This window comes from Platalea leucorodia, assembly GCF_965183815.1.
Source record: "Platalea leucorodia genome assembly, chromosome: 10".
NCBI classification, from domain to species: Eukaryota; Metazoa; Chordata; class Aves; order Pelecaniformes; family Threskiornithidae; genus Platalea; species Platalea leucorodia.
In genome coordinates this window covers 13,250,442-13,394,620 of record NC_138832.1, presented here as the reverse complement: position 1 = coordinate 13,394,620, position 144,179 = coordinate 13,250,442, and the positions used below count along the sequence as shown (strand labels likewise).

Genomic DNA, 144,179 nt, shown 5'->3' with positions numbered 1-144,179 from the left:
AAGCCCCTGCCTGGCAGGTTTCACTCCCCGACTGAGCCCTCCCCAGCTCCGACCAGGGTTACCTCACCCTCCATTCAATGACACCCTATGGTGATGAGGTTTGGCTAAGGGACAGTCAGTAATATATTTCCAGGTCACTTCCTTCAAGTGCAATCTGATTTATTCCCAGCCAGTTCATTGGCATTGTTTAGAGGCAGAACCCTTAATTATTCCTTTAAATCTCATTTCAAATTCCAAGTACTGCCTCCCTCCTCCCTCCCTCCTCCCTCTAGCCTCCTGGAATTATAATCTGATTTGTGGATAAACACACTACTTCCTTTTATCCCACCTGTCTGAAAGCTCTTCTTTCCAGGAAAGGCCTCATTTCATCTCCATGTTATGTTGGTGAGGTGACAAGCATGAGGTCTCAGGGGCATGGGGTCTGCTGTCTCAGGGACCAGGGAACATGATTTTCACCTATTGGGGAATGCCACAGCACATCCAGAGAGATGGGATACACCTCTTTAAAATGCTGCACACACAAATCTCCCTTGGCAAGACAGCAAGTGACTCCAAGTTGCAGCAGCAGGGTGACCAGGCATTGGTGTGCTGCATTACAATGTCTGTTCAAAGTCCTCCTCCACTAAGATTCCCCACCTGCAATCCACAGCCCCACCTGCATTTGCTCACTCATCCCGTGGGCCTCACCAAGTCCTTCTCTCTTTTTGCTCCTTGCAAAAGGAACCTCCCAGATTTCTAGGCTTGTGCCTCCCCATTCAACCTGCGTGTTTTTCCTTCAGGTGAGCCCAGAATAGCAGGGGAGGGCTGGCCTCATGTTACTAGCCAGGCAGCAGGTCTGCCTTCAGCCCCTTCTTCCTCAAGCTCCTTTTTCATATGCAAAGCCAGATTTGGGAGAATTGCATTGTCTGACTCCATCCTCTAAATCAGCTTGCTGGCTAATCCTGTTTTGAGTGTACTCCACATTCAAGGGAACATCTCTGTGGCTGCAGAAGCCCCTCTCTTGCTCTGCTTCATTACACAGAATAATGTTAAAAGCAGCCTCAAACTACAGGAGCTCAGTTGTCAAAGGAAAGTGGCAGAGGCTTTCCAAAAGCCTGTCCACTGTGAAAGCTATAAAAATTAAAAGCCAGGAGCCACCTGCATTCATCAAAAAGGGAGAAAGCTGGGCATCTTCCCAGTATCAGGACAGGCAGTGTGCAGTAATGGTGCTCAGTCAATGTAGTATTCCCACCCGATGATAACTCAATTTTTCTTTGAGTTACTTAACCACTTAAAAAAAAAAAAAAAAAGCCAATTGTAAAATTAAAAATGCCACTTCACACTGAAGTGTCCAGGTGTTTAGATCTGTTGCTTTCCAAGGGAAGTGTTTCAACTTTTTCTTTCCTTTTCTCAGCTGAAGTTAATCAGAAAATTTGCCTCAATTCCTCAAGCTGTGTCTTTAGAAAAAGAAATCACTGATGTTACTAAATCTAGGAAAATATTTCTTTCTTTTAAAAAGAGGGCCTGGGTAATAGAAAGCCAAATTAAGCATAGGTGGGACCGCATTAGAATTAGACAGAGCCACAGTGAGAGGAGAGACCTATCTTAGTTTTTACTGGAGGAGAAAAGGTGTAGAAGTCTAGGAGTAATTGTTGGTGGGCAAATAAAGACTCCATATTTCAGCTTGTGCAGCTTTCCCTGTAGTTTTTCCTTAAAGGCCAACTTCAATCTCCTACTCTTACCATAAGCAGTTGTGGTGTCAGGGTCCTTATAATTCACCCCTCCAATGATCCCAGATGTGGAATGGGACTAGCAGCTATTCCCAGCTTCCCTCCCAGCTGCTTTGCCAACTTGAAGGACCCCAATGGCTGGTTTAAGGCTAACAGGGGGCCTCTAGCTGCTCACAAAATCCAAGTATCCCCCAGCCTTGGGTGAACTTTCAGCCAGCTGCATCACAAGCCATGCAAAGGCGATCAATGCATGGACAGGCCATTGAAACAAGAGACTGTACTTGCACATCTTGCAAAGCTGCACCCAGGCTGGCTGCTGCTGTACAGCAGAGGCAGGTGACCAGCGTCTGCTGGGAACGGGAACCTGGCTCTAAGGCCACATGGAACACACAAACCAGTGGAGGTCTAACCTCACCAGTAAGTCATTCAAGTGTGTGTGAGGGTAAAGCAAAAAAATACCTGAGCAAATCAGAGTCAAAATGCTGATTGCTGCTGCATTTTGGGTAAGAAAGTACAGTCTGTGCTCCCAAACTTTTGTCTGTTGACATCTACAAAACTCATCTCCCCAAGTTCAGCACTGGCACAAATGCATCCCCTTAGGACTGCACCCTTGTTTCTTGCTCTGCAAGAAGAGTCTGCAACTCTCTCCTCAGAAGAGCTTGCACTGCCTCTCTCCTCCCTTCTCTTAACCTGTGCTTCTTCCTTCCTATGAGCCTCCCTTCAGAGGTGACAGTCCAATACTGTGGCTATTCCAGATATGCCACTCTCCAAAGAAATGGGAACATTTTTCTATGATTAGAAGCCTCTCTCCTACTAATCCACTGCCCACCACAATGCAGGCCTCAGTCTTGCCTCCTGTTGAATCTCAGCTTAGTCTTTAACACCATAAAGCAGTGTTCCAGGAATACCTCATTAAAGGCAGAAAAATTCAAGAGCATGCTATCTAGCACCCTGACTGTATCACAGCTAAAATGTGGTCTTGCAAGTGACACAGCCAGAAAAAAACCCACAAAATTAAAAAATCAACAACTCTGATTTCTTTTCTCACTTTTCTTTTGCTTTCATTCCTAAAAGATGATGTTTTTGTTCTAGTATTTCTGTAGGTTCCCCACTGCCCCACACAGCCTTTTACTATGAGAAAACAGCCCCTCCACATCATTACCAGACATCCTTATTCACACTCTGAATTTGTCTTCTGCATTTCACTTTAGAAAGTACCTTTCATATCACTGCTATTACTTCACGTACTTCTTTTGAATAGAAAAATGCTAACAACTAGTGCTATTAAATTTATGTGATACCAGCAGTTATCTTCATGTTTTCCATCAACCCTCCCCCCAAAAGTCCCAGCCCATCACACATTTGGCAGCTAGCAATAATTATTTTGGAGTCCCATGGCTGAAATGGAAGAGAACCACCATGAGTTCTGTGAGCAGCTTAATTTGGTCATCTTGGATAATCTATTTGTTTTCTTAGTGTTATGTAGTTTAGATTGATTTTGCTATTATTTTCAGCTCTGCAGGAAAGAAAATTGGTAAATAACCTTTTTTTTTTAAAAATTGTGACAATCATTAACTGTCAACAGACCATCAGACAGTTGAACTGCCACCAGCAGAGATCACTCTGTAGAAGGGAAAAGACCACAAGCTCCATAGGTATTCTCAGGCCAGGCTCAGGCAGAGCTAGTACTCAGTGAACACAGCAAAAGCCAGACAGCCCTCCTACTTCTGGCCCCACACAACCATGGAAATGCAGTTTTCCTCTGTGAAAAGAGGCATCATGGGCCCATAAGGCTGTAGCATGTCCTTGCACCTCCAGGAGGGTGCAGGCACATACAAGACAGTTCTGAGCCTGACCTTCCCCTGCAGAGCTCAAAACCTGCCTGGTCAAATCCTGTTCCCAGGCATGCAGCAAACTGTCTGCCAACTGCCCTGCTTGCGGATCACCTGTTGGTACCACCCTGCATCCCCTCAGTAACACATCCCTGAGCACCAGTGGGGAAAATTAAAACCACTCCCAGCTCTGAGCTCCGGACCTAAGATACAACCAAAGCCAACTTTTCTTTTCGCCAAGCCACTCCTTATTTTGCCTTTTGTTCTCTGATTTTTCTTGCTCCTCGACTTCCTCACCACCTACCCAACATCTCAGGCAAATCTTTAGCAGCAGCTAACTGACCCTCATCTTCACACTAAACCCTCCTGCTTTACCCCAGTCCCTAGCCAATAATGCAACACAGCACACCCCAGCACTTACCTAAAAGCTTACATCAAAAAACTACTCTCCAAACTCGATCACCAGCCCAACCCTCCTAAAGCAGCCCTCTCCTGCTGGGCTTTGCCTCTTTTGGCTCTACCTCAGTACAGCTGTGGCAGGCAGGGCTGACTTAACAGGGCTGGTGAACAGCAGGGTGATAGGCAGACCTGTTGTATGTGAACACCAGTTCTTCTGAGATGAGGCACTCCGTAAGCATGGAGGGTGGACAATCAAATACCACCTCTTTTTCCTCTCCAAATTTAAGATTTTGGGAAACCAGGGAGAAGTATACCTCCTGTTTAGAAAGCATTGTTCATGTAGCAGCATGACAGGCCTTGATACTCCTCTACAAAGTATCTGCAGGTATCATAAAAAAAAGCTCCTACTGCTGCTTGCTCCCAGGATTAAAAACATTTGGGGACTGGGATATAGTTCTCCTAGCAAAGAAGATCCGTCTCCTTACAGTTCCTAATTCGTGATAAGTCAAAGCTATCTATCTGCCATCTCCTGTCCTTAAGAAGCAATCCACCCTCCATTTCACTCCAGCCAATTTGGCCATTTTATGGCTCAGAACAGCACACATCCCTTCACTTACTGTTGCAATTTGCAGCACAGCTGCACCAAGGGCAACATTCTTAATTTCCTAGAAGATTATATGAAGTCTTTAACAAGGCCAAAGACTTTAAATAAACATTTGAAGACATGTTCCCATTCTGGGAATTCTTCAAAACAAGCAGATGGATTGATAGATGCAATAGATTAGTTTGGGTACAATATGATCCAACATGATACTCAAGTGATTCAATCAAGGGAATCATATGCAATCCACTGCTTAAAGAAAAATAATGTGTTTTCTTGTCAAAAGCATCAACAGCAAGGTTCTGATACTAGCCCTCTCCCTGCATACACTTCCCATAGAAATATGCCCTGCTATCATCCATGGCCAGATGGCCACAAGTCTCTCAGTGTTTCTCTAAGTGAGCATCATAGGGCAAATTTTGTTCCCACACATCCTGGATTACAGTGACTCCAGGGGAGACTCTAGTGGAGTGTTTCCAGTGAGGCCAGTGCAGGACTGATGGCACAACCAGCTTTGTCCAAGGAGAGATTTGGACACCAGGCAGGGAGGAGAAGCAGCAAGCATCGAGTCTTAATTTTATGTTCAGTCAGGCCTTCACATCTCCTTCTCACTCAGCTCTGTATAATAGGCTACCTTTTCCAAAATATTTATTTGAAAACAGTTCCTGAGTTTATCCTGGGGGCTGGAAAGAGAAACTCTGAGGTTTCTGTATCCAGCAAAGCTGCCTGTGCTACCACAGCCCAGCTCTATCTGAAGGCAGCATCTCTCTCCCCAGGCAGGCTTTTGAAGAGCTGTCATACCATGATGTCTAACATCCAGCTCATGTGCCTTGTTCTTGGATGCCAGCCTTTCACCCTTCATACTTAGTTTCATTTCACTGTCAGAGCAAGAAGAGACGCTGCAGAAACTGCAGCAGTCAGTTGCTAGGGCCAGGGGAGGTGTAGCCTCCATGCAAGGGGAACAATGGCATGGTGGCAGCCAGGTGACCACTGACAACTTTGGTCTGTTTCTTCCTGGCATAAGGGTCATGTTCTGGCTGAGGGCTGACACTGGCACCTCAATTTACCTCCTTCCCAGCCATTTCACCAAGCCTTCCCCTTAGTGAGTGGTTCCTGGAGTGTCTTGTGGGGAGGGGTAGGACTTGCTTCACCCAAATGCCTGCATGGCTTTCCCCACCTGGGGCACTGTCAGCATCCTTGCTTTTCCCTTGGTACTGTGTCTTTTTTGTAGCACTTACCTCTCTTGGGAGAAGTGTACGTGATGATCAGACAGTCTGATAAAGGAAAAATTACACATATTACACCAGAAAGGGAAATGAAAGATTTTTTTCAGGCCTCTGTGTGTGTTGATAGGCTTTAGTTGCCTGGACCAGTCTGATCTGGGACCCCCACCCATCACCCATGGGTCTAAGAGTCATATTTAAGCTCTGGCACAGTTTCTAGCTTTGTCTTCAACTACTCCTGACTGAACTGCTGCATGGGCAATATCTTCCCTTGCCTGATGGTGACCACAGGCTCACCAGAGCCTCTCACTGTCACCAGTCTGCCTTGTTCAATGTGGTGAGGTTGCACCCTGGCTGGTGAGGGTACTGCTGGCACTGTGGTCACCCTCTGCCCCCAGCTTGGTTTTCCTTTCCTTGGCTTTCCTTTCCTACTAGATTTCATGGGTAGACAAGATGGGAAAGGGAGGATGGAAGGAGAAAAACCTGCCCCCATGCTCAGACTGTCACTGGATAAGAAGCAAAGGCTGAGCCAGAATGTGATGGTTGTTTGCAGCAGGCAAATCTAGAAATTAAAGAAATAAGTGACCTGGTGGGTGGGGAATACAACAAACCACACTTTCTAGTGTTCCACACAGAGCCCTTTTACTGACCTCGGGAAGGTGGGGGGGATAAGACCACACAGCTCATGCGCTTGACTCTGAGCATACAATTATGTTGTGGAAAGCTGCATTTCCAGGGTGCAGCTCAGCTCTGGTGAAAGCCTCTGGCAAACTCCTACTGCTTTGAATAGCATGCATGGAGAAATCCAGAAACACCAGGAGCTCTGTTGATGTAACTTGATGGATTTGTCAAACACATTTTTGCAATTTTACCATGTTTATATGTGGTGCAGAATCATGAGCTTTTTCTGCATTTGCTACAGCTTAAATGCCTTGAATTTCTTATAATGGAAAGCTGACCTTTTGCATGCTGGTGCCGTACCACATCACGTTGAGGCAGGGAGTTTGGAGGCAGCCAGTGCCAAGGTTAGGAAGAGAGCAGTTTGCCATGGTGGCACTGTAATATGTGTATGAGTCTTGACTTGGAAAAGTGGAATGCGAGCTGTACAGCAGTATTGCTGGCTTTGGGAGGATGGGAGCATGTCCCTGGGATCAGCAGAGCTCCCTTGCACTGGGTTTGCAGGATCCACAGGAAAAGTGTTCCCATCCCTTGGCAGTTGGCTTGAGGCCCATGCAAAGGGCAGCAGGGAGGACTCCTGGGTGGCAGGGGCAGACCATGGCAAGGAGATGGCTGCCTGCACACAGTAAGGATAAATGCGTCTTGCTCTAACAGGTGGTGTGGTCTCAGAGTCTGAAGAGAGGGTAAGTGTCCCAGAAGATATGGGAAGGGAAGCACCAGATCTTACTAATTGTCCTGTGGGTGAGGGAAAGGAGAGTAGCCATGCTCTGCAAGATACAAATGTTCCTGCAAAGTCGGATGCATGCTGGGTCGGGAGGAGATGCGTTTGCAGTTCCATGGGTGAGATGGTGGTCCCCTGGGTCCATTAGTTAGGGCTTTTCACAGCCCAGCTCTGTCCCTAGCCCTCCCCATCCCTGCTGGTGAAGGTGACCCTGGACAGAGCAGGTCCTCAGCATAACTCAGGGTCAGATCCCTCTCGCAGAGGATTTCTTGCGCTTCCTGCCTCTCCTTTTGCAGCATGCAAGGGCTCCCTGGTTACTGCTGTATTTGATGACCTGGTTGAAGAAACTCACTTTCTTTCAGCCAATCTTCAGAAGAGTCCCTCTTGGAGCAATTTAAACTTTTTTCCCTTAAGTAAGGCTTTGGCTGACAGCAGCTGCTCCACTGTTGGTGATGACAAGTGGAGAGGAGTGTGGAGTCAAACATGAAGGAGGAGCAGAAGGAACAGTAATGGAGAGCAGTGGCATTGCAGTGACTTGTTAGTTTTGGCATCAGCCAAACTGGAAACAGGGACATGTGGGAAGCAGGGTCAGGGGAAAGTGAACAGCAGAGAAGCTGCTGAACATCTCAGCCAAGACTTTGTATGGTTGCTCAGCCCTAGCACCACTGGTGCTGTTGTGAGGATATTTCAAGATGTTATTAGTCCCTGATCCTCCAAGCCTGACTGCAGTAGTGGAAACGGGGTGGGAGCAGGGTTTTCTCCAAGACATGAGTCAGAGCCTCTGACTGCTGCCTTCAGAAGTTGGTGGTGGCTGGTGCTGGGGTCCCCCATGCCTGTGACTGAGGTTAGAGCCTGACTGAACTCCTTTATGGGCCTTAACTAAGACCATCTATGTTGCATTGCATCTCTTGTCCACACAGACGTGACAAGGAGGTATAGGCTGATGGGGCATGAAATTACAGTCTCAGCCATGCCTACAGTCTGCTTGGACAAAACAGTGCTCTGCCTTCTTGTCCGGGAACTTGTCCTTGTCCTAGTCGAGGATTCTTCTGAACACACATGGGGTCCATACTTACCACACAAGCAGACCCTGTGAACTACAGAGAGATATTGCCTGTATTCACATGAACAGGAACTGTTAACTGGGGACAGGCAGTGGCACTCAGGAAGATGGAATACCTTTGTGCTGGAGACACCTTCCCCATCACATACTCATCCTTCTTGTTGGTCCCAGCCAGAGACCATCTGTGGCTTTGCTAATGCTCAGTTGAAAGCAGAAGTGGTAGAGAAGGCATGGGTGCTCCCTGGACAGCAGCACAGGTGTTGGGGGCTGTAGGAACTCATTCGTGCTCATTTCCAATCCTAGCCCTGGCTCTTGGACTCAGTGCAACAAGCCTCAGACATCAGGTACATTAACAAGTAGGCTTTAATGGTCCCCAGCAGGCAACCTTGGCCCTGCCAGGCTTCCTGCAGCACAGTTGGGAAGATCAAAGCTGTCATGCATGAGTGCCAACATGGCTGATGGTGACATGGGAGAACAAATACGGTTAAGCAGGAGGGATAAGGCTCTTCCTAGGTCTTCCCTGACAGTGGTGGGAGTTTGGAGAGCAGCTGGTGTTGATCTGATGTCCTGTCCTGGGTTGGGAAGGATGAGCAGCAGGTAGGGGAGGAACTGGTCCCCAGCCCAGTTTCACACAGTGCTATGTGGGAGTAACTCAGCTCCTATCACTGCAGTTTTCAGCCCTTCCCTCTGCTCTGAGTGCATGGGGACAATCTCTCCTCCTCCCTCCAGACCCCTGCTCCGTAATTCAGAGAGGTGCCGTGGTGCACACTGAGCTCAGGTCTTTTCAAACCCCTCATTGGGAGCCCGAGAGGGGGATGGGGAATTTCCCTGCAGTGATCCCACTTCTGGTGCTGACTTTGTAACAGACACTTATCATGAATTAATTATGCATTATTAGCATCCATTATTCATTCCTATTATGTGTACATACATGTGTGGCACTGCATAATAAGGGAATTATGCTAAACAATTAAATGGCCCTCCACCGAGAAACATCCTTGAGAAGAAGGAGTGTATCACAAACAGAGCGGGTTTAGTGAGGGCTGGCATCAAACTGGATGGAGTTTGGAAGGAGGCAAACAGACCATGCAGGAGGAAAGCCAGGGCAGAAGGCAAGAAACTGGAAGAGACGTATGAAATACAGCTGGTTGAACTGAGTATTTTTCATGCGAGTGGCTAAACCTAAAGCAATGAGAGGAAATTTGGGTCAACCGTTTTGGCAAAACAAAGTAAGACCCTAAAGATCATTAAAGTCAAGCCTAAGTGGTTCCTTCAACAGGAAGAGAAAAATTTCCTTTATTGTCTAGTCCAGTTTTTAATGTTAGGCTAAACAAAATTTGCATCAGTTTTGAAATTTAAAAAAAGCCATTTCAAAACATTTCCGTTTGATGTCAAAACAAAAATGTTTCAACATGTCCTGCATGCTTTTGGCTGAAACCGTTTGTGGAATTTGACCCAAATTTGCATGTAGGTTGGGTCTACCTCAAAAAGGAAATTTATCACCAATTTGGCATATTTGTTTTGATTATTCATGGCATGGTGGGGAGAGAAGAGGAAGGAATCACCCAGTGCTCAGAGGAGAAAAGCAGATCAACCAGCATGGCTCAGAGATGCAGTTTGTGCGAAACACCAGAGCTGCAGCAAAGCTGGCAAGGGGAAGCTCAGGTTTTCAGAATCCATCTCCATTGATGGAGATAATTACAAGTGCCACATTCCCAATTTCTTCTTCTGAGAATTCTCTTCTTTAATAAACTCATTCTAACAAATTGATCACAGCCTCTCTGGTATTTAGCACATATCAAAGCCATTTCTAAGATTGAAGAGAACTTTTTGGGTGAAAAATAGGAATCAGTGCCAGACTTTGTAGAGATCTAAATTTACCTCAGCTGTAATACAATTTAATTAACTTGCTTTCTTCACATGCCCACTACTTAATATGTTCATGGATGTCTGCTTCTGAGCTTTGGTCAGTGCTGAAACTAGAGTCCAAAAATCTCAGGAGAGGCAAGGACCAGTGGGACTTCTCCGTGGTGTTCCCTGTAGGCTGCACCCGAGCTGGGGAGTGACCAACAAGCTCAGATGAGTAACACACTGGAGTCACCTACCCAATGCAGCTTGGAGATGTCTTGTGTCTGTGCTGTTTTGGGCTGGCTGCAATAGGCTGAGCCCAGCAGAACAAGTACATTAATGTAAAACTTCTGGAGGGGTTTCGGTAGATGACTGCTTGGTTGATTCTAGATTACTTCTCTTGGTCTTTTCCAGTTCTTTTTTCTATATTCTCAGTGAAGTGTTTGCACCAGCATAATTCTAGTGAAATAACTAGACAAAGAGTAACTTTTTCACAGGAGCATTCAACATGCTGAAGACCATGTTTTCTAAACCAATATAATTAAACTAGCTCCAAAAAGAAAATCAACAACTGCCTAGGTGAGCTTTAAACCTAGGCTTTTAAGTGCATTTCATTAGACCTATGCAAATGCTGTAAGGATGCCCCAATTTCCTATTGCAATTTAGTCTGAGCCCATCAGGAAAACATTACAATTAACTCCCCTGCCTCCAAAATAACCACTTTTTAACCCAAACTGAGAGCACCCAGACTGGCATTGTTCACCTGAAGCAGCTACCAGTTCAGATAACTGGTGCAGGCAGAACCTGAGCTATGTGGTGATGGTTTTCTCTCCACACAGAGAGCAATGACCCATTTAGGTATTTCATCTGGCCCATGTTCTTGCAACAGAGATTGTCAGCTGTTTACAGGAAGCAGAAATACAGGGACAGGGCTTATCCTGGACTGTTTTCCTGGTGTCCAGTTTAAACAGCACTCAATCTAATGTGGGCTTCCTCTTCTGCTCTGTAAGTAAAGCTGGAGGTGAGAAAATGATTTGCTTTCCTCAAGGAGGCTGGGAAGGAGCAGCTGAGGTTTGCATTAAGAGTAACACACAAGGGAGAGAGAGAGGTCCAAGGCTCAGAATTGCACATTTGTCTGCTGCAACTGGATTTTTGTCATAGTCAGGTCCTATGGGGAGTTACAAGTCACTTTTCCCCAAGATGCAGGTGCTTTTTTGCAGCTGCTCAAATTCCCAGAGTGATGAGGGCTGAATCAGAGATCCCCACCCTCTGCCTTCTGTTGTGCTCTCCCAAACCTGCATCTCTCATATACCCTTCCTACCCAGGAGATGCTTCATCTGCACAGAAAAGTTGCATCAGTTTTACGTAACATGGAGATGAAGCCAAGAAAGACACCTGCACAAACCTTCTTCTTGGCAACCTTTGTGCAAGCTTTCAGTGCCAAAAACATCTCCTCCTGCTCCTCAGTGACAGCATTGCTAGTCTCAGGGCTTCATAGCCAGCCCCAAGAAAGGGAACAGCCACTCTGTACCACTCTTTTGCACTCCTACCTCCCTTGGTCAGCAAGACTCCGGTACCGACTGGCCCCATTTCCTTTCAGACTCAGGAGAAGGGTGCCAGGAGCATCCCCCAGTGGCCTCTGCTGGGTGGCTAAAGCAGTGCTGTTGGCCTTGCAAGGGGCTGTGCAAGCTCCCATCATGGCCACAGCTGTGACAGTACATTAATAGCTAGAGAAGGATGCAGAGAGCAAGGCATAAAGCCAACTGCCAGCACCACATGCCTTTGGCTGGCAGGAGCTCAGCACCACGGGCAGGTGCAGGCAGACCAGGGGAGGGGAGCAATGTGCATGGAGAAGCCAACAGTAGTTTATCAGCAAGATGCTTCTTGGGGCATCCCACTGAGAGATCAGGCCTTTGTGGGAACAGCAGCAGTATTTTGCAGGCCTGGGACTGCAGAAATGAGCTGCTGGCAAACTGCTTGTGCCCAAAGGGACTTTGTAAAGAGCTGGGTGGGTGGCTGACAGCCTGGGAAAAGAGCCATTCAAAAGCAGAGGGAAATAATTTTTCCAGTTCAGGTGTGGTTTTGATGTTTCATATGCATTTTTTCAGCCTAAATGAAGATGAAAATTTCAAATGGAAAAATAAGTTCTAAAATGACCCAAATAAACACATTTGAGCTGCTGAAACATTGTCCAGGTAATTTTTGTGTTTCATTTCCCTGTTGATCTTTTAAATGCCATGTATTTTGAGCTACGAGTGGATATAAATTTATGGAAAAAAGACTTTTTGTTTAGAGCATGTTTATGTAGGTTTTTTTGGAATTTTTTTGAAAATGTATAATTTATTGAGACCTTTCCTGTCCCACATCTACTTTTGGCTTTACAGAATTGTTCTTTGATTACTAAAAAAGAAAAGAATTCACCAAGACACTCACAACCACTCTCTGGCTTCCTGCAAGGATTATGTAAGGCAAGGCCATAACTACATTTGTATACCCAAGGGACCCGATATCTAGACTTCCGAAGGAAATGAAAAAGTTGGAGGCCTGCAACCTGAGGCTCATCCTTGATTAGTTCAAAAGTACTTGGTGAACTAAGGCTAAATTTCAGCTTCGTAACAAAAAATGATGGAGGGCAGACATCATTTGCTTTGTGGGTTTTACACAGTGGCAGGGATCAAAGGTAAAACGAAAGCCATAAGTGGGTTAAAAGCAAAGCTCCCAAATCCAGAAAAGCCTGGATTTGGCTTATAATAGCAGAGGAGAAAGGTGCTGGAAGACCAGACAGCACATTTGCTACAGGGAACCAATCTACTTTTCCCTTATTGCACACCTGAAGCTCCACAACAAGCATTAGGGCAGCACCAAGAAACCATGAAACAAATCCAAAATATGCTTGGTGTTGCTCAAATATGAAGGAGAGAGACTGCTTTGCTCCAAAAGCCTTTCAGCTGCCCATCACCCACTCTGCAGCAGCCACTGCTGTGCTGGGCTGCCCTCCTGGGGACACTGCATCCCCCTGGTCCAACCTCAACATGGTGGCAGTCATCTCTCACTCCTGGTGGGGACAGCAGGAGGAGGGCAGGCACCATGAGCTGTGCCACAGTGGTGTTTGGGGAGAAAAAGCCTTTTATGCTTTCCAGAGTGGTGCCCAGCCTTAGCACTAGGTGCCTCTGGCAAGCTGGGGGACTGAGAGCTTTTTGCTATGTATTTATGGAGATGCTTTATGGCTATTGCTCTTGTGCCTTTCCTTGCTATCGCCCTCATGCAGCCTCTCAGCCCTCTTCTTGTACTCCTTCCTCTGTGTCCTTGCTACTGCCCTGCTGCCAGTCCCCCCCTCCCCCGCCTACCAGCACCCCTTCCCTCCCCAGCTCTGGGGGACGGAGCTCTGCTGATTGGGGAGGAACGCTTTTCAGAGAAACTCCATGAGAGACGGACAGTTCATGCCTCCAGTGAGGGCAAGCGCGCAGGACACCCAGCTGTGCCGTTTCCCCTCCAACCTTGCTATACTTTTTTTTTTGGCTGGGGAGCAGGGTCAAGGGGAATTTCATTTTGCTGCTTTAAACACATGCAGGCTCATCTGCAATGAGAACATTGCTGCAGTCATTAAAAGCAAACAGCACACTGACTCCCAGCATCAAAACCACCGCAGAGGGACAAGGTGAGAGCTGGCAAGCCCTCCAGGCAGTCCATGACTTTTCTGAGGTGGGGTCAACTGGCCTCTTTGACCAAGATGAAGACACTCTTCAGACCAGCCTACAGATAAGGAAACCAGCCATCCCCTGGAGAATGGGGGAAAGACCAAACCATCTGTCCCCAAGACACAAATAATCAGTGCAAGATCCTCAGCTGGAATAAAAGCACGTTATTCCCTTGGCTTCCCATCACCACTGCTGTTTCATCAGTTTTTCACAAGACAAAGCCACGCTGACCTGGTCTAGTGATGATGGGAGCCCTATGTTGAGGTTGGCCTGGATGGCCCCCACATCCAGTGCCTGAGGCATGGAAACCTGGGGACCACCTGAAGGGGACCCCTCGCCAGACCCCAGCAAGACTGGCCAGGCATCGTCAGCATTGTTAACAGCAGAGAGACTGAAGGTTCCCTCAAGTTGGGCAAATCCTGGAGCTGGTAGGCTCTTCTGCACCCCCAGCTTAGCTCGCATGCTCGTGGCAGAGGATATGTTATGTCAGAGATACAGTAAGGTTAAACCGTGGTGTGGTAAAGTCCCCAGATTAGCAGTGTGTTAGCAAAAAAGCACCAGCACCATGCAAGATCAAGCAAGAAAGGTCAAATCTATTACATCAACTTATATTTTGGCTGAAAATGTATTTGCTTTTAGCATTAAAAAAAGTTTCTCTTGGGGTTAGTATTTTTGTGGCATTTATGGGAAAAGCAGACCACGCTGTCTTGCTTTTCAGGAATATTTTTGGATTTATTAAGGCTCCTGGGGTGTCCAAAGCTAAAAATATTATTTGGCTTTTGGTTGTTACTGCTGCCAAAAATAAATCAAAACCAAATCCCCAAATAGAATATCATTAGTGGTTGTTTAAAGGTCAATTTAAAGAGTCTCTACAAGATGGATTATTAAGTTTGTGTTAGTGCAACCTGGCCAGAAGCTTGGCGTGGGTCTTGAGAGGTGCAAGTCCCCCTCCTCTCTGCAGGCATGCTCCCTTGCCCTGCTGTCCACCAGAGCCAAGAGCCGTCCATCACTGGGCTAGAGCAGCAGTGATAGCAAATAACAAAATAACTAAGTCAAAAATCTTGGTGCCCCACAGGGCCTGAAGCTGCTGCTCCCCCGGGGTGCATGTCAGCACTGGCATTTGGGAACGAGAAGATGGAGAGGGAGCTGGGGGTAGGAAGGGAAAAGACGCAACAGTGCAGATGAGCCACAGAAGCCATGGTGGGACATCACAAGTTCCCCCGAACAATCTGCTATATGCAGAGAAACTCATTATGATGAATTCCAAGTCCCGAATTTACATCTTTGAAACTATCATCATAAGGGAAAAGGTTAGACTATTTTTTGTTTGTTTGTTCATTTTCTTAAGTGGCAGCTCAGATTAGAGCTGACACCAGGATAAACACTGCATCCTGGGCTAAATATTTCATTTCCACAGATGCTGACATCAAGTAGGTTACAAAGAAACTCTTTTGCATTGCTTTTTTTTTTTTATTTTATTTTATGTTGTTTTCAGGCTTTCACTTAATTTTATTTATTTTCTTTTACACAACTGTCTGCTAAATTTTGGGGTGGACAAGGGAAAAGATAATCGAGCTCAAAAAAATCGACTTGGAGCTGGAACAAGGCAAGTTACAAGAAAAAAAAAGACTGAATAAGTAAAACCACATTACCTCTGCCTTTCTTACAATTTTCATGTGCTCAGCTATATCTGCCTCGTGCAAAGACCAAGGAGGGCTTTGCCGTAATTCATGGCAAAGAAGAGATTTTCTCGAGTATCATCAGAGATGAGGTTCAAATTTAGGCAGAAGGGACTGCAACCAGGGTCATGGTAGGCCTTTCAGCTTCTGTTCCCTGTGCCATGAGAAGCATCACGGATGTCAGGGAGCCCATCTGGGACACACTTGGCTTAACAATCCCAAAGACGTACTCCTCTGTGGCACTGCATCTCAGAAATGCAGGTAACATATTGCTTCTCGTACAATCAGCAAAGGGCAGCTAAAGAAAGAAACGATGCTGAGGAGCTGCAGCTTCCTTTTGTTTTATTTCAGAGAATCACTATAAAACTTCACAAGGGAAATTATGTTTATGCTTCAGTGCAGTGAGCAAAAGCATCCCATTTCCCTCCTCTACCATTCAGGCTAAATTCAGCTCTCCCTTACACTGGTATCTTTGGAATACATCCATTGAATTTATTCCAGATTTCCACAGTGGCATCTGGGAGCAGAACATGGAACCTTATTTATTTATTAAGGCTATATGGGTTTGAGATTTGTTGTTGCAGGAGGAAACTTCCTCACATTTTTTATCCTCAGTTGCAGAGGATTCAGTGCTACATCCAGAGGAACAGAGCCAATTAGCAGAGACAGGGCTGCAGCCATCTGCGCATTGCAAACCTCCTATGCTGCTGCTGAGAGCGCCAGCTTCTAGGAGATCCGACCAGGGTCTTTCCTGGCTGAGGAGCCTTTGACGTCGGCACTGATGCTGAGGCAAGGGAGACACGGACGGATTAAAATAGCACAGCTATTATCAGCTTCACTCAAAATTCTGGTTCAATTTAAATTCATTTGTCAGGAGAGCAAGAAAACTGGCTTTTTCTTTGAGCGCCTGTTCTCCCTCCTGGCTCCAGAAGCATCTCAGTGCCAGGAACAGCAGAGTCCAAGGTCTCACAATAGAGGCACCATTTGGCTCCCAGGGATGCTCCCAAATTCTTTCCAAACACAACCAAGTGCTGGTGGCTCAAGTTGCATGTCCCACTGGACACCAGTTAGGTATAAGAGGCCAACTCCATCCTACTGCTCCAATTACTTTTGAGGTAAGGAACCAGCCCACACAAGGAGAAATCCCATGGGCCTGCTGTGGTCAGAAAATATTCTCTGAGCCAGGAACTGGAGTTCCAGTTTCACCTTCATTTTGGCACAAGTGGCTCCCTCTCTCTTCCACTCGGTTGCGATTAGGAAAACAGCCATTAATGACACTTTCCACTTTGCAAAAAGCATAATCTCTGAATGCAGTTCTCTCTGCATTTGTGCAGGCTGGGATGTTCTCAGATTGGTCTTTAGGAGCTAGCACATTAGCTTTCCCTTACAAGAACATTTAGGTACTTGGTGCTCCAGAGCTTGGGGACATCCAGTAGATCATCCCAGTTGTACATTGGTCTAGCCCATGAGAGTGGCCCCAGTGTCTCCTCCTCATCCCAGCTCTGCCCTCCTGCCTTCCCACATTATATTACTGCAAGGAGACTATTTCCTTCCCTTCCCGCTCAAAAAAATGGGACTAGCATCAGTACGAGGAGCCTCAATACAAACAAGCCTCTGAGGAAGTGGTTCAATTTTTCTTGCTCCTTCTGAAAGGAAGACATCTCTACAGAGCCCAGTGTGATCCTAGCACTAGGTTGGTTGCCTAGTCTCCCTGTGGTTTCTGGAAAGTCCCTTCATCACCCAAGGCTGTTCTCAAGCAGGTGACTTGGTAATGCTGCTGACAGGTCCTTTTGTGCTTCCACTTAGGTGTTTGAAGGGGGTGTGTTGGGTTGATCTTGGCTGGACGCCAGGTGCCACCAAGCCACTCTATCACTCCTCTCCTCAGCAGGACAGTGGAAGGAGAAAATGACATGGAAAAAAACAACCTTGTGGGTCAAGATAAAGGCAGTTTAATAAAAGCAAAAGCAAAGGCCATGCACGGAAGCAAAAGGCAAACAAAAGATTTATTCTCTACTTCCCATCAGCAGGCAATGTTCAGCCACTTCCAGGCAAGCAGGGCTTCATTATGTATAGCAGTTGCTCCAGAAGATAAACGTAGTAAATAATGAATGCCCCCACTTCCTCCTCCTCTCTCTTAGCTTGTATTGCTGAGGGAACATCATATGGTATGGAATCTCCCTATGGTTAGTTTGGGTCAGCTGTCCTGGCTGGTCAGCTGTTGCCTCCCAAGATCTTGCCAACCCCCAGACTACTGGGGGGGGGGGGGGGGGGGCGGGGAGTGATTGTCAGCAAGACAGCCTTGATGCTGTGCGAGCACTGCTCAGCAGTAACCAACACACTGGTGTGTTATCAACACCTTTCGAGCTACCAATAAAAGGCACAGCGCTATGAGGACTGCTATGGGGAAAACTCCATCTCAGCCAGACCCAGTACAGGGGGAAAAAGAAAAATACGGGGCTTCTAGGCAAGAAAGGTTTGCTTCTCTCTGCCTCTAGTTTCCCTTCAGGAGGACAAGTGGAAAATCCTCATGCCCTTTAGAGCTTGCTTCAGCAACACGTGGTTTTGCAGCAGTTTGACTTGAAATGTTTAAAAAAAAATCCTTCCCTGCCAGTCCAGCACATTTCCATTAAATATCTCCCTCCTGCTTTGAAGGCCATAGGAAACTGACAACTGTGTGTAAAGTCATCTCTCCCCCCACTACCACGTTGCATGTGGTTCTTGCTCCAGTCCTGCCCACTTGCTCTGCCTGGCTGTTTGGCAACACCACCCCAGATACACCTGCACCCCCAAAGGGAGCCAGTCCTGGGCACAGCCAGCTGAGACACCCACCCAAGTGGAAATATGGATGCTACTTGCAGTTGCTGCATGCCTGTTTGACTATGGGCCTGCCAGCAGGGGCCTGGCAGATCCTGGGAGGAAAGCAGTGACGGAATTGCAGGGCAGCTGTTCTCAGAAGGATCTGGGGTCCACCAGCCAACCCTGCAGGTCGGGTCACACCTTCAGTGTAAGAGAAAGCACAGGAGGTGCCTTGTGGACTTCTCAATGACAGCAACCTGCTCCCAGGACTTGGATTTCAAACTTTGCCTCTTATTTCAAGCCAGATTCTCAGCTCTTTGGGAAGCTTACGTAGGGAGAGAAGAAAACCTCTTCCTGCCCTGTCGTGGTTTAACCCCAGCCAGCAACTAAGCACCACGCAGCCGCTCGCTCACTCCCCACCAGTGGGATGGGGGAGAGAATCAGAAGGGTAAAAGGGAGGAAACTCGTGGGTTGAGATAAGAACAGTTTAATAATCGAAGTAAAATAAATTAGAACAGTTAAATAGGCAAAGCAAAAAACCGTGCACGCAAACAAAACAAAACAAGGAATTCATTCACTACTTCCCATCGGCAGGCAGGTGTTCAGCCATCCCCAGGAAAGCAGGGCTCCATCACGCGTAACGGTTACTTGGGAAGACAAACGCCATCACGCTCAATGTCCCCCCTTCCTTCTTCTTCCCCCAGCTTATATATACTGAGCATGACGTCATATGGTATGGAATAGCCCTTGGGCCAGTCTGGGTCAGCCCTCCCCCCGGCTGTGCCCCCTCCCAGCTTCTTGTGCACCCGGCAGAGCATGGGCAGTTGAAAAGTCCTTTACCACTGTGAGCGCCACTTAGCAACTACTTAGCAAGAACAAAACGTCAGTGTATCCTCGACATTGTTCTCATCCTAAACCCAAAACACAGCCCCATACCGGCTACCAAGACGAAAATTAACTCTATCCCAGCTGAAACCAGGACAGTATCCACCCCTTATTCCATACCATTTACATCATGCTCAGGTCCCACATTATCCAATACATCCTTTTTAACCACCACCCCTGTTGTCCCAAAAATGTCCATTGAGCTCATTTAGTCCATGACTTTGGGCTCCATCTGTGATAGTGGTCACTCAGGACAGGAGAGGTGGTGTGCTGTGTGGAGTTACTGGGCACCAAAGCCAGCTCAGGTCAGGTCACTGCTGCACTTGCACTGCTTCTTGTAAGGCTTCTCCTCCATTGGTTCAGGTGGTTCCTGCTATGGTAGTTCCTATAACATGCAACTCAGATCATGGGTTACAACAATTTAAAGGTATTTCCATCACAATCTCCACCCCTGGCCCCTTTGGGCCAGGTTTAACATTGCAATGAACTCCTCCCCTTACTCCTAGCCTGGCTAGCAACAAGGGGTTCCTGCTATAGTAATTCCCATAACATGCAACTCAAATCCCGGGTCACAACAATTTAAAGGTATTTCCATTACAGTCTCCACCCCTGGCCCCTTTGGGCCAGGTTATAGGGTTTAACACTGCAATGGAGTCCTCCCCTTGCCCCTGCTCCGGCATGGGGTCCCTCCAACAGCACTGTCCATGAACTTCTCTAATGTGAGTCCTTCCCACGGGCTGCAGTTCTTCACTAACTGCTCCAGCGTGGGTCCCCCACAGGGTCACAAGTCCTGCCAGCAAACCTGCTCCAGTGTGGGCTCTTCTCTCCACGGGTCCACAGGTCCTTCCAGGAGCCTGCTCCAGCACAGGCTTCCCACGGGGTCACAGCCTCCTTCGGGCATCCACCTGCTCCAGCATGGGGTCCTCCATGGGCTGCAGGTGGATCTCTGCTCCACTCTTAACTTCCATGGGCTGCTCTGACATGGGATTATCCACGTCCACAGACGCTTTGGGGTGTCATGCTCCCGCAGGAACTCGTCCACAGGTCACAGTCCCTTCGACTCGAGTTGACACTGGAGTTCCAGCCTGTCCAGTACAGCAGCACAGAAAAGCAGCGATGCCCTGGCCATCTGCCAGCCCGGGTACGTGGCCATTGCTGTTATCAAAATGTTCCCAGGCACAACACAGTAAGATGACTCTAACATACAGTAAGGCAAGCAAGCCCCATGGCAAGCACAGAAGCCTGCCGATTAACAGCTAAACAGCACTAACAGCTATAAATTCGATCTAGCACATTCCAATTAAATCTGTTGTTATCTCGAACCCTTCGAGCCCCACGTTGGGCGCCAAAAAGGACTGTCGTGGTTTAACCCCAGCCAGCAACTAAGCACCACGCAGCCGCTCGCTCACTCCCCACCAGTGGGATGGGGGAGAGAATCAGAAGGGTAAAAGGGAGGAAACTCGTGGGTTGAGATAAGAACAGTTTAATAATCGAAGTAAAATAAATTAGAACAGTTAAATAGGCAAAGCAAAAAACCGTGCACGCAAACAAAGCAAAACAAGGAATTCATTCACTACTTCCCATCGGCAGGCAGGTGTTCAGCCATCCCCAGGAAAGCAGGGCTCCATCACGCGTAACGGTTACTTGGGAAGACAAACGCCATCACGCCCAATGTCCCCCCTTCCTTCTTCTTCCCCCAGCTTATATACTGAGCATGATGTCATATGGTATGGAATAGCCCTTGGGCCAGTCTGGGTCAGCCCTCCCCCCGGCTGTGCCCCCTCCCAGCTTCTTGTGCACCCGGCAGAGCATGGGCAGTTGAAAAGTCCTTTACCACTGTGAGCGCCACTTAGCAACTACTTAGCAAGAACAAAACGTCAGTGTATCCTCGACATTGTTCTCATCCTAAACCCAAAACACAGCCCCATACCGGCTACCAAGACGAAAATTAACTCTATCCCAGCTGAAACCAGGACATGCCCTCACACAGCCTGCCTCCAAGTTTGAAGTAGGACAGGATCTGCTGAGTAGCAGCAGTAAGTAAGAAGCTAGGACCTGATTCATTGCTGCACTGCTCCCTGAGTGCTCAGGTACCATGAAGGTACCGCCTCCAGATCTGAAACCAACTACCAGTCCTCAGTGTGCTCGTGCCGGAGCCAGTGTCTGCAGCTGCGTTTTGGCCGTTCTCGCCACCAACAGGAAGAGACTCGACGCTGGTCCTGCCCTCCCTGCTGGAGTGTCATGGCCCCTTCCTTGAGTACCTCAGATGCCAGGGTGCCAGCTGCTAACCAATAAAAAAATACAGGAAGGCTGATGCCAGCATCCACCATCTTGCTTCCTGAACATAAAAGTACTTGTTCCCCACCATCCCCAAGCAAGGAAAATAACAGGAATATGATGATGTGACTCGGAGGCTCCTCCTTTCAGCATGAGGTACATTAACGCTCTGTGTTCAGTGGTGGCTGCCTCCAGCTCACAGCATGTGGGCAGGACACGGATGTGCTGACAGGCAGAAACCCAGCGAAGAAGGAGAAATGGGTAGAGACACAGCTGGATTTGGTTCTGAACCGGGTGTATGTGTGGCTCAGCCAGGCCACGTACACACACCACAGCCCACCCAGGGGAGCTTCATGCACACAGCCATCCCCTGCCGCAGCTGACGCTCAGCTCAGGATTCGGGGTGGTGAGTTCCTGTATCCCATGTGTGAGGCAAGCTCTGCCTGTGGGGAAACAGGGAGAAGCATGGGCAATGGAGGAGGAAAAACCATCATAGACCACAGCCAGTGTGTTCACAGTGCCTCTGCTCTAGCAGCTACAGGCTTCCTCAATTACCCCCTCCCTCCCCTCTTCCTCCACAACTCTGCTTCCCCCCTGCCCAACCTCTGGATCAAAAGATATTTTCCTTTCTCCTTCCTCCCTTCCTGGTGGTAATTCTTGCTGAATTAATGAAAAAAAGATGAACATGTTTCACACACAGCTGCCCATCTCCAGAGACCACTGGAGCGAGAGCAGGAGCTGCATCGCTGGCTACTCTGCGGCAGAGCCCCCGGGACTCACCCTCCCCTTCCCTGGGGATGGGGCTGCTCTGCTGATGTGCTCGGCTGGGCATGAGAAGGGCTCGCTAGGGACAGAGGACTCCCGCAGGCCCTGGCCATGGTGCAGGCAGTGCAGCCCCAGTGCACCCCTTGCTTGCTCTCCTCTGCACATCTCTGAGGAGGATCCACCTCCTCTCAACCCTCTCAGAGCCACCCCTGGTCTCCAGCTGGAGACAGACACTTCCTGGTCATCCACCCCAGCCCTGCAGCATGCAGGTAGCCTGTCCAGGGAAAGGGATGGGGAACCTGGATTTTTATTTAATTTGTTAAGTGCTGCAGCTACTTCCCAGTAAGGAGATACTGAGCATGTGAAATGCCTGCCCTCCTCTAGAGCCTGTCATGAAGTTTGTAGAGGATCGCTATAACCCTCCTCTGAGGAGGGACTCTCCAGGACTGTTTGCCCTCCCAAGCGGCTGGTGGAGCAGCCTGCTACTCGCTGCATCTCTGGCTCTTGCTCTGCTGGTCCTCACTGCACTCTGCAAACCCCTTACCTCTGACATGATGGTTATCAAGGCTCTTGCTAGCTCTGCTCCCTGATGTGCTGGAGTTACCTTGTTGGATTTCAGGTGTGCTCTGGGCCTCAGGTCTCCATCAAAAAGGAGGGAGTAACACATCACCATGTCAACAGGCTGTGATGGGCACAAGTAGAAGGCTACCAATGAGCATTCAGCTGCCTAAAAGATGAATTCAGTAGATGGCAGTGATTCTGCCCAGCTCTCCATCACTGCGAAGCAGAGCCGACAATGCAAATTTTGGGTGGGATTAGCTGCATTTGCCCATAATGGCACTTGATGCTCTTCTTTTTGTGACACCAATGTCTCAGTGCCCCTGAATCTTAACCCCACTACAGAGCTGGTCCCCACTGGGTGCTTAAGTGTGGCCCAAAATAGAGCTGGCATGAGGAGCAGAAGTGCACTGGCTGGACTTGTGGAATGGCCCCATCACTAACTGCAGTGACCCTATGTTCAAGGCTCTTCCCCAGGCACCACTTGTGCACGAAGAAGCTCCAGTCTGTGCTCTCTTGCATGTCAGAGACCTTAGATTATTCCCTTTCACTGTTCACTCACTTAGATTATTCCCTTTCACTGTTCACTGTAACCCAAGTGGGATTTCTCCCTTCCAGGCACAAGAAGAACCATGCTGATTTGGGGCAGCTATGTTGGTGTGCTAATTGCTACTCACATCTACCTCATGAACGCAAGCCATGGGCTGCTAGTTGCTTGTATGAGAGTATATGAAAAGACCAGTGTGATAGCTCTTCAGCTGCCCTCTCCAAAAACCGGGGACCTTACTCTTGAGAAGCACCCACTGGTGAAGAAAAGGCCCCTGGCTGCTCTGAGGAACAGTGCTTTGCCCCAGCCCACACACTAGCTGCAAAAACATGCAAACTCTTGACCAACCCATCTCATTCAATTAAATCCCAGATCTGTTGGACCAGAGCTTAAGAAGTAACCAGGGGAGAGGAAAGCAGAATTATTCCATCCCTTTGGAAAGATTTGTTCCCTATGCAGGGAAAGCCCCATGCCTCCCTCCCTCCTCAGCTTTGGAGGAATTGCCTGCAGAGTTTTGATTTGGTATCTCCCACCTCTCTCCCTCATTTCAAATTCTTGGGCCAGCCACACCTTCTGCACCAGAAACAAAGCCTTAAAATAAATTAGAGGAGAAAGGGAAAAGGAAGCACACTGATCCCCCAATTAGTACGGAGCACTTAAGCAGTCAGATATTTGCATTTTAATTGTAATCACTCCAAACACAAAAAGCTGAAGTGACAAACCCCACAGCTAATTCCAGCTGATTAAGTCACCCCCCCATCCCAATGCTTGTGTACGTTTCTGGTTTAATTCCTTGGCCTCTGGACACAGCACGCTGATAAAGGCAGTGCTTTATTTTTACTCTTCTCCATGCAAATCAGTTTGCTTCACTGAATGTTATTCCAGAGTCATATCTGCACACCCGAGCTCTTTCCCCTGGTCTGGACCATGCCCTTGGGTCTTGTGGTGCCAGGGTCATCCCCAGCACTGAAGGCTGGTGATGTGGGGTGAGGAGCAGGTGAAAGCAAGGCAAGAGCTAACACAGAGTTCACAACATCCCAGAATCATTCAGGTGGGAAGGGAGCTCTGCAGGTCTCTGGTCTAACCCCCAATCAAAGCAGGGCCACCTTGGAAGTTAACTTAGGTCCTCAGGTCTGTCCAGTCAAATAATGAGTATCTCTAAGTACAGAGATCCCACAGCCTACCTGGGCCTGTGTTTTGATGACTAACTGCCTTCCCCATGGAATTTTTTTTCCTTTTATCTAATAGAATTTCCCCTGTTGCAATTCTGGCTCTGATCCTATTACTGTGAAAATTAATTAGGATCAAATTAAATCAGAAAGGGAGTACACAGACCCAAGAAGAGCTCTCAATCCTCTGTGAAAAACAGGGTGCACAGCACAGCCTCAGCTTTGAGCACAGCAGACCCAAACCAAGCCACAGATTCGGTAGGCATCTGCTACCAACCTCCAAACCAAGACAATAAGGCCAACAAAGCAATATTTGTGTCCCTTAAGCAAGCTTTGGGTCAAGAGAACCTGGTTCTTATGGGTGAATTCAACTACCCAGACATTTGTTGGAAGAACAATATAGCAGCTCGCACATCATCCATCAAGTTCCTGGAATGCGTAGAGGACTGCTTCCTCATACAAATGTTAGATGTACCGACCAGGAATGAGGCACTGCTGGACTTGTTACTCACAAACCAAGAAAACCTGCTTTGTAATACCTTGGTTAGTGATAGCCTTGGCTGCAGTGATCACAATATTCTGGAGTTTGGGATGCTGCTGAACACGCTGAAGGTTAGTATTAAGACAACGGTTTTAGATTTTAGAAGAGCAAACTTCAGCTTGCTCAGAGCTCAATTGGAAGAGATTCTGTGGGAAGTTTATATGGAGGATAAAGGAGCCAGTGAGTGCTGGGAGTTTTTCAAGAACACTCTCCTGGAAGCAAAAAAACCAGTTCTTCCCCTTTACAGGTAAGGGAAGTAGGTGGAGCAAGAGACCTCCTTGGCTTAACCACGAGCTTCTGAGTCTGCTCAAAACCAAAAGAGAAGCGTACTAGAGATGGAAAAGCAGACGAATACCTGGTGAGAACCACAAGGGCAGTGCCAGGGCATGCAGAGATGCAGTTAGAAAAGCAAAAGCTGAGCTCAAATTGAAATTGGCCAGAGACGTCAAAAAGTACGAGAAAGGGTTCTTCAGATATGTAAACAACAAGCAGAAACAGAAGGAAAATACCGGCCAGCTGTTAAACAGGAGACGTGAATTAGTCACCAGCAACGCTGAAAAGGCAGAGGTTCTCAACACTTTCTTCGCCAGCACTGTTGGGCTCCAGGCCTTGGGAACAAAAATCCAGGTTGATGCAAACACAGACCCACCGTCAGCAAAGGAAGAGTTGGTATGTGAACTATTACAGGAGCTTGACCCCTACAAATTGATGGGCCCTGACAATATCCACCCAAAGGTGTTAAGAGAGCTGGCTGACATTGCAAGGTCGCTCTCCATAATCTTTGAGAATTTGTGGAGATTAGGGGACGTGCCAGAAGACTGGAAGAAGGCTAATGTCACCCCTATCTACAAGAAGGGCTTAAGGGAGGATCCAGGAAATTATAGGACCATCAGTCTTACTTCAGTCCCTGGGAAAGTTATGGAACAAATGCTTCTGGGGGCTATCACAATTCAAACGAAGCATGTCATTGGGAAAAGCCAGCATGGATTCACCAACGGCAAATCGTTCTTGACAAACCTGATCACCTTCTGTGACAAAGTAACCTGCTTAGTTGATGTGGGGCAAGCAGTGGACATTTCTCCAAGGCTTTCGATACAGTTTCCCGCAGCCTCATCCTAGAGAAACTGATGTGTTACGCTCTAGACAAATGGTCTGTACGGTGCATGGGGAACTGGCTGACAGGCCACACCCAGAGGGTGGTGATAAATAGTTCCTTTTCAAACTGGCAACCTGTCACAAGTGGGGTTCCCCAGGGATCAATATTGGGCCCAACGCTGTTTAATATCTTCATAAGTGATCTACATAATGGAATCAAGTGTACCCTGATGAAGTCTGCCAATGATACCAAACTGAGAGGGGAAGTAGACACTTCGCAAAGGAGAGCCATCCTGCAGGAAGACCTGGATAAGCTGGAAGAATGGGCTAACAAGAACCTTATGTAGTTCAACAAAGACAAATGTAAGGTCTTGCACCTGGGAAAACATAACCCAGGCATGCACCTCAGGCTGGGATCCACCTGGCTAGAAAGCAGCTCTATGGAAAGGGACCTGGGGGTCCTGGTGGACAGGAAGCTCAATATGAGTGAACAGTTGCTGCTGTGGCAAAGCAAGCCAACATGATGCTGGGTTGCATCAACAAGGGCATCATCAGCAGAGATAGAGAAGTCATTATCCCACTTTACTCAGCGCTTGTCAGGCCACACCTGGAATACTGTGTTCAGTTTTGGTCCCCGCTGTACAAAAAAGATGTGGACAGGCTGGACAGGGTCCAGAGAAGGGCCACAAAGATGATTAAAGGACTGGGAAGCCTGCCATATGAGGAAATGCTGAGAGAACTGGGTTTGTTCAGCCTTGAGAAAAGAAGGCTTAGGGGAGACCTTACCACTGTGTTCCAGTACCACCACGTTCCAGTATTTAAAGGGTGGCTACAAAGAAGATGGAGACTCCCTTTTTACAAGGAGTCACATTGGAAAAGATGAGGGGTAATGGGTACAAGTTACTCCTGGGAACATTCTGATTGGATACAAGAGGAACATTTTTCACAATGAGAACAATCAGCCATTGGAATAATCTCCCTAGGGAAGTGGTGGACTCCCCAACATTGGACACTTTTAAGATTCAGCTGGATAGGGTGCTTGGCCATCTTGTCTAGACCGTGATTTTGCCAAGAAACGTTGGACCAGATGATCCTTGAAGTCCCTTCCAACCTGGTATTCTGTGATTCTATGATTCAGACTTCCTGGGAAATTAGCTCCAGATCAGAATGTGTGTAGCTACGTACACCAATAGATATGATTCTTAAGAAGCAGCCTTTCCACAGTCTTCCCCAAAAGGGTCTCCTCTTTCCAGTATTCAGCCTAGTTACAGTGTTGGGTCTTCTGAGAGGGTCAGTCCACTCTTCCCACCCCCTACACAGCACAGTGCCACCAGTTACCCCTTTAACCACAGGGACTCTATTTGAACCTGATGTGCTCTCCTTCCAGCCACAGACACCTAAGGTAAAATCAGGTGGAGACCAAAAACGATGTTTGTCACCAGTTGAATCAATATCACCAAAACAACAGTGTGTGTGGAAGGACATGCAGCAGGGGATTGCATATATACCAGAACAGTGCAAAAGGGGACATGTGAAGAGGAACCCAAGACTGGAGCTGCACACGCTGGGTCAGACTCTTTGCATTACTGTCCTTGCATAAGATCCCAAAGATGCCAGGGGGCGTCACATATCAGAGCAGGATCAAGATGTGGACCTTCAATTGTGGTATTGGCAATTCTTTTTGAAGATCCTGACTGAAGAAGCTGGGACAGACATCGAGAAGAAAAAGAACTAGGAAAACTGTGTGAGACTAGTACAGAGCCCTGTAACATATTTGTTAAAGAAGACAGTAGAGGAGCAGATAGGAGGTGTAAATCTAATCTGACATTACGTAGAAAACTCCCTCTGAAGTGGAATCTGAAGGGCAGAATGACTGAGACCCTGCTGCTTCATGACAAAATGTTGTTCTAGGGTAACCATGGCCCTGCTCAGGTGGAGCCGGTTGTTGAGGAACCTAGAGGACTGAAAGTTTGCATGACCTCTCTGGTCCCCATTTTATTCCTATTGCTTCAGCACAGGAGCCAGCATGAAATGTCAAGTTGGTCTTTTGAGCTTAGAAACAATGAGGTGCTGCGACTGTTGTACAGAGCTCACAGAAGGGTTTTCTTCGCTTATTGTTGCTTTGTAAATTAGTTCTTTTAATCAAAGTGTTCTTTACCTAAGAGCAATTCTTGGAAGCAAAAGTGTAAGTAGATGTGAGGGCTCAGCTCTCCTCTAGCACACATCTCTCTCGGGTCCTGCAGCTGGGTACAGAAGGGCTGGTGCAGCACGGCTCACACCAATGAGCAAGGGAAAAGTAGGTTCCTGGTCATCACCACTCCACAGGACAAGGGATGCAGCGTCGCATCAGCTCTGCCACTTTCAACTCTGCAGGTGCTCAACCGCACCCAGGACTAGGCCTTGCATAGTCAAACACACTTCAAACATGTCCCCTTTCTGCAGAAGGGATGGCTTGGACTCTTTAGTACATTGTGTTCAAGAATATCAAAGCCCAAAACTGTGGACAATGCTGAACTTTCATTTCCCCCTGTAAGTAGGGCTGTGCTCACACAAATAAACAATTTTTTGTTAGTCAAAGAAGAAATTCTCACAGAAGGGTGGGAGATGAAGAGTGTATGGCTTTAGACTGAATCAGACATTTCATACAAAAGGCATAATTCTTTTTCTTAGCCCCATAGGAAGAAAAGAAATAATAAAGAAACTAAGTAGTCTCATAGAACTGGGGCAGGAGGAAAAATCCTGATCCCAACATAGGCTCAGTTGTTACAGTCAGGATGTGGGCAGAGTCAGCTCCCTCCCTGTCCAAAGGAGTTTGAAGCAGCAGGTCCCACATCTCTGGGGTGGGGAGGGCATACCAGGCTGCTCCACCCTTCCCATTTTGATAGCTTTCCAGTTTACATGATTAACAAAATGTTCACTGTCACAGGAGGTAGAGGCCATGGACTGCATCTCCAGAGCATGTTCTCCAACAGCAGGTAGAGAGTAGGTTTGACCTTGCACCTAGGAAAAGATCAGAAAATCGTAGGAAGTAGGCAGGCTCAATACCCCCTCTGCTATTCCATTGGCTGCCTTTAAGGCCTTTTTTTGCTGTGTGTTCAGGGAAATTCGTCACCTGAGGGAATATCATGAGATCGACCCATGCACCATATAGAAAACATCCTCACCAAAAGAGCTTGCTGACCAAAGAGAAAAGAAAAGCACCTGCACACATGCCCCGTCCCCACTAAGTGGAGTGAGAGACTTAGCAGGGTAAATCCCAAGATGCTCAGGAAAAGGCCGCATTTACTACCCAGACTTCTCACTCCACAGACCAGCTGGACCCAGACCAGCAAGTCATGCAGGCTTCCATGACGCACCCTACAAAGTAACCACATTCAGGAGACAACTCCTCAAGCCTTCCTGCCAAGGTCCCCGAAAAGAGCTATTTGGTCTACAAAGAACTGAGGAGCAACCCAGACACTTGGCAATATTGGTCCCTCACGTCCCAGTTAGACAGGAGGACAGGACTCCCCTGAGAGCAGGGCTGGGGTGAGGAAATCAGGCATCCTTCAGTGATCAAAGGGAGCCTGCTCTGTTTGCTCCAGTCTCTCTCAGCCACCTTCCTTCCCTCTTGCTACATACTTACAAAAATAAATCATTTAATTAATCAGCCTTAAAGGAGAAATACAAACCCCATGTAGGTAATGGATTTTAACACTAGCTGTGTTTCTAGGGACAGAAACCCAAATCAATTACTGGAGCTCACCATGCATTTGTCTACATTAGCAAGTGCATTTGCCTGCCATTCAAGGCCCTGACCATACAGGTGCAGTGCCTGCAGAAGTTATGCATGGCATTTAACAATGTCCACTGCCTTCACATTTTCCACCACTTCAAGAGCAAGAAGACAATGGATTTTAACAGTTTCAATATCAACAAACACCCTGTGCAAATCAGAACTCTGAAGTACTGGACACCATGGAGGACATTTAACACACCCCAGGAAGTCCCTTGAACACTTCAAGACTTCCTTAGAGAACTTCTGCCACCCTACTCCTTCTCCTAGAGCTCAGGGCCTCTTGTATCCCAGCCTTAAAGGGCAGGGCTTTCATCAGATGTATTTTGGCTGTCTCAGATTTTACCTTTTTAAAGTGAGGAGTTGTCCCAGCAGTTCTGCTGCCAAATGCCACTAGATCTTCTGTGATGATGGGAAGCAGCAAGAGCAGAGCTGCTCTATGAGTTGTGACAATGGCAATCACAGTCCCACAGTACCCAAGGAGAACAGGGATGGCTATGAGATCAATTAACAGCTGAATAACTGTGAGACAAACATGAGGTATAGAGGCAAATCCAATGCCAATCTCACCAACAAGCCAGGACAGAACCGAGCACAGACCTGCAAGCAGCACAGCTTATACCAGGACTAGGTCCCAGGTGAGGTTGTTCAGGCTAATTAAAGCCTGTTAGTGCAGGCAGGGCCCTGATATGGGATAGTAAATGGCATGACTCAGGTTTGCTTTAGTGGGTTTGCCTGCTGGCCCCTGGCACACAGCCTGCTGCAGGAGGGAGGCCCTGCACCTTCTGCAGCTCACTGGGGTAGCACAGCAGCTTCAAATACCTGCCAAGGAAAGACAGAAAAGCCACCTTTCTTCCTTTCTCTCTTTGTCGTTAATGTTCCCTAAGCCAAGGTCTGGTGGGAATGAAGGTGTGTTGGTAAAAGGAGTGGAGAAAAGGTAAATCACAATAGTGAGCCGCGTGGCTTAGTCCCTACAGTTGAAATGGGGAGATGTAGGACTGGGTTCACAAGAAGCTTCCACACCCCAGAGACGCAAAAGAGAACAAAGACAAATCTCCATCGGCAAACTTGGTGTGTATGTGTGTGAGTCCACCATGGTATTGAAAAATTCACAGCATGTTAAATAAAACAAAAGTATTCAACCTGCCAAGGCAATCCGGCCCCTGTGACCTGGTTAGCTGTCACTGGTACCAAGTTCTTCCAGCCCCAGTCTTACTCCTTATTTCTTTCTTTTCTAAGTATAACTGACAACTACGCATCTCCTTCTTTGTTTCATTCATACTCTTAGGAGCCTTTCTCCTCTCTCATTTTTATTTCTGCTCTGTGTTTTGCCTTCGTATAATGCATCCTGTCTTCTCCATTTGCCTTCTGGCTGAAACACTTAACCAGCAGATATTCCCCCCATCCTAAGATCTTCCCCTCCCCCTGGAAAGCTTCCAGAAGTGCTGAGGCTGCAAGCTTTGTCCCTCCCAGGAAGACGCATGGAGCAGGTAGGGTTGCTGTCCTGAGACTGTGAGGTACTCTCAGGTTAATTTGTGAAATTAACTTCAGACTCAGCAGCTGCTGCGACTGCTAGTACTTCAAGGGAGAAGGAAAATGCTGATGGTAACAGCTGCCTCTATGATTTACAAGCCATATAGGAGCATCTAGCAAGCTCCAGAGTGCTGCATATGGAAGAGGAATTTCCTGTGAATGACCTTCTTTAAGAAAAGTTACTAAGCACATATTTGAGGGTAAATTGCAAAAGACTCCCTCGGTGGTGAGCAGTTTCATCTTCCTTTTGCCTGTCTACACATCAACCCCCTCCCTGCCATAAGGAATGATAAAGTGGTGATCTGAAGACACTTTCAGGGAAAGGATTCTCTTCTGTAAAACACTGTCCGCTCACCTCTAAGGTCTGTGAAGAAGATGCTTTTCACTATCCCGCTACCTCAACATGACTTTGTCTAGGAACTATGCATAGTGGCAAGTAGGTCAATATGTGTGCGAATATGTAGGGTGGTGAGAAGATGGGTAGAACATCCTCTTTTGTTTTATCCTTCTTGACACCCTTCTGTGGACAACCTTTTCATGCAATTAGGGTGACCCAGGGTGCACAACAGCTTCCACCAGTGCAGCACTCACGTTGTCATAATAGGTTGTAGGAGCTTCTCCCTAAATTGCACAGCAGATACCTTATCTTGCCTCCAACAACAGTGCAATGCTTCCCCCCACTTCAGCTGGACAGCTCTACCAGTAAATAACATCAGCTGATTGGCATGACAGTCCTGTCTGCTCTTTCTGAACCATCACTGGAGGGGAGGAGCAAGCTCTTCTCTGCAGCAGGAATCCTTGTAAATTCCCCATCAAGACCACAAATGTTCTCTGATTCTGCCATGCTCCAGTGGATAAGGTACCGCACCAGGGCATCTGGAGACCTGTACTCTACGTTTCTGTTTTTCTTGTTTATACCATTCTTGGGTGCTCCCTCTTGCTTCCTCTTGCTCTGCCCTTACCTCCTGGGGCATTCACATGTTCCTGTAGTGTGACTCATCATTGCTGTTTCATAATATGAAGCCAGGTGGAAACTTTATTCAACAAAAATGTAAAAATGAGCAGGCATGAGCAAGCATGCCACCCTTGCTTCCACTGAATAAATTATGGTTATTTCTTTGTCCAGCAAAGCTGATCAGAAGCACTGTTGCAAGAGAGTCCCAGATGAGAAAGTTAAATTCTTCTGTGGAGGTGTGGGTGGTGTATATGTATATGTATGTTGCAGGGGAAGGGAGCTCAGGAGATTTTGGACCAGGTACAGAAATACCATTAGACACAAATATTCAATAATCATTATTTACTTTTTCACTTCTCCAAAAATCTTGATTTTGACTTGAAACCTATTACCTGATTAATAAACATTTAATGGCAGATTCCTTTAATTTATCTTCTGATAATAGGCTCCAGTAGTCACATTTATGAGAGCTTGTCTCCATGACAGAAACTTACTTTTTGTTTTTAAATGCAAACACAGCCCTGGATGTATTCCCATGAATCGAAGAACATGTTGTTGCTTTTTTGAAGAAGGACTTAGAACTAGGCTCATGATTAATTCACCAAATTAAATTAAACCAGTTGGCAACTCTGATTTAAAGTTGGCTCATTTTCACCCATCTGACTTCAAAATGGCAGAATGGATTTTGCTCAAACTTTAGGAAAAAAAAAAAGAGCTTGCCTTTGGGAAAAGGAACAGAGGCTAGAAATAGAAATATGAAATAGTAATAGTATTTGTGTATCCTCAGTCATCCAATGTTAAGCAGAAGAACCAGCTTGCCAGAAGCTCTGCCTGCAGGTGCACGGCAGGGGAAGGATGTCTTTGTCAGATGACGATGATGTCCAGCTGCAGAACCAAGATGCTGCAGTGGTTCCTGCTCCAGCAGGAGTGCAACCGGTGGTGCTCAGCAGAGTGCTGACTTTCTGCCCCTCCCCTAAAAAGAGGCTCCATCTGTACCTGCAGCACCCATCTTTAAACTCAATATTTTAACAAACTGGGCAGCAGCTCCTGTTGTGATCTTCACAGCTCCCTGAGGAGGGTGCATCTCCACATAGCAAATGAAACATGAATCCAGTTGAAAATGTACTCATCATTCACCAATAAACCCACAGAGTGAAAGAATATACAGTGTGAGGATGTGGGTGGGTGAGGATGGATCTACCCTGTGGAATCGGGTACATGGTAGATGGGCCATCTCAACACAGTACCGCTGTGAGCTCTGTATCATGCCACCAAAATGCTGGCTTTTTCTGCATGGGGAGAGTTCTTTCCTGAGGGCTTGTACAGCAGAGCTTTTAGACATGGAACATGAAGAACACAGCTTTGTATCTGCCATATCTGGCGATACTGCTTCTTATTTCAATGACCTATACTTTCTAATTGGTCTTGCATGTTTACCTGACAACATCTCCTAAGAGAGTGGTGTGAGTGCTAAAGCTGAACTCTTCTGTTGTCACACGAGTGCAATTACAGGGGAAAGGGATGGGTAGATTTTTTTTCATATAGTGGATACAGGCTGAAGTCAGACCCTTGCTTGACACAGTGTAATGGGCTTTAGTGAGTTCTTCTAAATCCTGATTTAGGACCTGACCTGTAAATACACAACACAAATGAGAGTGATGTTTAACATACATGATATCAGAGGCGAATTTTCAGTCCTAAAACTGAGATGATCATACAAAATGACTGTCCATAACAGCTTATATAAATGACATTTTTAACCAGGAAGTCCTCTGGAGACTATTTTTCCAGCTATAGACCTTGCTATCATAATTTGTGCCTGCATTATTGCAAGGCCAGCCTCCTGCACTGTGCTTAGTATGATGTCAAAACTTAAGTGAACCCATCAACCAAAGCTAGTGCAGACCCTGACATGATGCTGGTCAGAAATATCTGTTGCTGGGTTGTTTGACCCCAAGCACACTACATTCCTGATGGTTTGTAGGAAGCAGGTTTTACGGTTTGTTTTTTTTGGCCAAGTTGCCAAAGGCCTCAAACCTACCTGTTTTGGAGGTAATAGGTCCTCAGTTTCATGGAAAAAGAGCCTTCATCCCTTCAGCAGCCATGTCCTGTGATGTTGAGTTACTTTTGCCTTGTGTTTGCAGCAGCCTACCCAAACAGACCCTGCAGTCATGGAAAAGCCCTGTCTTCCTGCATAGCCCTTTTAGTGTAAGAAACAGAGTGACAGAGCTGGCTGTTGGAAGGCAATGTGGACTATCATCTCCAGGATTTTCGTGACTGAACAGATCTATTTGGGGGGAAAAGTCCATGAGCGGGATTCAAGGTTGAATCCTCTGGCTGATATTGCATTTCCCACGGGCTGGTGAGAACACATGGAACAGTTAATATTTAAAATGTTGACACAGTGCCCGATTTAGACAGCTGCTTCAGCGTCACCCTCATTTGGAGAAGTATATTGTCTGGGGGAAAGCCACATGATCTAAACAGCAAGCACAAAATGTCTAGGCTCCCTCAAACCACGTGTTCGGGTTGCAGCTGAGTCGGCTCGGCTCCTTCTACTCTCCAGGCAGAGGGCTTTTCAGCACAGGGTCTATTAGATGAGAATTCACAAGACAACTGGCTGGAAAATGTTTGTTGTTCATATTTTTTCCTTCAAAAATCTGCATTTTTTCAAAAACTGTAAAAAAAAAAAGTGAAATCACGGTGATTCGAATGAAATGCTTTTCAGCTGCTTTGAAATAAAATACTTTATTTCATTTAAGTTTTAGTATCCGTTTTGCTCTCAGTTTTTCTTTTTCTGAATTTCCCTCCTTCTGCCTCTGCCTGCCTGAAATTAGTCAATGAAATTTGTGTTGATACAGGTCAAAACATAATTTATTCTTGGACACGAAATGCTCCAAAGATATATCAACAAAAAATGAAACCTTTTTGACACTGAAGATTTCACATGCATTAAAGACATTAGTTTGAAATTTCCAAAGCAACTCTTTTTTTAGAATCTCTGTTCTTTCTCAAATTTAAAAGACGCTATATATTCACTTTAATGCATGATAGTTGGCAGAGCAATGCACTAAACTCTGCCTTCCAAACTTTTGGAGGTTGATCTGCAGTGGTATTTCCTGCAAATAGAGTTAAGAGGGAGTGTATTGATGTTCTTGCATGCCGTTATACAAACTGATTTTGAGAATTTCTTCTTTCCAACAGCAAGAGAATTTCCAGAATAAATCAACCTGAACATGCTATTAATGTTTTTACAAACTTTGCATATCACTTTGGATATTACTATTATGCAACTTAAATGCCCAAGCCATTGAAAAGTCAGAGGAACTTGGATGCTTTAATCACTTAAGGGCCTTTGAAATCAATGTTTACTAGCACCATTAATGATAACATTATCCCTGCTGTTATTAACAAAAAATCCTTTCAGTACCCCATAACAGAGGTGGGCAGGTATTGAATTTAATGGGGTGTTTGTGGCTGCAAACAGTGTAGACCTACCCTACTTGGGCTTCCAGGATATTTGGGTATCTACTGGTGCCGCATGCTAAGGATAGGGATTAATATAGCAAAATAGCTGAAATTCTAATCTAGACAAAATACTCTTCATAAAAGGACAGAGGGTAGTTATCTTGGGCAGGTGTGAACCCTGAAGACTGCCTATGGATGTGAAGCGGTTATTAGCACCTTGTCCTGAACTAGAACTAAGAAGAAATCGTTAAAGCTTTTTCCCTGTTGCAGTATGAGATCTTGCCATGGAAACCCAGGGGACAATAGATTAAACAGAAGAGAACAGGAAGGTAAGGTGAGATTAACAGGGCTAAAATCTCATTTTAAATTAAATGAGACAGCAAGATGAGGCATTCTTCCAGCAGCTAAACATACACACAGTTATGTCTTTAATAAATGAAGGCATGAGGAAAAAGAGCATCACAGAAGCTCTCCGAAGTGGCAGGTTAGCAAGAACTGTAACTCACCATCACAGCTTGAAAATATTTCCGTTGTGCTGCTGTCCTCTGCCCTATTCTCCCATTATTTAAGCATAAACACAGAAGACACTATCCACTTGCTATTTCTCTTTTAAAGCTACCAGATAATTGGCTTCTACTGTTTCTGTTGGGGATGCAAAGCCTCTTTAGCTTTCATCTATGATTTTGGTGAGGCTGAGACCCTCAAGAGTTTGGACATCCAAGACTGAGGACCAACGTCTGGCTCATGCGTTAGGTTTCGAAAAGCTTCAGCTTTAAGCAAATATGGGGTCAGTGGGAAGGAAATCCAAGAGGAGAGGGCCACAATGCTCCCAGGGCCTTCCCACTGCTGCGGTTGTGCCAGGAAAGGGCAGCCTGTTAGTTCAGCAGGGCTTTGGAGCTTTTAAAGACAAGAACTGTCCTAATGGCTGGTAAGGAGAACTAAAAGTTGAATTGTCATATTTGAAGAAAGCAAGGTATTGGTTTCATTTTATATATAGACTTCAGTGAAAAAAAATCCAAAGGCAAAAAAGAAACCTTCCTCCCCATCACCTGCCGAATATCATACAGTCAGTTTGCTGAATGGGTGGTGGCTTCGGTTGGTGTTGGAGAGGGGAATAAGGACTGGATTTCACATGTTGAATGCTGAATGCAGTTCCTAGCATGATTTTTTTCCTGACTTTTCATCGTAGCACCCACACTGATCCCACTGGCAGTAGTTCCCAGCTGAGAAGAGATACAGATACCTGAATGCCCAGCTGGAGCATATCAGGCAGTGTAAATTTTCCTATTTTCCTGCCGGAGTGTGGGGGACACAGCAACTCTCTGCTTCAGGGATGCAAGTATGGTTCCATCAGTGGCAAGCAAACTTCCATTATCCCACCAGTATCCCTGCACTACTCACTTTCCCTGTATTTTTAATCCTTAGATGTATGCTTACAGCATAAAACCACAGAGGTGTGGAGCAGACCAAGCTGTGAAGAACGCAGCCTGGATGGAGCATAGGCACCCAGTGAAGCTGTGGTGAGAGACTTTGGGGTGGTAGCATCTCTTTGCACCACAGGAAGTGGGGGTTCAAAGCCAGCTCCCTCCTTTTACCTGCGGTCACAGCTGACCATGTGTCCCACCTCCCTAACAGCATCCCACTCTGTCCCCAACAGCCCTGCGCTTAGTGATGCTGACGTGTTGCAGCACCCCAGCCACTCAACACGCTCGCCCACTCTGCAATGACTGTCCAGACAGCCTTAATTGCACATCCAAAAAACTTCTAGATGACCTCAAAAGGCTAAGCCTTTTAAACTTCTAAAAAGAAATTCGGGAGCTTAAGACTCAGCCTATTAACATGAAATACCTCAATGCCTTACTCTAAGTGCATCAGTCATTTCTGAAAATGGTCCTGTCTAATCCACTTTTGGTTAGCATGGCAAAGTCTAGAAGTGCTTGAGTACTTTATTTGCTTGTGGAAATAGGACTCAAAAGCCTTTGAAAATGCAATTTCTGATCTTTGTTCCTGAAAGTTAGGGTAAGTCAGTCACTCACCTTATGGTGGAAAAATAAGACTGGAGATTTATTCTAATTTTCCCCTCTGCTCTCAGCAGTGTCATAGAGCTTGTGTGTATCCCAGCTCTTGGTTCAACCCAGCAGAACACTTGGACATGCAGAAAACTTTGCTTAAGCCTTAGCAAAGTCCTTTGGACACACATTTCAAATGGCATCACTACAGTTATGTTTAAGTTAAGGACAAGTTTCAGTCCTCTGGATGGTAAGGTTGATTTGCTTTTCAGAGGCCAGTAATACAAATTTGGCCTAAAGACAGTGCCTTGAAAATGGAAACATATACCAGCAGAGAAAAAGTTGACTGTTTCTCCTTTAAAGGCTGTATTTTATAAGTGTTACTTTTGTTCTGGGTAGGAAAAAAAAAGCAAATCCAAAAAGCCCAGGAAAGATTCCTAACCAATTAATAATTAACAGTGTTCAAGTACATTTATGTTCACATACAGCATTTCTTAAAAAAGAAATATTTTTTGTGTTTTAACACTTTTTTTCAAAAAAAAAAAAAAGAGAAGAAGTTAATGTTCACATTACATTATTTTGGCACTGGTATGGACCATTTTTAAAAACATTTGTTGTTAGTATTTATAATGGTTTGTACAAAATTGTAAACTATTTTCAAGTTTGTTTTTACTTTTGTTCATCATCACCTTTCAAAAACTGTCACTGCAGGAAAAAGAAATACCGCAAACAAAACCCCAAAATAAAATCAAGGCAACTCTCCTTGCCCCTTCCCACCCTTCCCCCTGCCCTCCTGCCCACTCTCCCTAAAAGAAGATGAATGAGACAGTTTTTGAAAGCACCCGGCAGTAATTGGTGAGCACACCCTTCCTGGGAGCCCTCCCGTGGCATGGCGTGTGCTCCAGCACCTCTCCAACTGACACAGGATGGCTCTGAGAGCAGAAAGTGCCACCCACCAATCACACCTTCTCACCTCTAGAGTAGACAAAGATGGCTCTTTAGGTAATTTTATTTTATTTCTTTGTTGTTTTTCCCTTTTTTTTCTTTTTCCCTTTTTTTTTTTACAAAAATTTCTACATCTAAATCACTTTGCTAGAAACATTATTTTTCTTTCCTTTTTTTTTACATTAGTTAAAGCAGAATCTGCTTTTGTGAAAAAAGACAAGGATCAGGGTCTTATTTCATGCAGAAAATGCAAATTAAAGATCATAAAAATGGGTATTTTGTTCTGTTTTTTTTGTTGTTTTTTGTTTCTTTTTTTTTTGTAACGCTGTACAGGATGCATCGCAGCCACTCAGAGTATGTTAAGATGGTTCACAGTAGTCCCTTTGATAGTATACATTGACATTGCCATTGATCTCCCTGTCTTGTTGTCATTGTTGTTCAGTTAGTGTTTGTCTGAATTTCAGGCCACATAAGATGTCCCCAGTTAGAGAAGACATTGCTGCTTCTTTGTCTTTGAGAGGAAGATGGATGAGTGCAGTTTAAGAAGATGATACATCGTCATAAATGGTCTAGATTTTCCTGGGAAGGATGCCCCAGCCTTAGAGGTCTAATCTTGTTTGCTTTCGTACCTCTTGGCATAACATCCCTGTGGTGAGCACATCATGAGTGGGCATTTGTCCTTCAGAAACCAGTTTCCCTTCTGAAAGGGGACGTGATTTCACACAAAGACACCATATTATGACATGCCAGGCAATGGAAAGAAAAATACCGCAGACTGGACAATGGCCCTGCCACCAGGGTCATGTGCCAATGGATGGGATTTTTCTAGGTAACTCTTGAGGGGTTTATTCTCAGTTTTTCTGTTTTATTCTCCAGCACCTAGCTATTCATCTTACCAGATGTTAGAAACTCTTCTCCATGACAACTGCTGAGCCTTTCTAGGGGGTTACTCACTAAGAATCTTCCCTTTTGGTCTGCCAAGCATATTGGCCCCAACCCAGTGAAGCTGTCAGATTCAGGCACGATTTTAAGCAGATGCACAGTCATCAGGACTGCTCCTGTGCTCAGAGTTCAGCAAGGGATGAGGTTTTGCTGGACTGGGGCATTGTGTTGGTTTAATCCCACCGCGTTTCTCTGCTTTGCCCATCCCCTTCTTGCTTCAGTGCGACTGAAATGGAAGAGGAGAAGGTTGGGGCAACCTCACCTCCCTTGCTAACCTCTTTCTTCATCATCACCTCACCTTGGCAGGGGCTGAAACTCAGGGATTTCTGCCCAGTCTCTGTGAGAGGCTCTGGGATGCATCTCCCTTCTCTCTGCCTCCAAACTCATGGAGCACGAGGCTGGTGAGATCTCTAACAACAGCCTGGAAGCTGCACTAGCAAAAGATATATTCCTGTTCAAAACATCCCTGATGGGTCCCCAGATGTCCCTGAGGCAGGTGGCACAGTGGCCCCCAGAACTTCAGGTCCTGTGGGCCACTGTCTCTGGAGAAACAAGGTTAAGCATTGCCAGCTATGGAAGCACCAGCTCTCTCACGAGGTGTGCCTCCTCTTTGGCCTCCCACCTGACATGTCATGATATTGTGCAACAGCCACTGCTGCAGTGAGGAGTTACCTGCTCGCCTCCTGCACTCACCACTGAGACCCTCTGGTCTTGTCAGGAATGGCCATTGCCTCGGCAAGGCTTGGTGCTGCAGCAGCACAGGCTCCATGGCCCTGGGCTCAGTCAGGGGATGGTGATGAGAAAGAAGAGATCAACAAAATGCACCATCCCCTACAGGTAAAAATAAAGAGGACCTGCTCAAGGACTGAGTGGGGTCAAGCAAGTCTGTCCCAGTGTGGGGCAGAGCATTTGTCAGGAAAGATGCAGTGCCAGTTCCTTTCTCTGCAGAGGAAAGTTGAGATCAGCCACACAGAGAAATGCGTCTGCTAACCTGAGACAGGACGTTCCTGATGCTGATAAACAGGCCATTGACCCTTGTCTCAGTCCCCAAGAGGCATCGGCATCACAACAAAGGCAATCATGGTTTCCTTCCTTGCTGGCCTGACTTCTCCCAGCCTGTTGGCCCCCAAGCCCTCCCCACGAGGCTCAGCAGCACCAAGGCTATCTGTGCAGCTGGGCAGCGTGAGCCACATAACGGCATACTCAGTAAAGCACACTGTGGTGAAAGACATGTCCAGATGGGTAGGAAAGTCAGGGACAAGATCTTTGACCATCCTGCCCAGACACCCTGTCTACTGGATGCCCAGCAAGGTCCCCAAATAAGACCTGGACCCAGCATCTAACTGAATATGGCGATTAACCCTGGAGCTGCCTCACGACATTCAGCTGGCATAGCACTGGGACCTGGAAGGCATTAGTCTTTCAGAAGGCAAACCAATACTGATCTACTGTTTAAAACACATACTGGAGGAGAAATTACCACCCTCTTCAAGAAAATAATGTTACTCACCACTGTGCTATCTCATCCTTTCTGGGGGAAAAGTCTGCTGGTACAAATGCCAAGCTCAGCCTGTGCAAATGATAAAACATGCATCCCTGTATCATAAATGGGTCTACCACCTCTCATCTCCCCACTTGTAATATGTCATACACATATTCAACATTACTCTGTAAGTGCTTTTTGCCTGTGGCACAGGCAAGTTCTGGCTATCTTAGATGGGAGCAGGCAGCCCCACAGCATGGAGCAGAGAACAGGAGGTTTGGGATGGTTTGGGTCCATTGTCTCCAGAGTGGGATGATGACAGCATAAGCTTCTTGGAGTAAGGGACCGCATTTTGTTCTAGGGTTTTCTAGTCTAGGGCACAATGGGGTGCAGGAGCTCATGTTCACACAACTCGTCCTTGTTTTGTCTCTGCAAAACTTGCTTACCCACCAGTCCTGCTTGTCCTGCTCATCAGCAGAAATGGCTGAGTCAGGACTGTGTGGCTGCACCATACTGATGCACTCTAACTGGAGTGGCAGCTGCAGTGGAGAGAAGCCTTACTGCTGAAGAATGGCCTTTCCTAACAGGATTGAGACTTCCCTCTGGTCTGCCTTCCACGTAAAGTTTTTCTCTTTTAGCCTCACTGCAGTAACACAAACAATACAATATTCATTGACCCAGTTGCAGAAAGAAGCCACACTTCTGCCCCATGGAGGCAAGACTATCCTCTGCTTTTCCAAAGCACTAAACATAAGATAAGACAGGCAGGCAATTTCTCATATTGCTTTTTACCCTTGACACTCCTCCCAGTCCAAAGATGGATTGTAACACAGAGAGTTACCCATATGTCTCAGACCTACTACCATCATTATCCTTGGCATTCCCCGTCACTCATTTCTGCTAACTGAAAGCTGCACAGGAACCAGGTGTCCCTCAGTCCAAATTCAATGATGTCCTACACTTGAGCCCACTCATTTGTACTTCTGCCCTTCTGTACTTCTGCTGAAGAATTTGTCTCTGCAAGGCCAATGGCCACTAAACCAGATAACTAAGCTTAACACAAGGTCCCTGCATTGCACTCTCTTCCAAACCCATCCTTCACAAACAGCCAGGAAACCACAGGCAAGGTTCTATTGAATTTCAAAGGGTCTTAAGATAAATCTTTTCACATGGAGGGCTTTCTTTGTACCTTTTCTGTGCAGCTGGACATTTCCTAGCACTTGCCATCCTAGACTAAGTCACAGGGCGGAAAGCAGCAGCAGCAACAACAGCTTCTCAAAGAAAGTTCAGGCTCATACTGCCTTTACTCCATCTGCAGTACTTCATTTATGCAAGTGATACCTGATACCATCTTCATCCCCTTCAGTACATCCCAAGATACAGTAAGGCATAGTGCAGGTTAGCTCTCCAGGAAGAGACCATGTGTGCAAGAGATTAGGGTCTAATACACAGCCTCCTCCCATTGGCCTCAGGGATGGTGGGATCAAACACTGAAAAGTTACTTACATACCATCACTTCCACCTCTACTGCCCACCTCTTCTTTACTGCGCTTGGAGGTGGATCAGGGAGCCAGCCCTAAGGTCACCATCCCGGCGGGCTGCGCCTCTGTGCAGGTACAGGCACAGGCACAGGTTTGCCCTCCAACCCCTGTGGGAAAAGTCTGGGGAAATGCATTATAGTATCAGCCTGGAGGACAGTGCTTCTTTATTACACTTGTCACCTTTCAGCTGTTCTTTACTTCTGAATGTACAGAACCATTTTTATTTGGTTTACATCAAGACATTAGAAATCAAACAACTTTTTTTTTTTTTTCCAAAAAAAAAGAACAAAACCAAACAAAAACCAAATGAAAAATAAAACCCAAGCCCCAACACTATATACATCTTCTCCTCCCCAGTCTCCGCTCCCCTCCCTCCCTCCCACCCTTCCTCCCTCCCTCCCAGCATCTGCGTTAGGTCTTGCTTCCAACACATAGGTTTCACATCACTCACCCAACCCATGCCCCCGACCCAATTTCTATGTCTACTGTAAAGACATCCCACCCTGCTTGGTAAGCCCAGTCTCATCTCCAAGAAAGCATTTGGTAACCCGCATGGCATTTCTTGCCCAGTTGGCTCTGATGTCTGACACCAGGGTAGAGCTCAGCCATTGCCCCAGCTTGGCACAGCGGTCACTCACCTGCGCATCCCAGCCCAGTTCCTGCAACATTGTCCAGATACAAATGATTGTCCCTGCCTAAGGGGACTGAGCTCATACTGATGGCAGAGCACCGTGAGTCTCCCTCTATTTTCCCTGTTCCTGACCTCACCATCTCCCAGAGACTGCAGTCTCTGCCTGCCGGGGACTGCTGCCATAGCTGGGTTTCCTTGAGTGCTGCCTGCAGCTGCACCCAGCCTGTCTGACTCAGTGGAGGGCCCTGGTTTTCAGTGCTCTAGTCCCTTCAAACCTATTGCACATATATTTGCACTACCTCTCTCTTATTTGCTCTGCTTCTGAAGTTACAGCTCTCTCCCAACAACAACCTCTTCCTCATCCCATCCTCTCCATTAGAATTTCAGTAATCATCTTCCCTAAAGCCACTGTCCTTTGGTCTGCAGCTCCAGAGGTTTTTTGTCTGCCTGATAACAGCTCAGAGATTTAAAACCCCTTCCTCCTCCCCACAAAAAAGAAAATAAAACCAACTCCCTCCCCCACCCCTTATCTCCTCCTGCCAGAGCCTCTGGAGCAGATCTGGTCAAACAGACTGGCCAGATCAGTTCTCTGCATGGCTCTGTTTCTGGGAAGTGGATGTGCTGTCCATTGGACAGAGGATGTGCCAAGCCTTGGCAGGTTCCCTACTTATTTGCAAGACATAAGCTGCTGGCGTGGTGTCAGATGTGCATGCAAGAAAGCTGGATGCCAGTTAAGACCTACAGTCCTGTTTGTTTCATGCACTGTGAACTTATCCTATATACACTACGGGCTGGTTTATGCTTGAACACATGAATATAAAGGTATACATTTTCCTTTTACCTTAGTAACCAAAGCTTTACTTTCACCCATGGAATAGCAGGGGGTTGCTACCAGGGCTCTTATTTTCCTCTTTTGCTCTTTCTCTCATTCTCTCTTCAGTTCTTAATACTCAAGGTGAAGGGGGGATAGGAGGGGGACAGGTAGGATTACAGTCCCAAGGTCCTAGCTCCTAAAGGTCCCTGAGTGACAGCACTATACAGTATCAGAAAATGAAGCGATAGAGTTGCGTTGGCCATGTATATCCTGAGAGAGATTTCACTTCTATTTCTCTTCTCCCTTCTCCTCCTCCACATGCCTGTCTTAGGCTGTTATGCATGGGAAAGGTGCAAAATATTCTCCCCCAGCCCAGCTCCCTCAGGCAGCCTTACTGTCCCTTACACTCCGCTAAAAAACAGGACCCAGCAAGCAGCAATCCTGCCCCAAGCTGCAAACAAACCAAGCCCCAATCAGAATTGCCTCCTGCAGCACTGCAGAGAAAGTCAGAAGAAGCTCCACTTTGGAACAGGACTCACACTCTTTCCTCCCCTTTCCCCACTGCTCCCCCTTCATGAAAAAAAGGTGGACAGCAGCAGGCACACAAGCTGCAGTGTGGAAATTCCCTCCACCTTTCCAATAACATGAGCTTTGTACCCACTGCATGAGAGGTTCATGCCTTTCCTCATGCTTATGATGGCTTGAAACCTCTGAGCCTTGAGTGTGATTAAAATGCCTTTTTTTCTCTACTATCTCCTTTCTGGATCACTGGACCCCTAAACGAGTCATGGGCTTGTTGCCTTTCTTAGGGGTGGACACAGTCGGCTATGGAGGGGGAAAATGGAGGTGCCACCTCTGTTCTGGAGGAGGGCATTTCTAAAGGCCTTCAGCATTCTTCCCTCACCCCTGTACGGGAACACATTTTCTGTTACTCATCTGACTCACAGGACACTCAGTTGTTCTCCAGCATTCTGCCCTGTCACCAGAAATTATAAGGCAGTTCCTGAACTGTGAAAAGTCCTGACTGCACACTCTTTGGCAAAGATTATTGTGTAGGACCAAATAGTCCAGATGTCTGGATATACTAAGACTGACTCTATGAAGTAAAACTGACCTGGTAATACCAGGTCAGAAACATTCAAAGAGAGAAACTAGGATGACTCCTGATAAGAAAGAGAACCCAGCCAACAGAGAACTGAGGCAATAGCAAAGGAGTCTGGCTCCCAGTCCCAGCAGGTGAAGAAATCAGCTGAGCAGTGTTTTTTTCCCTGGAAAGCTTTTGGATTGTCACTATGAAATTCTGGGCTCAATCTCTGATTGAAGCCTCAAATATTAAACACAGCCCCCTGTGCCTGATCTCCAGCTGCTGGAGGCCCTGGGCTGTACCTGCAGGGCACTGGATGGGGTTGGTCAGGACCCCACTCCATGTGGGGCTCAGCACCCAAGCAGCAAAGAGCATAGGTGGGTTTTGCATCATCTGTGTGCCGCTGCTGGTCTTTAGGACCAGCTAAGAAAGCTCTCAGGTGCCTAACTCCTACCGCACATTTGTCAGGCTTTTACTACAACTATCAAATCACTGGAGTTCCTGAGTCATCTCCCTCAGCTTCATAATTTCTTACCACATGGCCATTTGTTCTCCCTCCAATCTTAATAGGCTTCTTATAACTGCATCTTTTTTTCCCTTCTATTGTTCTGACCACCCTTTACAGTGCAATCACATATATAAAGGGTAAGTTCTTAGATATTTTATTTAATCATCAATCAGCTGGTTAGACTCCCCTTAAAAACTGAACCTGCTGATAGGCAGCCTCCATCTGGGAACTGCAGTCCTCTGACATGTATATATCCACCTACATTATACTGCTGATGTCATAAAGCACAAATTTATGACTTCCATTAAAACATTTAAAAGCCATTTCCAAATAGAATCCCTCTGGAAAGCGTAACTTTCTCCATTGCCCAAGCTTTAACTTCCCTCATATCAGGTAGACAAAACTACCCAATCCAACCCTAGCCCAGCTCCATTCACTCTTCAGACCCTTATTCCTATACAGACACAGCTAGACCGTAAGGTGCAAAAACATTGGGAAAACCCATTTTCAACAGTGTCACTCTTGAATGTGGAAGCCAGCAAGAGACTATTCTGCAGGGCAGCTGGGAATCTAAGTCTGATTTAACAATTGTGCTAAAACCTTGGTGAGTCCAGGGAAGCCTGGACCAAATGTGTGCATGCATGAGCATGAGAGAGGGAGACAGAGATTGGGGGCAATTGAGAATGATGGATGCTCTATTTTATGCTTAGGATTCTATTAATGGAAGATGCATAAGACACATTACTGATATAAAAATAACAATACTTATTACTCTTATGAGCCCTGATCCTGCTTCATCCAAGTCAAGGTAAAACTTTCCATGACTTCAGTGTTACTAGGACAGGCCTATAGTGATTCACATTTTCATAGCACTGTACAGACATAAATTAGTGAATTAAAAGATGTGCATTAGACGCATCTGTCATCTGAAAACCAGGAGTTTCCCTGGTCTCAGAGGACCACTCTGCTCTCCTAAGGAATGGGAATCAAGGAAAAAGGAAGAGAATGCTAGCAGGAAAATAAAGGGATGGTTGGATTCAAGGCAGTGTATGCCTGTGTGTCTGGCATGTAAAAACCTCCATCAGGTAAGAACAAAGTTCTCATAATTACTCCAGGAATGACAGAATGACCCTAGGGTTAAAGTTTTGCACTTGTGAATTTATTATTTTCATGGCTTTTGTTAATATTATAAGGGAGATTATCAATCATCAGTGATTGCCAAAGTGGCCGATAATTCAGTGATTTTCCTGAAAGTCACTGGCTCCTTTGGAAAAAGTTGACCTTGCTGTGCAAGGCCAAGTTACCCTTCTGTACCTTTATAATGAGTGCATGTGGATGGAAGCTGCTACAGACTTAGGGGCTTCCACAAGCACTGACAAGCTCAGCATTTTCATTGCAACCTTCACCCTGCCCAGTCTCACCCATCCCATCTTCCAGCGGGATGATGCTTCATGGAACTCTACCACATTGTTAGTTACATCTTCTGCAAGAAGGGACACAGGGTGCTCTTCTCTACACTCTACGTGTATTAACAGACATAAAGCAAGGACTGATAGAAGCAGTACAGATCAGAGGGTGCCAGCCCACCATTTGCTTCTGAACTTCTTAGCAAAGGGGATAGTTTTCATTTCCATATTTTTTCATCCTGAAGCACAACAAAGTTAAATGACATCCACCCTTTCCTGCACCTTGCTGTAGGCTATGGTCACTCGGTGGGCTGGAATGTGAAGTCCCTTGTCTGGCACAAGGAACAGGTAGAGGGGGGGAAGGGTTGAGTTTTCAGAGTCTTGCAACTGCTTTTCTCCACAAACTCAGTAAGAAAGATGCAGAGTGGGAATGATTAGGAACAACCTCTCCTTCCAGGACTGAATCAGCTCAGTCTACTGGAGATCAGATGCCAGCGGTGAACAGCAGTACTGTCCCACTGCTGATCCCAAAGCTGTTTCTTTCCTCAGCAAGTATATATTTGCACAATCTACCTCACCAGCTCTGTCTCTCTAATACAAGCTGGGAGTCTGACCTCCAACCTCACAAAGTTGCAATGAGCAAACAAAACCCTGCTATTCCCCCCCAAAACACTGCCGGTTAAATGTCATCTGTGTTCTCTTTCTACAAAAGACATTACAAAACCCCCCTCCCCAGCTCCCCTCCCCAGAAAACATGCTTGCACACACACATCCATATCTACATACATGCGCACATACATACACACAGATGCGCCGCACGCACGCACACACACACACACACACACACATTCATACAGGAAAAACAGCTTGCAAACTCCTGAAGGTGGAAAAAGGCAACTTGCAAATGTGCCTTTGTTTTTGATAAGCTCCCTCCTCCCCCCCTCCCATAACCCCACATTGCCCCTTCCCTCCCAAATAATTGCCTTGTCCTCCCCCCTTCCCAGCTCTTCCAAAATAAATATTCTTTTTATTTGTTGGTTTAAAAGATTCTTTTAGGCTTGTAAGCAAGAGAGAGGGAGAGAGAAAAAGAAAAGAGAAATCTCATAGCATGAGAATGAAACCCCACCATTTCATGAATCCATGAAAGAATAAACATGAAGGGGTTAAGAGCAGCGACAGAAGAAAGACTAAAAAAATATAATAGTACTGAGAAGAGAAAGATGAAATTCAGTAGTGAAATGGAAGTGAGGATAGCGCATTAGTGAGCACAGCCAAAGATAACCTATCCCCCCACCAGTTTTTTACTCAATTTCTTTAAATCTCCCTCCCCCCTTTTTTCTAAACTTGTCTTTTTTTTTGTTGGGTTTTTGTGTGTTTTTTTTCTTTTTTCTGCATTTTTTTCTTTTTTTTTTCCTTTCTTTTTTTGGTTTTTGGTGGTTTTTGGTTTTTTTTTTACAATGGTTTAAGTCCTTCAGCAGGAAACCAAAATCGAGACAAACACATCCCTCCCTGAAACCAAACCCCCCTCCCGTATACCCTTCTCTCCCTTACCCGCCCCCCACACTCCATGGTTCTACATGTGCTGAAAAGAGAAGAGTAAGCTTAGAATAAATCTAATGAATCAAAGGAATAAATGATAATGATAGTAAAGAGTAAAACCCAAACCCAAAAGACCACAACACTCCTGTGTTGTCATTGTCTGAGTGTCTGTCCCTATCTCTCTCGGAGGCTGCAGGCATCAATTTACATAGTACAACCAGTAAACAAGGTTGAAGAATCCAAAGGTGATTGGAAAAATGATTCGTGACCACTTGTCAATGGTGCTGACATCTGTCAGGTCTGGGATTTTGAGCTTCAGCTTAGATGACCGCCGGCGGAGACGGCAGTTGGCACGGTTGCGGGCCGCGGCATGGTGGGTCAGCGGGACGTGGCGGTCCAGGGTTGGGTGGTGACCAAATCCATCCCGAGAGGCCAGCTGCTTGCGGAACTGGATTCCTGAGCCTTCAAAGGACATGACAGAGTTTCGAGAGTCACCAACACTGCTCATCATGTCTGTGGCCAGCAGCTCGTTGTTCATCTCCAGAGTGCTGAGGAGGATGTTACCATAAGGGTCAACCTAGAAGAGGGAAGACAGAGAGAAAGGTAGCAGGAATGTCCTGTGCACAACGCATACAGGGCCACACCATCAGGGATGATTTTGAACTGTATCCTGTGTAATAATACCATTGATTGGGTCGTTTGTGAGCTCTGAACCTGGACTTCTGTATTTGAAAATGTTGTCCACTGATGCTAGAGTTGAAGGACTAGCCACGTGTGCTTACAGCAAAATTTTGAGCGGGGTAGTGTGATTCTGCCAAAACCCTAGGACCAAAAGCCACAGGGGTACTTTTGGGTACACCTGCCCCATGCAAGAGGATGGTCCTGATGAGACTGGCTTGAGGATGATGACAAAATGATCAAGGAGAAAAAAATTCCCATTAATCACCAGACAGGGGAACTGGAGTTCATCTCTCATGATGAGGAGAAAGGCTGCTCCACAGCTCACCCAGGACTGAATGAACAGTGGATAGTCTGAATTCTCCTGCCACAATGAAAGAAGGGGACAAACCTGCTCTCTCACCCTCTTTTCCTCATAACGGTGGCGCTCATTATTGGCCTTGCTGATCCGTTCACTCTGTTTCTTTTGCTGCCGGGGGCCTCGCCCGAAGAATATGTAGTTGACAAAAGCATATTCCAGGAGCGCCAGGAACACGAAGACAAAGCAGCCCATAAGATAAACATCAATAGCCTTGACATAAGGGATCTTGGGGAGAGTCTCCCGCAGATGGGTGTTGATGGTAGTCATTGTAAGTACCGTGGTGACCCCTGTAAGGAGAGGGTAGGTGCTCTGTTACCAAGGTGGGATGGTTTCCTGAAATGCCACTCTCTTCTTCCCCATCCCTCCTCCCAGCTGGACAACCTCAAGGATGGATGGGAGCAGTGCAACTGGGAAGAAAATTGTCAATATTCTAAGCCCAGCTGCCCAGTACAAATTGCTGCAGAAAATAAACCAGCCGCCAACAGTGGGAGAAACTGTCAAAGCTGAGTATCATCAGGACGATGGGGGCCAACATCCTCTGGACCTTGGTTCTTTAAGTTCTCCCTGATCCTCCTTTTTTCCCTCAGTGTGGTAGGAAACATTCAGTTTTGCTCTCAGTCTCTCAGCCTCTTCTCCTCCCTTTTTTCCACTTCATGAACTCATCAGGCTTCCCTGGGCACTACTGAATGCCCCAGTATCCTTTACATGAATTTATAACCTGCTGTGTCTTTCCAGTGCCATGAATAGGAGGAAGACTGAAGAGATTCCCTCTTCATGGCGCTCTCTTTTTTTGCCTGCCTGTCTACAACCTTGACCCCATCAATTCCACCTTCCTCTCACCAACTTTACCACTCACTACTTCAATTATCATCTGTACACACTCCTCCCATGGTTCTCACGCTCTCCTTTTTAGGCCTACTCATATTTCCTGCATCTTATATAAACATTTCTTGGCCTCATTGAACACTTTTTTCCCCATTTGCTCAGTCTCCAAGAGCCTGGTGCACCATGATTACTCTCACAGCTTCAGTCCTCTTCAGTTTCTTCTTAGCCTCTTCCCTTCTCTGGACTGTTAGAGTGGCCTCAGATCTGTCTCTGACAATCTTTTGCCAGCTTCAAAAAGATGGCAGTGAACCTTCATGCTTCTTTTGGGGGCAGTAGCTTTTCCTTTTCAACCTAGTCTTCTTTTCCTGCTTCTCTAGCTCAGCTGTCCTGCTCTTCTTACTACCTCGCTGACCTCCTTTTCTTCTAGTGTCACTCCTCCTCATTTCTCTGTTGGCAGCTCTCTTAGTCTCCATGACCCTAATTTGCTCCTCTGGTTTCAGCCCTACCTCTACAGTGATGGCTCTCACACTTCTCTATGCATCCTGCACCTCTGCTTGTCCTGTTTCCCCTTCACACTCGTCATGTCTTTAGTGTCAGTCCTGATAAAAGATTTAAAGAACTAATAGTCTTCAGTTCACAGAACAGTAAACAGAAGGGAGATATATTTATATACATACAATATATTATATTGTCTATATTTAGACAGTAGTCTAAATATTCAGAAATCTGGGGCAAAGAAAGGGGGAATAGAATGTTCTCCACGTCTCCATTAAGAACTGGACAAATTGCAATGGAGACTTAGGACAGAGGCAAAGAAGAGCTTTTTGACTGTATGAGCAGGTAAACCTGGAGATAAAGTGCCCAGAGGAGGCTGTGGAGTCTCCTTCTTTGGAGCTTTTAAGGGTAAGTTAGATAGAGAGCTGTCAGGAATAGTTTAGGGAGAGCTGTTCCAGTTTTGATCTACAATGTTTTTCTTCTGTCTTCTCCTTTGAATCCAGATGTCAGCAGAAATTCACCAGCTGTGCATCTCATGTCCACCCTTCTGCTTGTACTTTCACTGTGCCAGCAATGTCTGCTATGGTCTCTTTTTCTTCTCTCACTGATTATAGTCTTGTCAATGCAACTTACCTTCTTAATTTACCACGTTCTTCTTGTTACCCCACTGTCTTCCTGTGCCAGCCTCTCCAAGCAAGCACAGCCAAATCACCTATTTTATATCTTTGTACAAGCCATCCCTCCTCTGAGTCTTCTCAAACTCTGTCTTCTCCTAGAGCTAATTTAAGCCTCCAAACTTTTCTGTAAGACCCAGCCTCTACCTGTGCTCCATTGCCTCTCTGAGCCTTTTCCCACTCACAGATGAAATCCTGCTCCCTCCTTGGCTCTCCTATTTCCTCTGAACTTTCTATCATGTTGCACAGCCCCATTCTCATATGCCAGCCATCCCCCCTTTCTCCTGTTCTTTCTTCAAAATCCTCATCTGCAATCCACCCCCACTTCCCTTCTGTTGCTTAAAAGACCTCATTTTTTTCCTCTTATAGGAAAACATTCCTATTTAGGGGAGCATGTGCTTAAGAAGAACTTGGACTTTAACTGCTGTCCCACATTTGCCTTGGTTATTACGGTCTTCAGCTACAAAAAGTGTCTGTGTGGGGCCTAAACTATCATTGTGTAATGCCACTTCCTTTATTTTTTTCACCTTTTCAGCCATTCAGTCATCATTCTTACTACTCTTTGGCCACCCACCCTCAGCATTTATCATCGAGCTAACCAGTCATGGCACATCTGTTGACAAAGAGGTGCCCAGACATCTCTTCGTAAGAAAACAAGTACAAACCAGAGTGAAGGAACTGGTGGGCTCGTGGCATGTCAGAGTCTCACACGTCTGAGAAGCTGTGACCATTTATGCTTTTGTTATAGAGTTTAAACTTGCACCCACAGAAATGTGTGGTAGAACTTTTACTGATTCAAATAATACAGACTCAATCTTGGGAAGTACTGATACTTCTGAACAAAAAAAGTAGCTTTTCCAGCTGAAAATTTGAAGTTTGTTCTCAGAAAAAATGTCCTTCATTTGGGACGACAAGTTTGACAGACCTGTGTGGCTTGCTTAGCTGCTACTTCATAAAGAAAAAGGTGTATTTTCTTTCTTACAGCTGTCCTAGATGATCTCCATCAAATGAACACCTTCTTCAACATATAATGAAAAGGTACGTACCCAGCGCCACTCGTGCAGCAGAAGCATCGTAATTGATCCAGAAGGAGACCCAGGACAGGATAGTGATGAGAATAGATGGCATGTAAGTCTGCAGGATGAAGTAACCAATGTTCCTCTTAATCCGGAAACTCAAGGATAAGCGCAGATATGAACCTGTCAATGAGATATTAAAAGGAGATGTTGTTTGAGAGGAGGGAAAGGCTGTATTTATGGTAAGAGCTTAGGTTAGGAATTGAAATTTTATTTGGAAAATGTTCTCAAGAGGCAAGGATAATGAGAAATCTCTCTTTTTTTCTTCATTCGGTTTTGCAGACTCATCAGTTTTTAGAGGGGAGCTCTTCAGTGTCTGCTCAGCTGGCTCAGAATATTAAGGAGAAAGGAAACTCTATATAAGTTATGTTATTATATCAGACATCACAGGAGAATGTCTGTTCAGTGCTGAAATTGCTGTTATGGTACGTGCCAATTTGAGACAGGCTTACACAGGAGACTTTAACCCTATATCTGGATGCAGTGAGATGATTTTCCAATTTTTTCATGTGCTAGCTTTTTCACCAAACAGCAATGAAGATCTGAATCATATTTTTCCCATGCTGTTCTAAAAATGGGTTATGGTCAGACTGGGCAAATTCATATGCAAATAGAGTACTGTTAGTTAATCTGTATGTCTTTTTTTTTTTTTCCAAGTTGTTGCAACTTCCTCCTAATCTTTTAGCAAACCAAATGGGGATAGTGATGACAATAAGTGCTTTTATAGTCCTTCCACTGGAGCAGGGTCATTTTGACCGGGACAAAGCAGGGCCTTTCTCATTGCTGTGAAACAAAGTCCAAGTATTTCCTCCTTCCCACCTCCATCCCTTAGGCGACATAGCAGCCTGAAATATGGGTGTAATTGTGAGTTGGCAGCCAAATAACAAGAGAACAACAGTCTTTAATGATGAAGGAGGTAGACTGGGAAAAAGGTGGTTATGTTCTCTCACCATTATGTGCCATTTGAGTAGCTTGAACAGAGTACTTCACCAGTCTTTTTTTGAAGGTCTTACCTATTTAGACTGCAAACTTCTTTTGGAGGAATATTGCCTCTTGTTGTGGGTCTCTAGATTACCATTGCAATGGGACCCTGCTCCCAGCATGCCCCCAAGGCACAATTGTAACAACATCACCATCTGCCGCCACCTCTGAGAGACTCAGGCTGTGATTTCATGGCATTTCGAGAATTGTCCTATATAACAGGTGTGTGGCATGCTGTTTTGGCAGTGAACTCCATGCCAGATCAAAGTGAAGATAGCAACCAAAATCCAAACCCCTCCAATTTTCCAACTGTTAGTATCTGAATTGTCCCAAGGTATTCTCTCCAGATCTTTTTATTGCTGTGTACAGATGGGTTTGCATCATTTCATAGACCACTTGCTTTTCAACTGATATATACTTCTGCTTACTATTGCACCTACATTAACTTCGAGAGCCAGTTGCAAACCACATAAAAACAAAGTAAAGGCTGAGAACCTTCTAAAGAGCTTCTGTTTTGAGCTCAGTTGGTGTTTTGACTAAGAAATGAAAACAACTGCAGCAAAAAAAATGATCCCATAAGTCTCTGAAGAGAAGCAGACAAAAAAAGCAAACTCGGTGGGCACAGAAGATTCCTCTTTCAAAAGGAACAGGACCCTAAGTTGAAGTGCCTCAGCATCTGAATCAGAGAAATAACCACACTGACGCTGATCAGCAGAAGGTTCGCACATTCCATTGCATCCCTTCAGCAGAGACTCACCGGTGGTGAAGACCACTTCCCTGCTGACGAGCCTCTGCTCGATAATGGTGAACTGGGGCAGTTCTAGCACCTCCATCCCAGTGACAGCAGAATCATTTCCTTGCCAGAAGAAGACAATGTCATCTACTGTGTAACCATCTGCAGAGATGAAGAACAGAGAGAGAATTAAGGTGACAAGATGGAGCAGATGACACCCCCATTTTCACTAAGGTGGAAGAGGATCCAAAGGAAAGCCCACACCATCAGATAGCAAGCATAGCTCCTCCCTGCTGACGTACTTTTCTTCTTCAGTTGAGCTTGGCAGTACAGTCCCCAGGAGAAGAGGAAAAAATTGGTCAGAACTCCCACTTCTGGCTAGAATTCAGGAGAAAATGGTGAGAAGTGGTCTGTCAAGCCTTGACTTGCGCTACGTAATCTCCATGGTTGACATGACAAGGACTTGTGCATCAGAAGCCTCTCTCAAATGCACCAGACACGGCATTTTGCTTTTCAAAAACTGCCTCCTTTTACCAGAAGGGGGAGACCACACAATACATTCTGGTAGGGACTAGGTAAACAAAGCAACTAAGTATTAAGAATTCCCAGAGAAAAAAAAAGATTTACAACAGCAGTTGAAAGAAATTTGAGCATCAGAGTATCTCTCTCTTCTAAGTACTCTCAGTCAAAATTTGGAGCCGGGAAGTGGACAGCTTCTCTGAGATTGAGGGCTGCTTTTACCAAGTGCTGGCTGAAAAGAGCAGTAATGGGAAAAGGGAGGAGAGGGAGTCAGGTTGGTACCAAATATTCATCCTTTATGTTTCAGGGTAATGGATTTGTTAACTCAGCCAAGGGTACAGCCCCTTACTTTAATCCCAAACTATACATGCCAGACAGGGCTGCACAGGCTAGAAGTGCTGAGAAGTCCAAAGCCACAGTCCCAGGAGAGACTCCCCAGATGCTCTGAACTCATGGGTAATGAGGCCCAGGGAACAAAATCATGCAGCTCCCCTCCCATCAGTGTTATGTTCACAGCCCTGCCTGTTGCCCTTGTGGGCAAGGATTCATCTCCACTTGAAAATTAATGCCACTTGTGGCAAGCTGGGTTTTGAAGCACTGTGGCTGTTGCTACACAAAGGGTGGCCTCTTATTCTAAGCAAAGTGCAGAGCTGCATGGGAGAACCTCTGTGTACAGGCTTTGGTACAGCATGGTGCAGGGCTTCTTTTACAGCATGAGCTTCAACTATGCCCACAGACAGCTTTTATTCACAACCTGCACTGCAGCACAACAGCCTGCCTTGTCCACAAGCCCTCGCAGCAGGGGCAGTTGGCTAGCAATACCCAGCAGGGCTAACATCCACTGCCACCAAAACCAGCACCAGTGTATGAGTGGGATCGGGGAATGAAGAGCTGTTGAATGTACCATGGAGGAGAAATTCTTCTACCTAGCCTTAGGGGCCAAGGGTTACCCCAGATCACAGCTGAACCTTTGAGGATAGTGTCACCCTGCAACTCCCGAGTGGACATAAAGCTGAGCAACCTGGTCTCATCTCATAGCTGACCCTGCTTTGAGCTGGGGGCTGGACTAGACACACCCTGAGGTCTCTTCCGAAACTGAATTATTTGATGACTGTGTAGTCTCCAAGTCCACATCCTGTACTCTCAGTCATTACTTCTTTTATTCATGGGTGCTAAAAAATAGCCATGCCAGATCTTCTTCTGGTGTAAAACACTTAAGCCAGGGTTTACCTCCTCCCACGTGGCATGCTCCTACTCCCATGGCAGTAAGTGGTAAAGCACTCACACCCACGAGCCCACAGAGATTCAGGACCCTTAGGTTATCATCTCATCTGCTGCAGACAGTGGGGTGTCACAGGCTATTGCACTGACTTGAGTACCCCAGCTTTGTGCACAGGAACTGGTATTTGCATCTGGCTGCAGCATCTCTCACAGAGCACTGAGACCAAGTGTGGAAAGCAGCAAGAAACAGTCAAGTTCCCCACTCCTCCCGGTGGTTGATTCCAGCGGCTCAAACACTCTCGCAGCTAAAAACATTGTGTGCAATTTTACATTTTAATTCATCTGGTTCAGACTTTCAGACTCTGGTGGTTATTCTGAATTTTTTGAGGAGGTTACCAAGCCCTTTCCACCCAGCACTCCCCCTCTGCAGAGGTGCACCCAGCCTGTAAACAAGTCACCTCTCCACATCCTTTGCAGTAAACAAACCAGATTGAGCTATTTAGGTTTCTTACTGCAAAACATCTGCTCTAGCCCCTGAACCACTTTTTAGCATCTTTTCCCAACCTCTTCTGATTTCTCAACTTCCTTTCTAAATTTTGGAAACCAAATATAGACAGAGTCCCTTTCCCCGTCTCACCAGCGACACATTCAGAGGCCAATCAATTCCCTGCTCTGACTCACGGCTCCCCTGGTTTATATAACCAAGGCTCATTCCAGCCCTTTCTGTCAGAGCCCTGCTATGAAACCTCCAGCAGCGGTGCTCGGGGCTGCCATCCCTTCATTTCCCCTGGTTGATACCCGTGTGGGTACGAGTCCCTCAGTCTGGCAGCCTTGCCCGTGCTCCCACACCCAGGCACAGACCTCCGCATTTAGCTATATTCAAATGCATTCTGGATGTATTCAAATTGGGAGGTATTCAAACGTGCAGCGAGCAAGCCACGCAGACTCTTATCTTCATCATCTACAAATTTAACAGCAGTGACTTCAAATTTACTTCTTGATCAGCAATGAAAATGTCAAATTACAGTAACTAATTTTAGGAGATCTCACAGTTAACTAGCTCTATTCCATTTGTTCTATGACCTGCTGGTATTGGGTACCAATTTTTGTATTTTTTTTTATTATGGCATCATGCAATATGAAATCAAACGTGTTTATTGGGAAGCCATTTTTTAAAGTGATTCTAAAGGGAAAGGTTGTTCAGTCTAAAAAGAAATGCTTCACTTTGATTTCTAGCTTTAAAAAGAAAACCAAATTTCTATTTTACTTTTAAAAAGTAGAAGAACTTTCACAAAGACAAGTAATTTCAACCTCAAATATCATAAAGTATTGATATGACATCTTAAAACATCAGATTAACAGCCTGTTTGCTGCCTGCTTCATCAGGTTTTCATTGAATCCTGGCACACAGCTAGGCAGGGGTATGCGCAGTGAGGGCTATTTTCGGGATGGAGGGATGGGATCAACAGGTAGTGCCAGCACTGGCTTATCTCCTGCAGGTAGGTGCCCCGAGCTGCTGTAAGGAAGGAGACCCCAGCTGCCTGCTGCTGCTTTACGAACCCAGCACCCCTGCACCACAAAAGGGCTATTTTGGTGGTTTGTTTTAGGGGCTTTTTTTATATACTTTGTTTTTTAAGCCAGCCATGAAAGGACTGTTATTCCAGAGTTGTGTGGACTTGGAAGCAAACAAAATGGAGCCCTGCAGATTTCAAATGTGCAAGTGTTTGAAAGACAAAAGCTCTGAGGAAAGAAATGATTGAATCTCTTCATCTCTGCATGGATCTTAGAAATATAGTAAGGAAATGTAGTTTCGACTAACAAATTGGCTTGACATGTCCCATTAAAAACAAAATTGCAACATGGGGAACTGTGGGTAATTCTCTGCCTTCTGTTTTCTTGGTTGTACAGTAAACTATTCTCAAAATGCTAAGGAGTGCCAGAAATGACATGTCATTAGTGTCTCCAGCAGGACCTAATTTACATCCCATTACCCGCCACACCAAGCGCTGCGATGGCTGCGCATCCTGAGCAGTGAGCGAGAAGGGGGCTCCCAGGCGCAGGCAGGGCTGGGAAGGCGGCACGGCGCCTTCCAACTATGGATGCTGTGGGACCTCTTTTATGAAAAAAGCAATTCTCTGATAATCACCACTGAAGCTGCATCATCATTACTGTGAGATCTGCTGCTCTGGACCGCTCCTGCGGGGATACTGCGGTGCATTTTTATGAGGGAGAGCCGGACCTCCTCCGCCAGCGCGGTCAGGAGAGGCTTTCCATAGGAGTCAAGGGAAGATCCAGGCGGGGTGGAACTGCAGGAGGGCTCAGGTCCCACCTGCCGTGCAGAGAGGGTCCAGCCGCGAGTGAGGGCAGGCTCCCAGGACTTTCTTAGGACTAAAGGAGGCTTCCACCACCATTCTGAGGGTGAGAGTGATTTTAATGCCTAGCCTGCTGCTAGAGGTCCATTTTCCTGGGCATTTCACCCATGAGGTCCCCTCAGGATGGAGTTTGGATGAGGGAGCCTGGTCCTGCCCCAGGGGACATCCTCCAGGAGGGGTAGCCCATAACACCCCTGGGAGGCATCCCATGAGCGGGAAGCTGCGGCTGGGGTGGGTGGCATCAGGTGGCACCGCGTGGCGGAGGATGGGTGTGAGGCATACGCACAGCTCTCGATCTCCAGCGTGCAGTTCTGCTGGTCCAGGGGGTACCTCCGCAGGTCCATCATGCAAGCGGCTGTGGTGGTGATTCTGAAAGGGGAAGGGAGAAAAAAAATCAGTTGTATGTTTTTTCTTCCTAAAAAAAAAAAAGGAGAAATGAAAGGCAGACATGAAAGTCAGGCAGCATTTGGGGCCGCTGTTTCCCTGGAAACCAGGGAGATCCGTGGTGGGAGGTGTGAGGGGCGGGGGGCTGGATGCAGCTTACCCTCAACTGCATGGCTTAAACCCTTCGTGACTCACGTCAGCAAGGCAGTATCTCTATTAACAGGGTGGGGAGGGATTTGTGTTCCTCCTCTGTCTGTCCCTTGAGAGAGACAAAGGAACCAGGAGTAGGCAGAGCTACGGGCAGGGGATGAAGAGGAGAGGCATGTCAGTTTCTAAGAGGGAGACAGCTGACACGTGTCTGTAAAACCTATGGAAAAGAATAGCTAACCACAATATCACCCCCCTTTCCTCCAGAGTTGCCCCAATGACCCTACTAGCAGCCCCCCACCCACCCATGCCCCCTCCATTGCACCCACTTTGGCACTGCCAAATCAAAAAGCCTAGACCCCACCAATGGGGCCCTTCCACTCCTGTGGGCTCATGGCTCTAGTAACAGAGTCACTCTTGCGTAACCGACTACATGACCAAGATTCATGAAAGACACGTGTGTGTGTGTGCATCCCCCTGAAAAATAAATATGGGGAGAGAATGAGGGTCGGTGTTGCTTTGGGGGTGTCAGAGCACGGGGTGGGGGCAGAGCGGCACGGTGTCTGCAGTGGGGTTCACTTGAGGGTGCAAGGAGGGGGTGTGTGTGTGTTACACATTGTATATGAAGGAGCATCGCTCTCTGGGATGGGGAATTTTGAGGTGGGATAGAAGAAGGAAGAGGGCAGGAAGCAGGGACAGAGCAAATCAACAGCTAAATCACCAACCTGGCGACACCACCCTGGAGTTAACAGGCTGCTCCTCTTTCTCAAATATATTGCTCCCCTCACCCTTTAATGCAGTTTTCTTCCTGTGCAGTGTATGTGTGCAGAGTGCTGAAGAGGGGGGAGAGATTGGTGCATTCCCCCCTCTTTTTTTCAATTAACCATCTGGAAGGCATTAATCAAGCTACACATTTTTTACTATGTAGGCATAACCAGTGAACTGTTAACAAGAAAGCTTTATCTTCTGAGCCCTGTGGCCTGGGAGAGAGAGAAAAGAGACGAAGAAAAGAAAAACAAGAAAGCAGAGAGGATGAGATGGCGAACCAGCAAAAAAAAGAAGGAAAAAAAAGAAAAAACATCAATGAAAGAAAAAGAGACAAGGAAGGGGTAGAGAATGGGTGAAGCTGGACAGAAAATTGGGAAGGGGGGGAGAAGGAGGGGGTAAGCACCTGCAGGACAGGGCTGTCCCAGTGCAGGTATGAGGGTGGGGGCTGCAGCAGGGCAGGCGAGCAGCACCGCAGAGCTGCTGGCTCTTTAAGAAATCTCGTGTGCTAAATTTATCTCTCTGCTGTCTGTGAAGACTGTTTGTAGGAGATGAAGCCTTGAGGAGAGCCTTTGCCACTGCCTGCCGTGCTATAAATAGAACTGAAGAGACGGAGGGAATTTATATATATCCTCACTGGGTCTAGATACAACATTGCAACTGCCCTCTCTCCGAGCAGGGGGCCCAAGTGAGCTCTTAACCCTTTTATCTGTAATGTGGTTGGGGTGGAGGAGAAAGCTCAGAGGGGGAGAAGGATAACAGGACAGGAGCCACTTAAAAATTATCACCATGGCTTTGGGATTGCATGTATTGCTTTTACAGCCTCCCAGTTTGGCACCTCTAGGAGGGCTGCTGGAAACTCAGTGCCTCTCCCACCCTAATCCTCCTGGACCAGGGTAGATGGGCACAAGAGACCATGGTGGAGGAGCAGATCCGAAGCACACCTGGGGGGAGCTGCACCTTGCCAGGAGAGCCCAAAGTGGCAGGTGCAGAGTCCATCCTGGCCAGGCACTGAGACCAAAGAGTCACGAACGGGTATGACTCATCCCCCTATGCCGCACACGGCGTATACTGTATATATTATACTGCACCCGTGGGAAATAGCAGTTACAAATGCGTTCTCCTGTTTTCCCTAAAGTGTGAGATGCAAAAATGTATTAAATGAAAATTTTCCACCCCATTTGTGGGACCCTGTGGGCTAAAACCTTTCCACAGTGTCCATCCCAAAATTGCAGCCTGGCTGGCTCACTTGGCCACACAAAGGACATCCAGGGGAAGCCTTTTCTGGTTTGAGAGGGACCCTCTCGCCTCTTGACAGGATTTGCTTATCACCTGCAGTGCTGGCTGGAAATGCAGAGCATGACACAGTGAGCTATGGCTACCACACTCCATGCGCCAAATCCTGCTCACACTAACAGCCGGCATAAATCCAGAGCCACTCCAATGATTTTTGCAAGATCACACCAATTTATATCAGCAGAGGTATACATCAGGGCATAATTTAGCCCTGTTGATTCAAAAAGAAGAGCACCTCAGGACAGGCAGGACAGAAAGGAGAAAAACAAGATTAAGAGGGCATCTGTCCTCAAAAGTCAGATAATTTCTCTTTCCTTCTAATTAAAGGATGGGTGTATCCACACTGTATAGTTCAGCATCCTCCAGAGATACCCCAGTTGGCTGCAGGTCCCAAACCCCTGGTGATCTGCCCATGTAACACTGCTCAGGCAGGTGAGAAGTGGGACCATGTAGGGTGAAGGTTTTGTTCTGTTTTCAGAGCAGAGGTAGCACAGCCGCACGTGGCTGTCCTGGGCTGTAGCCACCTGCTCATCTGGAGCATTCAGCTGCAGTGCTGTACCCATGGTGAGGTCGCCCAGCAAGCCCAGGGACACCAGCACCACAGGATCACCTAGATGTGGGGCTCCTGCAGCATGACAAGATGCAAGGGGCAGCTGGCTTGGGGCACCAGGTTCAGCTCAGGTCCTGCCTCTGGGCTTCCTAAACCCTGATAAACCAGCCCTACTTGGGTTAAAGCAAGTGGTATCCCAGAGAAGAAGTGGGTGTTTAATTCTTTAGACTTCAGATCTCAAAAAGCATCCTGGACACCAACTTCCTTTTGCCATACCCTGCTTGAAGTCCGTGGGTGACCCACAGAATCACAACCCTGTCATTGCTTTATAGAACACCTGCCACTGTTGGTGAAATGTCCACCTGTGACCTCTGTGACTGAGTTAACATTCACTTGCTCCTAGAGAGGCCAACAAGAGATTTCTCTAGCTCCTTTGGTGGCTGTGTACCATGGGCAGGTGGGACTCATAAAGGGATGAGAGGCTCCACTCATGTCTCGCAGCCAGAGGGGAATGGGAGCAAAACTCAGGCACCCCAGCAACCTTGGGATGGCACAGCACATGCCATCTCTGGTCCAGAAGGCCACAGAACCAATCTCTGCCTCATGGTTTGACAGGTATAAATATATTACCTTGATATGCTCTGAGCTGTTGTGTGAAGAGATGTGGCACATAGAAGACAGCATGGGGAGGACTGGATGGAGAGATAGATGGGGGGATTGACATTAAGGAGTTCCTGTGTGTCTCAACAAGGTTAACAGGCAATAAAGGTGGAAGGAAAGTAAGGGGGAAAAATGAGGAGAGGATCAGAGTGATGATGGCATGAGCACTGATGGGGAAGGCAAGAGTGGAGATGAGAGACAGGAGAGCAGATAGTGCAGGACAGGAAGCCACTAGGGTAAGGGAACAGAGGAGACGGATCAGGGGAAGCAAGGGGTAAAGCAGCCTGGGGAAGGAGAGCTGGAGAAGAACGAGAGGTTAAAAGACAGAAAGCAGAGGAGGAATGGATACTCACTCTGTGCAAAAGGAGATGAGGAGACAGAGAACAAACCATCGCCCTGTAAACAGCTCTAGACAGAGTGCGCTGCGCCTCCAGGAGACCGACCAAAGTGAAAGGGAGCAGGGAGCGCGGGGGCTGGAGGGAATGCCAGGGAAGGATGCCACCTTCCCCATGGCGTTAGCAAGAGGAGCTGGCTCCCAGCCAGGCTGCGTCTTCTCCCTCCCCCTCCTCCTCTCCCGCTTCTCTACCCACCTCCCTCCCCTTTTAAATTCAAAAATTTGTGTGGTGTGAAATTTCATCTGCTTTGATGGCGATTCACAGAGACACTGCCCATCCGAGGGGAGAGGCTCGCCTGCGCTTTGCAAGATGCGCTCAGTGAAGCGGTCCTGCCCCCTCCAGCTGTGGAGCCCAGCCACCACCACCATGTCTCCAGCTCCCCTTTCCTCCCTCAATCTCTGCCCACCCCGTGGGCCTCCAGGTCAGCACCCTCACATGTCACAACTTTTACACCTCCTTCCCCACAAAAAAGACATTCATGCCCTTGCCCTAATTGTGTCTCCTGAGGTCTGTAGGCAGTTGTGCTATCAAGCAGCAAAGTCCTCACTGCCCTGCTACTCCGCTGCACAGCTGGCAGGTGAACACAGTTCATCTGGGGGGAGACAGGGCTGTGGAGAAACCACCATACATCTCAAAAAAATAGGAAAAAAGGGACATGCATTCTTGAGATGTCTAGCAGCTCTGTCAGGTTGTGGGCTGATGGAGATCTCCTTTCTTTGTCAGCACCCAGTGGATCCAAGCAGAAGCCAAAGTAGCATGGATACCTCGCTCTGGAGGGCATCCTTCACCCCAGGAGAGGTAGAGACTATCTCTAGAAAAGCAGCCATTAAGCTCTAAGTCACACAGCGTGAGTGCTAGGTCTCTATTTGTTACAATGCAGAAAGTTCTGCCCACCTGAAGCTTGTATTAACAAAGCAAATGCTGGCACAGAAAGGGTAATGCAACCACACCCTGCTGTCCCTCCACCGCTGCCTGCTCAGCAAGCTGAACCCGGCAGCAGCAGAGGGCTGTCCCACCACAGCTGCAGTTCAGAAGGGAATGCTCAAGTTTCTGCAAACCATCAGTCCTCCACAAATATTTCAGTTCTCTGACATGAACACCACCAGCCATTTCATTCCCTCTCTGATCCTCCTCATCGCTGTTTACTTATTAATGGCTTCTTCTGTCTTATTTAGAATGATTATATAAGTTCACAGACACAAAGCAGCATAGAGCTCCAACCTGCTATTAAAACCTGCCGCAGCTGAATATTTTCTTTCCGTCTCCTCCTTATCCTGCTGCTGGCCGCCTCCAAGGTAGCTGCCCTTTCAGTTCCTGCTCCAGTCAGATCTCCCTCTACCAGACTTCAGCTCTGAAGGCTCTCAGCTACCCATTCATCCTCTAGATCATCTCCAGTGTGTTGGGAGAACCAAATTCACCAGCTAAAAGTGTAAGGGGCAAAAAATAAGTTCCCCCCAATACCATCGGATTTCAGAAGGAACAAGTCCAGACTCTCTGAGGAGGACTGGGTGGGAGAGAGGGGAAGACTATTACTTTTGAGGGGTTTCTAAAGCAAGTGGGGTCCCTTTCCCCTTAAGCTCATCCTTACAAAATAAACCAGTGCACTGTCTGCATCATAACAGTGTCTGTAACAGCAAACTAAACATGCCTGGCATTGGTTTCTGGGACCAGTGTCAATTGGTACGGAACAGTCTGTCTACACTTAAATTCTTACCCTCCAGAAAAAGGGTCTGGCTGCATGCAAAATGCCTGTTGAGAATGGTCACCAGCCTCTGCTGTGCTCTAAGTGGGAAACACCCAAGAGACTGTTCATGGATACAGACCAAAACCAGGAAACAAATTGACTATGCGGGCCACTGGTATCCACTGCCCAGGAATGTTCCCTGATACCTTTGGCTTTGAAAGGATACTACCTAAAATTCAGTACGGATCAGAACAGGAGGAGTATAACACAAATACTCCCACCATTGCCTTCCTAATTCAAGGGGAGACAGAGCCAGCATTTCAGGCACTTACCTTATTTTGCAGGTATGGATTAAGTGTAATTATGCAGGGACTAATACAAACACTCTCACAGCAAAAGATAAACATTTTTTTAAATTCCTGGTTGCAACTTGTTGGATTTCAGATCTCCCAAGAAGCTGAAAATACTCCTGTCCCCCCAGGATACAGACTCCCAAAGCTCACAGCAGTTTGCAGCAATAAGGAGAATGGATGGAAGCAGCTTGGGTTTCACAGGACTTGTGCAGGCTCACCCCATGGGGCAAGTTAGATTCATAAGGGAATTCTGGTGACTAAGAGTAGAGAGAGAGACAAAATTGCAGTTTTGCTGAACATAGGAAAAAAAAATTGAATTTTTACTCTGTACATTCTCAAAGTCAGTCATAAAAACATGCTGGCAAATGTCACCTTCTGCCTGGCAGTAAGCACAAACTTCGAAGGGCCTGGAGGGATTTATAAACCCGTGGTGAATTTTGCCATTCTTTTAACACGGTCTGATCTTTGAAAACTCCTGGAGGTCATGTTAGAACCAAGAGCAAGGCAAGGGTATGGAATATTTTCCCCTTGTGTCTGTTTGCCTAAAACTGACTCCATAAGTCTTGGCACAATCCTGCTAAGGTCACTCTGTTTCCAAAAGCATCTGTGCTTGCATAGGCATCCTTTGATAAATAACAGTGTGCACTGCACTCAGATGGGGGAGAAAAAAAAAGCTCTTCTAAACTAGTACTCAGGGTACCAGTCATCTAAATCAACCATTTTTCCACCCTGGGAGTGTACAAAGCAGAGTTGCCTTGGCTGCAAGGTTTTGCTTTTCTGCCTCTTTATTCTATTCCAAATGCTCTGTCTGGCAAGTTGTCAACTGGATTGGGGGACAAGAGAGACCCAAGTGGAACATGTTTAGAAAGAGATTCATTTGTTACAGTTGCTTCAGACACCAGTGACCTGCACTTAATGGAGCAGGTAGTGTCTTCCTTCAACAACATCAGGCTGGGATGAAGTTGAATTAATAAAACAGTAAGCCATAACTTAAACCTGTGGGATTTGGCAAAGAACAGACAGGGTCTAGGGATGGGCTCAGACTGGTGGCTGGGATAGGATAAGCAGGAAGACTAAGAGGTACTGCCAGGGTGAGCCAGGGGTTCAGGGCACACAAGCTGTTTCAGTGATCTGTGAGGACACAGTGGGAATCAGCTGTTTGTGGATACTCCTTGACCTCTATTTTTGCTAATAAGCAAGTCAGACTTATAGGAGATGTAGCACAGGCAACAATTCCAGCCCGGCCCTGATGATGTTTGCCTCTGTTCTTGCAACCTTAAGGATGGAGAAGCAGCTCTGGCTTGCTGCTTTATCTTGTTTTAGTGAGCTCCAATTTCTTCCACAACTTCTAAGATTATTCCGAAGTTCCATATTATTAAACTTTCTTCCAGTGTTTCTAGCTAAGTCCCTCATCCTGACCCTAAGAGGCAAAAATGCAGAAGGGGATCTGTCCTTAACCTCAACTGGGGAGCTGAGCTCCTAATTAAATTCTCATTTCCCCTCATTCACCTAATGAACTCTTCTGCCACTCCCACATCTTTGTGCTAAGGAGCTAGCCCAAAGTGGTGGGAGCAGTACAAGTCTGCAGGACTAGCTCCAAGGGGCTGGCTGGCTGGACGTAAGCCCAAGTCTTTGCACACAAGCTGCCAAAGGAGAGATTTCTGTTGCCTTTGCCTAACCTGCGGAGGGAGCAGGCAGAGCTACTAGAGACAGGGCAGAGCCTGAATCATCTCTCATATTTCCAGAGAAACCTCTCTCAGGGAGGGAAGAGGAAGCAAAAATTGCAAATTTCTTCCCTTCTGGCCTGTGAGATGGGAGAAGAAAATTGCTCAGTGGTCTCAGTACAGAAAAAACTCCTCTGTCTTAACACATCAGGCCATCTTCTCTGCAGGAAATCAAATAACACCCATGGAGAGAACAAGGACATGGCTGCAAACAGCAGGCTTCAAGTGAGACAGGAGCAGGAGAAACCTTTCTACCAGCTGGAGAACCTAATAACCCCAGTCTGGGACCTGGGGAATGTAATACAGACAGGGCTGGGTCCTGATCAAGAGGCAGGCTGGAGATGGGAGCTATGAAGAAGTCCCCAAGATGAGCTCCAGCAGAGTCCCATCCCTGGGGAGCAGGCAGGGTAGCCCTGGAGGCACCGCACAGCAGGGTGGCATGGGGGGTTCTAACAGCATACCTGGTGTTGGATGAGCAAGCGGGTGGGATGCTTGACATACGTCTATTAAACTGCGTTACTTCCCTATGTAAGGTAAGCTAGAAGTGGGGCTCTAGCTGCTGCCTTGCCCAGGAACAAGGTCTGGTCCACAAGTGGGTCAGCAGTAGCTTGCTGCAATGTGAGGGCTGACATCCCCCAGGAGCCGCTACCTTGCAGGGAGCAGCTGATTGATGGGAACTTACCCCCGTGAAAAGCAGAAATTAAGTGCTGCCAAAGCAGATATGGACAGCTTCTTTCAGTTTAAAACTGCCAGTTTTGAGTTGTTTGAAGTATGACAATTCTTTCCCCCTTGCTTTAAGCACTGAATAGGTATTTACACTAATGAGGAAAGCAAGGGTCTGCTTCCCCAGGAGAGCACTCACTGGGCTCAGAGCCCCGCTATGTCTTGGCACCTTTGCATGCATCCAAACTGCCTCATCTCTGAAACACACCTCATTGCAGTGACTACCATAGACAGGAATAAAAAACCCGCAAAACACATGCACATGCTCCCCACCACCACTATCACCTTTGCAGGAGGAGATCCCTTATTCTCTCTACACAGTATTTAGTCTCCATCATCAAATTCCTCTGCAGTTTTTCAGTTGCTCAGTTTACATTGCCTGGGCTCCTCGCCAGCCAGGCATTGCATCTTGCTTGCTGTCCACCCAGCTTCACGCCTGCTTCCCAGCATCCCAGCCTGCCCGCTCTCCCTGTGAGCTCAGGGATGCAGCCTGGGCTCCTCAAAACACCTGTTTTGCTGGAATCCAGTTTTGTCCCTAGTTACAAAGAAATCAAATAGCTTCAAGATTTTCCTGAAGTATGTTTTAAAGCTGGTTTCAAATATGATTTCAAATTACCATATGAGAATTTCAGCATTGTTAGAGTTGTTTCTATTTTTAGGTCTCTGAAAACTGGTAGCGAAATACTGATGACATCAGCATTTGACAAGTGTCAACTCGTTTCACTACCAGCTGGATGCTACATGGTCTAGAAAAAGAAATAAAAATCTCGGACTGTAATGTATAGCTTGCATGTGTGATAATGTAAAGCTTATTGAATATTGTGGCAGGGGTGGACTAGACAGTCTCTAGAGGTCCAGAGAAAGCCTTTGATGGTTCTCTGTGTTACTCTCACATGTCAGTAGTGGTAGTAAAGCAGCTTGAAATAACTAGGGAAATATTGACATAAGTGAAAAATTCTCTACATAAAATTGGGAGTGAAACATCAACATTCTCTGAAATGCTTTTTCTTAAATGAAAAATTTCTCCCTAATTTTTTGTTTAAAATTTGATGAAACCAATGCAATTTCTGACAAAAAGCCATTAGGAGGAAAAAATATATTGAATTCAGCCAGTGTTATCCAGGTCTTCCTCACTATTTTATTTGCCTCCATCCACTACCCAATAGCTGATTGCTTTCTCTTTGTGGGTAGCTCCTTTAAGCCTCCCTTCATATTGCAGACTTTCCACATCATTTTAGCACTTTCCTACTGCGTGCCACAGGTGACCAGCTCTCCTGTGCTTCACAGGCACTTAACTTCTGCAAGATGTTTGGGGGCCAGGCAAGGTCAGGCACCGTCATGCCAGGTTACACCTCCTAAAAACCCTGTTAACTCTGCCAGTTTGCATCTTCCCACTGCAGACCACACATCCCGCTTCATGTTTGCAGAGATAGGAGTACCCTCTGGGCTGGATCTGGGCTCCAGGCCCCTATTTGGCCTTCTGGGATTTATGCCATCTGCTAACTCATTGAGGAAGAGGGTAGGGAACACCAGTCCTGACTCCAGCCCCGCAGCAGCCCAGCATTGCCACCGCGGCGCAGCCCACTGCTGTTTATGCATTCCTTTTGTTGGAGACCTGGCAACCAGCTTTTAATCCAAGCCCAGTGTGAATCAATTTTGGAGTAAGCTTTTGTACTAAAGGCTTTCCTAAGATGTAGCTATATTACATCTGCTGCACTGCCTTCATCCGCTAATTTGCTAATTCTACCAAAAACAAGCATATGCTTTTCTGACACACAACTTTCATGATGGAGTGGGGCAGAGGAATAAAGGGCTTCGTTTACTCATGTAAACAAGTTATCTGAAGCCTGATCTTGTTCTCACTGAAGTCAGAAACAAAATACCCATGGACTCCCGTGTGAGCTAACTTGGACCTTGGAGTCTGATCCAGCACTTGAGCCTGATCCTGCCGGTTGCTTGAACACTTGCTGAAGGCAGGGGCCTGCCAGGGTTTCATCCTCCCCAGTCTCTGACATCAGAGACTGCTGGAAAGAAAAATGACTGTTGTACCACAAATAGCATGATTGAGTCACTTTGCTACAGGATCAGCTCAAAGGAGGGGGAAGTGACTGGTGAGAAGGTAGCAGGAGATGGAGCAGAGCTGTGGTATCTTGCTCGGGGAAAAAGAAACAGGCAAACAAAGGAAAAGAAACAGAAATTGCCTCTGTTGGCCTTCCTCCATCAGGGCAACTCCATTTTATGAATCCTTCTGAAAAATGCAGGAAAAGACAAGAACTGGCTTCAAAACACAGGGAGGACCTGCACTTTTTTTCTTGTTTGCAGGACAAGCATGGGTGCATTTTTACAAAGATAAAGGGAACACAGGTGAATATTCGATGACTGTTTTATTACCTGCTTACATCTGCTGTGCACGTGACTATGTATTTTTGAATAGGATCACAGTTATTTGCACCTGCAAAACTGCACCTAGCACTTCCGTTGTCAGCAAAATCACAGGTGTAGGAGTCAGTACAGAACGCAGCCCTAAAGAAAACATTGCCCATACCACTATGAATAAAGCTACAGGGACTTCAAGTATTCAGGGCACCTGGCTTGTCCCCCACAACCTCAGTGCTTTCAGGATAGCAAAAGCCAGCCATCCTGACCTGAGGTACAGTTCAGGAACAGGAGCCACAGTCGCTCAGTGCTTCATTTTTGCAACTGCCATTTTCTCCAGGGGCAAGAGAGCAGCTCCCAGGAAAACCAGCCAGAAGTTAAAACAACACAGGCAGCTCTTACTATGGCCCTGGAAATAACAGGGGCAAACAGCTGTCATTTTCTTTCTTTTGGCCTGGGTGCAATTTTACTCATCTCACCCATTTACACAGGTCATGCAAGGGAGCCGAGCTCCCTTTCCCACGCTGTTGGGCCCCGCCGGAGGGGAAGAGAAGGGACAGTGCAGGAGGTGCTTGTGCAGTGTCCCAGCCTGATCCAGCTTGAGTGCAAACCCTCCAAGGACTTCCACTGCCTGTCACCTGTGCTGCAGAGTTCATACTGCTCATTATTTGAGCTGACTAAATGGCAGCTGATAAAAATATACTAGCATTTCTGCTTCTTTTGTTGTGCAGGTGTGTGCAAAGATTTCCCACCAGCCTGAGGGAGGCACCTATACACTCAGGTGGGCTGGCTCAGCAGCAAAGAGCAGCCTCAGCTTAACAGCACTCTTTGCCTCCTCCTTCCCAACAGGCTGAATTTATGCTCCTACCTACCCCAAATCAAAGCATCTTCTTGCCTAGCCTGCACTCTTGTTTTAACACAATGAAGAAATTTGAGGTAGTCAGCTGTGGGAAGGCTGCATTCTTTCTGGTGGTTCAGTAAAGCTGGCTCAGGGCTCCCTGGCAGTATCAGCTAAACAACATCAGTGGCCCAAGGTAGAGAGATGGATGTACCCGTTCTGGGAAGGGAGAGGCAGAACTGGGACAGAGTCACACAGTTGGGCTTGTTGCACCTTTTGCTGTTTCTGGGCCTGGAGCAAGAGGTATCCACTAACTGGAAGGAAAAAGTAGTACATACATCAATCACCCCATGTACCACAGCCTGTCCCTCAGCACCAGCAGTGACTGCTTCTCTTTTGGCTTCCCAGGGCTCTGCCATAGGGAACGCACTGGGCATAGCCACCTTGCTGCCCTGGCAGGACAATGCCCTGGGCAGCCTCCTACTTTGCTATGCCTATACCCAACCCTCCCCAAAACACCCCTGCTACTTAAAGAGGAGGAAAAAAAATCACAAAAAGTCAAACTTTGCCACAAAACACGAAGCAGCAGAGGAGCTGATACTGTAAATGGGAAGGGTGGGTGTACCCTCTTTGAAGGAGAAAGGTCTTTCCTCCTCCTTTGCTGCACTGGGACGTAAGCCCAGAGCTGCTATCGCAATCATTTGTGAATGTGGAGGCAGGTCTAAAAAGCCAGCTGTGAATTTTGGTAGTCAAAAAGGAAAAAAAAAAAATGGGAGAAAAGCTCAAAGCAGACAAATACAGGATTGGGAAAATCATTGCTTAGATTTCAGCTACATCATCCAAAACCTGCACTCTTACCTATAGCTGCAAACTTCCCTTTTAGCCCTCTGCCCCCTCCATTTACCTTTCTTACCTACCCTGGCATCTCCACGTATCCAGATAATACAGTAAGACCAACTTTTGCCACCTCCACCACACACAAGTACAGCACTTTCAAAGGCTGTGGACTTGCCTGTGTTAATTTATTCCAGACACCACAAAAAGTCTCCTCACTGAGGACCATTCCCCTACTAGATATCAACTTTCAAGCCCCAATCTTCAGAATCGCTCTGGTAAAGAGACAATTTTTTAACAGTACAAAAACATGTCTCCTATCTCATACTCAAAAATGACTAAAGTGATTTGACTCAAATGCTACAGAAATTCAGCCTTAGATACAAGAGTAACTAAGTCTCATCTCCATAGGCCAAACTTGCAGAAAATTATAAGAAACCAAAAATGAGTGTTTCAAATGGAAGTGTTATACAACATGAATGACAGTGACCTGAAACGCTCAGAGCAGACTATTCCCATTTCCAACATTTGTCTATAGCAGTACAGGAAACTTTGGAGGCCTGAAGGAAACAACCATTTCCAGCTTGGAGAAAGAACAGATACCTAAAACTGTGCAACACTTGAGTATCTTTTGGGCTTTTGGGTCCTTGCCTTACGAGAATATCTTTGGAAATGGGGGAAGTTTAGATGAGATGTCATTCTTGACCGCAACCAACAAACATTCCCCTTAGACTTACCTCAGGCCATAGAGGACAGTCCCATCAGGATGGAGCCGAATCATGCGATTCTTCACTGTCACCCCATGCAGAAAGGACTTCTTGTCATTCAGGAAATAGGTGTCAGGAAGCCACAACTGGTCAGCCACCCGGTTGTCCAGGGTCAGGTTGAGAGGAAGGTCATTATATGCGAGGCGTTTGTCCCGCCAGCTCTGCTGGAAGTACATGGTGATGGTATAGTCCTGGGAGAGAAACATGCAAACGTCAGCCTGTCTCCAGGGTAACTCAGACCCTTCACTACTGCCTCTGCTGACACCTTTGGTGCGTCTCCAGATTCCTTGGCACCCAAATGTTTGTGTCCACACCTCCACTACTGGGGAGACTGTGCTTTGTTCTCGGAAAATGGAAACAAGCCTGAGCTTTGTAGGGGACAAAATGACATTACATGACTCCAATCAAACAAAACTGCATCCCTCTCATGTTGTCCCAGCCTGCTTAGAGTTTGGCTGCAAAACTAGTAGTAGTTAGGACTATGGTAGCACTAAAGGATATCAACCAACAGTGAGCTACACTGCACCAAAGATTTCAAGGATTGATCTCCCAATAAAGTCACATAAAGGTATCTGGACACAATGCAGTCACGCTCAGCCACTGCTTGCTACCACACAGTTGGTAAAAGCCAATTTTATTTTGAGCAGAAACTCAGGAGATTCCCAAGGGCAAGCAGAGAATCTCACCTCGAGGCCAAGGTTTCAAAGTCAACCCAGGCCAGCCGTGACAAGCTATTAGCACTTGCCTTGTTATATGAGCTAAGTTGAGATTACATTGTGATTCTCAGGAAGGGACATATGTGGAAGAAATCTGTCACTAGCGGAGCATGATCCACTGTTAAGGGGCAGTTCCCTAACCATCCCCAGCTAGCATAATGTCATACATGTCTCCTGCTCCTCTCTTGTTCAATAGTAAAAAGTTGACACTTAAAAACTGCTGCTAAGACAAGAATTTTATAGAAGGCAGGGAGAGTTTTAGCTTTAGCTAGCAGCTTTAGCTCTGCAGAAACCATACTAGTTGCTGGATAGTAACAGCACATCCAGGGGAGATCCAGAGGCCCCAGATCAGCTTGTTCAGAGACACAGTATTGTCGCTCCATAGTAGAAGAACAATTATTTCTTCTCGGGTAAACGAATAGTACAGGAAGAGGTCTTGTACACACTAATGACAGAAAACATTCTCACAACAGGTCTTAAATACACTAGGAGCCAAGATTTTCTGAGGGTAAACCAGCTAGCATTAAAATAACAGGATGTTAATTAGGAAGTGTGCACAAGTGGCCTTACAGAAGTGAGTGATTTTTCACAAGTCCTTAAATAAAAAGCATTTTTGCAAATGCATGCAAATGATCTAGAAGAGGTGGGGCCAGAGACACATTGTCTCTTCCCAAGCAGATACCTACAGTGCCACAGGAATCCTCCTGACCATACAGGATGCATGACAGCCGTTTCTGCTCTGCAAATTCCAGCTCTATGCAAGGGGCTGGTGAGGACCTTGCTCATGCACTAACATCTGGGCTGAGCACAGAGGCATCCTGCCTGCCTGTCTTCTCCTGCTGACTTCACTCAAAGCCAGGTTTGATTAGCACCTCTGAAAACAAGCTCAAATAATCCCACATTATGGGTATGCCAGCTTTTGGGTATCTAACTATGATTCAGAAATCTAGACCCACATGCATATCTGAAAGGTCACGGAGTAAATCTGTGGTGTAGACTGGATACAAAAGCTATATCTGTCACTTTCTGTGTTATATTGAAAAGAACAAAAACACAGTGACAGTTTTCTGGCCAAGAAACTGTTTTGCTTTGCTTTTTAAAGGACTGCTAAACTCCTGTCTCAGAAGCCTCACAGTCCATCTCTCAGGGGCACATTTTCATTTTGGTCAAGACCTTGCAAAAGAAAATGTTCTCCCTGGTATCCCTCCCAGGGTGTTTGGACCTGCATTGCAGTGAGAGCACAGAGGAGCAGAGCATCTGAGTTCCTGGAGCCTCTTACCCTTCTTGGTAACACACTCTTTCCCTGCTTGTGGGAAACTCAGCTACAGAGGCATCGTTTCCATTCTTCCCCTTTGAGAACTCCACCCGCACATCTTGGCAAGCTGCTTCCCTGACCTGCATTTTCCTAATCCTTGATAGAGTCCTGCAACACCTCACCCCTAACCAGGCCACCCTACTGTCATTGCAGGCTCCTGCCAGCCTTCAAGGAGCAGCAGACAAGAGGTGGCATTGATCTCCAGAAGTCAAAAAGGGCAAGCTGCTTACCAAGTGAACAGTCATTAGCACCTAAGAGATACACCTTCTAAACATATCTTCTCTATTTCCAAGATTGCTGGGAACAAACTCAGAAGGGTGCAGAAATAAAAGCCTTACACCTTAGCCATCAGGCTTATGATGTTCTTCAGGAGCAGAGACCTTTCTGTGGTCAGGGCTGAGCTCTATTCTTCAATCTTCCTGGGCTTCTTGGCACAATAGATTTCTTTGGGCAGCATCATGGAAGTCTAGAGCACTTGATAATCATGGTTCATCTAGTGCCTGAGGTTTCCCTCATCCCCTCTCTCTGCTGATTCCTGTGCTTCACTTCTTGTTCTGCTCTCCCTACCCCACCACATCGTTGGGCAGGATTTCTGGACAGAAGGAAAAGAGCAGGACAAGTGTCCACACCACAGAGGTCGGTCCTCCCTGAGAAGAGAGGTGCTGCTGACATATGGATGAGCACAGCACTGAGCTATGTGGAAGAGGGATGCTCTGCCTCCAGGCCCCTGGGAGAGGGCAGGGCACAGACCAGGGGGCTGGAGGAAGCACTGATATGGCCCACTACAGCAAGTGAGAGGGACCAATACTCAGGAGAGAAAGTACTGAGCTTGCTCCCCTTTATACCCCATATCTGGTCAGGCAATTATGAAGTACCCACGTGACACGCTAGCATCACCACCTGGCCAGGCTCCAGAGCTGATGAGATCTTAATCATAACCTTCCCTTCAGAGACAGATAAAATAATGACCAAGGGTGATATCGTTCTGCAGAAGCAGATTGGCCAGATGGAGCCAATGCATGCAGTGGTTTATAAGTTCAGGAGTCAGAGGTAATGAGCCTAATTTTCCTTCAAGTCTTGAACGACAATCCCTTTGTTGTAGGGTTTTATCTGTCATTGGGCTAATACGAGGCTTTCCCAAACCTCCCAGTAACCAGTGACATTCACAAGCCTACTGATGCCACAAATATACCACAAGCTGGGTTTCCCAGCAGCACCAGCAGATAGACAGTTGGCCCATTTACCAGGCTGAATTAAGAGCTTCAGAACCAAACACACCTGGAGTCCATGCACCCCTCCAGCTCTTCCTCCCAGCTCACCACTGAAGCACTTTAGTGGGACAACACAGCTGAATTTCCCTGCCACCTGTGCTAGGGATAAGCGAGGGGGCTTTCTCTGTGCATGCGTAGCCAGTAAGCAGCTTTCTCCATGGCTGCTGCTGCTGGAGGAGGAAGCAGGTGGTGCAGGCAAATATGACTTTCTACTTGCCTCTAAACTAGCAGCCTAGACCATCTCCACACTGCACCAGTGCAGCTCCAGTAGCAACAAAAATGCTTCCAATTTTCCTGTCATGGATTCCACTGGGTCTTTCTGGAGGACTATAAAATGTTCAGGCAGTGACAGAGCCTGGCCAAGGCCAGTCACTACTGTGGCAAGGATGGGAGAGCTTTGGAGAGAGCTCCCAGCTCACCCTGCCAGGTACACCTACTGCACCGTCAAGAAAAGGCAGGACCCACGTTGGAGGGAGCATGCATGTGCCAGGCCACCCTGTGCAACCTCCTGCTTCGTCTGGTGGCTACTGGGGGAGGAGATGCAAGCATGGAGGAAGGGAGATACCACTCCTCATCAGAAGCTCCATGCAGGTTGCACTGCAAAGACCTTTAGAAATTGTTCAGTGTGAACTTAGATTTCAGTTTTTAAAAAACACAGGCTGGGACAAGGGAAAGGGAGCTTCTGAAGGGTGGACATCACCAGAAGTTATGTGCCTCCACCTGGTCCTCTGTTTTCCACCCCCAGGAAAAACAAGCTTTCCAAAGGTACCTGCAAACTTTCTCTAGCTAGGCTTTGCTACTGTAGCTTAATGGGCCATGTCAGCCTGTACCTACCCTGACAAGCATCCCACTGCGGGAACCTGAAACACTGTAGTCAACATCACTGGCAAGGGGAAAACCTGTTTCAAACCCAGTTGAGCCCTGCCCAGTCTCACTGAACTACAAATCATATGCCCCTTATGCCAGAAGAGCTTGTGTGTTCCAAAACAAGCTGTTCCTCTCTCCTCCATCTCTGCTAGCCCAACAGTGGCCAGATCCCTTGGTTTGTCCCGGAAGTCCGGTACCCAGTAGCTCACAAGTTGCACAGTTCCAATGCTGCTTCCAGCCCTTTTTGTTTACCGTGGTACTCCTGCACTGCCCTCCCTGCCTTGCAAGGCAGACCTCGTGGCCCAGCTGCGTGCAGGACTGCACTCAGCACTACAGCTCCCCTTCAGCCCCTCATGAAGCTGATATGGCACCTGAGCCTGCTGGAAAGCTGCTCAGCATGACCGTCCCCGTGGGACCCCCCTCCACATGCCTCCATTCGGTCTGCTCTGCTGAGCAGCTCCTTGCGAGCTGTCAGTCCCAGCCCCCCTCGCCTCCCCCGCTCCCAGGTTTTGCAAAGGCTTTGCTCTCTTTTTCTCTTCTCCTTGCTGTGTGTGACGCACACAAAACAGAGGCGAGAGCAACACGTGGAGCCGGCAGACACTCGTGTTGCAGAGGTGCCTCCCTGTGAGAAGAGAGGACAGCTGACTTAGAGGCCCACAAAGGCCCTGGAGAAGGAAGAGGAGCTTATTTGGGGGCCTCACAGGCTGAAATGACAGTGCATCCTACCAGATACTGAGGACATGGCTGTTAGCGTCCATCTCCAGACAAGAGAAGGAGACTGATAATTACAGCCTTTCCCAAAACTCAGCAGAGCCCCCAAACCAAAGATGATGTAAGAAAGAGGACTGAACAGTGAAAGGCTGAAATGTTGACACAAGAGGGGCATGGATGGAGGAAGGTATTTCCTGCAAAACCCCAGAGGCAACAAATTCAGTCAAGCATGCACAGGGATTCTCCAGTTTCTCAGAGGACAGGGTAGATAAGTCTAAGGGAACAGCAGCTGGGGCACAGCAAGAAAGGAAATAAGCTGGCACCATTAGTATGAATTCAAGAATGAATTTCCACTGGCTCATATTCCAAACACCTTTATTAGCATCTACTATATAAGCCCCTCCACCTCCATCTCACAGAGCCCCTTTGGGAGTGCAATGCTCACCTATCCTTAGAAAGCAAACCTGGACTCACCATGGACCCTTCCCCACTTGTGCTGGCTCTGTGCAGTCTGGGAGCAGAAATAAGCCCACCATCACAGGAGACCACAGCTGCCTCTTGGAGCAGAAGTGTCCCAGGAAGAGGATGCCAGATCTGAGCCTAATAGGAACAAACCCACTTGTGCAGAGGAAGGCCAAGTTTAAGGAGGCCAAGTCAGTGGGAGGACATGTGGGTCCAGGAAAGGGGACTAACACAGGAGAGTGGGTCATTCTTGGTGCTGTGAGCATAGGTTGGTTGTCACTGAAGCACTGACAAACTGGATGGCAGGAGGAAGTTGGAGCGCTTGGGGGTAGCAGATACTATCTGAAGCCACCACAACCCAGGTGAGGACATGGGCATGTGGCCAGTTGCTTGTGGGCCAGCCACATGCATTGAGCAGCGTGCAGGGATGCACCCAGACCACCAAGGGACACAACACTTCCAGGAGTCAGTTCAGGGTGGGAACGTGAACTTCTTTGTCTACAGACCAAAGAACAGCACGGGGTAGAGCAGGACCAGTTAGGGCACCTCAGTAACAAGGGGAGCACTCTGCAGAGAGCAGCTTTAGTCTTTAACTGGAAAGCCACCTGAGGCACTCCTTTGCATGCAGTGGCCCACTGTTAGAGTCCCTAGGCTCAAGCATGCCCCTTTGGAGGACAGCATTGTATGCACCTTTCTGCTCACTGCAGTGAGAGAAGGCGTCCAAAATTAAGGAGCCCCTCTTTCCCAGAAAGAGCTGCCCTTCTCCTGCATAGTCTTATGTCAGGATGCAGAACACAAACATGGTATATGTCCCAAGTAGTATTCTTACGAGTGTGCTTGTGCTGGTTTTGGAGACACAGTTGTACTGTGTCAGACTAAAACTCCATCTGTATTAGTATCCTGTCTTCAGTAACACTAAAGAGAATAGCAGGGAGGAATATAAGCAAAACAGGGTCTCTGTTGTGATACTTAGTTCTCCAGCTATTTGAGGCTTAAGGATCTCCTGAGCCAGAGCTGGTACCTTCTTAATTGAAGATACTCTGTTTCTCTTCTGAGAGTTTGTCTTATCTCTCAGAATATTCAGCCTTTGGCATCTGCAACCTTGTGGTAGTGAGTTCCACAGTTTAGGTCTCTACTGTATTTACATCACTTTAAAACAAGTACAAATCAGTCTCACTCTCTTCTGATTCCCTGTAGTGCTTGCATTAAGTCAGTAAATAATCATAACTCTATGCTACTCAAGCTTACAGGGTCCCACTCCCTTTTAAATACTTAAGGGTTACTGAGCAGAACACAAATAACTACATGCACTATCAAAAGTAGTAGAAAGGCCCTGATAGAGGCAGGAGGGGAGAGGAGGGCAGCAAGGCAGGGGAGAACTGTTGCAGGAGTTAAACACAGAATAGAGCTGTATGATGAGAGTATCTGACATTCTGCAACAGGTTGTTGCACAAGAACAGACTGAAGGCAATGTAATGGAAATAACTTGCCACAGAGCCTGTGGAATTTGCTGTTACAAAAACTTGAAGTCAGGAGCTTAACAGTATTTTGGAAGGTCCAGGCGTTAATGTGGAAAATACAGTCCAAGTCATAAAAGGAAGGGACTAAGAGGAAAGAATAGCCCAAGGATGCAGAGCCTCCTGCTGCAAGACAGAAGCTCCATCTTCCAACAGAAAGTCACCAGAAGCATCCCTCCTGGGCAGGCTGCTTCATAAACCCTCAGCACAGCTCCTGGGAGATGTGGGTCATTGGCAGGTTGGGGCAGATAATTTTCCTTTGTGCTGTGACCTATAGAGTCCCTAGTACTAAACTCATCCAGAGGCAGAATTGTGCATGCTTATTGGAAGCTACACCAGACTCAGAAGCCAGGATTAGAAATGGAAGGAATAATGTATGTGAAAGGGTCAAATCTTTGCTCAGAATACAGTATTTCTGGCAATGTCTCCTGTGCCTAGTCCATTTTTGTGGATGACAAATGACTCAGATACCTTTTGGAGGGGCTTTGAAAGTGAAGGTGACTATTCCAGGCTGCTAGTGGAGGTTCTGTTTCACCAAGCACTTGTAAGGTACTGGAAGCAATAACATTTCTGCAGGGGAGAGTGCACACTGTTCTGCTGCTGCCTGACTTTGGGCATGAGAGATAAAGGAGGTTTTGCAACTTGCTTCTAGCACTAGCTGTGCCACTCGACTTTTTTCCCCCATTTCCCCCCCACACCAACTTTGATAAAGCACCTCCTTTTGGAGAAGTGACCAAATAAAAGTCCTTCCCCATATAAGCGAATGACACATGGTCTCCTTGTCCAAGATCACAAAAGAACATTAGGAAAGCCAAGATGCTCCAGAAAGAGGGAGAAAAATGGAACATCTGACTTAGTAAAAACCAAGCTGCCACTGCCAGAGACTAATGAACAGTTTGTTGGCTTCAACTTCTTTGATGATTAAACACCAGCTCCTGTTCCCGTCATTCTTGGGAGGAAAATTAAAGGACAAAGTAGTCTTCAAGCATGTTTCATTTTAAAGAGGGGGTAGGGAAAATAAGAACAATTATTCTTAAGGGGAGGAGACAGGATGTGCCTGCAATCAGTTGCAAAGAATTGGAGCAGTGTAAAACGTACAGGAGAATACATGAAGGACGGAGCAAGACAGCCATGGTTCTTCCCTAGCAAGCTTGTTTAAGAAAACTACTTTGCCCTCATAAGGGATTGTCCATTTCCATGCAGATAAATCAATGGGTCCCAGACCTTAATGAGCACCAGTTAATCTGACATAAGTAAACACCTGATAGCAGTCTTTCTAGCTCTAAGACAGCACAAAGTCTGTTCTGACCCTCACCTTTGCTTAGGGCAGGAGGCAGCAGCTCTTGTACTTACTGTACTTTTCATGAGGAGAGTATTCTGCCAAAATGCTGCTTTTAATTTCTCTTTTGGTGAAAGCCAGTGCCCAGTTTACAAGTCTGAAGTTCTGCATGACAACTGTTCTACATAAAGTGACAACTATTTTAGATACTGCCCTTCTCCCTGCGTTTCAGCTTAGCAGGTGAGAAAGACACAATCTTTTTCCACCTCCCCTATTTTTGAATAACCAGATGTCAGCGCTGGCTTGGGCATCAGGAAAAGCACCTTCCACCTGCAATCTCCCTGCCAGTAATGTAAGGGGACAGGAATGTGTTGGCTTCTAGGATATGCCCTATGCCCTTCTGTGCTGCAGGCCTTTGTGCTCTTGAACTCATTTTCTTTAGGACCTGAGAAGTACTTTGCATGGAGATGTTCCCCTCACTAATCTGATCTACTTTTGTAGTAATTTGCATGTGTTTAATTGCTGAATGCATCTCCAGAAACTGGGACAGATATCAGCTATATCCTCAACAACTAGGGGTGTGCAAGTGTCACTTTGTTGCCCTATTTCTCTCCTGCCATGCCCTATCTCTGCAGCACCTGGATTAGTGCTGGTCCTGCAGGTGTAAGACAGAGGACATACCTAGCTGGGTCCTGAGCCAAAAGGGCATTGACCTGCCCATGACAAGGCTTTCAGACTTCTGAGCCTGTGTATCAATGCCTTATCTGAGCAGGAGGCAGCTCCATATGTCATCTGCTTAACAGCCCCAGTCATGCTGGAAGCAGAGGTCAAGAGAAGAAAGCCAGAACTGATGGGCACAGGGATGAATATCATCTGCTCTGTGAGCACATGCAAAACAGCAACCTTGTTCAGTGTTACAGGCAGCAATCCTCAAATCACCACCTGCAGCATGATATCTTCCTCAGGCAAGCTCTTAGAAAACAATACCAGGCAGTTTCTATTCTTAAGCCATAAAATCTGTGAGCTACTGCATACCATTTCCGCTGGTCCGGTCTCCTCACTCAGTTTCCCATGACCTAGTAGCTGAGCAAAACCTGGAGCCCATTCTACCCCCAAAAGCAGGATTGTTTGACCTTCCCATTACTGCATCACCAGCTAGCTTTCACTCCAAACCTCATCATAACTTGACAAACCATCCTTCCCACAGGTGAACCACTTAATGAGAAATGGTCAAACTCATTTTCAGTTCCTATATCGTCTCATGCCAAACTAGCACAGGAGGGCATGCTTTGTCCATAGAGCCAACTAAGGCCAGAGAAGCAAGGGCATACATTAAGTTCAGAAAAAGCTGACGCATTAATTTGACCAGTTTTTAGGCAGAAAGTCAAAGGTATGGTGCTTACCCTATCTTCTCACTGATAGATGGGCTGGGAACTGGTAAGGACTCATTGTAGTACCAGGAGAGCTAAAAACAGGTAAGATGCTCACTTAAACAAGGAGGGAGCTCAGGCAGCAGGTCGCCAGCTGAGTAATTTCTTACAGGAAAATGGCAAGTTAGCGGGGTGACTGCATTGAGATAGTGCAAGGAGGGCAGCAAGCTGACACACACACCACCCCCCCCCCCCCCCGCCATGAGAAGTATGATGTATGTTTTCCCAAGTGAAGTCTGTCCCAGAAACGACATGGGTCCCAGACAGTGCAGGTAACATGGACAGTGCAGGTAACATTCCCCCTCCTGGAGATCCTTAAAGGCTTATTGCTTACATCTGTATTCTGCTAGTGCATCAGATGTCTCCAAATGGCTTCATCAAGTCTTCCCAAATGCCTTCTTTCTCTTATCATATTTTCTTAAGGCAAAATCTTAACTTAGCCCCTTTTGTTGATTCTCTTAACCTTTCTCTAGGTACGCACAAGGTCACTCATTACCAAAGTATGAGACACACAAGCATTAATGCATTATCTCTGTGGAGTCTCAGAGAAGTGTTATGATCATGTATTGCATAGCTGGCAAAGGGAGTCCGAGGGCATGCTTATATTACAACGAGCTTTCTGGTTTGAAGTACTTGGTCATTTAAAACACATTATGCTGTCATAGGCTTCTGCTGACCCATGACATGAAAACATGGTGCTTTCAGAAAGGCCAACTTTACCTTCCACTGTTTGCCTGCACTAATCTAGTATGCTACACAACTGCATTCTGCACACCTACAAGCCATGGGACAGTGCTGGTGCCTGTATCCCACCTCTTCCCCCCTCTCCCACCTAGCTTCTCCCAACTCATCTTTTTGTACTTTCCCAGCATTACCCTTACTGCCTTACAGCATGTGTTGCCAGTGCCCTCCTGCATACACGGGCATATTTAATATACAGCCATTAAAGCTCAAAAATGTTTTTAATAATCACTTTGTATTTAATTAAACATGCAAGAACTAGCCTATTAGAGTCAATTAAATTAGAGTGAGACATTTGAACAGTGACTAGTGAAGATATCAGTTTCCAAAGCCCACAGAAAGATGGGGGAAGAAAGCTGGATTATGCCAAGGGAAAAGTGATGCTGGAAGACCAGACCTTTTCAAAGGGGTTTCACAGCCTCTGCATGTATCCTTAGAGAATTTTCACCTTGTAGTGACTTTCTTACCTCTTGCTTGCTGAGAGATGCTCACTTCAAGTGGTTAAAACTCAATAGGTTTTCTAGCAGGAGCAACCTGGTAAAGGAAAAATGTAATTTCTCCAAAACATTGCCAGAACTCTTCACTCCTCTGTCCCTTTTTTGTATTTAAATGAAACATTCACTTCACCTTGTCAAAAGTTTTATTGGACACCAATCCAGTCAGACTCTGCCCCAAGCAGGAGAGGTTCTGCAGCCCTCCACATAGACACTGACTAGTAGAGATCACGGGGAAAAAAGGCTGGAGGAATGCAAAATTAAAGCAGTTAAGGGTCTTAGTAGCCCATTGGAATTAGGTACTCTAGAAAACACCTCTGGGTATCAAATTCAGCTCACTCAATGATAATTCTGTAGACTTTGGATACTTTCACCTATGCCTCATTTTTTCTTAGCTGTAAAAAAAAGACACTGATGCTAACTTGCCTTCATGCTGCAGTTTGGGATCCCTACATCTCTAGGCAAGTGCCAAGTGTGTAATGAACAGAAATGACGACTTCTCCCTGGGGAAAAAAAAATTAAATAGAGCTTGTGGCAGTCAAGACCACCAATGCAGCTTGGGGCTGCATAGGCAGGGAATCATGTTATGAATGAAGCAATATTACTACTTTGCATGGCAGAATAAAATGCTGTATATACAGCTCTGAGCACTGAAACCACGAGACTCTCTGCAACGATATCAAGGCACACGTTGCTGCAAAGACACTGTTTTAACTTAGAAAAGGAAAATCTGATATTCCAGGTTCTGAAAACTGCCACAAAGATGTCATTTCCCAGGAGGCAGCCAGAGGCAAACAGATCCTTTAAATGATGTAAGATGACTAACATGTCCTGGGTGGAACAATCACCTCAACTAGGCTGGCACAGATTGGCTTGACCAAAAGGTTAGAATGGTGTTTATTTCCCACAGGAAGCAAAGTTTGATCATGTAGGAAGAATAATTGGGAGTCAGCAGATAAGATGGTGAAATACAGAAGAGCAGAACATATTTCTGGTTCAGTTAGGTCAAGGGTAGTCTCCTGAGGATAGAGGACGGTAGCCCCATGGTTTGAAAAACAAGGCCTACTTTTCAACAAGCCCAAGCAAACTAGATGCAAACTACTGCACTTGAAAAAACCCCAAGACTCCTGCACACAGATACCCAGTTTTGTATCTGGGGTGACTGCTTCTACATATGGATATTATGCATAGCCGTATCTGTGGCCCCTAAGTCAATAAACTCATTAAGATCGAGTTATTGTTAGAGAAAAGGGCTAGCATTCAACTGTCTCAACTGTGGTGTGAACAGAGCACTCTATAGTCATGCTGGGACAACAAAAAAGTACAGGAGTATCAGTTGATCCATTCTAGGAAACAATTTCTACTGTCAAGGGTACTGACCAGATAATGTATCATCATGGATTTAGTCTACTTCTGCCTCCATCCATGGGTTAGTCTGCCCTTGGTTGTGCCAGGGTAAAGCCAAGGGAACCAGTCCAGGCTGACACCAGCAGCAGTGCACACAATATGGCCTACGCTATCGTTCTTCCACTTCAGCAATCCAAGTCTTGGCTGCGGAATCATAAACCTGATGGATGGATGCAGGGTAGTTAACTGACAATAGCATTCAAAATGCAGCTGTATGAAACACTCCTGATTCTGCTGAACAAGTCAAGCTTATTACAGGATGCATGAAGAAAAAGGAGATTTCAGCAGACTGTGGAGGTCCACAAGCAAGCAGACTTTGACTTCACGGCCAACTGGATGGCAGAGAACAAGCTGCAGTCTCTGTCCATGCTGAGTGAGTGCTCTCTGCAGTACCAGGACCAACAGTCCTGGAGCCAAGGAGCTCTATTTGCAGAGCTGGCTGAAAGTTATTGGCAGGGAGCCCATGTGAGCTCGGTAAATAAAGTATCCAGATAATAAAAATACCCAAAGGCACTGTTTAATTTTTCTGAGGGTTCTGATACAGCCAGTAATATTGAGAGGGAACAGAAATCTTGCAGACAGGAAGAGGAGCACAGGGCAAAGCCATCCTTCCAGAAGACTGGACCAGAAGGCACATGGTAGGTCTGATGGCTTACAACCTGTACAGCTAAATACCCGACATTCATTTATGGGGGGAACAGCTGAAAAGGAAACAGGTTTGTATTCAGGAACTAGACTGGGATTCAGCAAAACTAGGCTCAGACAGGAGCTTGTGTATTGTAAAACCTCAAGTCCCCTTGAACCTTAGCTGCAAACTCTTAATGGATAAAAGGGTCAATACTTCGTGTATCCATGACCTAGGAATGCATCAAAGGGGATGGACAGCGAGATACAAGCCACAGGCTGCCTTCCCCTGCAGTCACACTGAAGTTGAAGGAGATACTGTGGTGGCAGGTTACTGCAGTGGAAAAGGGAGATGAGGTCCAATCTATAAGCAATGAGTACGTTTTGTGTTTGCTTCCCTCTTCAGTAGAGCCTCGGGTGGGAGCTCAGTGTATCCTGCAAAGAGTGGGCAAAGGATGTATAAGAGGGCATACTCCTGCCTGGTGACCCGCTGCACACTGGCACAGACCGTAGCAGGCCAGCTGTGCACACCTTGCAAGCAGTGACGTGGAAGGGGCCAGTGGATCTTGCCTTTTACTCTGTCCTCTGCCATTTTTCTGGCTGGAGCTGGCCTGAGACTACACTTGTGTCAGGGCAGCAGGGACTGCTCACATTTCATCCCACATGCATGCACACCCTCCTTCCCCAATATGATCCCTTTCGTCTGACTAGAGGACCTTTCTGGATCTCCAAACAGCTCAGTAGATCCTCTTCCTTTTACCATCCCTTTTCCTTGAATGTTCATTTTTCTCTGTAGCCTAGCAACTCAGCACAGACTCAGAATATTAACAACTCCTGTCCCCACACACGATCTTCTCCAGAGGCCTGAAAAATGTGATAGCAGAAAGGCTGAGGGGGGTAGGAGCAAGCACGAGAGATGTAGGGAGCATGCAGGGAGCCTCTACCAGCATTGAGAAACAGCAAAGCTATTCAGCTGTCGTATCTGCCACCTTCACTTAACATGTACATAACATATAGAGCTATATATAGCCCCATTTATTTACATATTCAAATAGCAACATGACACGCACACGCTTGTATTTGGATCTAGGTTCTATATTGAGGTGCTGGCACTCTTGCGCACATGCACTCTCTATTGCTAGATGCTTTAAACGTATATATGACAGGATGTCAGAAGGTCAGATTCTCAAGATCTAATTTGGTTTTCAATCAAACCAGATGAAGCTTTCACTTGTGGGAAGGTACTTTAGCATTCTGCAGTAATCCTGTCCAATGCTGCAGCATTGCTATTGAAACAGGTGGCAGTTTGGAACATTGCTCTCAACTACAGACAGCTTTTTAAATATATAGATATAAAAAATATATATAAAGGCTGTGGGAGTTCTGCCTATGTAAAAACCTGAATAAAAACTTAAGCAGGAAAAAAAAAAAAAAGACATTTTTATCCTGGGCGAAGTTTTCTGCAGTAGCAATTCTGACTACTACAGGAATGCTGGGGTGCAAGCTGAAGTGGTTCATACCACCACCATACAACACTGACATGTTCAGATCTAAAGATAACTTGGCTTATAGAGGAACAGATGGAGCACTGCAATACATAGCACTGTTCAGCTGAAAGCATGCTGCAAACTATATAGCCATGGACTCTCATCCTCTCCAACATGACTTCTCTCCTGACGTGCGGCGGAGTCACCTACGAAATGCAGAGTGAACTTAGCCTCTTCAGTGAGAGCACAGAAATGTTCTCATTTGGGAAATCGCCTAGTGAGCAAAACATGTGAACCCTTTCTCAGTACTGGAGCAGCATTGACTCAGCCCTCCTGAGGCTTGAACTTGTGATACTGGAGACTTGCAGAGCTGCTCCTTAGGGATAAGAGCATCATGGAAAGATGCACAGGGGGAATCATTTGCAACAAGCATTGCCACCACATTTTATTCATGCTGCAAACCCCAAGGTCTAGGCTAGGAATCAGCCAGTCTACCCAACAGCTTTCCCATAACCAAGAGTTTTCATTTATGCAGACAAAGAGTTTTCTGTAAACTCCCCCATTAAGACATCATGTGAATGCTACAGGATCCCTAGAAAGAAACCAGCATGGTAGAATAGAAAGCCTCAGAGGCAGAGAGTCATTCTCTAGTCCAGCAGTTCAGTTGTTCTTCCACTGAGAGCTTGTTTCAACAAGGTTTCCACAGTTCACCATTTACTGATCTTTGTACGTGGCAAAATCATGCAATTCAGCCGACAAAAATATTTCATTCAAGGACATGATTAATGTTCAAAACATCAGAGTCCTTCAGCACAAGCATAGGAGACCCCTTTATAGGGGAAGCCATGAAGCTCTCTCACATGAGGACACCTCCAGGCAGTACAGTGGCAGAGACCTGGCAGGACTGCTGCTTTACCAGGCTGCTCTCTGCTACACATGCTCTGAGTCCTCGGGACCTCTGTCTCAGGAAGAATTGCTGGTGCTTTGTGCAGATCCTAGCTTCCAGCTGGTCACAGCATTTGAAGAGACTGTATAGTGATCTTTGGGTTGTTACTTAGCAACTTGACTCTGAGATGTAGTGAATTTACTGGGCTGTCTCTGCAGTGAAGCAACATCAGGACCAAGGGCATAGGGAGAATTTTGTCATGGGAATGGGATAATCTGTGAAATATTAGGGAAGACAGATAAGATTTTTCCCTTCTACAAGTTGTCATAAATGCAGTAAATATTGACATATGAGTCACACTGACCTATTTTCTAGTTTTTAAGCCGGGACAATCTCTTTGCAACCAATTTCAGAACCAATGAATGGGGAGTACTTCAGGCCCCTTCACAAGTTTGCTTCATTCTTAACTATTTTGTGCAAGAACCCTACCCTCTTGTGGAATGACCATTCCTGTCTTTCAGGCAGAATGGGGACCACTGCTTGTTTAAACTTGAGCATCCACCCCCCCATACATTCATACTGCAGAGCGCCCCTGAGGCCAAATGCTTTACTTGTCCTCACACACTACCTTAGTTCAATGGATCTTTCCGCAAAATCAATCAATCAATCAGTGGTATTTCTGTTAAAGAAAAGCATAATGCAGCATGAGCAGATATCCACATCTGATTCTTGACTTTTTAGACTGTATCAGTGCTAATGAAAGTCACCCTGAGCGTCAGCAGTCACAGGATGTCACCACTGCAAGGATAGACAAAGTAACCTCAAATCTAGCAGTGGCAAATAAGATGGGTCCCTGACATCTGCTTTGTTGCAAAGGTGTTTCTAGGAGTTCAGTAGATTTCTACTCTTACTATCCATCTAGATGAGCCACAGAGCAGGCAGTTGTAGCTCTTTCCTGTAAAAGAGACCAGCTCAAAGCTACTATGTCTAGAGTGATTTGGAGGTTACTCTCCACTCCACTACAACCATCTTTTATTTCTCCAAACATCCTTCTAGCAGAAGGAAAAAGCATCAAGATGCTGTTGCTTTACTTCAGCTAGCAAAGTGGTTATGTGTTTATGCACAAGCTACTTCCTATTGCTGGAGAAGCAGAGACGTGAGAAGGCCACCGAGGTGACTCTATGTAACTGATGGCAGTGTGCACAGGACACTGCACACAACCGTTGTGCAGGACTGCCCTTTGCATCCCCTGGTAACTCTCCCCTTCAGGAAAATGCTGTTTCACCTGTACAGAACTGCCAGTGTTTGATTTCCCAAGCAAACAGCTATCCAATGCATTGCGGCCCTGCACACCAGGACTTGAAGTGACAATAGCTGCATGACCTAAGCTGTACTGAAGCAATCATCAGCAGAGGAGGGCGCAGACATGTGCCAGCTCTGAAGAAACCTTCCATCTCAGCTGCATGTTTGCAATACCTTAGCTTAAATCACAGCACACAGAAGCCCCTAGCATGTGAAAAAAGCACATAACCCCTACCTGTCTGTGCCAGCACAGAGCCCGGGGATATCTCACCCCAAGTCAGAGCTGTGCCATTCTTACCATGCCACACTGGTAGGATCTGACCCTTCTCCAGCACCAAGGCCCCACAGCGTCCTCTGCTACCTGCAACACTACCATCTCAGGAGCCTACAGGACTACAGCCCCTGCGGTACCATTACAGCACACCATCATTAGCTCAGCACCAAAGCTGCCTCTTAGTTTTACCATATTTTGGCAGTCTTCAATATTCAGCAGCCTTAAATACCAAGCTGTAATGTGCACACATGCTCTTGCTTTAGATACCACAGTGTCACAGGGCTGGAGATACCCTAGGCTACAGGGAAACATTTACAGCACTGGAGTGTCATGTCATACTTGTATCTCATAGCAGGTAACTCCAGAAACCTCTGACTGTGGGATTTAAATGCTTTAACCTGTGCTTTTTTAAAACCTTTGGATATCCAGGGACATAGAATAGACTGACTGGGGAATATCTGTATGTCATTTCTCCATTGCAAAGCGATGGCAACAAACCAGAACACTTTCAGTTAAGAATAAGAAAAATGCTGATATATTTGAAGAGGCTATATGGTAGTATAAGGTACAGAATAATAGTAGAAACCTTTCTTAAAAATCTTGCTTTTTAAAGCTCAAGACATCTATACCAATGGAAAATCCTTTTCAGGGCATATTGCAGCAAAGTAGTTTCTGTCCATTAGTGCAGGCATACAGAGGATCTGCTGAGGGTCCTCAAAGGCTACTGCCAAAGCTGCATCAGCCCTGAGGAAAACAGGGTTTTGCATACGTAATTTGACTGTCAGAACAGTTCGAGAATGGATTGGACATCATGCATCCAGATCAGCAATCCCACATGGATATACATTTTCCTGCCTTTCCCTTCCCTGAAAGGGCCCAAAGGTCAAGAGCTCTAACCAGGAGAATGTACAGCCTAAGAGGCTGCTGTGTTGTGTACCAAAGAAAGCCTCTTATATGGAGCCTAGCCATCCACACTTTCTTCTTTCATCAACTACACCCAGCATACAGCAGAGTCAGGCACATACATATATTACTGTGCATGGGTTACACTGAAATCGAGATTCTGCTAGTCAGTGCGTATTCATACTCCAGTGAAAACAGAACTGCAAAGCCTGATAAGGACAGATGCTATATAGCCTACAAAGGCTATTTTAAGCATGCCTAATAGATGGAAAATTTGATGTAGTGAGAAGAGTGATGCCCCACTGATGATGGCATAACAGGTTGTAATATGAACTGTCCTGGTCAAGAACACCCTAACACACAACCTAATCCACTTTATTTTGGGTTACAAGCCAATTTAAAACCCTTGCAGCTCATTTCTGTCTTGGGACATGCTTTACGTCTCTCATGAACAGGGAAAACTTCTTTGCCAAACAAGACAACTTGTTTTTCAAGCAAGCTTCGGGAAGTTGGGAAAGAGCAAACATGATGCTTCCTTCCATAACCCCCAATAGATCCAGTGCAGTATGTCAACGCAAGTGCAGTCAGTCCGACAAGACAGCGGTGTGACAACAGGTGATACAGGAGTAGGCAGCAGGAGGCAATGAAGCGAAGCATCAAGGTCAGCTTTGCCAAGCATCCTGCACCAACCTCTAACCTATCTGCACTGCAGACTGTCCCGCAGCAAGAGGTATTGCCAGTCCCACAGTCATCGTTCCTTTAGCACATATATTCCTGCAAACATTTCTCTTTGGAAGCCTTGTTTCTTACAATAGCCCTCTACAACAATCCTCTTGTAACTTTTCAACTTGTCACCAGGTTTATAAAACTTTAAAGCTAGTGCTATAACAAACTGAAACAATGTTATTGCAGATGTAGGAGAGCATCTTGGGATGAATAAATTATAGGAGCCACAAAGAAATCACAGTTATAACGGCTGGATGCTCCGAGCTCTCTACAGTGTGCAGATACACAGGAGGGAGCAGGTTTAGGACTGCACAGATCATAGGGCAGGAAAATTGAAGCGTTATGAAGGGTAACCACCTCTTATTTCAAATACATACAAAACTTCTGGTTGTTTTCCTTATTGAAATAGTTCACTAATGCTTGAAGGGAGTCTGAACTGTCTGGTACTAGAAAAATATGTCCCCAAAGATTACCTAGAGAGAAAGAAGACTACAGTTGGAAGTATTAGCAGCAAGTACAATATACCCTGAACAGGCCAGTCCTCAGCTGTCTGTTGAAAGGACATGCAGGAGTGGGGGAAGGTTTCCAGCTCCTTCTGAAGCCATTGGTACTGGATAACATCAGAATTGGATCCACCAAAGCAGGTTGGTTGAACCAGACCATTAAAATGATAGTGACTTTGGGCAGCATTCAGTCCACGTACCACAAAGACAGAAACCTGCATGCTGCTTCAGCTGCAGAGTGACTTGAGCTCCATGCTGCCAGTGCTTTTCATTGTCCTGGGTCCGAAGTACTGCTAGACTCCTCAATACCTATGGGCACCATACCAAGAGGTCTGAACATAGCACTGTCCAAGTACCACTATACACCAACAAGCATCTATAAATACCTGTGTGTTGTTCCATGCTTACTGCAATTCAGCCACCTGTAGCAAAATGGCATTTACCAGATAACTTATCCAGCCCATTTCCTTTAAGGAGAACTAGGAGATACCATCCTTCCATTCTTTGCAGATCGTCTGAGCTACTGAATAACATTATGAAGACATTCCTTCTTTCAGCCTGCCTTTAAATCTCCAACTTGCAAATTCATACAGGATATGAAAAGACTCCAGCTAGGCCTTTCATTGTCATGGATCAGCACTTCCCAGAGGGTCTGCCAGTCAAATGTGCCCTCCCCAATACCTATTTGGCCTGGCCCCTGGCATCCTTACCCAGGCATTTCAATTGATGTCACTGATCTTGGCTCAGCAAATAATCCTTCTAATCACTGACAAGAACAGAGGCTGCAGCCCAGCGTTGCTTAGCAGGGCTAAGAGGAGTACACAGTAATAAAGCATTACTCTAGCAAGTGAGCTTGAAGATACGGCTGACCACACACAGGCAGCAGCTGCAATGAACAAGGTACCCTTTTTTTTTTTTTTAAACAAGAACTGTAATTTTGGTCCCTCATCATTGGGACATCATTACAAAGTCAGCACTGTACAAATGAACATCCTGCACTCTGGCATGACTCCATCTTCTGAGCTGTACCATGGCACAGTATCTGGGCATGGCCCCCAAGAAGATGGAGATGCATCGCCTTTGTATAGCACCAGGAAACACATAGCATATACAGGCAGCTGCAAAGCATTCTGTAGATCAGAGTGTCTGGGAACTTCCAGCATAAAGACATAACTGTGTTGCCTTTGCAGAGAGCCCTGTATCCTCCAGGACTGAAATGTCACCACATCATCATTTTAGGAATACAGTTCCCATGGGAGTGAAGGCAAGGAGTGCTCCTTAGATCATGGGTGGAGCTGTATTCCTCCACAGCACCACATCCAGCTGGACTCCTGTGGAAAACAACTTTTTGAATCATGCAACGGCTAGTCACTGACAACACTTGTTCCCTGCCATCACGCAGCCTGCAGACGCCAAGAGTCCCAGGGAAAGGCATGGGAGAGCTGGGGGCTCTCCTCAGCCTGCCCAGCCCCAGCACCAGGGCCATTGTTCCCAAAAGGATGTCTGAGGATTAATTAATTATCCTACAAGGGGCAGTAAGTAATAACACTCCTTGTGGAACAATAGAAGCTATTTGGTTGCCATGGCAACCCAGCTTCACTTGTGTGCCTTTAATTTATTCATTGCACAGTCCCTTTCCCAATCACACATGATGCCAAAAATTGCCTTGTTTTTCTTGCCAGTATCCATGTCCAGAGCAGGGGTAAGACACAGCCCTTTCCCTGGGGCATCTGTCACACAGAAGAATGATGCACATAAAATCCCTTCAGCCTGGAAATTTACATCACATGATAACTCTTCTGCTCCCTAAATGTTTGTTCTTTAAGACGATTCTGATTTTTTAACCCCTTTTTGAAGCTGCCTCACCATGGCACTTATAGATCTTGATCACATTCTCACATTTAGCCACTTTGTCCCCCATTTTCCCCCCACCCTGCCCCAACATATGTAGGAAGGATGGACAGGAGATTATGCTTGTCAAGTCAAAGAGAGAGACAGGAGGGATAATCAAAAGCCCAGAAGTGACATGCCTTTGCAGTATCAACAGGAGTGTGGCTTGGACAGTGCCTGGTGCCCAGCCTGATTACAGCCATGCCACACCATCAAAGCACTCAATGTCCATCAATAGTGCTGCCCAAATTCTGCAAGATCCAGAGCAGCATTTGGATGAAGGTCCATGCCAGGAAACCTGCTCTCCCATGCGCCCCACGGATATTATTGTTGCTGTTCCTCCCCAGCCCCGAGCATAAACATTTGTCCCAGGCATCCTGCGGCAGAGGGAAGCAGGTGTTCATTGGAGAGGGGAGAGCATCGCATTCACATGACAAGGGTTGAAAAGTATTGCTAAAAGAATGGCTACTAGCCTAGGACACAGCATGCCTGGCCACAGCTGCTCACAACAGGTGTATGACGATCAGCCTTTATAGTCTATGGACACATCTCCAGCAAGAGGTTCATCCTGAACCAGCCTCTGCAGTGCTCAGCTATCTTCTCAGGTCTACAGAGGAAGAACAGGGCAGTTGTTACAGGTAAGCTGAGAACCAAATCCCTCACTCCTTCCCAGTTACGTTTGTGTCAGCTGGGGTCTTCAGCTACAGGCCCCAGATTGTTCATGCTGGCTCTAGCAAGGAAGGTGACAGCTGGTTCACCACATCATAGGAAAATTCAGGTCGAAGTTGAGACCGGGGGAGGAGATGACTCAAAGTTGAGCTCTGTCCTGACAGGCAAGATAGATGGAGCTAGGTTAAGCCATCTGGCTCTTCTAAGTTGAGCCTAACCTCAAGCACAGCTACGCAACGCAATGGGGACATAGGTCTATACCTGAATTTCCGATTGTACACACTGCCCAGTGTCACCGTTACTAGACTGAGATGTAACATGACATGCAGATAATTATGGTAATGGTGGGATAATAGCAGAGAGTCTGCAAAAGAAACTGTTCCATATGAGAACCTGAAGGTTCATGGTCGGCCCTTCACCCTGGGTCATATCAACATATGCATTCAGGATTTTCAAGCAGCCTGGAAACCAAAATGACTAGTCAGATTGTCTCACTTCCCCTCCTCCCCCCATGCAACAGCAGAATAGCTGGTGGGCCAGAGAAACAGGGCAGGAGAGTCCAGAAACAGATAAATAGGACAGGAGCATTGGGAGACCAAGGTTTTAATTGACTTGAACAGTAAGAGCTCTAAATTGGCCTAGGATTTTCTTGCATGGATCAGGAACAGGATAGCTGCTGCCAGGAGGTCCCCACCAGCCTTCCACTCCACTCAGCCTCTTGGAAAGAAGAGGTGTTTAGAGGAAAAGCCTCTGGGCAGGAGGGAGGAAGGCGAGGTTAGGCAATGATCAGCGCAATCCATGTCCTCTGCTGAGTGCTAAGGGCTTCTGAGACACAATAGCACAGGCCTGGATGCATACCCAACACATGACCAAAACAATTAAAAAATTTCACCCCAAACCATTGGTATCTGAGCAGATAAATTTTTTCTTCTCAGTAGTATGAAAAGCTCCAGCCTACAAATGCCACCCGAAATCAGATCTCCATTAGATGCCTCCCTTTCCAGTACAGGTCCCCAAAGAAATGGCAAATTACCACCAGCAAGCATGAAAAGCCACTGACTGTTTTTCAACTTGGCAGGCACAGGCTGACTGTAAAGCCACCACTGCCTTTTTGTCAATTGAAAAATACAACTCGCGTCTACTCTTTTAAGGCATAAGCATTAACGGCTCAAAGAGGTGGTTGTGCAACCAGCACAGAAGGATAAGGGATGAGAATCTACTCTGGATAAGATGCCACTAGTTCCAGAGATGCCAGCAGAGATCCTCCATACTTCAGTGTGCTGGTATAGACACTCACTAACCCTACTAGAATTCACCCCACGTTAGGAAGTGAACTACAGTCTTTCAGCATGTTCAACCACATCACAAGTACCATCAGCAGGGGTAGGTGTGTACCACAGAGGTCCCACATGCCAGTCCTGTCTTGCAAGTGTTGTTTCAGTGAGTTCAGGATTGTTTCAGCCTGGGACTGGGCTGAGGCTGTGGGGACAACTGACAGGCAGTCCCAGTGACACAGACCACTCAGCAGGTGAAAAGAGCAAGGTGCAGACTGAAACCAGTATGCTGAGAAAGAAATTTGGGGAAAAAAAAAAGTCATTTCCTACAGCCCAGTTAAGTGTTTGATTTTCTTTTTCATCACACTACACATACAGACATCATCCTTGAATTCCTTATACTTTAGTGAGAAAGAATTCTGTCTTATATCAGAGTTCCCATCACCTCTCAAAAGTCTGTGTCCAAAGCAGAAGAAAAAAATACTTTTTCAGTACCAGGCAAATATCCCTCTTCCTCCAACAACTTCCCAGCTGCAGGGAAGATCTGTAGTAGGAGGTGAAGGAAGCAGGGGTGTGACTACCCTGTTTTTCAGAAGTGTACCCTGAGATCTCAGGTGGCTCCAAGGAGCCATTGTCTTGGAAGCACATCTCAACCAGAAAATGGAAGAAAAATTTATTAGGCTCCCGCCCTCCCCCCAAACTTACCATGTTGACTTCAGAGATCTGGTCAATGCTGGAGATATGGATGCTCATTCCCACTGTGACAGGGTTACCTGAAACACAAATGGACTGGGTTAGGACCATATTCAAGCCCTCCTCCCTTATCTCCTATTAAAGAATTGCCTAGAAATGCATGGATATGATTTGCAGCAGCCTTACATTCCCCAAGTATCAAGGATTTCCAAGTCACATGTACTCAAATGATTAGAGAAGAATAGATTTTTGTAACTCCCAGCCTTACAGACTCACCCCTAGGAGCAGCGCAGCCTAAGCTTTATTCTTTAATTCCTGGAAGTTAATTACCCCCTAGTTATACAATTATCTCTGGTTATTCCAAATAATGCCTTCAGAGACCATCAGTAGGCTCCCAGTGGGCTTGCATAAGGTGTTACTGATTGACCATACCAAGAACATAGCAATCAAGGCCATGCAACACATGGGCAGGAAAGATACTCCAGCTCACTCCTCCATCACTCTGTCAGCTCTGAGTGCTCAGTCTGAAAACCCCAAGTGAATTTTAATACCCAAGATACCAGAAAAGTAGAGGGACCAGATCTATGAAGTGAGAAAGCAGCATTTGTATAGTGGCTTTTCAGAGCAGAGCAGCGCTTAGATTAAAGAACAGATTCCCCATTTTACCATGGACATCAGGGCACATATCACCCCACATTCTCTTGCCTGCAGCCATGGAGCTGTGGTAGACATCCATGCACAGGTTTGCTGGGAAATTCAGGTATTCCCTTGCCCAGTGACCAAGCTACCCTCATGCATCAGTAAGTAAGTGCCACTGACTGCAGCATGCAAGATGAACTTGTGAAGAAACACCACACGAGCAGTCACAGACAGACCTATTGCCCTCTCTTGCCCAAGTGCAGTAAAAGCTGTATTACCACTTCCCACAAACCTGTAGAGTCAGGGCAGAAATGAGCCATTTCAGCCAATTCTTCCAGATGTGTGGGTATCCCAGCTAGATCCAGACTCATACCCAGTTCTACCCAAGGCCCTCTGACTAGCAGCTCCCACGGCTAGGCAACAGGACAGCCCTTTCAGTGGGATTTAAGCTACATAAAACAAATTGCAGAGATACACATCCACTACCAAAACCAGCAAAAAAACTCCTGTAGCTTGAGATGGAATTTGAGCGCTACGCTTCTCCTGTCATCCCCACAGCCAGAGCACAAATCCATTCTCACTGCAAGCAAAGCCCCTCTTCTTGCACATGCAAGGTGGAAAATGATTCCTCGCAATGCAGTACTAGAAAGGGAATGGCAAGCAGTTATTCCACTCAAGGTATTAACTCTTCCATGGACTCATTAGTAGAACTAAGTGCTGAAATATTTACAGATAATCATGAAATGGCTTAGAAAGTAATTAGGAGATTGGGGGAGAGGGGAGAACCACACAACTGGAAATGAAGTGATATTTTAATTATGTGTTACCAGAAGTAGGGAAGTAGTGTCATTAGGGCTGCCTTGTGATTGGGTATACTGTTAACTGAGACCCTCTGCTGCAAATTAAGCGGCATTATCCTTTAATGGAATATGAACAACACTGAAAACATCAGAATCAACAACTGTAATTAGGCCCTGCTATGTAAATCTCCTTAAAGAGGCAGTGCTCTTCTCCAGCCCTCCTGGCTCGCTGTCAGGGGTGCCAGAGGCAGGGGTGCTCAGGAGACCTTGCAGAGCCTCTGAAAATCCCTACACAGGCACACTCCTAGCCACATCTTTGCTGTACTGCTACGTTCATCTTTCACAAGGGAACCAGGTGGGAAAATAACCAAGAGTCACTCAGGGGAGAGCCTGCATCCTCCCTTGCACCAGAGGCTGACAGTGGCACAGCAAACCTTTTAAGGAAGTCTCACTTTGGTAGCTTGTCTTTTTTTCTGAAATCAGGGGCTTGTGATAGAAGCCGTAGCAGGAAGAGGAAGTCACTGCTGCCCTGAGGATCTTACAAACTAATTGGTTACAGGAGGAAAGACGGGACCATGAGCAGGGCTGCAGCAGAGCTGGGGAGAAGCCAGCTCCTGACCCCTTAGCCTTTCTGCCATGCAGTGTTGTTTCCCCCAAGAGTTGCCCTACTACCTGCTTTGCTTCCAGTCTGTCACCACCAGTAATTATGTCACTGTGGTTATGTGTCCCCTCCTTCCTCAGTGCAAAAAGTGTTTCTTTGCCCCTGCTGTGTAGGAGACCCACTAAAACCACGAGGCTGGGTGGTTATAGCAGGGGAGCACTGACAGTGGTGATATACAAATATTTGTCAAATACAGAGCCTATCCAATCTAATCTATCTGTCTAGACATTTGTGCTGTGTTCATCACCACGGTATCTGAGCGCCTGAGGTCATGCAGTGACTCAGTGTCAGCTGTGGATAAGATCCAGACCTCCCAACTCCCAGCTCCAAGACAAACACTGGAGTGGAGATCAGCCACACTGCTCCCCGTCAGCCTGGGTTCAGCTGCACCCAGCTCCCATGTGCAGTCAGCAATGTTGCTCTTGGCCACCCTGGGCACTGCCAAGACCTCTACACCCCATCTATCATGGCAGGTGGGAGGCTCCACTGCCTGCTTGCAGCCCCTGAGGTGTGTGCCTATCAACCCACAGGCAGAAGTGTGTGATTGTCATACAAACACTCCAAAGATGAAGGTATGCAAAGTCCTGCCTTTACTGGACCTACTCTTAGCTTGATCACAGGGAAGCCACTTCACCTTCTCCATCCCTGTTGTGAAGACTGGCTCACAGTCTCCTCAGGACAGGGATGCAAGAGAACATACACAGCCAACAGGAAGAGCGTGCCCTACCTCTTACTGCAGCCCAACAAAAAACTAGACCGGCTGGTGTCCAACATTCAGGCTGTAAGCAGTACACAAATAAACAAAGGACATCAATTCTGCCAATGTTAATAGCTTCAGGCAAGAGGGATACAAAAGTAGGGTATTTAAAATATGCGATAACGTCATCTGTAAATTTGTCCAAAAGGCAGAACTCTGCATTTGTGGATCTAAGACAAGGCAAAGGAAGCAAACCTGATATTAAAGGTCCATGCTTTTATCTGTGCCTTGCCAATGGGTGCAAAAAGCTAGACCTTCTGCCCTTAAAGAAAAAGCTTATGCCTAGAAAAGATTTGGAGGCAAGATCACGAGTGAGGGAATGTGAGAAATTCTGCCACTTTCACCAGTGAATGGCACCCTCACACGTCCCCGTTTCGCACCACCACTGGAGAAATCACCAGCATTTTGTCCTGAAAGTAGTTTGATGCCTGTGAAAAATGTACTCAGGAAGTTGGAAGGGAAGCAGACAAAAGAGTTATAATAAAACCTGTCCTTTTTCTGCAAGTGATACTTGTCAAATATAAAAACAGTCAAGGTAGAGAACAAGTTGTCCTAATCTGCAATATTTTCCCAGCAACCAGTTATTACTTTCATATTTTATTTTATAATGCTTAAAAGCCCCAGAACCTAGAATCACGTTGCTACAGAAGTAATTCCTATGGCACAACTGCAGAGGAAAAGTCCTGTATCCAAGCCTGTGTCTGCCTGCGCTACAGCCAGAGGTGACGGCAGCCTGGATCAGGACATCTCTTACAAGTCTCAGCCTGGTACCTCAGCTGCAGAGAGCAGCAAAGACAATAGCATGAAATTCAGTGTAACAGGTCTCCAGACAGTGGATGCTTACATGGGCAACTGCCCTGTACTAAGGTCCAAGCTGCCTTCTCTTCACTCCTACCCAAGAAAGTTAGACTAGAGCAAGCTTGGGTTTCTCTGCCATCAGATCTCCAACTGCAATACAGACACAGCCAAAAAGACTCCGAAACAGTGGGCAGAGAAACAGAGATTACTTTATATTATTATCCACTGAAGCCACACCATTTTTATGAACTACAGCCAATGCTTTGAGGAGTCTGGTTCATGCATTTCTGCCCACATGAACTTGGCAATGCTGGCAGAGCCAAGGCTTGTGGTTGCTAAGGGACAGGCATCAGTCTCAAACCTACCCTTTAGCCTAAACTACAGGAACAAAGGCACTAACAGGGATCTTGGGAGGTTGCACAGCCCATATCATTCATGGAAATGGACCAAAGTTTCTTTAAACCACCAGTGTCAGAAATTCCACAGTTCCCCTGGACAATCTCTTCCTGCATTTCACTGCACTGAAGGCTTTTCCTAAATATCCAAACTAAACCTTCTCTGCAGTGTAAAGGTAGTTTTGTCTCATCATTTCCCCCCAATGATAGAAAAAGAATAAATAAATCATCCTTCCTTAACAACAGATTTTATGTACTGAGAAACCATTACATCCCTCTCCCTCCCCCACCAATGCTGTCTTGCCTAGATTAAATGCACCTGATTTCTTCAACCTCTCCTCAGAGGTCATGTTTTCTAACGCTCTGCCAATTAGTGCTGCTCTCCTCTGGCCTTTTGCCAATTTGTCTACATCTCTATTTTAAAGCATGGTATCCAGAAACCAGCCACTGAAGCAAATATAACATGTCACGAGTACAGAAAAAAGAAAAAGCAACCTCCCATGTACAGCATTCTCATAAAACCACAGAAGCCTCTCCAAACCCACTGCACCCATCCTGGGAGCTGCTCACTTTGTGTAGGAGGTTGGAGATGTTATAGGGGCAGCCTAGCTCTTGCCATTAGAGTGCATCATGCATGCAGGAGGAGGGAGCGCAGCACTGTCTCTTTAGTACAAGAGGGAAGATTATTCAAGACAGCTTTGTGCATGAGCCCCACCGTTCCCTGCTTGCGCTCTGCCTGTGGCATCACCAGTCCGAGATCCTTGCAGCAGCAGGAAAGCTGCTTTAAGGTCTTCTACTGGGTAAACAAAGCCAACCAGAGAAAATTAGAGGTTTCAGCCACTAAACCTACATATAGAACGGGTCTGTGCCTTACCCTGCAATGGTAGATACCCACATGCATAAGACTCCGTCCATGCAAAACCCAACTCTCCAGAAGCCAGAGGACAGCAGCGGCACTACAGCCCAGAAACAGCAAATCCCAGACAAGGTTGCCCTGCACTGGCTGGCAGAACTGTTTCTGTAAACGCAGGGCAACACAGGCAGGCACAAAGAGGGCAAGATTTGCTGATACATGTAGCTACAGGACTGCAGTGGCTTACTTGCATGTTCAATGACCCCCACACCAAACAGGATCAGCAGTTAGGATATTCTCAGGCTTGCCAAAGGCATGGCCAGCACACAGATTGTAATTTCACTCCCAGGACTTTTTCCTTCAGTCTTATCCCCACTTTCCTGAACAAAGGAGAACTGTTCAGTGTCCACTTGCTCTTTCTGCACAAAATGGTTTGCCCAACCCGCTGCCTCTGCTTTGTTCACAGCACTGAACCTCAGGGCACCCTGGCTTTATGTTTACAAGTTAAAACCTCAACCTATGTCGCTGCTACGTGCAGTGATGAGTTGGTTACACAAGGGCTGACAGACGTGGTTAGTTAGGAGGCAAAAGCTCCCAGGTAATCAGAGGTGCAGAAGGCAGCACATTCAGCACGAGGCCCGTCACTAGCTGAGGAGCTGCTGCCTGGATGTAACCATACAATCTCTTAAGAAATCCCACTCTGTCCCTCCCAAAACAGACACCCTTAAAAAATTTTCAGCTGATGGACTAATTAGTCCTGGGACATAGTTTTTTAAACCCACCCAAAAGATAACTCAGAGGCCAGCCGACTATCAGGACACCCAAATTCACTGTGGAGGAGTCTATACCTACCCTCCAGGACAGGGAGAATGGAAGTGCTCCTGGGTTTTCACCATATAGGAGGGCTGTAAGAGGAGTTCACAGATTGCCATCTGCATAATAGCTCTGCTTACAGATCGAGGCTGAGGCTCTGCTACAGCAGTCAATAGAAGAATGTCTAAAAGGTGCAATCCCAGCAAGCTACACAAGCCAAATCACAAAAAAGTTTCCCTAACACTAATTTTTCTCTTCCTCTCCGTTTTTTTCGGTTAGGTACAGCATCAAGCACAAACTCAGTAAGTGTTAACATTGCTTCAGGAGCAAGAAAAGCTGACCATGTATCATGAAAGCAGAAGTGTTTTGGGAACCACTTTCATCCAGTATCTCTGATTTGCGGTGACATCTAGAAATACCAAGTTCAGCAGTGTCTCTTAAGAACCTACTTAATTTTTTCCAACAAAATCTAGGTATAAATACCCATTAAACACTCTCCAACCCTTTTTCCACTTGGTTTTTTACTCTTATTTCTATGACCTCTCCCCCACTCGCAGCCAATGCTGTGCACTAAGCTTGCCAGGCTCAGCACAACAGCCAGGAACAAACACATTCAGAGGCTGATATCAAAGCTTTCCCCCTACTCTTAGCAGGTCACTCCATGATATCCATTGGATTTAAAAGAGCAAAGCATACCATGACATTATGCATTTGGCCACTGCTGTACATTACTAGAAAGAGAGATGGTCTCATGGCAAGTCAGCAAATACGACATTGCCTTCTTGTCTCTGGGGGAATAGGGAGTATGAGAGACTTGCTGCTGCTGAGGAATCTCTTCCACATGAAGCAAGCGTGGTATTTTGGAGCTGAAAGACAGGGCCCTGGTCTACAGAATATCTGGGGCTGTCAATGCCTGCTACTTGCCCACAGACTCATTGTTCTGCAGGGGCAGGAGGGGTATCTACCATCACTGATTCTCATGGAGATTGAAGCTAGTCTCCAAGTAGGTCTGGCAGAAAACAGTTTCTTCTGCCTGACAGGTTTCCTGCATTTTGCCGTACTTCTTTAGGGCGTGCTCAGCACTTTTTAAGCTGCTGAGCCTGAGCACAGAAGGAGATTGTGCCTAACCTTGCTAGGCTTCCCATCCATCTACATCAGAGCAGACACAGCAATACCCTGTGCAAGGACGCTAATGAGGATTTCCAGCCTGTATCATTCTGCTCTCCTGGCAGCCTGGCTTTTCACCTCATCCAGTCAGATGACTGAGTTTGCACTATTCATTTGAGAAAGGGGAACACTAGGGACTTCCCAAGAGAAAGGAAAAGTTAGAGCAAGCTCTCACCAAGATGGAGGTATCAAGGGCAGCACACAGGTGTGATGGAACAGGGAGGGTACAACCATAGCATAGCTTTTGAGCAGACCTTTGGAATATCCAAACACTGAACAAATCAAGAGCTTCAGTAAGAGACAGCCTTTCTTCCAAGCAAGCAATGAGGCCAATTCTTCAGCAAGGAGCCAAGAGACACAGCATTTGCAGACCAGGCAGAACTGACCACTCAAGTACTGCTATCCTGTGATGCTCTTTGCAAACACACAGGTTAACCCTGATAATGGCAGCCACATTTTCAGCATGTTGTCAAATGAAGCTGTCCCTGTAGATCTGAATAGATAAAGAGGATTTTCTCAAGCAAGCTGTGCCTGCTTGTGAGCCAGTGCTGAGGGACCCTTTTGGAGGGACAATGCTTTCCTGATGCAGAGGTAGCACTCATTCTGTGACTGTTTTAGGGAAAGCAGAGAGCTAAGGAGCACAACCTGTGAGGCACAGTGGATTACCTAATCTATCTCATGGCTATTTTTAATGGATTAGTAGGTATTAGAGTGGGATATTGCAAATATCCCATGGAAATTTGGAAGCGAGAGAGAACAATCAACTGGCTGCAAAAACAGTGTAAAGGTTGTCCCTGAGGTATTGAAGGATTATGGAGGAAGCTAAATCAAGGTTGATTTTAAAAGGTGTTGGTAGACAGCTACCCAAGCTGAATAAAAACAAGGTCTCAAATGTATAGGCTTAAAAATGGAACAAGAGAGTAGACACCAACCCTGTACTACTGGTAGACTTGGTTCAGCAAAGCACCTGTACATACACTCAGGGCTTTCAGCATTAAGAAAAATAACTGACTATTCAGAATACCATCTGTTCTTAGGAGAGGCCTAGGTCAATACTCAGGAGACAGATTTTTAAAGCCGTTTCATCCTCAGTGATGAAGATAGTCTTCCAAAGCCTTCCATATGCATATCTCTCACCTGGGTGATGCACACTTGGTAACGTTACAGCAAAGCTAGGGGAAAATAAGTTCCCAGGTTTGTCAAACTGCATATTTGCCCTCATTTACAGACATACACAAGTGTATTACCTTACCAGACCTGATCATTATCAACCTGGCACAACCAGTGGATCCCAAGCAATCACCTCTTAACAAGTGACGTTGCCAGGAACACCAATTCCTAACTACCATCCATCCCTTGAAGTAAGCAACACCTAGCTCAGACCACAGACAGTTTGATTTGCAGGGCTGTCACAGCCATCAGTTTTTTTGTCAGAGCAGGGTGGCTGCAGAAGGCAGATCCAGATCTGACCATCAGGAGATGAAGGCAATGCCCTGACCTCCTGGTGCACTGTGCTGCTGGAGCAAGGATTGGTTACCTGCCCTCCCCTTCCAGGGACATTCCTCCCCACATCCTCCAGGGCTTCCACGCAGACCAGCTCCCTGGCTTTGCAATCTGCAGGGCACACACTTTGTGTTTTCTTTTACATCCCTCCCTGAAGAGCAGGGCATTTCTATGAAACATTGCATTTCCCTGTGGTTATACTAAACCAACCCCGGGAAAAGCAGAGGCACTGAGCATCCCAGATCCCTTCAGCTCTTACTCTCCACCAAGAGTAGCAGCAGGAGGGCAACAAGGCTTACCGAGCAAGCGTATATTGTAGACTGACAGCAGATCAACACAAGCCAAGCATTTTTTTCCCAGCAGCAATGTGAAGCATCAGACCCACACTGATCAGCCACCCCCACATTTCTCCACCTGAGAAGACTTCCCTCCTACCTCTCTGTCAGGATCCTGGTAGGCAAGTGCATCTCCCCTGTGGGCCCTGCCAGGGCAGCTGTGGGGGACAGCTCTGCCCACCTGGGAAGCTGTGGTGGACTCAGGAGGACTCCAGCCCTTTTGATTTCACTCAGGCCCTCAGAGCTCACATTTGCTCCACCTCCTCGCAGCCAGCCTGGGCACTTGTCTGCACTCCCAGAGCCATCATCACCCTCCTGCTCCCAGAGCTACCACCCCCCCAGCTCAGGCAGGCTTAGAAGCCTTTGGCACCCTGCTGTTCCTCATTTCCTAGCCCACTGCCTGTTACTCTGTTTTTCAAGGCACACAAAAGGGGGCAAATCTTCAGAAAGAACTGCGCACAGACACTGAGTATTTTGAACCCCATAGATATAAATATGCAAAAGGGAGCAGGGTATTTAACCATCTCCCTACAGCTTTCCACCAGAGCAGACTCACCACCAGCCTTAGCACAGGCAGCTGCCCCCTCCTGCCTCATCTCCAGCTCACCAGGTTAGTCTCAGAGAAGGCACACTCCAAGGGCTCCCTCGGAGCCTGGAAAACACTTTACAACACAAAATGCTGGATTCCTGCACGAGCTCCAGTGCTACAAGGTCCACAAACACACACAGATTTTTAAGCAGGATTAGGACTGAACCCCAAGTGCCAGGACCCCCACAGCACCATGACCCTCCTGCAGCAGCCCAGCAGGTAGGAGTGCAGCTAGGGAAACCACAGCACCATCCCCCTACTCACAGCAAAACAGGTCCCAGTGACAGGAGTGGTGCTGTACGTGGGACATCCAGTCCCACCTCATCCTATCCCAGTGCTTGCTGGGGACTAATACAGGACCCTCCACCCACCTCACAGTACCAGGATGGCACACAGATGAGGCCATTTAGCAATTTTTCCTGCATACCAGCTGGCAGTTGTGGAAATTTCTCCCATGTTGCCCATCAGCCTGTCTCACTTCTCATCTGCCCACTCAGGGCACAAAGGTCCTCACCCACCTTTTCAGTGCTGGGCTTTTCTGGCACATTACCAATAAACGTCTGCTACATGGAGGAGCCTCTCTCTGATGTGCACTGGAAATATCATCCCCCAAACAACTGCAGACCTGGCCTGTACTTGAGTATGTGACCTGTCTGGGAAAACACTCTCACACATTACCAAATCCTGAAACATCTAATCCCCTTAGCTGAAAATGAGCCAAACCAAATTAATTTAAATGGGTTAATACAAGCTTCTCTGTTCGTATCAAATCCATTACTCCATCTTGGAAGTATTTGTAACAACAACAACTGGACTTGTCATTTTTATCAAAGTGACAACAAGAAGGTGTTTTCCTTTTTTTCCCCATTTTCAATTTTTAATGAGTTAGTCACACCTCCTCATCACTGTTTACGGACTCTTGTCTTTAAAGGGTACCACGGCATCTAACTCCTGGATTTAATCCAGTCGGACATGCGCAGCATGTGGGGAAAAAAGAAAAGAAACAAGATGGCCAGGTCAGGACATGCCAAACTTGCACAAATAGAGAAATCAGGGCTGGGACATCCAGGAGCAGCAGGGGACAGCCTTGCTATGGCTCCCTTGCCATACTTCCATGAGGTGATTTTTTGACAGTGCTGGACATGGTCCTTCATCCCCCAACACAGCGCAAGGTCAATGGCTGGGGTCTCCAAGGCAGAGAAGGTCACTCCTTTCTTGTTACCTCTGTCAAGTCCTTTGTGGAGATATAGCCCTTTCCCAGTGCCCACCTTATCCTTCCCCATAGAGCCTGCTATTAGGGCTTTTGTTAATGCTGACTTCAGATGCCTACCACCACCACCTCCCCATACTGCGCACCCTGTCCTTTCCTTATCCTACGAAGGGCACATGGCCCTTTGGCTCAGCTTGGAGGCAGAGCTTTGGGGTCGCATAGTGCCGGAGGCTTATACTCAGTGACAGTCAGGACAATTTACAGTGCAAGTATTGATAAAAAGGAGTGAGTCAGGCCTGAAAATATCATGACATTCACATTAAAATCATGAGTCTGAGTTAGAAATCATGAGAAGCAAAGCACACACACAAACAAGCCTCCTCCTTTCCAAATGTTATACATGAGATTATATGTTTTCATCTCCCAGTTTCTGAGTCTCTTGGACGTGCCTTGTTCAGGTTGTTCTGCTTTTTCTCCACAATTTCAAGACAGAGAAAATCTTACAAAATTCATTGATGACTGAGAATTGCAAGAGTTTTGTAGAAAGAAGAATTCAAGTTTGTAAGTTGGTCACTTATGAAAGATTGACCCCTGTGCTGGGGTTTCCATCATTTCAGTAATGATCAGTTTGCAAAAGTGTCCTGGAAATTCAGCAGGACAAAAGTTACCAAGTTACCTTTTACACCAGCACCTCTTATTAAGGGATAGAACTAACTGCCATTTGTTCACCAAAATAATTGCTTTCACTCAGGATGCATGGATGAGCGAATCTTGCAGAGCTTTTACATATATATTCATCTCCAGCAATTCATCAACATAATAATCACACATTATTAACTTGAGTACTCATCAATTTTTTTCTCCAGCTTCAAATACTAGCAAGGAGCTAGTGTGCAATAGGGAAGAAAAACATGTAGGGGAACTTGTCATGAATGTTCTATTTTTGCTATGAAAGAAGGATAAGAAGATAAATTCAGCTCATAGCCTACCCTCTCCCTCACTTCCAAAAAATTCCTACCAAGCTGAGACCCTTCCCCAGAGGCCAGCAGACGGGGCTTTCCTGCAGACCTTCTCCCTAGCTGGAGGAGTTTTCTTTCTTCAGGTGACAATGTCCCACCAGTAAGCTCCCACCTGTAACCTGGGTGGCCTCCTCTCCTGGTGTGACAGCCTCTGAGGGGTGTGACACCCAGAGCTTTGCGATCTGCAATGGGGAGCCCCTTTCTTTATGCATGCCCTCTTGAACTGCCCGGTGCAGCCCCTGAACCTGGCCTTTCCCCTGGCACAAGTTTCCCCCAACCTGGAGGAGTCATCTGCTGTGGTCTCTCTCACTAACACAAAGCTCCTTAAAGAAAGAAGCCTGCAGGTGGATTGTCTTACTGTGGCCAACGTGTAAGAGAAGAGCAAGAAGAACACCAGGAAGCTGCCTGGTAGCTGAGAAGATATGTTTGGAAAGATCTCCTGATCACAAAGCCCATCCTGGTTCTGTGGCGCAGCTGCCATTACGGCCTGTGGAAGAGGAAGGGGCAGTTTGGTCACTTCTCAGCTGACTGATGAGCCTTGGTCCCAAACTCAAGCACAGGATGATAAACTGTCATAGGAACCAAGTAAGGCATACTACTTCTGGGTCATTGTTCTTGGTAGGAGTTGGTCTGCATAGCAGGTAAAAGCCTACCATGGGTTTTAGTGGCTGAAATGACTCTGTGGGCTCAGAGAGAGGAGTCTCGCACTGGGACAGGGAAGGCTCTGGTGTCCCTTCTTGCTAACAGCCCATGACGAGATTCATTACAGAAGCACAAGAAGAGTGAAGGTTGGAACTAGTGCAATAGCCAGGACACCCTTCCCACTTTTTCTACTATATGACATGATCATACATAGTGAGTATATTATCTGCCACATAAATTTTTTTTAAATATTCAGCCAATGATCAAATTTCCAAAATTTCATTTTTTCTGAAAAGGACAGTGGGGAATGCCCTCCTGCTCCGTCCACCAGAAAGGCAACTATTTGTGAACAAAATTAATGCCCATTGCCTGTGAGAGGCTATACCTCTTCCATTTCTGTGCAGCAAGAAGTGGGCCCACCTGCCTGTTCCCTTTGGAGATTTCACAGGTTACTGCAGTCGAAGGAAAGGCCATGGTTTGGTGACCAAGCAGTGGACCAGAGCACCAAAGGTGCTCAGGTCTGTTCTCATGAATGAAGAGCAATGGCAGGAAGCAAAACTTCCCAGTGCTATTCTTTACGCTGCCACGGGTTTTCTGTGTCATCCACAACAAGCTGCCCCCTTTTGGTGCCCCCTAGATGTAAAATGGACCTAGTGGTGGCCCATCATCCCACAAGTAGTGGGGAAGACTTGTTAGTCAATGTTTGTACAGCACAGGAGCCTTGCTGCTATCTGTCACACAGAGCCTGTAATACTATCTGAGAACAAATTATATTCGTGCATAATCAAAATCACATCCAGCTCAGCCCTGATTCGAGAATCCTTTTTGGCTGGTGATGATGTCCAGAGTAGAGAGAGCACAGCTTGATTTCCAGAGCCCAGGCTGAGCTGGCAGAGCTGGCAGGTAGAAATATCTTGTTTTGACTGGTAAACTGAGCATATTTGACATGGAAACCACTGAGGGAGAATAAATATGGAACAACAAGATGTAATTTTTACAGAGGCTCTTTTCCAACTATAACTGTACTCAGAGCCATCCCAGACTTGAACTAAGAGGTCCTGAGGTCTGGGGAGGGAAATTCAAGCCATGGTAGGTTTGGCTGAGGCTGAACCCTGTGACAAGCACAGACATCTATAAGTGCACAATTACTTAGCAGCCACTATTCCTGCAGGACTGCAAAGAGCAGGAGAAACAGGAAGGGGAGGGGGGAAAGATCAGAAAAGAAAATGAGTTTTTAGCTCTGACACAGAACCAAGGATAAATGCCAAAACCAGAAGAACAGCCTATAGGAACTGCATGATCACTGTTCCCCAAGCCAGCCTGAAATTCATACCTTGCTCAAAGCAAACAGCGGCACTCCTGCAGCCTGGGAGGAAGGGCTGACTGAGAAGAGCTCTGTTTCTTTCCATTTAATGGGAACAGGATCAATCACTGGATCTCCAGAATACCTGTTTATTTGACCAATCTGTTCGTGCAATAGGGCTCCACTGTCCAACATTTCTCTTTTTCATATATGTGATGTGAATTCCTTTAATGGGCTTTATGCCATCATTAAGCACATCATTTGTCTTGTCCATGTTTCTAGTCATGTTTTAACAAGTGCATAATATTTCACATGAAATATCAAGATATAAATAGACACTTAACAAACCCCACCAAGGGCTATCCGCAAGAATGGATCTTACAGACTTCTGCACCAAATGCTGTCACTACTGCTGAAGAACCATCTTACATCAGTTCAGCCTGACACTTTAGTAGCCTCCAACTTTTTTTCTTTGAACCAGACATAGGTGAGAAAAGTGACATGCACACACAGTCTGTCTTTCATGTAGCAGTAAAACTACAGCATATTCCTTGGCTTTTATATTTTGTGCTATGTGGGTTAAAAACATTTTTCTGCCTAACTGGGATATTGGGAGTCTTAGGAAATGAACAATGCAGATATGTAAAGCTGCTCTGATGAACAGCTCTAGGGCTGCGGGAATCTATTTTGAATAATCAAAAGGACTTGTACTAATGGGTTTTACACTCTTTTTACATTTTGCTTTCAGTGGCAGTCCCTTGAAGGCAAGTTTACCAGCAGGAATAATCTCAGAAATGGTGAGTGTTAGTAGATGTTAGTCAAGAAGGAAGATGGGTCCAGGTGAGATGTCAAACATCCTCCAGGATGGCTATAAACAAGAATCTTCTTTTAATCAGTTAATTAATTAAGAAGTATTGGAATTATTATACTAATCAATAGCTTGAATGCATTGCATTCGGTCACTAAAAATCTATGACTAAGAAAAGAGGCAAAATTCATGGAATAAATGCTTTGTTAAAATTATTATGATACCTTTCTTTTAGAGAGATATCTCAGAGCCCCTCGCTAGCCATGGTGTACTACGGTGGACTAGCTCCAGCAGCACTGGAAAGCAGCTGTGTCAAGGGCCAAGCGGAGCTGCAGGGAAAGACTGCACCAGACAAGGGTGAAAAGGAAGGGGGAGGGCAACCGGATGTAATTATCCGACATGGGCTTTGGAACAAACAAGAGAATCAACATCTCCTCCAGTTCCTGTGGAAGTATACTGGCTTAATGGATGACAGCAGGACTTCATGTCCTCCACCGGATACCAAATCCAGAAAACAATGTTTGGTACTACCAAGCACAGCTCTAGGGCAGGCACACAGATTGTTCAGAAACCCAAGTCCAGTTTAACTCCGGGCTGAGACTCAGGGGAACTCATCTTCATTGCTGTCTTTGTCACGCCACCCAGAACTCCCTCCACTGCTCTGTGTCAGAGCTTCCTGTCTCTGAAGGAGGATAATAAGGATCTTGTGGGGCCATAGATGAATGCACAAATATGTTCAACATGCAGCAAGAAGTTCACAAGCTCTGTCATACTGGAAGAAGAGTTTAATATTCTAAAATATTATTGCACTCAAAAAAAATGCATGAGAAAACAAAATGGATGAAAGTTAGGTGGAAGGATGCCCACTGCTGAATGGATGTTATGGAGCCACTTCTTAATTAAACAGTCCACAGGATCCCTGTTCATTCCTTTTCTTTGTTTGATAGAGGATGGATTTGCTCTGAGGATGACGCAGGATTATATATTGGAGGATAGCACTGACAGTGGGGTCCCTGCCTGATTTGCTGAAAAAAGCTGATAGCCATGCAGTGAGTGAGGGGGAGGCCTCCAGGAAAAGAAAGAAGATGTTTGTTTGTGTAGCTGAGTCCAGTTCTCCAGGACTGGATGTGTCACAGGGGTTTCTACATGCTCCTTCCTATGCAAGTCACCTAAACCTCACAGGTTTTCGTGAACTCTGTGTGTCTCCCTCTTGGGGCACTGTGGCTGCGCACTCACAGCTGTGGCTGAAATCAACAGGAGCTGTGCTTCAAACATGCAGTGTGCTGACTACAATGCTGCTAAGTATTCTGGAAAATCAGGTGTTTTGACTGGGCACCCCACAGCAGGGGATCCCTTTAACTCCTCAGAGGGGAGGTGTGAACATGTTCATGCTGTACTGATGTGCTTGACAACAGTTATAAAAACAACTAATTCTGTGTTGTGAGCAGGTCTGAATACAGAGCAGTCAAGAAAGCATGAGTCCAAGATGGTCTTTGCCTGCTCAGTCCCAGGCTTTGCATCAGATATGCATCTCACTCAAGTCTGGCTCAACCTGTCCTAATCACTTGCTGTGACCACTGTCATGCTCCCAGCCTGTCCCACTCTTGAATGAAGGGAACAAGAACTATCAGCCCCATGTGTAAATGACATCTCTTGTGTGCTCTGTAGAGGTGTTCAGGAGGAAGCGACTGTTGGACCTTGCCTCCTGATGTACCCTCACAAGGGCACCAAATATAGATCCAGGGAGAAACCCCACTTCTGGCTTTTCCAAAGTCCTGAGTGTCTGACTTTACAGCCTCAAAGTCCTTTTCACAGCATGTATTTCCTATAAAAAGAGCAAAGTGAAAAAAATAGAAATTCCATCATGTGGCAATGTGTTAACATCCACATATGTCCCAAGAAGGACTGGATCCTTTCATTTCCTGCCACTTCAGTTAATGAAGTAAGACACAACAGCAGGAGGTTGTCATCTTCCTTCTGGATTAGCCCTAGAGAGGATGTGACCCATGGTCTGGAGCCAGAAGTCACATAAATGGGGGAGGAAGTGAGGGCTGCACAGCTGCAGCCAGTTTTAGTGATCAAGAACATCCTTTTCTTAACACCCTTTTCTCAGGCAGGAAAGTGGGACTACTGGCAGCCCTGGTAGCATATCCACCTTTTTTTTGGCCTTGGGTGACACTGAGGTTTGTAGACTTCCCCAGACAGCTCCTGCCTCTCCTTCCTCAATTTACTCTTTTCCCCAATCTGATCCACATTCACCCCTCTGCTTTTAAATCCAGAGCTACTCCTCTGCCCTGCTGGGGTATAAGGAAGGAAGGGTGATCTTTCCCGCTGTAGTAAGGCTCTGTGAAGTGCAGCATTTCAGGTTAACCCTGTGTCCGGCTTTGGGCAATTTCTTCTATGGGCAGGGAAGGAGATGGCCCTGGGGGGAGGAGTGCCTTCCTGCTAAGTTTCAATTTCCTGCCCCAAAGCATGTGAAAGACTTGACTCAAGGCATCTCAGAAGCGTAGGGAAAATTGAATCTGGCTGCTCTGAGATTTAAACATTTCTGCCACAGAAGTGGAGGGGAAGAGAGCTGGAGAGCTGAGGACTAAGCCCTAGACAGGCAGGTTTGCAGCTCCTACTGCCCCCAGGACAGGCAGCCCAGTACCAGCGCCCACCCCCTCTGCTGGGCTGCCCCCTTTCCAGCCCCACACCCTGGCCCTCCTGCAGCAGCACCACCATGCTGGGATGCTGCACCAGCACTGGAGGTGGTGGGGCCACAATGCTTGTGCCAGCTGGGTCACTGGAGGCCCCGGACACGCGCCTGCTACACATGCACCTGGGCCAGCCCTGCTGGAGGTGCTGCCAGTTTCAACCCCCAACATTTTAGGAGAGGAAAAAAAAAACAGCATGCACATGCCTCGGCTTATCCTCAGAAATGTCTGAATCATTTTGCCTAAAATTTCCCCCCTCCCCTTTGAAAAGTCAAAGCAAGATAGCTGCACAGAAAAAACACATCCACTGTGGCTGAACCTTATACGCAGTGGAAAACAGGGACATTTTTAGGAAGTCTTAATAATGTGCAATACCACCAGCCTTGACTACATAAGAAACCAAATTCCCATTCCTTCCAGTACAGGACAACTAAGACCAGCTGTTTCCCAGCCACACAGGGTTGGTGGGCCAGGGCTCGGGCCCCCCTCCACCTCCTGCCGCATTTGTGCCAGCCAACGCAGCCGCTCAGCCTGCCAGCCCTGCCAGTTTCGGAGCCCTGAACTACTGACGATGCTTCACTGCAACACTTTATGCATCAGCAATCATTTATTTTTACAATTCTGGGTTTCAAGTGATGCTGTTACGCAGGGAAGGGCTGAGGATTTCATCCCCAGGTCCACTGAATTTGCAGCGGCCTTTGAAGGAGAAATGCTGGGGAACAAGCAGGAGGTGGGGGCAGGCTGGGTCCCCAAGAGGGTGCAGGTGTGATGGAGCAGAGAGGGGCTGAGTAGAGAGAGGAGGGAGGCCAAGACATTCCAGCTAAGGAGGGGTTTGGGTGTCAAAGGAGAGGGGTGAGACTGGGAGAGGGTGACGAGAGCTGGGAAGCCAGGTCCGTGCCGCAGAGCAGATGAGGAGCAGGCTCATTTCAGTCCAAGACCCCCTAAGTGCTAATTCTCCTTAGGGAAATTTGAATTAAAAATGGGGCAGGGAAAGCTGTTGGATCCACAGGCATGGAAACGTGAGATTTACTGTGTAATCCCAAGGGCTTCCCAGTCATTCCTTTTTCACCAGGCATTTTCAGACACTGTGCACACCACCCGGGAGAAACACTGGGAACCCTGCACTCTAGGTGGGCTGGGGGCAAGGAGCAGAGAATGCCCTCACCTTGCTTTTGGCTAACAAGATCTGTAAATGATGCTGGGAAACCATAAAGGGTCCCCTTTCCATCCACTCCTGGGAAGGAGAGCCATCTGCTTGAAACTCTTGCAAAGTTTTGGGCTGGAAATGTTGCACCAACAGAGAGCAGCTGAGTCACTGAGCGCAAGTGGGATCCTCCTGCCATTCCTTCATTGACTTCTCTACCCTGGGGCAATACAGTCTTCATTTGCTTTCTTTTTTTTTTTTCCCTTTTTTTTTTTTTTTTCTCCTGTAAAATTAATGCTTCTGAAAGTGAGTGCCTAAGAGCACTTACAAGAACCAGGGTGCTGCTCTGAAAGCTCCCCACCCGTAGCCCTGCAATGCTTCCCAGACCTGATCTGCAGCATGTCCTGCTCATCCAGTCCTAAATCATGAGCATCCTGCTTGCCTTACTGTGGTCTGGCTTGCAACATACCCACCAAATATTGCCCCCCATACTGCCCATCTCTCCTAGGCCAGGGCCAGCTGCATGACACTGACCTGCAATTTGATCTCCCTGTGAGATATGCTGCCCTCCTCCCGCAGAGCTGAGCAGGCTCCCCAGCACACCCTGCCAAAAGACCTCACTGCATCTTGCTGATCTTGCAGTACCAGGACAGAGATCTCCCTCTTCAGCAGACCAAGAGCCCTGGCTGGATCTTCCTCCTACCCTGCAGATCCTTCCTCCAAGGCTGTTCCTGATCCCCACCACAATCCTGGCCAAACCCCTTAGACCTGCTTTGCAATGACCCCCTGCCCTTTCAGTTCCAGACCATCTCCTTGCTCAGTCTATGAAAATCGGGCTTTGTGGTCCCTACATGTCCCACCCTGCCACTGTCCCACATCAATCCAACCTGGTGTGCTACTCTAGGGCCTGGGGGACTGTGGCTGAGAAATAAGAGGGGACTGTCCAGGGCTTCCCAGGCTGGAAGGGTTTATCACCTCCGCCCCAAGAACTGATGTACCTGCCCTTCAATGCCACCCCCTCCACTCCACCTCACCTGGTGCCTGACCCCCTTGGCCTGCCCCCACTGAGCCAGGACGGCTCTCTGAAGGAGTTGCTCCCACATTTTTCCATCACTCCCACATGGCTCCAACTCCCTCCCTTTCTCCCATGTGTCCCCCCATTCAGCCCAGCTCCCCAGATGAGCACGTCACACTCATTGCCACAGCACCACCCCTGAGAGCCGACCTGCTCGTCGGCCTAATGGGTTTCCAGGGGGGTGGAGGAGAGGGGAGGAGAGCCAGTGGCTGATGCTTCTCAGCCACTCAGCTTGGCCCAGAGCTAACGAGGCATCTCAAAATTAAAAAGTGAACTGCAATCCCCAGCAGGCCTGTCCTCCTTTTGGCATTAGTCGGAGTTCTCTTTCTCTCTGAAAAAAGAGGACTGGGGAGCCGTGAGTTGCCTTTGGAGCAATTGAAGCACCGCATCCCAGGGATGGTGGGGGTGCTGCGACGAGGAGGGCCACCTGGGGCTGCTGTGCCATGGAAGCACTGGCTCTCTTATAGAGGTTGAGAAGCACAAGATCTGCCTCACCATGGCAAGGAGAACAAATGGTATATAGGAACATGCTCTTCCAGTGCCTCTATACCCAAAGGTCCCCAGCTCCCTCCCGCTCTGCAGGCAGCAACTGTGGGTGCGTGGAGGAGTCCCAGGATGCAGAGGTGGTACCCTGCCCACAGGGCTGAGCGAGTGTGGGACAGTGCAGGGGTGATTGCCACCAGGCACTAATGTGGGGGAAGGATGGCAAGCAGGAAACAACACTCCTGTAGGATGAAGCGATGGGGAAAGTGAGCAGGGAAAGAGCAGAGAAGGGAGAAAGGGGTGGCAGCCAGGTTTATTGCTTTTGTGTGGATTTCATTTCTCACATGGGAATCTGTCTGGGAAGGGTCTTTCTCTGTCTACACCTCTGGGGTGCCCAGCACCAGCTGTTCTGATCTTCCTGCCCCCAATGCCCTCATCCTTGAGCTGTGGAGGGCTGAGGGCTCTGGCTTGTAGAGGTGCTCTCTGGAGCAGCTCAGCCTGGCTCACAGGAAACTGAGTGGTAGCTGCTTGGCTCCAGTCCTGTCCACTCCTCCTGCAGGCAGCTGCCTGTCCAGCCAGACCCCTTGGTCACCACTGGGCCAGCCCAGAGACAGCCCCATACTATTCCTCTGGGGCAGATGGCTCTAGGCAGGACCTGCCACCCCTCCAAGATGCTGTCTCAGGCATTTGCAGCCCACCCTGACTGATCTTCCTAGGGCAAGAGCACAGGTGGGTGAAGAGTGATCGCCTCCCCCAGGAGAGATGGCTTACACCCATCTTGCCCAGCTGGAAGGCAGCTGAGGGGTGCCAGGACAGTCCAAGCGGAGCACGAGGGGGGCTGTGGGGCAGTCTCCTGGGGAACAGCCCAGTCCTCAGGGTGCTGGGACTGGGGTTCAGTCCAGTCCCACACATCCTTGAGAGATGGCAGGTCTGCCTACACACACCTTCCAGGACTTTTCCCAAAATGTGCCTTTCCCAGCTGCACACAATTTATTGGGGGGAACTTTGCCGTCTCCACAGGAGGGCTGTGGATGAACTAGAAGCCACAAAGGGCACAAAGCCACGCATCCTGGCATGATCCCACTGGATTTCTCCTAGGAATGGATTTAGCCCAAAATCTCAGAGAACTGGTGAGCTCTGGGGACAGCAGTGGTGCAAGGAAGCTTGCATCCCTTTCCCCTGGGCTTGTAAGGCCAATGATCTCCAGCTTTCAGACTCACCTCTCAGCCCACTCTTCCCTCATCTGTAAATGCTGCAGGGGAAATTTTGTCCAGATAAGCTTATCCTCAGGGGGAGGGGGCCAGACATGCTGAGAGCTAGGGCACCCCTGCACACTGAGCACCAAAGGCACTATCACTGGTGCTGCCAGCCGGGACTTTGCACTCACAAGCAGAGGAAAGGACAAGAAAGGGTGAAAGGCACAGTGAAATGAGTGCAGGAAAGAGGGTTACTGTCGTCTTTCTATTTCTCTGTTTGAGTGAAGGAAAATGCAGTTTACACTTTGGGAATTCAGAATAAAATCAAATGAAATGCAATGGTTGCCCAAAAACATCCATTTTACAGTCAGGAAGGACGCAGTGCCTGCTGAGCCCAGCCTGTGCACCACACAGACCTGGCAGGGTCAGCAGCACCCCCTGCACCAAGCCCTGTGCTGCCTTACCAAGGCTGAAGGAAGGGGTGGTCCGTGTCCTGGGGACACAGTAGGATGCCTGGGGACCTGGCTTCAGAGTACACAGGCTGTGAAATGGACCTGGGCTGCTGGACCTCCAGCCCCACGGCTCCCCAGTGTACCCCTCTGCTCTGTGCCTCCGTGGAGCCAGATCACCTACTGTTTTACTGTATCATAATCATCTCAATGGCTTACAGGACGGTTTCCTTGCAGTTTTTATGTCATATCTGCAGTTCTCACCCTCATAAAATGTGACTGCACCAATTCCTGTAATTGGGGCTGGTCAGCTAATAGGGACATTTCATGTTTCCCAGACAGAGCCTTTAAATCAGGTCCCATGTTCAAAGGAGAGGAGGAAGAGGGGGAACCCCTGTTTCCTTGCAGAGTGCTGCAAGCCTCCCTGAAGCATTCCCCACTGCATTGAAGTGACCTCCCAGATGCCCCCTGTGCACTATGGAGGGATGAGCATCTTCCCCACCCCACAGTCCTCCATGAGGCCAGGGCCCAGCAGCCCTTGGCACTGCTGCCTAAAAGCCCCTGCTCCACCCTGAGGAAGAGTGTGGTGGTGACGGCAGTGGGAATGGTGTGCATGGGGAGGGAAGGCAGTCTCTGCCAAAGGGTAAGGGGCAGTGGGTGGATGGGGGCAGTTTTGGGTGAGGCGCAGGGAAACCAGAGGTTTCAGGGAGAGACAGGTTCATTCATGGGGTCATGGGAAACTGGAATACACTGAGGTGACTTCAAAACCTGATGAAATCAGCGGGGATATTCCCCCATCTCCAGCTTCAAAGAATTCTGGATCAGGCTCTTTGGGAGAAAACTCCTCCCTTGTATCACTATGGACTCAGCCCTGGCATCTCTCCCCCTTGAGAGCACAAGTATGAATGTGCTTCCCAGCAGTCATCTGGAGAAGGACATCTTGATGTGGTTCTTGTCCTCCTGCAGGCTGAAGATCCACCAATCCTACACATCTCCTCGTGCAGAGGAAATAGCATTGCCCAGAAAAGACTGAAAACAGCCAAGATCAGCAGGATGAAGCCAGAAGCTCTCCAAATCTCCCTCCCCGTGTGGTCAGCTGTGGTTCTCCACTGCCTGCTCCCCTCCAACAAATGGACCTCAACTGTACCCTGGAGTACAACGGTACCCAAGGATTATTTCATGTTTCATCTCCACCAGGACGACAAAGAGAAAGCTCTTCCCATTCTCCTTTTTGCTCACAGGACGCAAGAGAGGAATTGCAGATCCTTGTATGTCCTACTGAATAAGCAGCGAGGCCACCAGTTCCCCATGGAATATTTTATCCCATATTGTTGCTGAGAGGGCAGTCTGTCAGACCAACTGACAGCCCTGCCAACAGACACCCCAACCCTCTGCAGGAAAAAGAGCTAAAAACTCTGTCATTGGGAACAGAAGTGGAGGAGTGTGACCTGTTGTCTGTGATGAAGGAAAGTCTGGAATAGAGGAAAAGCAGAGTGTCTCTGTCCCAGCGAAATGTCCCCAGAAACATTACACCATGGACAATACCCAGCTGCCTGCAGAAATTGGTTATGGCAGGAGGAGAGGAGGTGGTGAGAGGAAGAGGGAAACCAGGAGGCAAGAAAGAAATGTGAGGGAGAAGGCAAGAAGGAGATGGGGCTAGCAAACAGTGGCAGGGGGAGAAGTCAGGTGGGAGCGTTTTGCGAGGTCAGTGCATGTTGCGAGCAGCCGAGCCAGCAGCACAGATGATACACAACGGCCCCTGTGCTCTGCTCCCCATGACCGGCCATTGCCATACCTCCAAAGTCAGGCCTGAGGCGGACGTCATAGCCCTTCAGCAGTTTGTCCACAATCTCTTTCACCACAGAAATATTCCCAGTGGATGGGCTGAAAGACAAAAGAAGAGAGTCCTTGTCATCCCATGTGCCACTGGCCCCACGGGAGGGGATCCTGGCTGGGCAGCACCACCAGAGCATCCCTCGTGCCCCACAGCACCAAAGCGCCTGTGTGTGCTACAGACACCCCAGCCATGGGCGCAGCCTCCCCATTTCTTTTCTCGTTTGTGTTTTCTGTCCCTAGTGCAGCTCTTGGCCCCCAGCCTGCACACGAGCCCCACGGGTCTGCCAGGGGTCCTAAGCTGTCCTTGGGGGTGGCACAGGAGTCTCAGCCGGTACTTTGGCTCCTCTTCTGTGGCTCACCCTGACTCCTGGGTACTCCAAACTCCATCACCCCGTGCTCCCACCTAGTGCATACCTGCATCCCAGTGGTCCCGCCGGGCTGGTACCCCCTTCAACGCGGGCACTGCTCACCACGCACACCCTCTCCCTGGCCACTGACCTGCACACTCGGGGCGCCTTGTTGCGCCCTGCCCATAGGTGGGTGCACATCCACACACACGCAGGCAGAAATTATCCTTTCTGTTCCACCAAGGCATGCACAGGGTGGCTGCAGCTCCTCTCTTGCAGGGCTTGTTCCTCTTCCCTTGCCACACTGGGCATTTGCTCCAGGTCTCACACCGCACAGCACTGAGGTCCCTGCTACACAAGTCCTCCCCCCAGCAGGCGCCCTGCACTGTAACACATCCCAGTGCAACCCCTGCTTCTCAGTGCACTCAAGTATTTCTTCATATTATTGAAGTAAAGGAAAAAACAATATCCCTTTTTTCTTATGGCCTCAACATACAGCTGATCTTTGGCATGTAAAAATTCATTTTCTGTCACTCAGCATCACTGTGACTTCTTAGCAACACAAATCAGGAGACAGAGACAGGGAAGGAGAGTCCATGTTTCGCTCTCTGTGCCAGGGCAGTGATCCTTTCCCTTCCAACCCTCTGGCTTGCATGCATGGGGAGCAGCCATCCTCCCTAACATTGATCCAGCTCCTCCAGCCATTTCAGCAAGAAGGGAGCTCCCTCTAATAACAGCCCAAGAGCCAAAGCAAAACTGAAGGTAGGAAACCAGAAAGCAGAGGATGCTAAAAATATTGAACCTATTCAGTGCTGTGGGGTATATAGGTTTTCTGCCCGAAAACCCAGCCTCTGTGCCACCCTCGTCCCCTGCTTTGCATGAGAATAGAGACCCTGCCGGTGACAACTGCTGCTCTTTGCAGTCACCCACTACAACAGCATGTCTCCCTGTCAACACCGCCTCCCACATCCATCCAAGTCAAGCTGGAAAGCTGCACCATAGCACTACCTCTGCCAGCCAGCCCCGTGCCTCACTGGACATGGGGGTTTGCGGAGACATGTCCTTGTGTCTGCACACACACAGACAGACAGACAGACATGCAGGATCTCCTGACTGTATAGAGGATGTATGGACTCCCTGCCTGTGCACACAGACATGCAGACACATGAAAGCTCTGGAGCTCAGGGGTACGGCTGTGAAACATGCACAAACATGTGTGTGCGTGTGTGACCACCTCCAAGTCTGTATGGAGGTGACTATGGGTGCAGATCTTGCTCAAACGGATTATGACAAGACATTGGGCTATGGACACATTTTATCCAGGAGCACAGAAACAGGCATTTGTAGGTGCCTGAGACTGGGTCCCCAGGTGCCCAGATTCTCTGTATAGGTGTGGGTGGAGGCATGTGGGACCACTGGGGAGTCTGGGCATGCGTTAAGGCTCTGGATGCACAGGCTGTGTATGTACAGGGATTTCTCAACCAAACAGGGATGTGCGAATGTGAGACAGCAGACTTCCCAGGCCCAGCTTTGGTGCATGGGCAAACCGTTCGGTACTTGTGCTGGGGGGGGAAGTGTCTGAGCTGCGCTCCTGAGCATGCACCTTACATGGGTATAGCTCTTCATTGCATTGCTTTATTCACTGTAAAAAGGCCAGAGAGGTGTGCACAGGTGGACATTTTCACAACACTGTGCTGAGGCTTGCAAGGTCTGCTTGCACCTGTGGATTTCTATGGAGGTATGTGAGGTTTTGGAAGATGCTTATGTATATATGCTCACTGTGGATTGATAGTGTGCACCAGCATTTGTTCATCCTAGACAGTCATTCCTAGGTACGTAGTCCATATTCATGGATTTCCATATTCATAGTATAGACACTATGTATTTCTCAAGGGATTTAGACACTTCTGTTTAACTTTACAGCTTTACTCAGGACATAAACTCAGGAAGCAGTGTTACCTCCTGAATATAGGCAAGGAAGTTGAGGCAGTGACAATAACGAATGGGCCAGGGGCCCTGCAGAAAGTGGCAGAGTGGGAAGAGGGATACAGGGGCTCTTTCCTCCTCATCAGCTACAAGTTGGCCCAGTGAGGACACAAACTAGCATCATGATTAAGGGCAAGGTGTCTTGCCTCTCAGTGCTCCTTTTGATCCAAAAAGCCACGTCCCTCCAACTGAATAGGCAAGTTGTGCATTTGCCCAGCTGTGGGCAAGCAGCTGCATCTAAGTGTTATTCCTGGCAAATGTGGGTCTGCATCCGCTTAGGGAGAACATACATCCAGCCTGTGAACTGAATTTTTGAATACTGTGTCCCTGACTCTGTGTGGGTGTCCATGTGTTTTGCATATACATGTACACTGGCAGCCAAACATCTACATCTATGCGCATCGTGCTGCTGGCTGGGATGTGTGGGAGTAGCTGAAGGCATGTGCACATGGGAGAGTGTTTTGTCTCTGAGGTGTGCACAGATATACATGCAGACTATAGGTGAATATCAGTCCTGGACATAGCAGATATAAACACACATGCAAGGATACATCTGAGCAAAGGCTTTTGATATGGACATTTCTCTTTACACATTTGCTTGGACACTGCCTCTAAGCCTGCCTGAATATGTGTCCATACACAGTGGAACCATGCATGAATGGTGTGGGTAAGGTAGGCATGAATCTGCGCATGTGCATGTTTATAACTATGGGAACATCATAAATCTTTATATATACAGATCTGCAAGCCTGTGCAGGGACCTGCATGTGTGCATTGGGAACGCACTGCTCAGTGTGCGTGGCTGAGCAAGGAAATGCCACAGCTCCCTCCCCAGCAGACTTCATGCACGCCATCAGCACAGAAGTACTAACCCACCTGCCTGCATGTGTGAGAAGGGAGGGTGAGGAGGAGTAGGCAGAGCTACTCCTGTGTGTGAAGGCAGAGGATAAACGCCTGTCGGAGCAAACAGGTGTGCTCAGTACACCTTGTACAGGCTAGATGGGTGCCTGCACCTCTGGTTGCTTGGATCACTCGGAGTGCCCAAGGCATATACCAGGAACAGCTGCAGCTTGAGTATGCAGGGTTTTAGTGCAAACATTTACATGGCTACACACAGAGCAGGTAAAGCCTGCTGTGCTCTGTAGGTGTGTTGTGATACACGTGTGTGCACCCGAATGGGCATGGATGAATGCGGACATGCAGGGATGTATCTGAACGGATCGCACCCACAGATGATTATGTTGCATGCCATAAATCTGCGTGGAGGTACAGACGTAGGCATTGACTCCCGTACACCGCAGAGTCAGGGCTTTGGTACAGGCACAGCACGCTTGGATGTGAGTGTGGCTGCCTGTGTACTGTGTGTGTGCAGACACAGGCATGACCAAGGCAGCCCTGTGCCGGGGTGCGTATGCACACAGCTCGGTGCCATGCACTCCATCGGCTCCTACGGACACCATGTTCCCCAGAAAAATGCTTCATTTTGCCATTTTCCCCCAGGTCGTGTACAGGGGAGGGGGGACGCGCTGCAAGTGGGCTGTGAGGTGGGCTCCGTCTGCAGAGAGCCTGCTCCACATCTCATGTATGAGCATCCCTCCTCCCCCTAAAATGACAAGGGCTGGGAAATAACAACAGCAGGCATCAGGGGAAGCAATTTGGGGAAAGAACCCCCTCCTCTTTCCCACATACAGATCAATGGAGAAAACCCCAAACAAAACAAACAAATCCTGTATCAGCCCCCCTGTCCCTGCAGCCTGGGATCGAAATCCTTACCTTTGCGCACAGCAGGCGAGACAAAGAGCTGCTAAAGCAGAGACAATTCCACTCAATCTGTCTGCCTGAAATGTCCACATTTCCACAAAGACGAAGGATGAAAAAAAATCTTTGGAGGGGAGGGGAAAGAAGGATGGGTCTTCCGAAATCCCCCTCCAAAAAAAGGGGGGGAGGGAAAAAAGAAACCAACCCCCCCCCAGTTAATGATTTCCTAGAGAAAAAGAATAATGAAAAAACCTAAAAAATGTGGGGGAAAAATATCCCCCCCCCCTTCAGTGCCAGTCAAAGAATTCGTTTCTTCTTCCTTTCAGCATCCTCTCAACAAGAGACATCCTCTGGTAATGGAGAAAATCCCAAGAGAAAGAAAAATAAAATGCCCCAAAATGGGCTCAGCAAAATGTGAAATTGAATCTCACAGGTACGCAGAAGAAGGAGAAGAAGAAAAAACAAAAAAAAAAGAAAAAGAAAAAAGAACTCAGTGTCCCCTGAGCACTCCAGTTGGATTATTTTTCCTCCTGCTCTTTTGCCATCCGGTTCTGCAGATGTTGCATGGCTCCTGCTACCCACCTTCAGAGAAGAGGAGGAGGAGAAAGAGTGTGTGTGTGTGCGTGTGTGTGTGTGTGCGTGTGTGTGTGAGGGGGGAGGTGTGAGTTATCTAGCAATATGATTTTATTCTGGATTTTACCTACTTGCTCCCCCCTCCCTCTTTATTTTCTGATGGGGGAAGGGGAAGCAACCCAACCCCACTGTGCTGTTATTTTATTTTAGGGAAATCTCAGGCTCGTCACTTTGGGGCTTTTCTGAAAGGGTTAAAAAAAGGAAAAACAAATGCAACCCAGTAAATAAATAAATACATATATGCATGTGTAGAAAAAAAATAAATCCCTGTCTGCGGAAAGAGCTGCTCTCCAAGGGAGGACTGGATGTCTCCCTAGTGCTGTTGCCGCAGCTCCTGTGGAGTTTTGCTGCTCATTGCAAAGTCACAAGAGGAGGGGAGGAGAGAGGGAGTTTGTGGATGGGGAGGGGGACTCTCCGGGCAAACTGGGATCCTGACGTCATGGCTGACAACATTAACCCCTGCTGGCTTGCAGAGGGGATTTTTTTTTTCTTTTTTCCCAGGAAGGTGGGAGCAGGGGAGAGGATGGGAAAGGTGATGGCATTTTGGCAAGCAGGGAGATGTGCCTGGACAAGAGTGGCTCAGCTGCAAGCGCTGATGGGTGCTGTGGTTGCCTGAAATAGTGTGATCAGCAAAGGCTGAGCTTCTTCCTTCAGCCACAGAGATCAAAAAGAAGGTGATTTACTGAGGCTCTCTCCATGCTATGGTGCAGAGTGGCCTGGTGGCCTCCTCCTGGGGCACTGGGGAAGATCTGAAGCCTCTGGTGGGGCTTTCCCTCAGCTTTCCCTGGAGGGTGCTGTGTTATGGGTACAATACAGTTTGTAGGAAAAGGGAGCCTGAACTTCCAGAAATGCTGCTGAGGATCAGCTCCTGGTGCTGTGGCTTTGCCTGCTGAAATGGTAATAGCCATTGAAATCTTCACAGTCACAATCATCTCCTGTGCATCATCTTCTGATCTTTCTCTCAAAAAATAATATAATTAAGGAGCTCTATATCAGGCATACAGTAATGTATTTCCATGAAGGATTTTTTCCTAGGAAAAAGAAGAGCTCCAGCAGCGCTTTGAATGCAGAGTGGAAGCCGTGGCTCAAGGAGAAAATGTCTGAGCTCTCATGCCAGGACTGTCCTGGATGCCTTCTCCTCTGTACCTGCCTGCTAGCTCAGAGCAGACCCTCTGAGTAGGTAAGTCTCCCCTCCCCTGGCACTGGCTGACACCTGTGTGTGGATGGTCTCCAAAGCCCCCTGGACCAAGAGGGCAGAGCAGATGTGTCACTGCAGCTGAGCAGGATGAAGTCCAAATGCCTCTGAAGAGGCACAGGGCAATCCACAGCGCCCTCATCCTGCCCTTCCCTGCAGGGAGATCTGCCACAGCCCTGGTTGGGCAAATCCTTGGCTCTGGAGTTCATAATGCTCCCTTTCCTCAGGCTTGGCATGGCTCTTTGTGGTTTCCTCATCAGAGGCACACCACAGATAACATACTCTGCATCCCCTTCTCCCTGGGATGAACTGCCCCAGCTCCTCTTAGGTGCTGGCTGTTGTACAGGTACGGTGTTTACCTCATCTGCTGCTGCCGGTGCACAGGTCTCCTGGCAGCAGTGTGTTTCTGAAGCACTTATTCTGAATTAAGCTGTTGGGTACCAGGAAGGAGCTCTTGGGGAGATGAGAAGCATTTGCCTCTGCCAAGGCTCTGGGCACCAGAGGCCCCATTTAGCCCCTCCTGGGCCTTTCCACTCCTCCCTTTTCTGGCCCCTTAGCACTGCTCTCTCCCACCAGCTGTGATTGCATGTCACTGGCAAAAAGGTAAGTGGAAAGCAAATGTCAGAGGCATACATGAAGAGGAAAAATTATGCTCACAAATGGTGACATTTGTGCTTGCAAGTTCACCCAGTCGGGAGCAGAAACCGTGTCACATGAATTATCTGACCACTCAGCCACAACGGGAAACTTAGGAAAGCCAATTGCTTAGTGGTGAATGTATTCAAAGAAGCTGTTGTGTGCTCTTGAATAATCTACCTGAAGCCATGCTCATGAATAAAGGACTGCTTTGGAATTAGTCACCCATCTCTGCTGAGTCTCATTGAGGCTGATGCACATTGATATGTGATGATGCTCACTGAGGTGTTTGTTTCTTGCCCTCCAGAAGATGGGGATCCTTGAGCCCCTCCCAGAATCCCAAATGCTGGGTCTCCCTCCCCTGCTGGGGGCTGTCTGCTTTCCTGTGAGAGCCCAGCAATGGGTTTTTCTGAAGTTCATATTCCGAGTCCGAAATGAACTGTGAGAGGCTGCTGGAGATGACATGCTGTGGTTGTAATCACCCTGACGAGGCCATGGAGGGTTGTGTTCGTGGCCATTTGCTGTCCTCCACTATTAAATCATTCATTTTCACTCCTTTCTTACTTGTTGCTCTGCTGCAAGCTCCACACCCTGACCTCCCTTCTTATTCTGTGGCCACTGCTGACTCCAAGTTGCAGTCAGTGTGACAGTGTTGTGCCAAAAGCCTCTACAGATCATGGCTTATGGTCTACAGCCACCAGAGACAGTGTAATTTCCTTTTTTTTTTTTTTTCCCCTTTTTTCTTTTTTTTTCTCCACAGTGTCTAACAGTTGAGCACTTGCTGGCTCTTCATCTGTGTGCTACCTCCATCTTTGGGTTCATGGCACAGGAGAGAAGGATCAGTGCTGTTCTGAGGGGTTTGCACAAGTAAAGCAGTGAGGCAGTGAATCAGATTGTCTCCACCTTTTAGCAAAAACAGAAAGAGGGAGGCTGAGCTTTGCCAGCACCAAGACATGCTTTAGACCTCCTCTCCAAGCATGCAGATGCACTCAGCAAATGGATTCTGGGTAGATATTTCAGTAGAAAGTATCCAACATTAGGAAATACCACATTTAGAACTAGCGCTAGGGAGCATCCAAAATACAGGTCCACCAGTACCACTTAGCTGTGTCACCTCCTGCCTCGAAGAGGTGTCATGTGTTCCTCTTGCAGCAGGAGGCAACGAGGAGCTCTTTCCCTTGCCATCACGATTATCACATAAGCGCTGCTTTTCCCAAGGGCTTGCCATCAAGGTGGAAAATCTTCCCGGTCCCCTCTCCCCACTGGCAGAGTGGCTGGCTCTTCTGTCAAGCCAACAACTCCCAGCAGAAGATGGTTGTTCTTCTAAAGCAGAAAAAGGACAAGAGAAGAGAAAGCAAAACAAATCAGGCAGTAAACCAGGAGTTTAATAAAAGCCCTGCAGGAAGGCAGAAAATATTCAGCCTCAGAGCCAGCATTCCTGTGTGGAAGGTGGAAAACACCCTGAAAATAAATGATGTGTACCTCATGAGGCAGAAATAGAGAAGGGCAGAGGCAATGGAAGCTTTCCCACCTGGTGTAGTGCACAGCCTCTGTTTCCTGCTGCAGCTGCGTCCAGGACTGAACTCACCCAGCGGGAGACCCTTTGCAATTCCAGCAGGAAAAGTTTTCCTTCAAGCTATCCTGCAGGACAAATACTCCACCAGCAATTACAGGGCCACCTAATAACCCTCAGGCATTGGCAAGAGAAGACTACGAGTCACCGCCCGATGTACTGATGGGGTTGACAACCACCAGCAACTGCTTGGACAGCTCGGACTGTTTTTTTGGCAACTCTGTGTCTTCTAACTCACAAATCACTCCTAATGTATTAGCCTGGGAGCCCCTCTGCTTGGACACAGCATATGCTAGATGTTATAATATTCCTGAGGAAGTATCCCAAAGACATAGCTTATGTACAGGGTCCCCATGTTTGCTGAGTTAAGGATCCTTCATCACTTTGCAAGATAGTGCAGACTTCTCCAGAGTAAGTGGAAATGTTGATCATTTTTAGGAACTGTGAATGGGTGAACTGGTGAGCTGAGCTTTGCATGAAGTCGTGTATCTCATCCGTGCTCATATCTAACTAGAAGATGGAAAGTGTGGATGGAAGGGAGAAAAGATTGTCCATGGAGATGGGTTCATGCACCAGCTCCCATTCCAGCCTGTCTTTTAGCTTATGAGGCTGCAGACACAGTCTAGTTAGACACAGTCTAATTTTTCACTTGAAAAATGGTATGGCCAAGTGAAGGTCCTATGATTATGAGAGTGCAGAAGTCCTGTGATAGCTGTAGTTGTTGAGAAGGTTTAGCTAACACATCTGCAATGAAAGAACAGCACCTGTGCATGCCAGTCTCCCCATGCACAGGGACAATCTGCTCCAGCCATACCTGAAGGTGGGTGATGGGAGAACTGGGTGAGTTGGGTCCGCAGGGCAGCCTTAGGGCTGACATGCAGCTGTAGTGTAGCTATGGTACCCCAGGAGGTGTGAATTTGGGCCTGCATGCATGTTGAGGGATGTAGAGCTTTAATCATCTCATGAATGCATGTATGGCTGTATGTCCCCTGGCTACTGACTGCTGCGGAGATGCGGGCCAGCTCCTCAGCAATGTCAGCCTGCCTGGCCCTGCTTACTGCAGTGACTTGTCATCGACTTATCCCGCTTGCACGTCTCACCTCAGGGCTGTAAACACAAACTCCTGATCTGTGGCAAAGGCCTGCTCAGGTTTGAGCTTAGCACATAAAAGGCCCAAAATTTATTTTCTTTTTGCATTTCCATGATGGTGGTTAGGAGGGGCAGCGATGCCCTTTGGGACTGGCATTTCTGATTGTATTACGACTGTCAGTGTGAAGGGCCCAAGGCAAGGAAAAGGCCCTTCAGCCCCTGCAGACAGTTAAGAAGTGCCAAAAAGTGCCTCCCTGCTCATTATTGTTAATGATGGAGATCTGACCTGACACAGAGTGTGTCTGTTGGGCCCATGTCTCCCACGAAGCATCCCCATTTCAGAAGGTGTAGCACCTCTTGCTCCTAGGGATGCTCCTTCCCATTTATGCCAGCAAAGAAGCTCCCTTCTGAGTCAAAGCTCCTGGTTTGAGTCATGGAGATCCAACAAAAACTGCTGGAAGCAGCAGTGAAATGGATTACAAGGATTGAAGTAAAAAACTCCACTCTTCACCACTACATTGAGGTGTGGATGGTTTCAGATCCTCTTTCTCCTTCTGTCCCCACAGCTCTCCTGCTCTGAGGAGGGCCAGGGCTCAACACCATCACGCAGGAGGCAGGAGGAGCTGAGAAACCCAGTTGCTGGTTCCTGCTGGCCATGGGGACAATGTGTTCCCAGAGCAGGTGCCACCTGGAGCTGTTTCCTCCCGAAGCCCTGCAGCATCCACCACCTGCGCTGAGGGGCCACGGCAAACGTGATAAAAGAGATCATTCCTGTACATCATGGGGCACTGGTGCTTGATTCCCCCATTAGTCTCAGGGAGGTCAAGCCCACATTTCCTGTGTCCCAGGCACGTAGGAGAGAGCGAGTCCTCATCTCTATTTTATCCCATGACAAAGCTCATGGTGATGTCCTCCACAGGCAATGCCCCAGTGGCTGGAGACAGCTGGGGCTCTCTCCCATAAAGTCCCTGCTCAGCAGGGGCTGGCTGGGCCACCGGCTCGAGGCTTGCTTGCAAACAGAACTCCCTTGCACAGGAGAGGCCACGCATAGGGGCTTGTAGGGGTCACCCAGGCAGAGTCACACTCTGGAAAAAGGCAGGGAAAGATGGCCAGTGATGTGATTGGTAGAGGGCAATGTCAAGTGATGATGTCACGGGAGGAAAATATAGAAGGTGCCCGAGCAAGCATATTGCTGAAGGCAGCATCCCAAAGATGTGTGAGCTGCAGAGAGAGGGGCAAATGCATGAAGTCCCCAGGCTGTGACACCAGTGAAGGACACACACATCAAGGTGCGCATTTGGGCTTTCTACTCTAAGCAGAGCTGAAAGAGAGAACATAAAACTGCATTCAAAGTTTCTAAGACTGAATGCAGAAGGAACAACTCTTATGATGAACAACCTTGTTCATCATAAATTCCTGTTTTTATTTTTCAGGTGGGAAACTGAGGCAGATACTAGCTTAATTACCTGCCTACGATGCACAATTTCAGTTCTCTAAAAGTCCTACCTCCTTTTTAACTATAAGAGTATTCTCTTTGTAGAAGACTTAAAAACCCTGGACCTTTGTAAGATTGCATTTGAGATTAACAGGGAAAAAAAAGACAGTAAGAAAGAGACGTTTTCCCCGAGCTGATGGTTTAAATTGAGAGCCAGGAGGTTGCCTGTCCAGGGGCAGCTCTGTGAAGGACCAAGAACCCAGGAAAGCACAACCAGAGCAATGCCACATTGCAAGAGCATCTCAGCCAAAATATGATGGACTCGCGCAGTCAAAAAGCAAAAAGTTAGTTCTTTGGGTCTTTCAGTCACTGGGATAGCTCAGAGAGGTTTTTAATATGTAGTTCTGGTTCAGAATGAAACGTTGACACTTCTGGTGATCAGATGTACAAAATACTTCAGTAAGGGAGGAGAGGCAGGTGCCATGTCTGTGTCCTGGGGAAGGCCAGGTTTTGTTCTGAGCTACAGAGACTGGGCACGGGTTATTATTTATGTGGGGGGTGTGCAAAACTGAGTGGGAAAAACTCCCTTTGTGTCAGGTGCCACCAATCCCAATGACCGTTCCCTCCAAAGAGGTTTACATTCCTGTATCCCAGTGTCACACTATGCTGGGAAGCCGCTCTGCTCAGTTGCTTCCCTGGAGCAGACCAGGTCCCCCTTAACTATGTGCTGGATAGAGAGGTCCCCGCTGGTAGCGCAAATGCCCCGTTCCCAATTGGGAGGTCTCTGATTTCCCAAATTTGGTCTCTCTTAGTTTTGCGTGGACACTTAAGCCAACTAGCAGGCTTGTTTCTGTGATGGAGACAGTATACTGAGTGCAGTTTTTAGTGTGGAAATGCAGGAAGACACATATGAAACGTGCTTTCTGAAGGCATATGCTGCTTTGGGAAAAGCATGCTTCTTCTAGGACTCCTCCTGCCTGGGACAGGGTATTTGCAATATGCTCTCACTGGGAACATGATGTGTGTTCCTCATTAATTCAGCATTTTATGTCAGATAATACTCATGTGTCCTTTCCCATGGTATTTAACCACTGCAGTGGTTGCAAGGGGCTTTGGCTGACAGCTCTAAAACAGGTGGCTGAGAGCTGAGTGACTTTTATGACCTGAAAAGGGTGATAATTGTGCAGAAATTTGCTCTCAGGAGTGTTATATGGCTGTCATGAAATGCAATTTGTACATTATAGGATGGAAGACAGTGAGACATGTGTCTTGCTCCTGAAATAGATCTGACAGTCCATCAGCCTGCTGACAACAAGCTCATGTCATGCCTCAACTTCTGAAGTCATTTTAGCATTCACTCTGTAGATGTGAAAACAAAACTCCTGTGTAAGTGTACAAAGCCCCAAATTAAAGCTTGCAGACTGCCGGTCCTCTGCAGGCTGAAGGTGGGGTACCTGTTAAACAACCCCCTGTGGGAGACAAGGATCATGCCAGTGTTTCCTACCGCTTCCAAGTGTCTGGCTTCCAGCTGCCTGTGGGGTTGTGCCCAGAGGGACCTGCTGTCTTCAAACAAAACTCAGTGTGGGACTTCCCAGGTGCAAAACTGGCAGATGGGAAGGTAAAGGGAGGAGCTGTGTGTTAAGTGTGCCTCCGCCTTGGAAGAGAAAACAGCTGAGATGGGCTCTGTGTTCCCCCTTACATTAGTAAGAAACTGCCTTGATCTGAACCAGTGTAACCAAAAACACAGCACTGGTCCCACAGGTTGGCAGAAGTCTTGCTGCCCATTCCCTGTGAGTGCAGCATGGGAGGTAGATGTCAAGCATGAGCAAGCTGCACAGGGGGGACAAGGAAATCATGGTTGGTCCCAGCAGGAGTTACAGGTGTCTCGTCTCTGCCTTCACCATCCCACTCTGTCCCAGCTTTCCTGCTCCAAGCTGAGCAGCACCCCAGCAAAGCCAGCAGCCAACAGTGACTGCTGGAGACCCCTCACCCTCTCACACCTGCCAGTCCCCAGGCCTGCGAAGTCCCTCTTTGGAGGAACATGAGGAAAATCCCCTATACATTTTATTTTGGAGCCTGGGAGTGAAATCCGTGTGATGCTGTGTTGCCTGGCAACAGGCCAGCAGTGATGGAGCACAGGGCAAGTCTTCTCCAGGGCTGTGCTGGAGAGGAGCATCTCCAGCCACGTTGCCCGCGCATGTGTGCACGTAGCAGAGGGAAGGGGAGCATGGTCCAGCAGAGAGGGACACATCTTGGAGCAAAGGTACAGACACAAAAACGTGAGAAGAACAAAGAGGGAGATGAAAGTCTAACTGAGGGTAGGAGAAAAGAGAGAAGTCAGAGAGGGAGAGAGGGAAGGGGAGCCCAAGAAAGACATCTGGGCACTCACTGCACTGCAAGGGCTCTTGGCTGTCACCTCCCAGGGACAGCTGCAGTCTCTCTTCAGACGTGTCCTAGCTTTGACTCAAAGAACTGCAGGAAAATGCAGTTTTCTTCTGAGCATCAGTAGTGTTTCTTCACCTCTAAGGGATTCACATCCTGCTGCCCTCACAACCCGCAGAGATTTCAGACAGTTTTCCAAGTTGATTGCACTGATTTGGGGTAAGGGACTTTTTTTCTGAGCGGAGCATCCACATAAAGCTTCATCAGGAATAACACCACCTTTTGGGCAAATCCCCAAAAGGATCCCACCCCCCAATTCATCTGTCTCAAAGGGACCACACTCGGGCTAAGGGGTCAGGCTTGGCCAGCACAGAAGGTGTGAGTCTAATCTTCATTTCTGTTACATTTAAATGCTTGAAAATAAAAAAGGAAGGAAGGAAAGAAGGAAGGAGGCGGGGAGGGAGGGAAGAATAGGGTAAATGGACATGGAAAGCAATTGGTTTCCATGCATGCTAAATGCTTTTTGTCTGGTTAATCCCTCTCAAACCCACAGGTCTTCCTGCACCTCTGTCCTCCCATTTGCATCCACAACAACTTTTGGGGATCCCTTTCCCCACATCAACATGCAGACTGGAGGGGACTCCCTGCCTGGAGCTGAGCTATGGCTCAGGGAGGGATGGCAGGGAGCGGGTACAGGCAGCCCTCAGGGAAGATCACTGGGGAAGGCCACCGTGCCAACTGAAGTGACACTCAGTCCTTTCTCACCAGGAAATCCCAGCCTGTTGGTAGGTCACTCATTCACCACTGCTGATCCCTCCCCAGGGGTTGTCTGTAGTCCCCCCTTACCTGGAGCACAGCACCATGAGTCCTGGCTGCAGGCCTCTGCCCCAGACATCCCAAAGAAAATTTTTGGACTGCTGTTTTGTCCCACGCATGAGGTTTCCCCACCTCTCTCTGCTTGCGTTTCAGTTGGTTTTCAGCACTGAATTGGACAGGAGCCTGACAGCTCAGCCCTCCACATCTATCCCCTGATGCCGTACAAGACTGCCCCTGTACAGAACACATTGCAAAAAGGACATCAGCCATCCCTTTGGCCACCCTCTGGCTTTCCCTTTTGTTTTCTTAGAGTAACCACACTATCTCACAGTGTCCTCAGGAGGAATCATTCATCCATTTTGCCTCTGGGACACATAAAACAAGGTATCTTGTTCATGCTCATACAGTGAGGGAGTAGTAGGGTTGCAATAGACTGTGGTTTCCCTGTGCTCAGCTCTATAGTCTTAATAATTAAGATAAACCTTTTAGCTCAGTTCTTTCCATCTTGATGCTTTTCCATCCAGCCTGACTGAAAACAGTGTTGTAACAGGACTTCGACCTGGCAGGAAATCCCAAATCCAGTAGTCGATTTATCCCAGTTTGGAAAGACGAGCAAAAATACTTTTTCTAAGTACAGCTGATTCTGAGATGTTTGGGATAAAGTTTTGTTTTAGCTGTACCTTTCTTGTCATTTCTAATATGAGGCAACACTAAATTTAAACTGATAAGGACTGCAACACTTATCAGAACAAAGTCTATTATAATCTTCTATCATGAGTATTGAGGAAAAAAATCAATCTCTCTCTACAGAACATTTCCATTTTGTACCGTGTTTTCTGAGAAAATTAATCTATTGCTTTCTCTTTAAAAATTAAGGTTCCACACAGCACCTGAGAGCATAAGGGGAGGCAGCTTTCCTTGGGCTCTTGCTTGCAGGGTGAAGCAGCTGTGAGTCCAGGACAGGCACTGGTAACACTGAGTTTGCCTGTGTCAGCTGTGTTGCTAACCATGTCTGTCCTTGCTGTAGCCTGAGCTTTGTAAGGAAAAGAACTTTTTTTTTTAAGAGTGATACCCAGAAAACTTGACAGAGAGGAGGGTTACAGAGTGTTCCCTGTGCAGGGTGGAGAGGAGCTATGAATCCTTTCTCAACCATCTTCATGCTAGGCTGCTGTCCCTCTCACTCCACTGCCTTTTTCTCAGGCAGAAAAGTCTTTTCTCAGGAAGAGCTATCTATAATTGAAGCAATAGCTGAAACATCTGATTTTCCACCAGCCAACACCTCCTGCTGCAGCTAGCACCAGCCTAAAGTGAGTGCAAAGACATAACACTTTAGTAGCATGTTACATTTGCTTTATGCTAGTGCCAGCTGCTGCAGAAGGTAGTAGAAAGTGAGTTGAAGCTGGCACAAGAGCTTTTGGAAAGCTATTGACATAAATTTAGGTGATATCTCATGTGTACTGTGAACTGAGGCATGGATATAGGGGTGCAAGCTTTCTCAGTACACGTCCATTTTTCTTCACCAAGGTGCTTCAAATTATTTCCATTCAGGTTCCAAACTGATGGTTTCTGTGCTCACCAAATCCATCGAGGGGAAATGTTTCCATCTAAAGAAACTGCAGGGATGCAAGAGAACAAAGCAAATGGAAGGGGAAGTATAAAGAATTCCTGCAACGCTGCTCAGTACAAACCTCCTCCGGGAGGGAAAGGCAGTTTCCTTTATGAATGGGAAACAGGAACGGCCACAGCGCTCAGCCTTCTTGTGGGATGTGCAGGCAGGGACTTGCAGGGAGGAGCGGCAGCCCAGGCAAGCAGGACCTCTGGGCTGTGCTGGCCTGGGACCCAGCAAATCCTGGCTGGGTCAATGGCGGGTGCCAACACCAGGGTCTCACTGACCTCTGCCACACTCCCACAGGCTGCTGTTTGACCCTGAACTCCCAGTTCCTGGAAACTTCATCTTTCTCTTTGCTTTCTTTGGAGTTTCTGGCCCTCATTTGCAAACCAAAAGGCTATAGGAGATGACCTGAGGCTAGGCTAAAAAACAGGCGTGGTATAGTTATACATTTGGCTGGTCATGATTTTCCAAAGCCAGCAGCTAGCCATATTGGGCTCACAGATATCAGTGATGCATTTTGTTTTGTTTCTTTAATTGAATAAAAGCAAATCCCACTGCTGCCTTCCCTGGTGGCCCCAGTGGAAGTGTACTGCAAAGCCTAAATAACCCACAGCTCAAGCTAAATCCAGACCTTCACATCTTCTTGGATCCTCTTCAAAGGAGGACACAGCACAACACTACCCACGCTGAAGTGAGGTGACCTGTATTTCTGCTATCCCCTTCCTCCAGTCTCTGTTACCCAGAGGAGGGGCCACTTTTCTTCCACAGTTGGAGAGGACAAAGCACTCTGTAGATACAACCATAAGGGACAGCCTCCAGAGGCAAGCCCAGGAGCAAAGACAGAGCTGGATGCCTGTGTCCCCAGAGAACCTGCACCTAGGGTGCCTCAGCAGCAAACTCCCAGGAGAAGCAGCAGCTTCCTAACCCACTGTCCCAGCTTCTGGCTGTGAAGTTGTTTTCCAGACCACCAACATAACAATTCTTCCAGCAATGGCTGCCCAGTTCTGCAGAGAAAACTGAACCAACAAGTTGGTGATGCCCAGAGATTTAATCATAGAAAGACTGGTTGCAAGGGAGCTCTGGAGATCAGCTAGTCCAACCTCCCCTCACACTGCAAGCCATCCACACCTTGTAACCAGCAGGCAAAGCAAGGGACACTCCTGATCCAAGGTGATTCTTGTTTTCCTAGTCTCAGGTAAGTGCTGGTTGGCATGCCAATGCTTTCTCTTCCAGCACAAGCCTTGTACGCCTTCCCCACATTGCCTTGCTGACACTTCTCCTTGCCTAGGGACAGAAGGGAGGACAGCCTGGTGTAAGCTTGGGACCAGGCAAGAGATGCACTGCTTCTCTGCCCTTGGAGTCAAACAACACCCTAGGGGAGGCTGTTATCTCCAGGTGGTGGCACTCACATTCACATCCACAACTCTTCCACAAGCATCTTCACCCCGGTGAAAAGAAGGAAAGCTCATCAAACTTTCTCTTCTTTGTTTCCTGACTAGCCCTACAGGACATCTCCCTGGGAAGCTGGTGCTTTAAATACGCTCTAAAAGAAACCATGCTGGCACCGGGCTGGGCAGCCTGGCTCTGCGGTGCCTCTGCTCCCCACTCCTGCAGAGGAGGAGAGGAGAATGCAGAAATAAGCGGGCAGGGGCTCCACAGCCCAGCCCTATCCACGAGCTCCCTCCAGCCCTGCACGCTCCCATGCAGTGGCAGTGAGGGCAGGAAGGCGGTGAGGCGTCGCAGGGAGTGGAAGAGCTGTTTGCTTTATTATATCTAATTCGCAGTGGAAGCGCAGGGGTCAGGAGAAGGATGTTTTTCATGCCAAGATGTCCTGATTAAGTCAAGCACTGATGATAACATCTTAAAGGGGCTGATGAGGGGTAAAGCATCTCCTGGCACTGGAAGCTTTGGGGAAAAATTGCCAAAAAATGCCCTGGCTAGGAGTCAGCATAAGTCGGGCACATGCACATCCCTCCATCGCCCGCCCGTGGCCCCCAGGAAAGCGGAGCATTCCCTCACGACACAGGGGATGACAGCCTCTGTTGACATGGCAACGTGGGATGCTGCGGCGGGAACGGCGGAGCAGGAGTTTGCAATCGGCAGAAGGGGGAAATGTTTGATAGATTAAAAAAATACCAACCACACGCACTCTCCCTCTCTCACTCACTCACTCCACCTTGTGCTGCCAGGTTGAATAACGATGTTATTGTGGTGGGAGAAAAACAGCATAATCTGTACCCCGGCTGTCAGTGAGAGGGGAGAGAGAGGGTTTAACCACTTTTCTTCTTGATATCCCCTATTTTCTTCCCAGCACCTCTCCCTGGAGAGGCAAAGCCAGGCAGTGGACAGGGATCTGAGGTGCAAGCAGGAGACTCAGGCTCTGTTTGTGCCGTGACATCCCATGAATCTCATCACCACTGTGGACTGCTTTACCCTCCCCATTACAGGATGGAGAGGGTGACTCTGAACTATATTTTTTTAAAAATGGTTCAAGATCCTGGGCTTTTCAAACATTAAATAATTCTTGTTCACTATTAGATATCATACAGTGTTCCCTAAGGAGTAAAGAGGAGTGAAGAGGTAGAGGGGTTAAAAAAGCAGGTGTGTCTGCATGGCCAAAAACTTCACTGCTTCTGCACAGGATCTCTGAGATGCTGGAGAAGACACCAGGACTCCTCATGCAAATGGCAACTGCAGCAGTGCCTGTTCCCACCCTGGAAGCGACCTCCCAAACCAAAGGGGTTTGTCCATGCACCTGCAGCAGGCAGGTATGTGTTACCCTCATGCACGTAATTTGGGACAGTGTGACACACCACACAGTTTCACACAGTTTTGGCTAATGCCTGGCTAAATATTCTGTGGCTTTTTGTCTGGGTATGTCAAGGGGATATTTCAATCTACTTCTGGTTTCTCCCTGGCCAGGACTGCAGATTGGTCCAGGTTGCACTTCAGGTCTCTTGTAAGGGTTCACTGAGGTTTCCCTCCAGCCTCTGAGCAACATCCAGCTCTGCAACGGTTCTGTGAGACTTTTACTTTACACCAGCATTTCGCATGCTGCTCCTTCCCAAACCACAGACAACAGCATAAAGCAAGATGTGACGAGAAGAAAAGTCACCTGTGACACCAAAAACCACCCAACCATGAGGACACCCACCCCTGGAGACTTTTGCCTTATGATGTTGTAGCTGTGTCAGGGCCCTGAGTGCACCACCAGGCCCCGACTGCCCCAACCAGCCCTACCTGAGATGTCCACCAACACCCACCTGCCCACCCATTGGGCCATGATTCCATTTAAGCTCAGGCCCACAGTGTTACCCCTTACTTTGGGCTGTGGTGTAGCTGTCTATGTTTCTTACACATATTTTGCAGCCTTGTCTCTGGCTGGACTCTCTGGATCTGACCTGTTGCCTTGCCTTGTGTGGGAGACTGCCCTACCACATTCAGGTACAAGGGGGCTGCACCCCAGTTGGTAAGGGCACTGCCTGTGCCATGATCACCTTTGGCTCCTGGTTTGCTCCTCCTCATAGAGCAGCCCTGCTCTTGCTGCTTTCCCAGCACTCAGTAGGAGCAGCTCTCTGAGGACCCTTCTGTAGCTCATACCCGAGGAGGAAGGCAGATAGCAGATGTGCTCCTGGAAAGAAGGTACCAGTTGAGTCCCCTCCCTACACTGCGATTTCTCTTGCAATACTTCTAGCTGGGCAGAGCCCTCCATGGGACTGGGCAGAGCAGGAGCCAGTTCCTGAAAAAGTGAAATAAGTGTAATGTACCTGAACAAGGTAATAATTGAAGAAGATATTTCCCTTGGCAAGCAGGACAAGAAAAGAGGAGTGTCCTAAGGTCACCCGGGAGGTCTATGTCAGGGATCAGTGTTTTGTCACTGAAACACAACTTGAACTTACGGTAGGGTTTTAGGCTGTAATATTTTGTACTCAGACATGGTTGGGCATGGGTAGACAGTTGTGTACCTTTTTCACAAGTGGGAAAAGGCAGAAGGGCTGGTCAGTAGGAAGCATGCACCCCAGATGCAACAGCCCCTGGGCTGCCTTGCTTGCACCTTCTGCCCATGCAGGAGCATAACAGCTTTGCAAGACTAGTTGGTGTCTGGGTATCTGCCTCTGTGTGGACAGACAGGACCCTAGCATGGCTGTGGTGTTGGGGGGGTGTCTCGGTGCCAGCAGCAGATGGAGATGTGTTGGCTTTCACCAGGAACTGAGCTTTTGAATGCTTTCCCCAGTGCTCTGCTGGCACAGCAACCTTTCCCCCTGCATCTTGCAGACAGGCTGAGCACAAACCCCAGTGGATTTCCTTGAAGACAGGTCTTGTAGTTCTGTGTGAGTGCTCAGTGCTGGTGCAGAGCATCCTGTGATGATAGAGGAAGGAATCCTGCTTCTCTGGAGGGGAGCGGGGGGGGGGGCGGGGATGGGGCTGCTGTTTTCCTATACCTCTACCACATATGCAGGGAAGAGAAATCCACTCCAGCAGCTCGTCACTGCGCCAGGACCAATAGTGGGTGGCAGAGGGGGAATCCCTTTGCAGGGGGAAGCACTGCTGAGCCCAGCCAGCTCCTGACAGGGGTCCTCTACAGAGCCCCAGTGAGCAGAACCCTACCTTCTCCCCCTCATCCTCCCTAGAGGAGCCTTTTGAGTTTCCAGTCTCCTCTGTTCTTTTGTCTCCCCCAGCACAGCCACCTCCCTCTCCTGCATTTCTTCTGCCTCACTCCACACTGCTCTGCAGCTTTCTCTGCTCAAAATAATTTCTGCTCAGGGAATTCCTCTCCCTCCCTCTCTGCTCTCCTGCAGTATTTCTCCCTGGCCTTTGCCCTGGGAGATGTAGTTGAGCATTAGCCCAAATATCATCTCTCACTGGTGATCTGTAGCAGACTAGATGACTTTAAAGCCCTCCTGCAAAAACATCTTGTTGCAAAACCAGGGCATTAGAGAGGAAGGCTTTGCTCTCCAGGTGGGGTGTTTGTTGAGGAACTATTCTAAGCACTTAGCAAAGTGCTGTGTTCACCTAGGGCACTCCCAGCCTGAGTAGGAACAAAACCTGAGCCTGGGAGCAGCAGCCTTACCACTGCTGCCAGCATCCATCTCCGCACCAGCCACAGGGAGGTGCCAGCCTCCAGCAGCAAACCATGTCCACCTGTCATACCGTAGGGAGTCCCTGTATCTACCCCACAGACTGCAGTAAAATCACCTGAAACTAATCACCTGCAGATCACAATCAGCATATTTACTGACTGGTAGGTGCTGTCTTTCTCTGGAAGGTCTCACAAGTTGGACTTGGTTCATCCTTGCAGCAGAGCTGTGGGGTAGAGTGCTCTGGACCTTGGTGAGGGACCCAGTGCCAACAGTGCAACCAGATGCCCTCAGAGGCAGGGGTCAAAGGCATTGCAGAGCCTGATTTTTTTTTTTTTTAGTCCCTGCTCTAATTAGGTACTGTTTCTTGCTTCTGCCTTTTATTTTAGCCTTCTTCCTTCTGCAGTGAGTTGCTGAGTTTTGTGATTCTTCTGCAAAGTGTTGAGAGGACCTGAGCCATTACTGCCCCATAGCAAATGTGTTAGGTTTTGCCTATTGAGCTTGACGAGCCCTAAAGGCAGAATGGTTGCCTGGGTGCTGTGCATGCTGTAAAGTGCCTGTGATCAGCAGCTGCTGATCAGAAATTTTGTGAAGTAAGAGAAAGGAAGCTGTTTGTATAACCTTAGTTTTAAAATACTATAGCAGTCTAACACAAGCTTGTGATGGGGGTAGAGTAGCTATTTTTAGCAAAATGCTTCAGGTGAGTTGAAACTTCCCCCTTTGTTGCCTGTGTCTTCAAAGCACTTCTTTCAGTCTAAAGAAACAAGGCTAATAAGCCTCTGTTGCTTTTCAGTTCTCCTGGCAGTGAGTCTACAATCTCTTAGATGCTGCTGCAAATTTGGGCATGGTGTTCCAGCTACAGCCTGCACTGCTCTGTGTCACAGTGCTAGGTAATAAAATGAAGTGATATAAAATTATCATGGATATAAGAAGGCTGGCAAACCCTGTATGTGGTTGTTCCTTGAAAATGGGCTGGGATGTATTAGCAGCTACTGTTCAGGGTTTCTATGGAGAATGACCTGGATTAGCTTAACATATTGCAAAGGAAGGTGATGCTAAAGCTGTAGCTGCCATGAAGATGTGGGCTGTGGCAGGGGAGTTAGGAGGGTGGTAGCCTTATGCCTTTTGTTGTGGTATGTGCTCACCCAGCTAGGATAATGCACAGAGGAGGTGGAGGGTGCCATCCCCCCAGCTGGTGCTCCCAGCTGAGGAGGAAAACTGGGTTGGTAAAGGGCCATGATCTTAAATGCATTGGGTAATACTGAGGGTTGTTTGTTTTTTCCTAAAAGATACTTCCCCCCAGGTGAGTGGCAAAGCCGGCTCCCTAGGGACAGCAGTCTTGTCCAAACCCGGTTTTATACCATGCACTTAATGTAATGAATCTCCTCACTTTTCTCAAAGATCTTCACTTACAACAAGATACCTTGGCACCCTTTTTAAAAAAGAAGCCTTGCTGACATGTCTTTATTGGGCTGCTCTTAAACCTGGCACAGATAAGCAGCACAGATAAGAGCTGTTATGCAGTTTGCATTCAGTTAGTAAATATTAATGCTGACTTTTTTAAGGTGGCTGGTGTGTTCCTATGTTGTTGGCAGTTAGCTAGTCTGGTATAAGAAATGGTTTACAGTGCCTCAACTTTTGTTAAGGATTCAAGAAGGTTTGAGCTCTTGGAGTTTGAGGCCAGAAGGGGTAATCTAATAAGTTGTTCTATCTAGGGTGTCCTGAACTTTCAGCTGGTTAACACTCCTCAGTTGACGAGCCCAACAACTTTAGCTGGATGAAGGCAAAGTAGGTGTTTGGCAAGGCCAGCTTGTTAGAAGGGTTGTATTTTGATTTGCAGACCTCTTGCAAACAGAAGCTCCTATGTAACCAGATAGACAAGGAATGCAGTTGCAGGGAATGCAATACTTAATTGCCCTTGCCATTAAAATGTTGGGTTTGTGACCTTTTTTCTTTGCTAATTTCAAACTCTGAAGGTCACTTGTTTCTGACAGAACTGAGGCAAGCAAGTCTTGTTTCTCACCCTCTTCCCCGCTGCCCATGGTTAAACTAAACCAGCTTTCTGCTGAATTTAGAGTGCTTTGTTTTTAATGATGGTGAGCACCTGTGGTCTCCTAACATGGGTGCAATGTGTGGGAGTTGCTTAGCTGGGAAAGCAGGTCTATAATGCATGGGAGTGTTTATTTGGCATTTAAGCTTTCCTCACTGGTAGCTGACTGACCTGTGTTGAACTCAAGTCCAAGGGATTACAAATGATCCTGTGGAAGACCTAGGGTGAATGCCAAGTAGTCTGTGCTGTCAGTGTGATGGGATATTACAAATGCAGCTTATCCTCGCTCCAAGACTCTGTCTGGGCCTAATGGGTCAGGTAAGCACAAAGGGGCTGAGGAAATTTGTGGCTAAAGCTCTAGCTGGAAGGCAGATGCTAACTCTCAGAAGAGTCAGAATCAGGTCCTTACTGGTAGCAATCCTGTGCCCTGTTTGCTGTGTCTCAGCTTCAGGCTGCCAGGGAGGTGTCAAAGGTTTCTTGGCCCCTCTTTGCAACACACCTCCTTCATCAAGTTCTGCATCTGCAGAAACCAGTGTTACTTGGGCCCAGTCAAAAACTCACTGAACAAAAAAAAAAACAGGAGGGCTTGGCTGGTGAGACATTGTGTTGTGACACTTTCCATGGAAATATATATAATGAAGGCAATTTATGCACCTCTATCGTACTTGGTAATGTATATACACATTTAACATGGGAGAAATTGCCTGTTCCATGGGGACGAAGGGCTGTTTGGCAAAGTAAGCACTCTGCCATCAAATGAAGAGATCAGCTATGCTTCCTGGAGCCAGCAAGCCTTTGTTATATTTAACCCAGTAGTTTTCACACTGGGAGAGTAAGTACACTCTTTATATCCCATTTTTGTGCTGGGTGCCATGTTGCGCTGCCATTGTGACAGAGGTGATACGTTCCCCATTAACACCTTTACAGGCTGCTTAGCACATCTGAAGCTCCCGGACGGCGGGGGAGAGGAGAGGGAGGCAAAAGCAACTGCAGAGCTTGGAGCCTCTGGTCCCGGCTTATAACCAAGCTCTTTTCCTTTCCCTGGCTGGCTTTCTGACCTCCTTTCAGCCCCGCAGCTAGTGGAGCAAGCAAAGAGTTGAGTTCACTCTTGGATGTTAGGAGCAGGTGAAGAGACTAAGCAAATGGAGGAAGAGGTGCAACATCCCCACCTAAGACGTCTGGGACAGCTCTGGAGGCTGAAGAAGTGCTGTCCTGCTCCTTGTAGGGCTCAGCTTTGGCCAGGGTGGTCACCACTTTCTCTCAAGCCACCTAGTTCAGACTGGGAGTGACCTTGGTAGACCAAGACTGAACCAGAGCAAGCTGAGCAGGAAGCTCTAAGCTCTGTAGTTGCTCTCATGTCCTCTCTCTCCTCCACCCTCTGGTAAGTGCTGTTGCACTGATGTGGTGCCCTGTGCTTAGCAGGGCTGGGGACAGCACTGCTCCTCTAGGGAGCGTTTGGGCTCTGCTCAGGGGCTACTTTCCCAAGAGCAGAAAAGCATGAGAAATGTGATGCCTCAGCCTGGAAGCGAGGATTTTCCAGGTCTGGGGCTGAGTGCTGGAGCAGGGAAGGGAGAGCAGTTAAGGCATGCGGATGCTGAATCCCCTTCTCACCCCAGAGGTGAGTTGTCCCCTCAGGCAGGGCTTAGGCACACTGCTGGAACAGCATAGGCAAAGGGGACCTCAAATGTCATGCTGCTCATTATTTCTCTGTGCCCTCGGGGAAGGTGTAGCATCTGAAGTCTTCAATTAACATTAATCAACACGCCTTCTCATGGAGAGAGCCATGAGTGGAAGCTGACAAGGGAGCAGGAGCAGAGCTGGAGTGTGCAGAGTGGCTGCTGCGGCTGCACGAGGGGCACTGAGCAGTGTGAGGCAGGGGCTTCGCAGCCCACTCCCCCATCCCTGGGGCAGGTGGTGAGGAAGTCCTGACTGTTGCAAGATTTCTACTGAACTATTAACTCTACTTTCCATCTCTGGCAGAGAGCAGAGTAGCCCTTGCAGTTACCTTCTGCCCTGTGGAGGGTCAAGGCTTCCCTGTTCCTCCAGTCTGTCTCAGTCCCATGGGATATCTGTCATCAACAGCTCTGTTTACAGGTATGCATGGAGAGCTCAAAATGCTTTACAGGAGCAGCCTTATAGCACCAGACCCTTTTAAAAAATACGGGAAACCGAGGCATGCTATTATAGCAACATGTTCAATATGTTAGCAAGTCTGACAGTTGAGAGTATAGACCTTGCAGGATTTCCCCATCCTAAGCAGGGTTAGGGTGGCAGTAGTTTTATGAGCAGAGTGTTTTTAGAGCAGGATTGGAAGAGTACATGGGGGTTAAACTTGTCACCTTTATAGCAATGGCAGTATGTGTGCCTGCTGAGGCCTAGGAAGGGGTGTGTATGCAGATGTGGAGAAGCAAGGTAGCAGGATTTGGAAATTGCTGTAAATGGGAGACTGGCCAGATGCATGTTGCAAAGGACAGTATGTGTCCTGGCTGACAGAGAATAGCTATCTGAGAAATGGGATTTGGGGCATGGGGTGGGAAAAGGGGGAATGCTGGCAGTTTCGTTTCAGGTTAATGAAAATATGATTAACAGTTGTAATTAACTGATGAAATGGTGGCTAGTTCTCTGCCCCCTCCTGATGATTTATGAGGTGCAGAGACTGCCTGTGTCCATGGTTTCTGCTTACGGCAGCACTCTGCTGCATCTCAAACTTTTTGTCTCTAACTCAGGCCTGGAGGGGGGTTTCTGTGGCTCTTGCTGCCGAGACTGTTGTGTGGAGATCCTCTGCACCCCAGGGCTGCTGACCCTGATCCCAGCCCTCCCTGGCTGGGA

The 144,179-nt window shown here is 47.3% G+C and overlaps 1 protein-coding gene across 2 annotated transcripts; it reads right to left on the bottom strand.

Annotated features, from left to right (window-relative positions):
• Positions 1–48,916: 48,916 nt before the first annotated feature.
• LOC309595685 (gamma-aminobutyric acid receptor subunit beta-4) lies at positions 48,917–122,946 on the bottom strand (the record flags this gene model as incomplete). 2 transcript variants are annotated; one of them, XM_082322941.1, is made up of 9 exons in its annotated part: positions 48,917–49,294; positions 49,787–50,043; positions 52,797–52,949; positions 54,565–54,702; positions 58,939–59,021; positions 72,119–72,339; positions 95,602–95,669; positions 118,720–118,808; positions 122,867–122,946. In XM_082322941.1, 9 exons carry the CDS (start codon positions 122,944–122,946, stop codon positions 48,917–48,919), a joined length of 1,467 nt encoding a protein of 488 aa, XP_082179067.1. The 2 variants fall into 2 exon arrangements, with proteins under 2 accessions (XP_082179067.1, XP_082179068.1); XM_082322942.1 differs by having other exon boundaries at positions 49,799–50,043.
• Positions 122,947–144,179: the final 21,233 nt, after the last annotated feature.